This window comes from Dendrobates tinctorius, unplaced genomic scaffold, assembly GCF_039654945.1.
Source record: "Dendrobates tinctorius isolate UK_male_01 unplaced genomic scaffold, ASM3965494v1 ptg000019l, whole genome shotgun sequence".
NCBI lineage: Eukaryota > Metazoa > Chordata > Amphibia > Anura > Dendrobatidae > Dendrobates > Dendrobates tinctorius.
Genome location: NW_027361687.1, coordinates 1,583,557 through 1,727,735, shown reverse-complemented (window position 1 = coordinate 1,727,735; position 144,179 = coordinate 1,583,557).

Here is a 144,179-nt window from a genome sequence, read left to right as displayed (position 1 = left end):
AAATTACCTATATGAATTGCAGTCATTGTTATTTTCCAGTCATCTACTATTCTAGTATAATTGCTATGTTTTTTAACAAACTGCCTATGAAAACAGTATATTTTTAAAAATAAGAAACACTCAAAATGCATGTTCCAAATTATTATGAACAGCAGAGTTTTCAACCTTTTTATTTTTATTTTGAACAAAAAAATGGTCAATTGTGACATTATAAGCATTATCAGCTTATTACAAAATGAAATCAAACAGTTTTCAAGTCAAAACTTTATTCTCGGTGATGTTACATTTGCAAATAGGACCCCTTGTTCGAAAGAAGCTTCTGAACTCTCTCGTCCATTGAATTTGTCAGTTTTTGAATGGTTTGTGCTTCAATTGTTTTGCATGTGGACAGAATACCCTCCCAGAGCTGTTGCTTAGATGTGAACTGCCTCCCGCCATCATAGACACTCCTTTTGATGATGCTCCAGAGGTTCTCAATGGGGTTAAGGTCAGGGGAAGATGGTGGCCACACCATAAGTTTGTCCTCTTTTATGCCCATAGCAGCCAGAGATGCAGATGTGTTATTTGCAGCATGAGACGGTGCATTATCATGCATGAAAATGATCTTGCTGTGGAAAGCACGGTTCTTCCTCTTGAACCATGGCAGGAAGTGCTGTTTTAGAAACTCCACATAGATTATGGAGTTCATCTTTACCCCTTCAGGGATCCTAAAGGGGCCGACAATCTCTCTCCCCATGATTCCAGCCCAAAACATTACTCCACCTCCTCCTTGTTGGCGCCTTAGCCGTGTTTTCATGGGGTGTCCATCAACCAGCCATCCTCCACTCCATCCATCTGGACCACCGAGCGTTGCACGGCACTCATCGGTGAACAAAACAGTTTGGAAGTCAGTCTTCATGTATCGTTTGGCCCACTGGAGCCGTTTCTGCTTGTGTGCAGTGGATAGAGGTGGTCGACAGGATGGCTTACGCACAGCTGCAAACCTCTGAAGGACCCTGCATCTTGTTGTTCGGGGGACATTGGAGGCACCAGCAGCTTCAAAAACTTGTCTGCTGCTATGACAAGGTATATTAGCAGCTGGTCTTTTAACCTGACGCAATTGTCTGTTGGAAAGAGTCCTCAATTTTTCCTTATCAGCACGCACACATGTGTGCTGGGAATCAGCTACATACTTCTTGATTGTGCTATGATCACGATGAAGTGTCTTGGCAATGTTGATTGTAGTCATGCCTTGACCTAAATACTCCACAATTTGTTGCTTCTCAGCAGCCGACACATCCTTTTTCTTTCCCATTTTGGCAAAAAATGTAGGCTGCTTAATAATGTGGAACAGCCTCCTTAAGTAGTCTTGCCTTTATTTGGACACACCTGCCAAACAAATTGCACAGGTATCTGCAATTGCTTTCAGTGATATAAAGAGCCCTGACACACATCACCATCAATGAGTTTAAATGACAAACAAAAAAATTCTAACCTTATCACTCCTAAACTCTTTTTGCATAATAGTTTGGAACACAGTGTATACCTCAATGCAAGATATATATTTATGGGTGTCACTGACATATATATATATATATATATACCTATTCTATGTGTATATATCTATTCTAACCAATTCTATTCTATACTGTACCCGACAGATCAGTTGCCGTCTTTTACTCTATCTATCTAAAATATATACACTCACTGGCCACTTTATTAGGTACACCATGCTAGTAAGGGGTTGGACCCCCTTTTGCCTTCAGAACTGCCTCAATTCTTCGTGGCAGAGATTCAACAAGGTGCTGGAAGCATTCCTCAGAGATTTTGGACCATATTGACATGATGGCATCACACAGTTGGCGCAGATTTGTCGGCTGCACATCCCTGATGCGAATCTCCCGTTCCACCACATCCCAAAGATGCTCTATTGGATTGAGATCTGGTGACTGAGGAGGCCATTTGAGTACAGTAAACTCATTGTCATGTTCAAGAAACCAATCTGAGATGATTCGAGCTTTATGACATGGCGCATTATCCTGCTGAAAGTAGCCATCAGATGTTGGGTACATTGTGGTCATAAAGGGATGGACATGGTCAGCAACAATACTCAGGTAGGCTGTGGCGTTGCAACGATGCTCAATTGGTACCAAGGGGCCCAAAGAGTGCCCAGAAAAAATTCCCCACACCATGACACCACCACCACCAGCCTGAACCGTTGATACAAGGCAGGATGGATCCATGCTTTCATGTTGTTTACGCCAAATTCTGACCCTACCATCCGAATGTCGCAGCAGAAATCGAGACTCATCAGACCAGGCAACGTTTTTCCAATCTTCTACTGTCCAATTTCGATGAGCTTGTGCAAATTGTAGCCTCAGTTTCCTGTTCTTAGCTGAGAGGAGTGGTACCCAGTGTGGTCTTCTGCTGCTGTAGCCCATCTGCCTCAAAGTTCGACGCACTGTGCGTTCAGAGATGCTCTTCTGCCTACCTTGGTTGTAACGGGTGGCAATTTGAGTCACTGTTGCCTTTCTATCAGCTCGAACCAGTCTGCCCATTCTCCTCTGACCTCTGGCATCAACATGGCATTTCCGGCCACAGAACTGCCGCTCACTGGATTTTTTTTCTTTTTCGGACCATTCTCTGTAAACCCTAGAGATGGTTGTGCGTGAAAATCCCAGTAGATCAGCAGTTTCTGAAATTCTCAGACCAGCCCTTCTGGCACCAACAATCATGCCACGTTCAAAGGCACTCAAATCACCTTTCTTCCCCATACTGATGCTCGGTTTGAACTGCAGGAGATTGTCTTGACCATGTCTACATGCCTAAATGCACTGAGTTGCCGCCATGTGATTGGCTGATTAGAAATTAAGTCTTAACACACAGTTGGACAGGTGTACCTAATAAAGTGGCCAGTGAGTGTATATATACAGTGCCTACAAGTAGTATTCAACCCCCTGCAGATTTAGCAGGTTTGATAAGATGCAAATAAGTTAGAGCCTTCAAACTTCACACAAGAGCAGGATTTATTAACAGATGCATAAATCTTACAAACCAAAAAGTTATGTTGCTCAGTTAAATTTTAATAAATTGGAAACATACAAGTGTGGGTCAATTATTATTCAACCCCTAGGTTTAATATTTTGTGGAATAACCCTTGTTTGCAATTACAGCTAGTAATCGTCTTTTATAAGACCTGATCAGGCCGGCACAGGTCTCTGGAGTTATCTTGGCACACTCCTCCATGCAGATCTTCTCCAAGTTATCTAGGTTCTTTGGGTGTCTCATGTGGACTTTAATCTTGAGCTCCTTCCACAAGTTTTCAATTGGGTTAAGGTCAGGAGACTGACTAGGCCACTCCAACACCTTGATTTTTTGCCTCTTGAACCAGGCCTTGGTTTTCTTGGCTGTGTGCTTTGGGTCGTTGTCTTGTTGGAAGATGAAATGATGACCCTTCTTAAGATCCTTGATGGAGGAGCGGAGGTTCTGGCCAAAATCTCCAGGTAGGCGAAGCTATCCATCTTCCCATGGATGCGGACCAGATGGCTAGGCCCCTTGGCTGAGAAACCGCCCCACAGCATGATGCTGCCACCACCATGCTTGACTGTAGGGATGGTATTCTTGGGGTCGTATGCAGTGCCATCCAGTCTCCAAACGTCACGTGTGTGGTTGGCACCAAAGATCTCGATCTTGGTCTCATCAGACCAGAGAACCTTGAACCAGTCTGTCTCAGAGTCCTCCAAGTGATCATGAGCAAACTGTAGACGAGCCTTGACATGACGCTTTGAAAGTAAAGGTACCTTACGGGCTCGTCTGGAACGGAGACCATTGTGGTGGAGTTACTTATGGTATTGACTGAAACCAATGTCCCCACTGCCATGAGATCTTCCCGGAGCTCCTTCCTTGTTGTCCTTGGGTTAGCCTTGACTCTTCGGACAAGCCTGGCTTCGGCACGGGAGGAAACTTTCAAAGGCTGTCCAGGCCGTGGAAGGCTAACAGTAGTTCCATAAGCCTTTCACTTCCGGATGATGCTCCCAACAGTGGAGACAGGTAGGCCCAACTCCTTGGAAAGGGTTTTGTACCCCTAGCCAGCCTTGTGACCCTCCACGATCTTGTCTCGGATGGCCTTGGAATGCTCCTTTGTCTTTCCCATGTTGACCATGTATGAGTGCTGTTCACAAGTTTGGGGAGGGTCTTAAATAGTCAGAAAAGGCTGGAAAAAGAGATAATTAATCCAAACATGTGAAGCTCATTGTTCTTTGTGCCTGAAATACTTCTTAATACTTTAGGGGAACCAAACAGAATTCTGGTGGTTTGAGGGGTTGAATAATAAATGACCCTCTGAATAAACTTTTCACAATTTAAAAAAAAAATTAAACAAAGAAATAACATTCTTTTTTGCTGCAGTGCATTTCACACTTCCAGGCTGATCTACAGTCCAAATGTCACAATGTCAAGTTAATTCCGAATGTGTAAACCTGCTAAATCTGCAGGAGGTTGAATACTACTTGTAGGCACTGTATGTATGTATATATATATATATATATATATATATATATATATACACTCACTGGCCACTTTATTAGGTACACCTGTCCAACTGTGTGTTAAGACTTAATTTCTAATCAGCCAATCACATGGCGGCAACTCAGTGCATTTAGGCATGTAGACATGGTCAAGACAATCTCCTGCAGTTCAAACCGAGCATCAGTATGGGGAAGAAAGGTGATTTGAGTGCCTTTGAACGTGGCATGATTGTTGGTGCCAGAAGGGCTGGTCTGAGAATTTCAGAAACTGCTGATCTACTGGGATTTTCCCGCACAACCATCTCTAGGGTTTACAGAGAATGGTCCGAAAAAGAAAAAAAATCCAGTGAGCGGCAGTTCTGTGGCCGGAAATGCCATGTTGATGCCAGAGGTCAGAGGAGAATGGGCAGACTGGTTCGAGCTGATAGAAAGGCAACAGTGACTCAAATTGCCACCCGTTACAACCAAGGTAGGCAGAAGAGCATCTCTGAACGCACAGTGCGTCGAACTTTGAGGCAGATGGGCTACAGCAGCAGAAGACCACACTGGGTACCACTCCTCTCAGCTAAGAACAGGAAACTGAGGCTACAATTTGCACAAGCTCATCGAAATTGGACAGTAGAAGATTGGAAAAACGTTGCCTGGTCTGATGAGTCTCGATTTCTGCTGCGACATTCGGATGGTAGGGTCAGAATTTGGCGTAAACAACATGAAAGCATGGATCCATCCTGCCTTGTATCAACGGTTCAGGCTGGTGGTGGTGGTGTCATGGTGTGGGGAATTTTTTCTGGGCACTCTTTGGGCCCCTTGGTACCAATTGAGCATCGTTGCAATGCCACAGCCTACCTGAGTATTGTTGCTGACCATGTCCATCCCTTTATGACCACAATGTACCCAACATCTGATGGCTACTTTCAGCAGGATAATGCGCCATGTCATAAAGCTCGAATCATCTCAGATTGGTTTCTTGAACATGACAATGAGTTTACTGTACTCAAATGGCCTCCTCAGTCACCAGATCTCAATCCAATAGAGCATCTTTGGGATGTGGTGGAACGGGAGATTCGCATCAGGGATGTGCAGCCGACAAATCTGCGCCAACTGTGTGATGCCATCATGTCAATATGGTCCAAAATCTCTGAGGAATGCTTCCAGCACCTTGTTGAATCTCTGCCACGAAGAATTGAGGCAGTTCTGAAGGCAAAAGGGGGTCCAACCCCTTACTAGCATGGTGTACCTAATAAAGTGGCCAGTGAGTGTATATACTTTGAAGAATATTTCATTCTAAAACGATGTATAAATGACTTAGAATATTTCTCTATGTAAAAGCTCATGTTAAAATCGCATTTTAGTCTGACAGCAATTGCACTACATTCTGACGTTAATCGGATGCTAAGTGAGAAAAAATCGGATAGTACTCGCACAAAAAACGCATGACACTCGCATGACAATTGCATTACATTCGTCTGACTATCCTGCATCAAAATCGGACCAATTTTTTAAAGCGCTAGTGTGTCTCCAGCCTTATTCACATATTCCTGCTGAGGACTGCCATCTGACGTTTGAAGATTATACTAATGGATTGTAGCAGTAGCAGTGCAAGTGAGCCTTTTCCTCTCTTTTTCTGAGTCTGTCATCTAAAGCTCCATGCTGCACAGACCTATTTTTGTCTGTTACATATACTGTATATTTTTCCAGCACTTTGGAGTTTTTGTGTACCACTATTTCTAAATGGATTTCCAAGTCAACTTTTTTTTGTGAATCATCCAGCACACTTTATTTACATCTCAATGAAGTGGTGATAAATGGTATTTTGACCTTGTTTGCTTTGCTTATTAAGCCATGGAACAATGCCTAGCTAAGTTAGTACAGGTGTCCAACGATTCAGGTAATGCTACAGCTGGCTCCTCTAACCTATGCGCAGGCATATACACGTGCCACTTGCCAAAAGTCGAGCTGCGCCTGCAAGGAAAACTAATTAAATGTTTGTGGGGAACTAATGAGGGTAAATTGAAACTGGAGGTGGGGTACATCAAATGAGAATGAATTGAGACTAGGGGATGGGATCAAGTAAGTCAGGATGAATTGAGACTAGGCCATGGGGAACAGCAAATAATGATGAATTTAGCCTGGATGGTGGAAACGGCAAATTATTATGAATTAAGACTGGGAGATGGGGGACAGTAAATGTTTATGAATTGAGACTGGGGGGTGGGGAACAGAAAATGATGTTGACTTCAGGGTGGGGTGTGGGGGAGAGCAAATGATGATGAAATAAGGGTGGGGGAGAGCAAATGATGAATTGAAGGGGGTCCTGTCACTATGCTGGGTGGCACTATGTTGCATTTTTTTCATCTAACAGTGTAGAAGTTGGGGAAAAAGTGGGGAATGTACTCTGGAAGCAGTGCTCTAGATAACTATTTGTTTTTTTCTGCAGAGACGAGTCCGTGCTGGAGGAAGTGATGGACTTCAACTAGACGCGTCACTGGGGACTCAGTGTGTCAGTGTGTTACTTGTACACTTACACTATATACAGGGTTCCTGTGTATAAAAAACACTGGTGATCCCTGCATTACCAGTACATTAACACTATACAGTGCCTTGCGAAAGTATTCGGCCCCCTGGAACTTTTCAACCTTTTCCCACATATCATGCTTCAAACATAAAGATACCAAATGTATTTTTTTGGTGAAGAATCAACAACAAGTGGGACACAATTGTGAAGTTGAACGAAATTTATTGGTTATTTTAAATTTTTGTGGAAAATCAAAATCTGAAAAGTGGAGCGTGCAATATTCCGCCCCTTTAACTTAATATTTTGTTGCACCACCTTTTGCTGCGACTACAGCTGCAAGTCGCTTGGGGTATGTCTCTATGAGTTTTTTGCATCGAGAACTGAAATTCTTTCCTATTCTTCATTGGCAAACAGCTCGAGTTCAGTGAGCTTTGTTGGAGACCGTTTGTGAACAGCAGTTTTCAGCTCTTTCCACAGACTCTCGATTGGATTCATGTCTGGACTTTGACTTGGCAATTCTAACACCTGGATACGTTTATTTGTGAACCATTCCATTGTAGATTTTGCTTTATGTTTGGGATCATTGTCTTTTTGGATTACTAATCTCTGTCCCAGTCTCAGGTCTTTTGCAGACTCCAACAGGTTTTCTTCAAGAATGGTCCTGTATTTGGCTCCATCCATCTTCCCATCAATTTTAACCATCTTCCCTGTCCCTGCTGATGAAAAGCAGGCCCAAACCATGATGCTGCCACCACCATGTTTGACAGTGGGGATGGTGTGTTCAGGGTGATGAGCTGTGTTGCCTTTACGCCAAACATATCGTTGGGCATTGTTGCCAAAAAGTTTGATTATTGTTTCATCTGACCAGAGCACCTTCTTCCACATGTTTGGAGTGTCTCCCAGATGGCTTGTTGCAAACTTTAAAAGAAACTTTTTATGGATATCTTTGAGAAATGGCTTTTTTCTTGCCACTCTTCCATAAAGGCCAGATTTGTGCAGTGTACGACTGATTGTTGTCCTATGGACAGACTGTCCCACCTCAGCTGTAGATCTCTGCAGCTCATCCAGAATGATCATGGGCCTCTTGGCTACATCTCTGATCAGTCTTCTCCTTGTTTGAGATGAAAGTTTAGAGTGACGGCCGGGTCTTGGTAGATTTGCAGTAGTGTGATACTCCTTCCATTTCAATATGATCGCTTGCACAGTGCTCCTTGGGATGTTTACTGAAAGTAAAGGGGCCAAATAGTATTGCACGCCCCACTTTTCAGTTTTTGACTTTCCACAAAAATTTAAAATAGCCAATAAGTTTCGTTCAAGTTCACAATTGTGTTCCACTTGTTGTGGATTATTCACCAAAAATTTACATTTGGTATCTTTATGTTTGAAGCATGATATGTGGGAAAAGGTTGAAAAGTTCCAGGGGGCTGAATACTTTTGCAAGTCACTGTATACAGAGCTCCTGTGTATTGTTAGGTGTCGGGTTCCTGTCGCTGCACAGCGGGAATCCCGAGCCTTGCTTCTGGCGGTCTCCCATTCCTCTCCAGCCACAGAGGAAGTTGCTCAGCAAACTCGTCGGTCCCGGCGCTCTGCCCAGACCACCTCCGTGGGTTTGCTTGCTGCTGCCACCTCTGGCACAGCTATGGCAATGCAGGCTGCTCAGCAGCGAGATTCTCCAGTGATTAAGTCCTCATGTCGGGCCACTGAGCATGCCCGTGGAATGATCTCCCATTGGAGATCGAAGGTCACGTGCTCAGGTCCTGCTCCTGTTCGGATCGGTTGTGCGGCTCTGTGAGTCAACAGAGTTCGCTCCTGTTCACACTGGGTGACATAACCAACGTGTGACTGTTTTCACACCGCTCTATTCTGCCGCCATTACCTAGCAGCAGTGTAACACCTCTGCACGGTGGACCCCGGGCTGCGAACGCACCTACTATTATTTATAATTTGGTGCGTTTCGCCAGCCCTAACATGTATAATGTCGCCAGTGATCACTGTTTTACCTGTACACTGACACTATATACAGAGCTCCTGTGTATAATGGCACTGGTGATCACTGTATTATCTGTACACTGACAATATATACAGAACTCCTGTGTATAATGTCACTGGTGAGTCAGTGTGATACCTGTACACTGACACTATACACTGATACTATGTACAGAGCTCCGGTGTGTAATGGCACTTCAGGTAATTAGTATCATGGCTTTTTTATTAATGATCAGTACTGTAGTATTGGACTCTCAACCTGCATTCTACAAGAGGGACAGGAGTACAAGCTGTTTAGTGATGCACAAATCTTGGAGTACGCACAGCCACAAGAATATGAAGGAAGGGAATAGCAAATTTGAGATAAGGCAATGGGATGACCAGAGGTACAAGGTGGGAAACTGTTCCGCAGAGCATCAACACTAGTGCATTTTTCCGTCAGAGTTAGTCGTTCCCCAGTTTAGCGACTTTTGTAAAGCGAGTTCTGAGACTAACACAATAGCCATTTGCAACCTGTTCCATGCCATGATCAGCAGGAGCCTGACCTCTAAGAACCTAGCCACCACCAACATGATAAGGAACATGCCATCTAAGCACCCAACTCTATGGGCATAACATCTGAGACCACAATTGGTGCCCTCGGGTGACACCACAGGCTCTTTCCTTGTGCTAGGTGCTTCTCAATCCTCTGTCCAAAACACTGTTGCAGATGCATCCTGCCTTGCACCTATCCTTGCACATTCTGACTTACCATCATCAGGCACTTCCAAATCCATGTCCAAGCCCAGTGCTCATCTGTCCCTACCCCAGGCCTTGAAACAAAAAAGAAAGATCTCAACCACCCATCCAAATGCTAAACAGGCACATTTCAATGCTGTTTGCCATGAAAATGCTGCAATTTAGGCTGGTAGACAAAGAGGTTTTCCGCCGACTCATGGCAGTAGCCATCCTTGGGTACTTGATCCCCAGCCGCCACTTTTTTCAGGATTGGCATCCTCACCTTGTAACAGCATGTGTCCATCACCTGTGCACTTACCAACAGACCAGATCTGTGGTTTTTGCTGCTGAACCTCCAACCAGGAATAGCCATGTGTGATAATGGGCGTAACCTGGTACTGGCTGTGAAGCTTGCCAAGCTCACACATGAACCATGCTTAGCAGATGTGCTCAACTTGCTGGTTTGGTGGTTTCTGAAAACATACCCAAATTTGCCAGAACATCTGGACAAGGTACGCTGCATCAATGCCCATTTCTGCCAGTTGACTACTGCTGCAGCAGCGCGTGCAAATGCCAGCTCACTGACTGGTGTGTGACATCCACACTGCATATACTAGCAAGGCATTGTGAGCAGAAGAGGCCAGAGGTTAAGTACCAGCACCAACACTCCCGTCGGTATTCTGGTCAGACTCCGCACATAACAACTGAAGAGTAGACATGGAAGTCTGACATTTGTGCATATTTCCAAGACATTGAGGGGCCACAAAGATGGGGATCGGCGATGACGCCATAGTCAGCACAGCTATCCCACTTCTCTGCCTACTTAAACAGTCGCTGTTCACAATTAAACATGAGGCTTTGCATGCAGACCAGGTGGGGCAGGAGGAAGACATAAAACAGAGGGATTGTAGCTAGCCCAGCCTCATCTCATCTGCTCCATGCGAATTGGGTATCAATGAAGAGGTGGACTCTGAGAAGAAGGAGAAAGAGGAGGAACAGGAGCTGGTGGCCAACACAACAGAGAATAGTAGCCACACAATCTTTGTCCAGTCTCTCTTATGTGAATGGGCTGAGGATAAATAGAGTGAAGAGAAGGAGGAGGAGATGGAGAGTCATCCCCATGGTGGAGTCAGGGATGTGTTGGCTGTATGGAGCTTGGCATGTATGGCTGACTTTATGTACTGCTGCCTTTCCTGTGACCCTCACGTTACATTCATCTTGGTCAAAAATGAGTACCCAAGCTACAAGGAGAACTTTGCAGCTCAACTTCCTGAGATGGAGAGATTTTCTAAAATGGTGCTATACCAGAAGGCCATTGTGGAACATTTGCAAGTGTTAGAAGAGCTAAAGCCAGTAATGAAGTGAGGCTTGCAATGGAGAACAAAAACAGTAAAAAAAAGGATTTTGGGAGTATGTCAAAACCAAAAGAAAAGTCAAAGATACTATAGGATTATTACAGAATGAAAAGGGTGAAGTAGTCAAAAATGATGGTGAAAAGGCCAAACTTTTCAATGACTATTTTGCATCTGTGTTCTCTATGAAAACAATTGTAACATCAACTGATCTTCACGGCGCCATCGACTGAATAAAATAGTCCACACTATCTATAAACAGAGAGATGGTGAGGGAACACTTACCTATCCTAAATGAATTTAAATCTCCTGGTCCAGATAAATTACATCCTAGGGAACTGAAAGAGAGTAAATTGCAGAACCACGAGCCAGAATCTTTGAAAAATCCTGGAGAACCAGGAGTGTGCCATAAGATTAGAGAAGGGCAAATTTTGTGCTTATTTTCAAAAAATGAAAGAAGATGGAGACCGGAAATTACAGGCCAGTAAGCCTTACTTTTATACCAGGAAAGATCTTTGAAAAATGTATTAAACAACATGTATGTAAGTATTTGATAAGAATACAGTAAATAACCAGAGCCAGCATGGGTTTGTAGCAAACAAGTCATGCCAAACTAATCTGATTTCCTTCTATGATCACTGACTGGGTGGATCAGGGACATGCGGTAGATATACTATATCTCGACTTCAGCAAAGCATTTGATACAGTGTCTTATACTATCCTTACTGAAAAAAATTACCAAGTATGGGATTGACAAGGCTACGTTTAGGTGAATTCATAATTGGCTCAGTAATTGTACGAAAAGAGTGTTAATAAACAGTTACACAACCAATTGGAAAAATGTTTCAAGTGGGGTACCACAAGGCTCTGTACTGGCCCAGTGTTGTCCAACATATTTATAAATGGCATAGATAAGGGAGCTGAAGGTAAACTGATGAAATTTGCAAATGATGCAAAGCTAGGAGGGATAGCTAGAGAAGACAAAGAAAGGATTTGGAAGGATCTAGATAAGCTTGAACAATGGGCAGCCACTAATAGAATGGTATTTAACAGCAAGAAATGCAAGATTCTACATCTGGGAAAGAAAAATGAAAATTACATTTACAGAATGGGAGGAACAGAGCTAAACAGAAGCACGTGTGACAAATACTTGGGTATACTAATAGATCACAAGCTGCAAATGAGTCAACAGTGTGACACAGCAGCAAAAAAGGCAAACATAGTTCTAGGATGCATTAAGAGAAGCATAGAGTACAGATCACTTGAAGTAATTATCCCCCTCTACTCCTTCTTGGTCAGGCCATATCTGGAATACTGTGTCCAGGTCTGGGCACCACATTTTATAAAAGACATTGAAAAGCTGGAGCAAGTTAGAAGAGCTACCAGGATGTTCCTATGAGGAACTATTAAAGGATCTGTGATTGTTTAACTTGCAAAAAAGTTAGCTGTATACAAATATCTGAAGGTATGTCACAGTGTAGAGGATCATCCTTATTCTAATTTGCACATGTAAACACGAGACGCAATGGAATGAAACTGAAACTGAAAAGGAGAAGATACAGATTAGATATTAGAAAAAACTTTTTGAAAGTGAGGGTGATCAATGAGTGGAATAGGTTGCCATGGGAGGTGGTCAGTTCTCCTTCAATGGAAGTCTTCAAATTGAGAATGGACAGACATCGGTCTGAGATGGTTTAGTGAATCCTGCATTGAGCAGGGAATTGTATACAATGATTCTTGAAGTCCCTTTCAACTCTAACATTCTGTGATTCTATATATTGAAAAAATTACCATCAGACAAAACTTTCTTGTCCAACCAAGGAGGAGAGGCCAGGGAGACACACAGGCAGGGATACACTGTCAAAGGTGTGGGCCAATTTCATGACACCAGCCCAGCGCACAGGGCTCTCATGACCAGGTATTTTTGACAAGGAGGGAAAAGTTTTTAAAGATGGTCAAGCAATACCTGGCCAACCAAACAAGTGTACTCCCTAATTCCTCTGCAAATTTCAACTATTTGGTCTCAAAGCTGAACACATGGCATGAGATATCTCATTATGCCTTGGAGGTGTTGTGCTACACTACTGCAAGCATATTGTCTGAGTGGGTGTTTAGTTCTGCGGGGAGGTTATAAAAGACAGGTGCATTGGCCTGCAAAAGAGAATACAGACAGGCTCACTCTCAAAAATGAACAAAGCTTGGATTAGCCCACACTTTTTCACACCCCCAGATTACAGCAGAACATAAAGTGTTTGTAATATTCAATATTTTAGTGAGGCCCACAAGTTGTTGCCTTTCAGGGTCTATGGATGACCCGTCTTATAATTTCTGTCTGGTTTTGCACTTTCTGCAAACCCTTTATGACTTTATAAGTACATCAACTATACTTTCAAAAAATTTTAGTTCAAAATTTTTTATGGATTCAGTGACTCATCCATACAGTTTAACACAGTTAGTGATCAATTACAGTTGTATGTAAATCTTGCAAAAAGAATAGAAAAATATTTCAGGATAAGATTACTAATCTATGCATTATTCCGTGCATTTTATCACATTTTGGTGGTATACAACAGTACAAAAAAAAGCATTTGAAAATTTTACTTGTTTGTTCACATTTCTTACCCATACACTATTCTGTGGTCAGGGGTATATTTTTCTGATATATAACACTTCAAAAAAAGTTTTAAAATGCTGGGTTACATTTCTCAGCCAAACAGTATTACATGTTCTTGGGTACATTTCCTTGGTATATAACCCTCAAAAAACTTGTTTAAAAATGTATTGGTATTATATTGCTCACCAAGGGGGAATTACATCTTTTTGGGTAAATGTATTTGCTATATACTTTAACCCCTTCCTGACATGAGACGTACTATCCCATCCACGGTACCCGGGCCTGTATGACCGGGGACGGGATAGTACGTCTACCGCGATCAGCGGCGCCCACGTGGTGAGCGCCGCTGATCGCGGCCGGGTGTCAGCTGATTATCACAGCTGACACCCGACACGTTAACCCCTTGCACACCGCGATCAAACATGATCGCGGTGTACCGGGGGTTAAAGGGAAGCATCGGCAGGGAGGGGGCTCCCTCCGTGCTTCCCTGAGCCCCCCACGGCAGCGCAATGTGCAGCGCTGCTGCGGGGGGCTCCTTTCCTCCAGGCCCCCGAATCCAAGATGGCGACGGGGGCCTTCGGGGGCCTGGGGAAGCTGGCTTCCTCAGTGCCTGCAAAGCGCAGGCATGAGGAAGCCTTGTGCACTGCCTGTGACAGATTGCTGATCTGTCACAGTGATCTGTGATGTGACAGATCAGCGATCTGTCACAGGACAGTGATGTCCCACATGGGACTATGTAATAAAGTAAAAAAAAAATTTAAAAAAAGTGTAAAAATAAATTTAAAAAAATCGCCAAATAAATTAGTAAAAAAAAAATAAAATATTCCCCAATAAATTCATTTTTTGAAAATAATAATAAAAAAAAAACAATAAAAGTACACATATTAGGTATCGCCGTGTCCGTAACGACCTGCCCTATAAAACTGTCCCAATAGTTAACCCCTTTAGCGAACCCCTTAAAAAACAAAAATAAAAAACGAAGCAAAAAATAATGATTTATTATCATACTGCCAAACAAAAAGTGCAATAACGCGCGATCAAAAAGACGCATATAAATATCCATGGTACCGCTGAAAACGTCATCTTGTCCCGCAAAAAACAAGCTGCCATACAGCATCATCAGTGAAAAAATAAAAAAGTTATAACTCGCAGAATAAAGCGATGCAAAAATAATTATTTTTTATATAAAATAGTTTTCATTGCATAAAACCGACAAAAACATAAAAAAACGACCTAAATGAGGTATCGCTGTAACCGTACTGACCCGAAGAATAAAACCGCTTTATCAATTTTACCGCACGCGGAACGGTGTAAACGCACCCCCCCCAAAAGAAATTCATGAAACGCTGGTTTTTGTTCATTCTGCGTCACAAAAATCGGAATAAAAAGCGATCAAAAAATTTCACGTGCCCGAAAATGGTACCAATAAAAACGTCAACTCGTCCTGCAAAAAATAAGACCTCACATGACTCGGTGGGTCAAAATACGGAAAAATTATAGCTCTCAATATGTGGTGATGCAAAAACTATTTTTACAATAAAAAGCGTCTTTTAGCGTGCGACAGCCGCCAAACATAAAAACCGCCATAAATAGTAAATCAAACCCCCCGTTATCACCCCCTTAGTTAGGGAAAAATAATAAAATAAAAAAAATGTATTTATTTCCATTTTTCCATTAGGGTTAGGGCTAGGGTTAGGGCTAGGGGTGTGTTGGGGTAGGGTTAGGGTAGGGTTAGGGTTAGGGCTAGGGCTAGGGTTAGGGCTAGGGTTAGGGCTAGGGCTAGGGTTAGGGCTAGGGTTAGGGCTAGGGTTAGGGGCGTGTTGGGGTTCGGGTTGGAGTTAGAATTGGGGGTTTCCACTGTTTGGGCACATCAGGGGCTCTCCAAATGCAACATGGCGTCTGATCTCAATTCCAGCCAATTCTGAGTTGAAAAAGTCAAATGGTGCTCCTTCCCTTCCAAGCTCTGCTATGCGCCCAAACAGTGTTTTACCCCCACATGTAGGGTATCAGCCTACTCAGGACAAATTGCAAAACAATTTTTGGGGTCCAATTTCTCCTGTTACCCTTAGGAAAATAAAAAATTGGGGGCAAAAATATCATTTTTGTGGAAAAAAATGATTTTTTTATTTTCACGTCCGAGCGTTATAAACTTCTGTGAAGCACTTGGGGGTTCAAAGTGCTCACCACACATCTAGAAAAGTTCCGTGGGGGGTCTAGTGTCCAAAATGGGGTCACTTGTGGGGAGTTTCAATAGTTTAGGTACATCAGGGGCTCTCCAAATGCACATGACACCCGCAGACCATTCCATCAAAGTCTGCATTCCAAAACATCACTACTTCCCTTCCGAGCCCCGACGTGTGCCCATACAGTAGTTTTCTCCCACATATGGGGTATCAGCATACTCAGGACAAATTGGACAACAACTTTTGGGGTCCAATTTCTCCTGGTACCCTTGGGAAAATAAAAAAATGGTGACTAAAAGATCATGTTTGTGGAAAAAATACGAATTTTTTATTTTCACGCCCGGGCGTTGTAAACTTCTGTGAAGCACTGGGGGGGTCAAAGTGCTCACCACACATCTAGATAAGTTCCTTGGGGGGTCTAGTTTACAAAATGGTGTCATTTGTGGGGGGTTTCCACTGTTTAGGTACATTAGGGGCTCTCCAAAGGCAACATGACACCCGCAGACCATTCCATCAAAGTCTGCATTCCAAAACGTCACTACTTCCCTTCCGAGCCCCGACGTGTGCCCATACAGTAGTTTTCTCCCACATATGGGGTATTGATACTCAGGACAAATTGGACAACAACTTTTGGGGTCCAATTTCTCCTGGTACCCTTGGGAAAATAAAAAAATGGTGACTAAAAGATCATGTTTGTGGAAAAAATACGAATTTTTTATTTTCACGCCCGGGCGTTGTAAACTTCTGTGAAGCACTGGGGGGGTCAAAGTGCTCACCACACATCTAGATAAGTTCCTTGGGGGGTCTAGTTTACAAAATGGTGTCATTTGTGGGGGGTTTCCACTGTTTAGGTACATTAGGGGCTCTCCAAAGGCAACATGACACCCGCAGACCATTCCATCAAAGTCTGCATTCCAAAACGTCACTACTTCCCTTCCGAGCCCCGACGTGTGCCCATACAGTAGTTTTCTCCCACATATGGGGTATCAGCATACTCAGGACAAATTGGACAACAACTTTTGGGGTCCAATTTCTCCTGGTACCCTTGGGAAAATAAAAAAATGGTGACTAAAAGATCATGTTTGTGGAAAAAATACGAATTTTTTATTTTCACGCCCGGGCGTTGTAAACTTCTGTGAAGCACTGGGGGGGTCAAAGTGCTCACCACACATCTAGATAAGTTCCTTAGGGGGTCTAGTTTCCAAAATGGTGTCATTTGTGGGGGGTTTCCACTGTTTTGGTACATCAGGGGTTTTCCAAACGCGACATGGTGTCCGATCTCAATTCCAGCCAAAAACGTCAAGTGGCGCTGCTTCCCTTCCGAGCTCTGCCATGCGCCCAAATAGTGGTTTACCCCCACATGTGGGGTATCAGCGTACTCAGGACAAATTGCACAATAACTTTTAGGGTCCTGTTACCCTTGGGAAAATAAGAATTGAGGGTGAAAAGATCATTTTTGTGGAAAAAAATATGATTTTTTAATTGTATGGCTTTATGTTATAAACTTCTGTGAAGCCCATGGGGGTTCAAAGTTCTCACCACACATCTAGATAAGTTCCTTAGGGGGTCTATTTTCCAAAATGGTGTCATTTGTGGGGGGTTTCCACTGTTTTGGTACATCAGGGGTTTTCCAAACGCGACATGGTGTCCAATCTCAATTCCAGCCAAAAACGTCAAATGGCGCTGCTTCCCTTCCGAGCTCTGCCATGCGCCCAAATAGTGGTTTACCCCCACATGTGGGGTATCAGCGTACTCAGGACAAATTGCACAATAACTTTTAGGGTCCTGTTACCCTTGGGAAAATAAAAATTGGGGTGAAAAGATCATTTTTGTGGAAAAAATATGATTTTTTAATTGTACCGCTGTATGTTATAAACTTCTGTAAAGCCCTTGTGGGTTCAAAGTTCTCACCACATATCTAGATAAGTTCTTTGGGGGGTCTAGTTTCCAAAATGGGGTCACTTGTAGGGGGTTTCCACTGTTTAGGTACATCAGGGACTCTCCAAACGTGACATGGCGTCCAATCTGAATTCCAGCCAATTTTGCATTGAAAAAGTCAAACTGCGCTCCTTCCATTCTGAGCTCTGCCATGCACCGAAACAGTCGTTCCCCCCCACATATCAGGTATCTGCGTACTCAGGACAAATTGCACAATAACTTTTGCAGTTCAATTTCTCCTGTTACCCTTGGTAAAATAAAAAAAATTGAACCTGAAGTATTTTTTTTATGAAAAAAAGTTAGATGTTCATTTTTTTTTAAATATTCAAAAAATTTCATGTGACGCACCTAAAGGGTTAATAAACTTCTTGAATGTGGTTTTGAGCACCTTAAGGGGTGCAGTTTTTAGAATGGTGTCACTTTTGGGTATTTTCTATCATATAGACCCCTCAAAGTGGCTTCAAATGTGATGTGGTCCTAAAAATAAAATGGTGTTGTAAAAATGAGAAATCGCTGGTCAACTTTTAACCCTTATAACTTCCTAACAAAAAAAAATTTTGGTTCCAAAATTGTGCTGATGTAAAGTAATCATGTGGGAAATGTTAGTTATCAAGTTTTTTGTGTGCCGTATCTCTGTGATTTAAGGGCATAAAAATTCAAAGTTGGAAAATTGCGAAATTTTCAAAATTTTCGCCAAATTTCCGTTTTTCTCACAAATAAACGCAAGTTATTTGAATGAAATTTTACCACTAACATGAAGTACAATATGTCACGAGAAAACAATGTCAGAATCACCGGGATCCATGGAAGCGTTCCAGAGTTATGACCTCATAAAGGTACAGTGGTCAGAATTGTAAAAATTGGCCCGGTCATGAACGTGCAAACCACCCTTGGGGGTGAAGGGGTTAAGCTTCCAAAAGCTTGTTCAAAATTTTATCGCTATTATAATGCTCACCTATAGACTATTCCATGTTCTGGAGTACATTTCGCTGGTATAAAACCGTCAAAAAACTTGTGAAAAAATTTAGGCTGTGTGCACAAGTTGCAGATTTGGTGCATTTTTGTCACAAAACCAGAAGCAAAACCTGATGCCAGCAAAGTGAATGATAAACCTGAAGTATCATGCATATGTTGAGTTTATTTTACTTGCAGATTTGGGGCAGAAATTAATCTGCAGCATGTCAATTGTCTGTGCGCTTTTTCCCTGCGTTTTTCTCCATTGACTTCACTCAAATCAATCAAAAATGCACCAAAAACACGGGAAAAACACACCAAAAACGTGCCTTTTTGCAGCTAGATTTTTCCTGCTAAGAGATGCAGAAATGGTGCAGAAATGTTACTCAACGTATGCACATACCCTTATCGGTATTATATTGCTCATCCATAGACTCTACTGTGGTCTGGAGTACATTTCCTTGGTATATAACCATCAAAAGTGCATAGCCTTAAGGTTGGAGTCACACACAACGTAGAAAAATACAGACCGTATTGTACGGCCATAATACGCACAATTGGCCCCTAAATAGTGATCCGTATGTCATCCGTTGTCAGGGTGTGGCCGCGTATTTTTCTCATGTAAGCATCCGTATGTAATCCGTACAGCGTTTTTTCTCACAACCTTGCAAAATGGACATTTAACGGTTTTGAGTCCTGCACATAATTTAAATCATCAGCACCAACCCTATTTATTGCCTCAACATCAGGTGGCAGCCTCCAATCTGCCCATTTTGGTGCTGTGCTTGTGTTGGTGGTTGTTAGCAAACATGTCAGACACACTTCAGTTCACCCCAACTGACCGTGTTCTCTTCAACTGTGTTTTGTCCCGCCGCTTTGGCCAGCCATACCCAGTGATTGTGGATCCGAGGAGGAGGAGACGAATGTGGGTGCATCTGCATTTGAGACAACGCCTCAATAAAGGCCATTTTCACAGGCTTTATGCAGCTCTGAGGACACATCCTGACAAGTTTTTCCTCTATTGTTGGATGACCGTTTCTACCTTTGATGTTTTGTTGGAGACAGTGCGCCCAGGGATCACCTTCCCGGACACCTGGGTGCGCAAATGTATCTCTGCGGAGGAGCGGATTCTCCTTACATTACGGTATGTATTCCTCAGTTACAGAATGTATGTAGATGATAAGTTTTTCAAATAATTCTGTTGCTCAGTAACCCCTTTCTTGCCAAAAAGCATTATGAATTGGTAAGATATATATGATCTAAAACTTAGAACACTTTGATGTGTTATTCCACATTACCTAGCCATGGTACGTGTATATGTATTGTTCGCCTAGCTTCTTACTTACACACTGTTCTGGTGATCTATATGTAATGTGTGCATCCTTGAACATGTATTTTAATGTATATATTTTCTACATTTGTTTAATTGTAGGTTCCTCTCAACTGGCCTTTCTTATGCAGCACTCCATCTGGAGTTTTTGATTCGACAATATCCGGCATCATTCGTGCTACATATTCTGAAATCTGGTCCAGAGTTCATCATCTGGTCATGCCAGAGCCCAAGATGGGAGGCTGGTTGAGGATTGCCAGGGGATTTGAGTTGCACTGCCAATTCCCCAATTGTATTGGAGCCCTGGATGGGAAGCACATCCGTGTGCGTAAGCCGCCGAACTCAGGGTCCCAATTCTATAATTATAAACAATATTTTTCTGTAGTTTTGTTGGCTCTGGTTGACAGTAACTACAGGTTTATAATTGTAGACATTGGGGCTTATGGAAGAACAGGAGACTCTAGGGTCTTCAATTCTTCCATTATGGGTCGGCGGCAGCGCAATAACCTATTGGACCTACCACCACCACGTCAGCTACCAGGCTCAAATCAAGAAACGGTGCCTTATGTCCTAGTGAGGGATGAAGCCTTCCAATTGACCAGGCATGTCATGAGGCCATACCCGCGCAGAAACCTTGACCACCGGATTTTTAATTTGCGCCTTTCACGTACCCGAAGACTGGTGGAGTGCGCCTTCGACATTCTTTGCGCCAAATGGCGTGTCCTCCAGTTTGCCATTCAGCTGAGTGAAACCAATGTCAATGAGGTCAACAAAGCTTGTGTGGTCCTCCATAACTTCACTAGACGCCATTTTTGGTACATGTGTATTGGTACATTGGCACCTATCTCCTCCCTTTCATGTCCTGATTCTGCATTGAAGCATTACAATGAAACACTTCAAAGTGCCCTGGATGAATATGCTCCTCCTATAATTAGAACACCACAACACAGATGGCGACAACCCTGGCACACCCTGCGAACACGTTTCCTGCAGCGGTGCTCCAGGTGCGCCGAACGTCTGTGGAGAAAATCCAACCTACCCGAAGATTTCATCCATTATAAGTTTATGCTTCGAACATACAACACTGCCCTTCACCTCTCAAAACAAACCAATTTCAACACCCTCATCACCTCACTGTCCAATAACCCGAAACGTCTCTTTGACACTTTTCATTCTCTACTCAACCCAAGAGTGCAGGCCCCTACCATGGAGCTTCAAGCTGACGATCTGGCTAATTACTTCAAAGAAAAAAATTGACCAGATCCGACAGGAAATTATCTCCCAATCACCTCATACCATGCACTGTCCTCCCTCCCCCACTGCATCTAGCTCACTCTCTGACTTTGAACCAGTCAAAGAAGAAAAAGTAAGCAGGCTCCTTGCATTTTCTCGCCCAACCACTTGCACCAGTGACCCATTTCCGTCACATCTACTCCAGACCCTTTCCCCTGCTGTCACCCCTCACCTAACTAAAATATTTAACCTCTCTCTCTCTTCTGGTATCTTTCCCTCCTCATTTAAGCATGCCATCATACATCCACTACTTAAAAAACCATCCCTCAACCAAAACTGTGCCGCTAACTATATACCTGTTTCTAATCTTCCCTTCATCTCTAAACTCCTGGAACGCCTGGTCCACTCCCGTCTTATCCGCTATCTCTCAGAAAACTCTCTTCTCGACCCTCTCCAATCCGGTTTCCGCTCTTTACATTCTACTGAAACTGCCCACACTAAAGTCTCTAATGATCTACTAACAGCTAAATCAAATGGTCATTACTCCATGCTAATTCTCTTGGATCTCTCTGCAGCATTCAACACTGTGGATCATCAGCTCCTCCTCACTATGCTCCGTTCCATTGGCCTCATGGACAACGTTCTCTCCTGGTTCTCCTCCTATGTCTCTGACCGCTCCTTTACTGTATCTTTTGCTGGCTCCTCCTCCTCTCACCTTCCCCCTACTGTTGGGGTTCCTCAAGGATCGGTTCTAGGCCCCCTGCTCTTCTCTTTGTATACTGCCCCTATTGGTCAAACAATCAGTAGATTTGGTTTCCAGTACCATCTCTATGCTAATGACACCCAATTATACGCTTCTTCTCCTGACATCATGCCAGCCTTTCTAGAAAACACCGGCAATTGTCTAAATGCTGTGTCTAACATCATGTCCTCACTATATCTGAAACTGAACCTGTCAAAGACTGAACTTCTTGTGTTTCCTCCCGCTACTAATGTACCTATACCCGACATTGCCATTTCCGTGTGTGATTCTACTATTACTCCCCAGCAACATGCCCGCTGTCTTGGGGTCATACTTGACTCTGAGCTTTCCTTTGTCCCCCACATCCGATAACTGGCTCGCTCTTGTTATCTGCACCTCAAAAACATTTCTAGAATTCGACCTTTTCTTACTTTTGACTCTGCAAAAACTCTTACTGTTTCTCTTATTCATTCTCGTCTCGACTATTGTAACTCTCTTCTAATCGGTCTCCCTCTTACCAAACTCTCCCCCCTCCAATCTGTCTTGAATGCAGCTGCCAGGATCATATTCCTCGCCAATCGTTACACCGATGCCTCTACCTTGTGCCAGTCATTACACTGGCTACCCATCCACTCCAGAATCCAGTACAAACTTATTACCCTCACCCACAAAGCCCTCCATGGCTCAGCACCACCCTACATCTCCTCCCTTGTTTCAGTATACCATCCTACCCGCGCCCTCCATTCTGCTGATGACCTGAGGTTAGCATCCTCAATAATCAGAACCTCCCACTCCCGTCTTCAAGACTATACACGTGCTGCGCCAATTCTTTGGAATGCACTTCCCAGGTCAATACGATTAGTCCCCAACCCCCACAATTTTAAGCGTGCCCTGAAAACGCATTTATTTAGACTTGCCTATCGCCTCAACATATTAACCTAATCTATCCCTGTGTGGCACAGCCAAAAGTGTTACCATAACCAGGTTCCCCGCATCATGTTCCCACATGGTTTATGCATCCATTAGCCCTCTGCATCCGTACTGTTACACACTTAACATTATGGCTCGTCCATACAATCAGGGCAACTGTTACCACCCACCTTTCGTGTCTCCCCTTTTTTCCTCATAGATTGTAAGCTTGCGAGCAGGGCCCTCATTCCTCTTGGTATCTGTTATGATCTATATGATTATTGTTATGCTGTAATGTATATTGTCTGTACAAGTCCCCTCTGAAATGTAAAGTGCTGCGGAATATGTCAGCGCTATAGAAATAACATTTATTATTATTATTATTATTATTTTTAGGCCACATGTGCTCCCTTTACGGCGTCCTCTCTCAGGACGTGATGTGTTCACCCAGTATTTTGTTTCACCTCAGGGTGCTACTACCTGGCAAGATCAGGCTGTATCTATGTTGTGATGTTCTTATGTGTGTGAATATAATGTTATTTTTTGTTGTTCTTTGATGTGTGTGGTCGGTTTATATGTGATAAAGTTGACTTACTTATTCAAATATATCAACCCTTAAATTGCCAAATCACAATAAATATGAGCTCATACATGCAAAATGTAAATCAACCAAATGGTGGCTCATACAAAGCACCCATGAAAACATGAGCATTAACCAATGATTCGAAAAGTATCAAAAAAATCTTTATTGATTATCAATTGTTAAAAATATTTGCATAATTCAATAATACAGTACAGGAACAAACAAGCATGACACAAATATTGTTTGCTGCTTAGCATAAGACAAGGTGTCATTACTAGAGTTGAGCGAAACGGGTCGAAAAATTTCAAAAGTCGCCGACTTTTAGCAAAGTCGGGTTTCATGAAACGAAACCCGACCCTAGGATGAGGTCGGCCACGAGGTCGGCGACTTACGCGCCAAAGTCGCGTTTCAAAAGTTTGTTTTGCGCTCTTTTTCAGCCAATCAGGATCCACGGACACTGTGGGCAACGTGATGACATAGGCAGGGGTCACCACCATCTTTCAGAAGGGCATGCAAGTGATTGGCTTGCTTTGGTGGGCGTCACAGGGGGGTATAAAAGGGCGTGCACGCCGACCGCCATCTTACTTCTGCCGATCTCAGTATAGGGAGAGGTTGCTGCTGATTCTGTAGGGAGAGCGTTAGGCAGGGAAGAAGACAAAAAAACTGCTTCTGCTGCTAGCGATTTGGCCTGCACAACACACCAGTCACTGTGTGTGCAGTGTAAGGGGAGGCTATATAGTGGTGTATCAGTGGTGTTGGTTGTTGGGCTGCCTTCTAAGGCTTCCTGACATTCCTGCATTGCTGTTTACCCACTGCTCCGCAAACTGCTTTTTTAAAAGCAATCCTAATTTTTTTTTTTGACCTGCTGAGAAGAAAAAAAAACTGCTTCTGCTGCTAGCGATTTGGCCTGTACAACACACCAGTCACTGTGTGTGCAGTGCAAGGGGAGGCTATATAGTGGTGTATCAGTGGTGTTGGTTGTTGGGCTGCCTTCTAAGGCTTCCTGACATTCCTGCATTGCTGTTTACCCACTGCTCCGCAAACTGCTTTTTTAAAAGCAATACCAATTTTTTTTTTTTGTCCTGCTGAGAAGAAAAAAAAACTGCTTCTGCTGCAAGCGATTTGGCCTGCACAACACACCAGTCACTGTGTGTGCAGTGCAAGGGGAGGCTATATTGTGGTGTATCAGTGGTGTTGGTTGTTGGGCTGCCTTTTAAGGCTTCCTGACAGGCTGGCATTGCTGTTTACCCACTGCTCTGCAAACTGCTTTTTTAAAAGCAATCCAATCTCCCTTATCCTCTAGTCACTTTTGTCACAGCTGTGCCATCGAGCCTGTGACATAGCGCTCAGATATCAGTGGGCTTCACACAATCCAAAAGTGTCCAGTGTCCACAAGTGTCTGCAGAAATTCAAAATCTCCCTTATCCTCTCGTCACTTTTGTCACAGCTGTGCCATCGAGCCTGTGACATAGCACTCAGATATCAGTGGCCCTCACACAATCCAAAAGTGTCCAGTGTCCACAAGTGTCTGCAGAAATTCAAAATCTCCCTTATCCTCTAGTCACTTTGGTGACAGCTGTGCCATCGAGCCTGTCACATAGCGCTCAGATATTCATTGGGCCTCACACAATCCAAAAGTGTCCAGTGTCCACAAGTGTGTGCAGAAACTCAAAATCTCCCTTATCCTCTAGTCACTTTGGTCACAGCTGTGCCATCGAGCCTGTCACATAGCGCTCAGATATTCATTGGGCCTCACACAATCCAAAAGTGTCCAGTGTCCACAAGTGTGTGCAGAAATTCAAAATCTCCCTTATCCTCTAGTCACTTTGGTCACAGCTGTGCCATCGAGCCTGTGACATAGCACTCAGATATCAGTGGGCCTCACACAATCCAAAAGTGTCCAGTGTCCACAAGTGTCTGCAGAAATTCAAAATCTCCCTTATCCTCTTGTCACTTTTGTCACAGCTGTGCCATCGAGCCTGTCACATAGTGCTCAGATATTCATTGGGCCTCACACAATCCAAAAGTGTCCAGTGTCCACAAGTGTGTGCAGAAATTCAAAATCTCCTTTATCCTCTAGTCACTTTGGTCACAGCTGTGCCATCGAGCCTGTCACATAGCGCTCAGATATTCATTGGGCCTCACACAATCCAAAAGTGTCCAGTGTCCACAAGTGTGTGCAGAAATTCAAAATCTCCCTTATCCTCTAGTCACTTTGGTCACAGCTGTGCCATCGAGCCTGTCACATAGCGCTCAGATATTCATTGGGCCTCACACAATCCAAAGTGTCCAGTGTCCACAAGTGTGTGCAGAAATTCAAAATCTCCCTTATCCTCTCGTCACTTTTGTCTCAGCTGTGCCATCGAGCCTGTGACATAGCGCTCAGATATCAGTGGGCCTCACCCAATCCAAAAGTGTCCAGTGTCCACAAGTGTCTGCAGAAATTCAAAATCTCCCTTATCCTCTCGTCACTTTTGACACAGCTGTGCCATCGAGCCTGTGACATAGCGCTCAGATATCAGTGGGCCTCACACAATCCAAAAGTGTCCAGTGTCCACAAGTGTCTGCAGAAATTCAAAATCTCCCTTATCCTCTCGTCACTTTTGTCACAGCTGTGCCATCGAGCCTGTGACATAGCGCTCAGATATCAGTGGCCCTCACACAATCCAAAAGTGTCCAGTGTCCACAAGTGTCTGCAGAAATTCAAAATCTCCCTTATCCTCTCGTCACTTTTGTCACAGCTGTGCCATCGAGCCTGTGACATAGCGCTCAGATATCAGTGGCCCTCACACAATCCAAAAGTGTCCAGTGTCCACAAGTGTCTGCAGAAATTCAAAATCTCCCTTATCCTCTCGTCACTTTTGTCACAGCTGTGCCATCGAGCCTGTGACATAGCGCTCAGATATCAGTGGGCCTCACACAATCCAAAAGTGTCCAGTGTCCACAAGTGTCTGCAGAAATTCAAAATCTCCCCTGTCTTATAGACACCTTGTACCTTGTTTTACATTATTATATAGTTTGTTGGATTTTGTCTACATTTCTACCAAAAATGAGGAAGGCTGGTGGAAGAGGCCGTGGAATTGGGCGGGGGTTGGCAGCTGGTAATGATGGTGTTGGTGGTGGATCTGATGGTAGTGGCAAGAGCAAAATAGGACCGAATGCAGGAGGTGTTGAGCCTGCGTCATCGTCTGGCTACATAAGGCCTCAAACGCTTAGTTTTCTAGGAGTTGGCAAACCGCTTTTAAAGCCAGAGCATCAGGAAAAAGTTTTGTCTTACATTGCTGACTCAGCCTCCAGCTCTATCGCCTCCTCTTCTTCAGTTGTAAAAAGTAAAAGCACTGAGTCGTCATTGGAGGCTCATGTTCATGAACCACACCTTTCCTTGTGTCCTTCACCCCAACCAAGATTGAAGGATGACGCAGGCCATACTACTGATTACTCCATGGAGCTGTTTTCACATACCATGCCTGGATTATCAAGTCAAATGGTGAATTACCCAGGCCAAGATGAATCTGACATGGAGTGCACTGATGCACAGCCGCTGATGGATGATTCTGCTGGTACATTCACTCAGAGCACTACATTGTCCTCGCAGTGTACAGAGCCAGATTCTGACCCTGATGAGACTCAGGTGCCCCGTCCCGCACACTATACCACCATACACGGTGACACAGAGGAAGGTGCACATGACATAGAAGAGGAGGTGATGGATGACCCAGTTGTTGACCCAGATTGGCATCCATTGGGGGAAGAGGGTGCTGCTTCCAATAGCTCAGATGAGGAGCATCCACAGCAGACATCGACATCGCAACAGCTGTTATCTGGCAGGCCCGGAGCACTCCAAAGACAGGTTCCAAACATCAAAAGAGTTGCTGGACAGCTTGTCCAGAGGGTCAAAAGATCACAGCGTGCTAGGCCGCAAAATGTCTGCCAAAGTAGGAAGAGTGCAGTGTGGCACTTTTTTGAACAAAATCCTCATGATCAGGCCAAGGTTATCTGTAAGAAGTGCGCAAAGACCTTTAGCCGAGGGAAAAATCTGAAAAATTTGAATACCAGTTGCATGCTTAGACATTTAACCAGCATGCACTTGCAAGCGTGGACACAACACCAAACCTCAAGTGCCACATGTGCAACTGATCACAACGAAGGTAGTCAGCAACGCTACATTGTTTCCCCCACTGTAAGCCCACCGGTTAGCACAGCAGCAAATGTTGAGGTGTCGTTGCAAGGCCACAGCAGTCAGGGAATCCCACTGTTATATCAACGAAAGACTGATTCTAGGCCATCAGAAAGAACACCAACTCCATCACCATCATCAACCCTCTCTCAGTCCGCCCTGTCCACCGCTACTTCCACCATATGCAGCTCTCAAGTCCAGCTCACCCTCCCAGACACTATGAGTAGGTCAAGAAAGTACTCAGTCTCTCATGCCTTGCTTGGCTCACACCTTGAACCTGGTGGTGCAGTGCTTCCTCAAAAATTATCCGGAGTTAACAGCCCTGCTCCAGAAGGTGCGAAGACTGTGCGCACACATCCGCCGGTCGCCTGTACACTCCGTTCGTATGCAGAAGCTGCAGCAATTGCTCCACCTTCCCAACCACCGCCTCATTATCGACATTGCAACAAGGTGGAACTCCACCCTGCACATGGTGGAGCGGCTGTGCGAGCAGAGGCAGGTCATAATGCATTTGTGGGAGGATACACGGCCAGGCACTTTGAGAGCAGACATGGAGTTGACAGGTGTGCAGTGGTCGAAGCTGAAAGACCTCTGTAAAGTCCTTCAGTGTTTTGAGGAATGCACACGGCTGGTAAGCGCAGACGACGCCATCCTAAGCATGAGCATCCCACTTATGCGTCTGCTCATGCAAACTTTGACGCACCTTAAGGAGCAGGCGTCTGCAGCCAATGTTGATGAGGAGGAAGAGGAGGAGGGAATCCTTGATGACATTCAGCCATTGTCTGCTCTGGGACCTCTCCTGGACGAGGTGGAGGAAGAAGAGGAGGAGGAGGATGATGGGGATGATTACTTAGGGGAGGAGGATGCATCTCATGGGGCAAGTGAAAATGTTGGCGTGGCAAGGTCTGGTACAGGGTTTGTGCGTGACTGGAGGGATGTGGATTTGCCAGAAAGTGCTCCTACAACCAGCACTCGCAGTGCATCATTGACACCGGGAACATTGGCCCACATGTCAGATTATGCCTTGCAGATCCTAAAAAAGGACCCCCGCATTGCCAAAATGATGAACGATGAGGACTACTGGTTGGCTAGCATCCTGGATCCACGCTATAAAGGCAAATTACAAAACATCATGCCACAGGAGAACCTTGACCTAATATTGGCTAATAAACAAGCAACTCTGGTAAATCGGTTGCTTAAGGCATTCCCAGCACACAGCAGCGGTGATGGTTCTCACATGAGCCGTACGGGCCGGGGGCAGCTTCGAAGGGGTGTTCGTGGTGCACACAGCAGAAGTGGCGTTGGAGACAGGGGTTTCATGACAATGTTGTGGACTGATTTTTCAAATACCGCTCACACAACTGGTAATACTGCATCGATGGAAAGTGACAGGAGACAGCAGTTGTCAACTATGGTTACAAACTACTTTTCCTCCCATATCGATGTTCTCCCACACAGGTCATTCCCCTTTGACTATTGGGCCGCTAAACTGGACACCTGGCCTGAATTGGCCCAATATGCCTTATAGGAGCTCGCTTGCCCAGCTGCAAGTGTGCTATCGGAAAGAGTCTTCAGTGCAGCTGGATCAATCCTGACAGAAAAAAGGACCCGTCTGTCAACCCAAAATGTGGATGATCTAACCTTCATTAAAATGAACCATGCATGGGTTTCCAAGGATTTTGTCCCACCTTCCCCTGATGACACATAGGGTGACAGAAAAATGGCTTGCTTTGGTCCAACTCTTCCTGGGACCTCACCTATTTCGCCTTTTGCATCAGCTGAATGTCCAACATCAACATATGCCACTTTCTAAAACTCCCTAACTGTGCTACCTCCCCCCCCCCATGGCCGGGGTCACCACCTACCGCACGACACCGTGCGAGTGCCGTTGCCCTGGACAGGTGGGTAGGTCGACTCTTGGGTGCGGGCACTGGCACAGGGTCCCTCATAGTGCAATCAAGTGTCTCTGACGGTGGTGGTGCACACCCGCCGTCAGACACACCGCCGTACTATGAGGGGCCCAGTGCCAGTACCGACGCCCACGAGTGGGCCCCCCTTGCTTGGGCAGGGCCCCAGCATTTGCAATCTTTACCTCTCCCTGCTCCTCCGCTGTGTAATCTGGGCCGTCAAATCCATACTGTGCCTGACACCGTCTGAGCCTGCCTCCTGATGTACAGACATATATTTTGAATGTGTACGCTATCCATACATGTTATCTGGGGATACGGTACCCTTTCTAACCTTTGTGCAATCACGTGCAATCCATACTGTGCCTGACACCGTCTGAGCCTGCCTCCTGATGTACAGACATATATTTTGAATGTGTAAGCTATCCATACATGTTATCCGGGGATACGGTACCCTTTCTAACCTTTGTGCAATCACGTGCAATCCATACTGGGCCTAACACCGTCTGAGCCTGCCTCCTGATGTATAGACATATATTTTGAATGTGTACGCTATCCATACATGTTATCCGGGGATACGGTACCCTTTCTAACCTTTGTGCAATCACGTGCAATCCATACTGGGCCTAACACCGTCTGAGCCTGCCTCCTGATGTACAGACATATATTTTGAATCTGTACGCTATCCATACATGTTATCCGGGGATACGGTACCCTTTCTAACCTTTGTGCAATCACGTGCAATCCATACTGGGCCTAACACCGTCTGAGCCTGCCTCCTGATGTATAGATATATATTTTGAATGTGTATGCTATCCATACATGTTATCCGGGGATACGGTACCCTTTCTAACCTTTGTGCAATCACGTGCAATCCATACTGGGCGTGAGAACGGCTGGCGAGCTGTTAAGCAAGCTACAGCACCTGTGGTTTGCACACGTAAGTTTTTCATTTTTTCAGGAATGATGGTTAGGCCTAATTCCGGAACTGCGGTTGACCTGCACTTACTGGGAAATCATTGTTCGTGGGTTATAATTGTCATCAGTGATCCCCATCACTAACGTTGTTCAGCGGGTTATCTGCACCTGTAAGCGACAAACGCTGGCCTTTTCTGTGTAGTGCACATGCAGCCACGGACATGTAATGGCATGACACACCAGTTATTGGCCAATCTCATGTGCCAGAGCCTCACGTGTCCCTCTAGTAAGCCGGACTCGGACCGCGGGGCATGACGGAGTCTCGTTCGTTAACGGAATTAAGCTTGCAATGTGTGCATCTGTTCTGTAGCTGGCATGGTTGAGGTTTCCCAGGTGGAGTCGAATTTAACCGTAGGCTCCACTCCTGGTGGTGCCCTTCTGGACATTCCTTTAAGGTTCAGCTTTGCAACCATACTGCCCACGTAAAACAAACACTTTGCCTTCATGAACGCTGTTTGGATGGTCATGACTCGTGGGAATAACGCCGCCCAATCAGTTAACCTGCTAGAGAGATCGTTCGTTGCTCCCAAGCATGACATCACACTCCCTAGGAAGAAGGTAATGCCACTGTGGCGACCGTACTCCTGGGGGCGACACAAGTGCACTGATGCCCAGCCACTGCTCGATGAATCTGCTGGTACATTGACCCAGACCACTACATTCCCCTCGCACGCCACACGGCCTGAATCTGACCCTGATGAAACTCAGGTTACCCTTCCCATATACAGTTGCATCTTACACGGTGACAAAGAGGAAGCTGCAGATGAAAGTGCAGGTTCGGCCCACCCGCCATCAGACACACCACCGTACTATCAGGGGCCCTGTGCCAGTGCCGTCGCCAACGAGTGGGCCCCCCCTGCTTGCTCAGGATCACAGCACTTGCAAAGTTGAAATACTGTGCAGTGAGATGGAAGATGGGGACGACGAGGAGTCCAGGCAAGTACAGGGATTCCCTAGCGAGGAGACTTATTTGATTGTTTTCAATGTTGGGACAGCAATTTTTGGGGAGCACTATACTCTGGAGAATGATAGATGGTGCCCACCATACACTGGAACATTCCAAAGGTGGACATCAGACACTGGAGCAGCATTTACAGGGCCCATTATACACTAGAGCATTAGAAATGGGGCCCATTATGTTTGGAGAATTATTTGGGCCCATAAGACAGTGGAGCTTCATCCATGGGGACCAACATATACTGTAGCATTATGTGGAGCTCATCATATACTGTTTCAAACATTATATGGGACCAATGATTCTGTATGGAGAAATAGATGGGCCTCGTCATGAGATGTAAAAAGTGAGGTATTTTTCATTGTACTATACCGCTATTTCTCTGCCATATCGGAGCATGATGAGTTGTGGTATGTGTTAAAGGGGCGCTCTTTCGCCCAGGGCACATGAAAACCTGGAGCCAGCCCTACCCCCCACAACTTTAGCCAAATAACCCCCATTTTTCAGTGCGTAACTTGTATTATGAAGTTAATTAAGGTTGACAAGCTTAAGTAAGAAGAATTGATGCTTTTGGCATTCAAATGGGCACTGTAGGTGTGTTTCCTGTCCTCCTCTCACTGCCGACTTTTATTCCCCATTGACTTACATTGGGTTTCGTGTTTCGGGACGACCCCGACTTTTCCCTATAATCGGACGATCTTGCTCGACCCGACTTTTGGAAAAGTCGGGTTTCACGAAACAAAACGCGACCCTAAAAAACCAAAAGTCGCTCAACTCTAGTCATTACAATCTCTCCTTTTTCAATTTTACCACAAGTATGGAGATTTTGGACCTGCCTATGACAACAACCATCCCCCCTGTTCATTTCTGTGTAAAAAACACCAGACCAATAAAACCACTAGGGGATATCACAATACAAATCCAGGCTTTCTAAAACCACTACACACCTCCTCTAAACATAAGATATCAATCGGGGTAATAGCCCATGGTGAAGTAAACTAGGAGGAGAATGTGCCCATCATTGATGGAGTGTAAGTATTATGCATTGTAACAGTCCGCCTTGCACACATTACGTGGATCCCTGCAGCATAAAGACCAGTAAAAAGGAGCTTGTGTCACTAAACCCCGACGCGCACGTTTCGCCTTGCTTCCTCGGGGGGTGCCCATTGACTCCCATTATATTTGTTATTTGAAACAAGCATGCAAGTATTAAGAATCGTTTTGAGAAATGAGCACCAGAACATTTTAGAGCTCGCTCATTTCTAGTGGAAATCCATTAATACAAGTGATCTTCCTCTGTGTTATTATGCAAGAATATCCAATGGTGGTAAGATGGCAAATGGGAACCCCTTGATGCAAGTGTGCTTTCTCTGTGTTATTTCTGTGGGGAAGCTTTAGCTATCATTATGCCAATAATGGGGGCTCTTGGTGTCACTACTCTGGAGGAGGCAAGAGCTCAATGAAGCTCATGGCCTTCTCTCTAACCTGAATGTGGCTTTCAAGGTAAGAAAGTTTGGGGACCACTGCTCTAGACTATTCAGAAATCGGCTTTACTATTATCTCAAACAATCCATTAATAGCTAAATCAATTGACAAGTACTTGGTAGATCTCTCTTTAGCGTTTGACACCATAGATCACCAACCCTTCCTCACTATACTTCAAATTTATTTGCCTTAACAAATCTGCTCTCTCTTGGCTCTCCTCCTATTTCTGTGGCCATTTTTTAATTTCTCGCTTCCTGGCTCAACGTCTTTACTAGAGTTGAGCGACTTTTGGTTTCTTAGGGTCGCGTTTCGTTTCGTGAAACCCGACTTTTCCAAAAGTCGGGTCGATCAAGATCGTCCGATTATAGGGAAAAGTCGGGGTCGTCACGAAGCCCAATGTAAGTCAATGGGGAATAAAAGTCGGCAGTGAGAGGAGGACAGGAAACACACCTACAGTGCCCATTTGAATGCCAAAAGCATCAATTCTTCTTACTTAAGCTTGTCAACCTTAATTAACTTCATAATACAAGTTACACACTGAAAAATGGGGGTTATTTGGCTAAAGTTGTGGGGGGGGAGGGCTGGCTGCAGGTTTTCATGTGCCCTGGGTGAAAGAGCGCCCCTTTAACACATACCACAACTCATCATGCTCCGATACGGCAGAGAAATAGCGGTATAGTACAATGAAAAATACCTCACTTTTTACATCTCATGACGAGGCCCATCTATTTCTCCATACAGAATCATTGGTCCCATATAATGTTTGAAACAGTATATGATGAGCTCCACATAATGCTACAGTATATGTTGGTCCCCATGGATGAAGCTCCACTGTCTTATGGGCCCAAATAATGCTCCAAACATAATGGGCCCCATTTCTAATGCTCTAGTGTATAATGGGCCCTGTAAATGCTGCTCCAGTGTCTGATGTCCACCTTTGGAATGTTCCAGTGTATGGTGGGCCCCATCTATCATTCTCCAGAGTATAGTGCTCCCCAAAAATTGCTGTCCCAACATTGAAAACAATCAAATAAGTCTCCTCGCTAGGGAATCCCTGTACTTGTCTGGACAGGTGCAGTAGCTTGCTTAACAGCTCGCCAGCCGTTCTCACGCCCAGTATGGATTGCACGTGATTGCACAAAGGTTAGAAAGGGTACCGTATTCCTGGATAACATGTATGGATAGCGTACACATTCAAAATATATGTCTCAGGAGGCAGGCTCAGACGGTGTCAGGCCCAGTATGGATTGCACGTGATTGCACAAAGGTTAGAAAGGGTACCGTATCCCTGGATAACATGTATGGATAGCGTACACATTCAAAATATATGTCTCAGGAGGCAGGCTCAGACGGTGTCAGGCACAGTATGGATTGCACGTGATTGCACAAAGGTTAGAAAGGGTACCGTATCCCTGGATAACATGTATGGATAGCGTACACATTCAAAATATATGTCTCAGGAGGCAGGCTCAGACGGTGTTAGGCCCAGGATGGATTGCACGTGATTGCACAAAGGTTAGAAAGGGTACCGTATCCCCGGATAACATGTATGGATAGCGTACACATTCAAAATATATGTCTCAGGAGGCAGGCTCAGATGGTGTTAGGCCCAGTATGGATTGCACGTGATTGCACAAAGGTTAGAAAGGGTACCGTATCCCTGGATAACATGTATGGATAGCGTACACATTCAAAATATATGTCTCAGGAGGCAGGCTCAGACGGTGTCAGGCACAGTATGGATTGCACGTGATTGCACAAAGGTTAGAAAGGGTACCGTATCCCCAGATAACATGTATGGATAGAGTACACATTCAAAATATATGTCTCAGGAGGCAGGCTCAGACGGTGTCAGGCCCAGTATGGATTGCACGTGATTGCACAAAGGTTAGAAAGGGTACCGTATCCCCGGATAACATGTATGGATAGCGTACACATGCAAAATATATGTATCAGGAGGCAGGCTCAGACAGTGTTAGGCCCAGTATGGATTGCACGTGATTGCACAAAGGTTAGAAAGGGTACCGTATCCCTGGATAACATGTATGGATAGCGTACACATTCAAAATATATGTCTCAGGAGGCAGGCTCAGACGGTGTTAGGCCCAGTATGGATTGCACGTGATTGCACAAAGGTTAGAAAGGGTACCGTATCCCTGGATAACATGTATGGATAGCGTACACATTCAAAATATATGTCTCAGGAGGCAGGCTCAGACGGTGTCAGGCCCAGTATGGATTGCACGTGATTGCACAAAGGTTAGAAAGGGTACCGTGTCCCTGGATAACATGTATGGATAGCGTACACATTCAAAATATATGTCTCAGGAGGCAGGCTCAGACGGTGTCAGGCCCAGTATGGATTGCACGTGATTGCACAAAGGTTAGAAAGGGTACCGTATCCCTGGATAACATGTATGGATAGCGTACACATTCAAAATATATGTCTCAGGAGGCAGGATCAGACGGTGTCAGGCACAGTATGGATTGCACGTGATTGCACAAAGGTTAGAAAGGGTACCGTATCCCCGGATAACATGTATGGATAGCATACACATTCAAAATATATGTCTCAGGAGGCAGACTCAGACGGTGTTAGGCCCAGTATGGATTGCACGTGATTGCACAAAGGTTAGAAAGGGTACCGTATCCCCGGATAACATGTATGGATAGCGTACACATTCAAAATATATGTCTCAGGAGGCAGGCTCAGACGGTGTTAGGCCCAGTATGGATTGCACGTGATTGCACAAAGGTTAGAAAGGGTACCGTATCCCTGGATAACATGTATGGATAGCGTACACATTCAAAATATATGTCTCAGGAGGCAGGCTCAGACGGTGTCAGGCACAGTATGGATTGCACAAAGGTTAGAAAGGGTACCGTATCCCCGGATAACATGTATGGATAGCGTACACATTCAAAATATATGTCTCAGGAGGCAGGCTCAGACGGTGTTAGGCCCAGTATGGATTGCACGTGATTGCACAAAGGTTAGAAAGGGTACCGTATCCCTGGATAACATGTATGGATAGCGTACACATTCAAAATATATGTCTCAGGAGGCAGGCTCAGACGGTGTCAGGCACAGTATGGATTGCACGTGATTGCACAAAGGTTAGAAAGGGTACCGTATCCCCGGATAACATGTATGGATAGCGTACACATTCAAAATATATGTCTCAGGAGGCATGCTCAGACGGTGTCAGGCCCAGTATGGATTGCACGTGATTGCACAAAGGTTAGAAAGGGTACCGTTTCCCCGGATAACATGTATGGATAGCGTACACATTCAAAATATATGTATTAGGAGGCAGGCTCAGACGGTGTTAGGCCCAGTATGGATTGCACGTGATTGCACAAAGGTTAGAAAGGGTACCGTATCCCCGGATAACATGTATGGATAGCGTACACATTCAAAATATATGTCTCAGGAGGCAGGCTCAGACGGTGTTAGGCCCAGTATGGATTGCACGTGATTGCACAAAGGTTAGAAAGGGTACCGTATCCCTGGATAACATGTATGGATAGCGTACACATTCAAAATATATGTCTCAGGAGGCAGGCTCAGACGGTGTCAGGCACAGTATGGATTGCACGTGATTGCACAAAGGTTAGAAAGGGTACCGTATCCCCGGATAACATGTATGGATAGCGTACACATTCAAAATATATGTCTCAGGAGGCAGGCTCAGACGGTGTTAGGCCCAGTATGGATTGCACGTGATTGCACAAAGGTTAGAAAGGGTACCGTATCCCTGGATAACATGTATGGATAGCGTACACATTCAAAATATATGTCTCAGGAGGCAGGCTCAGACGGTGTCAGGCACAGTATGGATTGCACGTGATTGCACAAAGGTTAGAAAGGGTACCGTATCCCCGGATAACATGTATGGATAGCGTACACATTCAAAATATATGTCTCAGGAGGCAGGCTCAGACGGTGTCAGGCACAGTATGGATTTGACGGCCCAGATTACACAGCGGAGGAGCAGGGAGAGGTAAAGATTGCAAATGCTGGGGCCCTGCCCAAGCAAGGGGGGCCCACTCGTGGGCGTCGGTACTGGCACTGGGCCCCTCATAGTACAGCGGTGTGTCTGACGGCGGGTGTGCACCACCACCGTCAGAGACACTTGATTGCACTATGAGGGACCCTGTGCCAGTGCCCGCGCCCAAGAGTCGGCCTACCCACCTGTCCAGGGCAACGGCACTCACACGGTGTCGTGCGGTAGGTGGTGACCCCAGCCATGGGGGGGGGAGGCAGCACAGTTAGGGAGTTTTAGAAAGTGGCATATGTTGATGTTGGACATTCAGCTGATGCAAAAGGCGAAATAGGTGAAGTCCCAGGAAGAGGTGGACCAAAGCAAGCCATTTTTCTGTCACCCTATGTGTCATCAGGGGAAGGTGGGACAAAATCCTTGGAAACCCATGCGTGGTTCATTTTAATGAAGGTTAGATCATCCACATTTTGGGTTGACAGACGGGTCCTTTTTTCTGTCAGGATTGATCCAGCTGCACTGAAGACTCTTTCCGATAGCACACTTGCAGCTGGGCAAGCGAGCTCCTGTAAGGCATATTGGGCCAATTCAGGCCAGGTGTCCAGTTTAGCGGCCCAATAGTCAAAGGGGAATGACCTGTGTGGGAGAACATCGATATGGGAGGAAAAGTAGTTTGTAACCATAGTTGACAACTGCTGTCTCCTGTCACTTTCCATCGATGCAGTATTACCAGTTGTGTGAGCGGTATTTGAAAAATCAGTCCACAACATTGTCATGAAACCCCTGTCTCCAACGCCACTTCTGCTGTGTGCACCACGAACACCTCTGCCAAGCTGCCTCCGGCCCGTACGGCTCGTGTGAGAACCATCACCGCTGCTGTGTGCTGGGAATGCCTCAAGCAACCGATTTACCAGAGTTGCTTGTTTATTAGCCAATATTAGGTCAAGGTTCTCCTGTGGCATGATGTTTTGTAATTTGCCTTTATAGCGTGGATCCAGGATGCTGGCCAACCAGTAGTCGTCATCGTTCATCATTTTGGCAATGTGGGGTTCCCTTTTTAGGATCTGCAAGGCATAATCTGACATGTGGGCCAATGTTCCCGGTGTCAATGATGCACTGCGAGTGCTGGGTGGAGGAGCACTTTCTGGCAAATCCACATCCCTCCAGTCACGCACAAACCCTGTACCAGACCTTGCCGCGCCAACATTTTCACTTGCCCCACGAGATGCATCCTCCTCCCCTAAGTAATCATCCCCATCATCCTCCTCCTCCTCCTCTTCTTCCTCCACCTCGTCCAGGAGAGGTCCCTGAGCAGACAATGGCTGAATGTCATCAAGGATTCCCTCCTCCTCTTCCTCCTCATCAACATTGGCTGCAGACGCCTGCTCCTTAAGGTGCGTCAAAGTTTGCATGAGCAGACGCATAAGTGGGATGCTCATGCTTAGGATGGCGTCGTCTGCGCTTACCAGCCGTGTGCATACCTCAAAACACTGAAGGACTTTACAGAGGTCTTTCAGCTTCGACCACTGCACACCTGTCAACTCCATGTCTGCTCTCAAAGTGCCTGGCCGTGTATCCTCCCACAAATGCATTATGGCCTGCCTCTGCTCGCACAGCCGCCCCACCATGTGCAGGGTGGAGTTCCACCTTGTTGCAATGTCGATAATGAGGCGGTGGTTGGGAAGGTGGAGCAATCGCTGCAGCTTCTGCATACGAACGGAGTGTACAGGCGACCGGCGGATGTGCGCGCACAGTCTTCGCACCTTCTGGAGCAGGGCTGTTAACTCCGGATAATTTTTGAGGAAGCACTGCACCACCAGGTTCAAGGTGTGAGCCAAGCAAGGTATGTGGCTGAGTTTTGAAAGGGCTATGGCTGCCACAAAATTACGGCCGTTATCACTAACTACCTTGCCTGCCTCAAGATGTACACTGCCCAGCCATGACTCAGTTTGTCGCTTCAAGTACTCGGCCAGCACCTCGGCGGTGTGTCTGTTGCCCAAAAACATCATCTGCAACACAGCCTGCTGACGCTTTCCACTAGCTGCTCGATAGGGAGACACATCGTGTGCAACAGTGGCAGCTGCAGATGGAGTGCTCGTACGACTGCGCTCTGTGGACGAGCTTTCGCTTCTGGAGGAGGAGGAGGAGGAGGGTCGAACGCCTACAGCCAACTGTTTCCTATACCGTGGGCTAGGCAGCACTGTCCCACCACCGCTGTCCCCTGTGGACCCTGCATCCACCACATTAACCCAGTGCGCAGTGATGGACACGTAACGGCCCTGGCCATGCCGACTGGACCATGCATCAGTTGTGAGGTGCACCTTTCCGCTCACTGACTGCTTGAGTGCATGGACAATGCGGTCTTTCACATGATGGTGGAGGGCTGGGATGGCTTTGCGAGAGAAGAAGTGGCGACTGGGTAGGTCATAGCGTGGTACTGCATAGGCCATGAGTTCGCGGAAAGCTGTGCTTTCCACCAACCGAAAGGGCATCATCTCAAACGAGATTAGTTTGGCAATGTGGGCGTTCAAACCCAGTGTACGCGGATGAGAGACTGAGTACTTTCTTGACCTACTCATAGTGTCTGGGAGGGTGAGCTGGACTTGAGAGCTGCATATGGTGGAAGTAGCGGTGGACAGGGCGGACTGAGAGAGGGTTGATGATGGTGATGGAGTTGGTGTTCTTTCTGATGGCCTAGAATCAGTCTTTCGTTGATATAACAGTGGGATTCCCTGACTGCTGTGGCCTTGCAACGATACCTCAACATTTGCTGCTGTGCTAACCGGTGGGCTTACAGTGGGGGAAACAATGTAGCGTTGCTGACTACCTTCGTTGTGATCAGTTGCACATGTGGCACTTGAGGTTTGGTGTTGTGTCCACGCTTGCAAGTGCATGCTGGTTAAATGTCTAAGCATGCAACTGGTATTCAAATTTTTCAGATTTTTCCCTCGGCTAAAGGTCTTTGCGCACTTCTTACAGATAACCTTGGCCTGATCATGAGGATTTTGTTCAAAAAAGTGCCACACTGCACTCTTCCTACTTTGGCAGACATTTTGCGGCCTAGCACGCTGTGATCTTTTGACCCTCTGGACAAGCTGTCCAGCAACTCTTTTGATGTTTGGAACCTGTCTTTGGAGTGCTCCGGGCCTGCCAGATAACAGCTGTTGCGATGTCGATGTCTGCTGTGGATGCTCCTCATCTGAGCTATTGGAAGCAGCACCCTCTTCCCCCAATGGATGCCAATCTGGGTCAACAACTGGGTCATCCATCACCTCCTCTTCTATGTCATGTGCACCTTCCTCTGTGTCACCGTGTATGGTGGTATAGTGTGCGGGACGGGGCACCTGAGTCTCATCAGGGTCAGAATCTGGCTCTGTACACTGCGAGGACAATGTAGTGCTCTGAGTGAATGTACCAGCAGAATCATCCATCAGCGGCTGTGCATCAGTGCACTCCATGTCAGATTCATCTTGGCCTGGGTAATTCACCATTTGACTTGATAATCCAGGCATGGTATGTGAAAACAGCTCCATGGAGTAATCAGTAGTATGGCCTGCGTCATCCTTCAATCTTGTTTGGGGTGAAGGACACAAGGAAAGGTTCATGAACATGAGCCTCCAATGACGACTCAGTGCTTTTACTTTTTACAACTGAAGAAAAGGAGGCGATAGAGCTGGAGGCTGAGTCAGCAATGTAAGACAAAACTTTTTCCTGATGCTCTGGCTTTAAAAGCGGTTTGCCAACTCCTAGAAAACTAAGCGTTCGAGGCCTTATGTAGCCACACGATGACGCAGGCTCAACACCTCCTGCATTCGGTCCTATTTTGCTCTTGCCACTACCATCAGATCCACCACCAACACCATCATTACCAGCTGCCAACCCCCGCCCAATTCCACGGCCTCTTCCACCAGCCTTCCTCATTTTTGGTAGAAATGTAGACAAAATCCAACAAACTATATAGTAATGTAAAACAAGGTACAAGGTGTCTATAGGACAGGGGAGATTTTGAATTTCTGCAGACTCTTGTGGACACTGGACACTTTTGGATTGTGTGTGGCCCACTGATATTTGAGCGCTATGTCACAGGCTCGATGGCACAGCTGTGACCAAAGTGACTAGAGGATAAGGGAGATTTTGAATCTCTGCACACACTTTTGGACACTGGACACTTTTGGATTGTGTGAGGCCCACTGATATCTGAGCGCTATGTGACAGGCTCGATGGCACAGCTGTGACCAAAGTGACTAGAGGATAAGGGAGATTTTGAATCTCTGCACACACTTTTGGACACTGGACACTTTTGGATTGTGTGAGGCCCAATGAATATCTGAGCGCTATGTGACAGGCTCGATGGCACAGCTGTGACCAAAGTGACTAGAGGATAAGGGAGATTTTCAATCTCTGCACACACTTTTGGACACTGGACACTTTTGGATTGTGTGAGGCCCAATGAATATCTGAACGCTATGTGACAGGCTCGATGGCACAGCTGTGACCAAAGTGACTAGAGGATAAGGGAGATTTTCAATCTCTGCACACACTTTTGGACACTGGACACTTTTGAATTGTGTGAGGCCCACTGATATCTGAGTGCTATGTCACAGGCTCGATGGCACAGCTGTGACCAAAGTGACTAGAGGATAAGGGAGATTTTCAATCTCTGCACACACTTTTGGACACTGGACACTTTTGGATTGTGTGAGGCCCACTGATATCTGAGCGCTATGTCACAGGCTCGATGGCACAGCTGTGACCAAAGTGACTAGAGGATAAGGGAGATTTTGAATCTCTGCACACACTTTTAGACACTGGACACTTTTGGATTGTGTGAGGCCCAATGAATATCTGAGCGCTATGTGACAGGCTCGATGGCACAGCTGTGACCAAAGTGACTAGAGGATAAGGGAGATTTTCAATCTCTGCACACACTTTTGGACACTGGACACTTTTGGATTGTGTGAGGCCCACTGATATCTGAGCGCTATGTCACAGGCTCGATGGCACAGCTGTGACCAAAGTGACTAGAGGATAAGGGAGATTTTCAATCTCTGCACACACTTTTGGACACTGGACACTTTTGGATTGTGTGAGGCCCACTGATATCTGAGCGCTATGTCACAGGCTCGATGGCACAGCTGTGACCAAAGTGACTAGAGGATAAGGGAGATTTTGAATCTCTGCACACACTTTTAGACACTGGACACTTTTGGATTGTGTGAGGCCCAATGAATATCTGAGCGCTATGTGACAGGCTCGATGGCACAGCTGTGACCAAAGTGACTAGAGGATAAGGGAGATTTTCAATCTCTGCACACACTTTTAGACACTGGACACTTTTGGATTGTGTGAGGCCCACTGATATCTGAGCGCTATGTCACAGGCTCGATGGCACAGCTGTGACCAAAGTGACTAGAGGATAAGGGAGATTTTGAATCTCTGCACACACTTTTGGACACTGGACATTTTTGGATTGTGTGAGGGCCAATGAATATCTGAGCGCTATGTGACAGGCTCGATGGCACAGCTGTGACCAAAGTGACTAGAGGATAAGGGAGATTTTGAATCTCTGCACACACTTTTAGACACTGGACACTTTTGGATTGTGTGAGGCCCAATGAATATCTGAGCGCTATGTGACAGGCTCGATGGCACATCTGTGACCAAAGTGACTAGAGGATAAGGGAGATTTTGAATCTCTGCACACACTTTTGGACACTGGACTCTTTTGGATTGTGTGAGGCCCACTGATATCTGAGCGCTATGTGACAGGCTCGATGGCACAGCTGTGACCAAAGTGACTAGAGGATAAGGGAGATTTTGAATCTCTGCACACACTTTTGGACACTGGACACTTTTGGATTGTGTGAGGCCCAATGAATATCTGAGCGCTATATGACAGGCTCGATGGCACAGCTGTGACCAAAGTGACTAGAGGATAAGGGAGATTTTCAATCTCTGCACACACTTTTGGACACTGGACACTTTTGGATTGTGTGAGGCCCACTGATATCTGAGCGCTATGTCACAGGCTCGATGGCACAGCTGTGACCAAAGTGACTAGAGGATAAGGGAGATTTTCAATCTCTGCACACACTTTTGGACACTGGACACTTTTGGATTGTGTGAGGCCCACTGATATCTGAGCGCTATGTCACAGGCTCGATGGCACAGCTGTGACCAAAGTGACTAGAGGATAAGGGAGATTTTGAATCTCTGCACACACTTTTGGACACTGGACACTTTTGGATTGTGTGAGGCCCAATGAATATCTGAGCGCTATGTGACAGGCTCGATGGCACAGCTGTGACCAAAGTGACTAGAGGATAAGGGAGATTTTGAATCTCTGCACACACTTTTGGACACTGGACACTTTTGGATTGTGTGAGGCCCACTGATATCTGAGCGCTATGTCACAGGCTCGATGGCACAGCTGTGACAAAAGTGACTAGAGGATAAGGGAGATTGGATTGCTTTTAAAAAAGCAGTTTGCGGAGCAGTGGGTAAACAGCAATGCAGGAATGTCAGGAAGCCTTAGAAGGCAGCCCAACAACCAACACCACTGATACACCACTATATAGCCTCCCCTTGCACTGCACACACAGAGACTGGTGTGTTGTGCAGGCCAAATTGCTAGCAGCAGAAGCAGTTTTTTTTTCTTCTCAGCAGGACAAAAAAAAAAAATTGGGATTGCTTTTAAAAAAGCAGTTTGCGGAGCAGTGGGTAAACAGCAATGCAGGAATGTCAGGAAGCCTTAGAAGGCAGCCCAACAACCAACACCACTGATACACCACTATATAGCCTCCCCTTGCACTGCACACACAGTGACTGGTGTGTTGTGCAGGCCAAATCGCTAGCAGCAGAAGCAGTTTTTTTGTCTTCTTCCCTGCCTAACGCTCTTCCTACAGAATCAGCAACCTCTCCCTATACTGAGATCGGCAGAAGTAAGATGGCGGTCGGCGTGCACGCCCTTTTATACCCCCTGTGACGCCCACCAAAGCAAGCCAATCACTTGCATGCCCTTCTGAAAGATGGTGGTGACCCCTGACTATGTCATCACGTTGCCCACAGTGTTCGTGGATCCTGATTGGCTGAAAAAGAGCGCAAAACAAACTTTTGAAACGCGACTTTGGCGCGTAAGTCGCCGACCTCGTGGCCGACCTCATCCTAGGGTCGGGTTTCGTTTCATGAAACCCGACTTTGCCAAAAGTCGGTGACTTTTGAATTTTTTTGACCCGTTTCGCTCAACTCCTCTGCTGACACTTAATTACATACCCTTTCTCGTGATATCACCCCATCACTAATACAGAACATCAGGAATTGTTTGCTGTCTCTAAAATTAGGTTCTCCAGCTATCTGAAATTGAATCTTTACTAAACAGAACCTATGTTTTATCCAACTACTAATTTACCTAAACCTGATATTTCCATTTCCATGTATTGTACTACACTTCCAGACAGCATGTGGATCGGCCGCTAGGGCTGTGGGGTACTCGGTACCGGGCTGGTTCTTAAAGAGATGTGTCACGGTGGCGGTGACCCGGTCCATGGCCCTGGGTTCCCAATTAAAGGGTTATTTACAAGGAGATAAAGTTTATAAAGTTTATAATAAAGTGTTCGTGATGCCACTTGTTGTGAGTTCATTTTCTGGTCTACCAGTTGTGAGTTCTCCTTCCAGGCTCCCTCTGGTGGTAACAGGAGGTAGTGAGGCTGATTTAATCAGTAGAGATCTGCCACCTGATAAGGAGGATGACGATTGGACCTCAGGAATCTCAGACTGGATTTAAGACAGCTGACGCCCTATTCTGGTGCTGGTGATTCCTTCTGGCTTGTCAGGTCTTGGTTCTCAGCTCTGTTCCAGTCAGCTCAAGCTAAGTTTTTCTGCTAATGTTCACACTTGATTTTGTTGGTCTATTCAGGTTTTTGTGTGGTCAGCCAGCCCCGGCTGGGGCTGTGCTGAATTTCCACTCTTATTTATCTGTATTTGCCGATTTGCTTTGTTGTCCCTTTTTAGATTGGCCTCTTTTTGCTCTGTCTCAGAAAATTTCAGAGTGCTGATATAGAGGGAGAAGTCCAGTGACTTCAGGGTTAATTTTGTTATCAGAAGTGTTGGACATTATTTTTATAGGGTTTTTGGCAAATTGCAGACAGTGTCTTTCCTTTCCTATCCTTTCTAGTTAGTTTGGGCCCCATCGTTTGCTCAGCCTATTTTCCTGCCTGTGTTTGTGTTTTCATCTTGTTTCACCGTCAATACATGTGTGGGGGCTGTCTTTCCTTTGGGGTCTGCTCTGGGGCAGTTAGTTTTCCCCTTTTCTTGCTTTAGGCTTATTTAGTCCTCCAGCTGTGATGAAGCATCTAGGTTCATCGTAGGAATGCTCCACGACTGCTGCTAGTTGTGTGGTTAGGATCAGGAATCTGCAATCTGCATAGTTACAAACCTCTCTGGTTTTCTGTGACTTAGCTTGTTTTGTTTTTTCCTCCTCGGTGACCCATTCATAACAGAATCATCAGCCATACCGCAGATTCTAGGGTACTCAAAAGCAGGAAAAAGTTGTTAAAAAAAAAAAGTGTCAGAATTTTTTTTTTTAATGTGTTTTCCTCTTTTTTTTCTGGGGCCGTAGGAGGATTTTTTTTTCCTAATGGAGATTAAGCAATTGTCTGATTGTGAGGAGCAACTTGCTGCTGAAGTGCAGGGAATTTCCACCTACCTCATTCAGTCACATGGTGCTGAACCTAAGATCCCTACTCCTGATGTGTTTTCTGGGGATCGGTCTAAATTTCTGAATTTTAAGAATAATTGTAAATTATTTCTTGCCTTGAAGCCTAACTCATCGGGGATCTCTGTGCAGCAGGTTAAAATTGTCATCTCCTTGCTGCGCGGCGATCCCCAGGATTGGGCTTTTTCTCTGACACCTGAAAATCCTATTCTGACTAATGTGGATGCATTTTTTTCAAGCCTTGGGGTTGTTGTATGATGAACCTAATGCTGTTGATCAAGCTGAGAGAACCCTGTTGGCATTAAACAAGGGTCAGGATTCTGCAGAGTTATACTGTCAAAAATTCCAAAAGTGGGAGGCCCTTACTACATGGAATGATAGTGCATTGGCAGTTCTCTTTCGGAAGGGTTTATCAGAGACCGGAAAAGATGTTAAGGTGGGATTTTCTGTTCCCTCTGGTCGGGATGATTCTATGTCATTAGCCATTCAAGTTGATCGGCGTTTACGTGAAAGTAAAACTACACGAGAGGCGCTGGCACCTTTTGAACAAACGTCTGAACCTATGCAATGCGATGGGGTTTTGCCGAGGGCGCAACGTCAGGAGTTTAGAAGGCGTAATAAGCTGTGCTTTTTCTGTGGAGAGGCCTCTCATACTATTTCTGTCTGCCCTAAACGAGAGAAATGTTTTGCACACACATTTGCTGTGGGCAGTGTACAATCTAAGTTCCTTTTGGCAATTAAACTGATCTGGTCCTTATCTACGTTTTCCACTAAGGCTTTTGTGGATTCAGGAGCAGCGTTGAATCTGATGGATTTGGACTTTGCTAAACATTGTGGTTTTTCTATGACGCCTCTGCGGACTCCTATCCCTTTGAGGGGTATTGATGCTACTCCTTTGGCGGAGAATAAACCTCAGTTTTGGACCCAGGTGATAATGCGAGTTGCCACAGACCACCAAGAGAATTGTAATTTTTTGGTGCTGCATAATTTGCATGATACTATTGTTCTGGGTTTTCCCTGGTTGCAAACTCATAATCCAGTTTTGGATTGGAAATCTGGGACTGTGGTGAGTTGGGGTTGTCAGTGTGTTCTTAGGAACGCTCCTGTTTTCTCCACCTCTCCTCAGTCTCATGATATTCCTGATCATCTGGCCGATTTTTCTGATGTATTTAGTGAGAGTAAGTATGCGGCTTTGCCTCCTCATAGGAGTTATGACTGTGCAATTGAGTTGATGCCTGGGTGTAAATTTCCCAAGGGTCGGCTTTTCAACTTATCAGTACCCGAACATGATGCTATGCGATCCTATATTAAGGAGTCGTTGGAGAAGGGTCATATTAGACCATCCTCATCACCTTTAGGTTCTGGGTTTTTTTGTGGCCAAAAAAGATGGTTCATTAAGACCGTGTATTGATTATCGTTCCCTTAACAAGATGACGGTTAAATATCAGTACCCGTTACCTCTGATGTCTGATTTATTCTCCAGAGTTAAGAGTGCCTGCTGGTTTACTAAGCTTGACCTCAGGAGGGCATATAATCTTATTCGCATCAAGCACAGGGATGAATGGAAGACGACGTTTAATACTCCGGAGGGACATTTTGAGTACCTGGTGATGCCTTTTGGGCTCACTAATTCCCCTTCTGTCTTCCAGTCCTTTATGAGTGATATTTTCCGTGACTTTGTGGATAAGTTTTCGATCATCTATCTGGATGATATTTTGATCTTTTCTAGTGATTGGGATTCTCTTGTGGAACACGTCCAGACTGTGTTCCAGATTTTGAGGGAGAATTCCCTGTTTGTTAAGGGATCGAAATGCCTCTTTGGTATACAGAGGATTTCATTTTTGGGATTTATTTTGTCTCCGTCGAATATTGAAATGGACCTGGCCAAGGTGCAGGTCATTAATGATTGAGTTCAGCCTACTTCTTTGAAGGCCCTCCAGACGTTTTTGGGTTTTGCTAATTTCTATCGTAAATTTATAGGTAATTTTTCTGGTATTGTCAAACCACTGACTGATCTGATTTAGAAGGGTGCTGATGTGCTGAATTGGTCTCCTGAGGCTGTCTCAGCATTTCAGGAGCTGACAAGATATAGAATAAACGGGCACCATCCACAATGTCAATTTAGGTGGGATCACCTAGTGCATATAAATAGATTGACATGAAAACACATAAAGAAAAAAAGTATATGCACACAAATAGGGATCACCACAAGGATATGATAATCAAAAAGTATCAATTTTATTAATGGACACAACAGACACTTTGTTTAAAAACAATTAAAAAGTCTGAACAACCAGACACTGATAACAAAACAAAGACAATGGGTCATTTTGATAAATAGTTAAATACTATGGGTCCCAAGGCCAACCATTCAGTATAATGCCAGGTATATTTCAGGAGCTTAAGCGGAGATTTACTTCAGCTCCAGTTTTACGGCAACCTGATGTCTCACTTCCATTTCAGGTGGAGGTAGATGCTTCTGAGATTGGTGCAAGAGCTGTTTTGTCCCAAAAAGACCCTGTGACTTCTAAGATGAATCCCTGTGCCTTCTTTTCTCGAAAGTTTTCCCCATCTGAACGCAACTATGATGTGGGGAATCGGGAATTGTTGGCCATGAAATGGGCATTTGAGGAGTGGAGACATTGGTTGGAGGGAGCTAGACATCAAGTTGTTGTCCTCACTGATCACAAGAATTTAATTTATCTGGAGTCGGCCAAACGCTTGAATCCTAGACAGGCTAAATGGGCCTTGGTTTTTCACGCGTTTTAATTTTGTAGTCTCTTTTCTTCCGAGGACTAAGAATGTTAAGGCAGACGCCCTTTCTAGGAGTTTCTTTGCCGATTCTCTTAATGTGACCGAGCCTACTACCATCCTAGGTGAGGAGGTAGTTCTTTCTGCCATTTCGCCCGATTTGAGACGCGCCCTGGAGGAATTTCAGGAGGATAAACCTGAGCGTTGCCCTATGGGAAAATTGTATGTTCCTGACCAGTGGAGAAAGAGAGTGATGTCTGAAATTCATTGCTCAGCATTGGCTGGTCATCCAGGTATTTTTGGTACCAGAGATTTGGTGAGTCGGTCTTTTTGGTGGCCTGCCTTATCTCGTGATGTCAGGAATTTTGTACAGTCCTGTGGGACTTGTTCTCGGTCTAAACCCTGTTCTCGTTCTAGTGGGTTGCTGATGCCTCTGCCGGTGCCCAAGAGGCCATGGACCCATATCTCAATGGATTTTATTTCTGATCTTCCTGTCTCTCAGAGAATGACTGTTATCTGGGTGATTTGTGATAGATTTTCGAAGATGGTCCATCTTGTACCACTCCCAAAGTTGCTATCTTCCGCTGAGCTGGTACCCTTGTTTTTACAACAGGTGGTTCGGTTACATGGGATTCCTGAGAACATTGTGTCTGACAGAGGAGTCCAGTTTGTTTCCAGATTCTGGAAAGCCTTTTGTTCCAATCTGGGAATTCAGTTATCCTTCTCCTCTGCGTTTCATCCCCAGACCAATGGACAGACTGAGAGAACAAACCAGACCTTGGAGTCTTATTTAACCTTCATCCGGCTGAGTAGGTACAATTGTACCTATTCCGTTTTAAAATTGCAATAACTTTTTTTCGAAAAGCCGTAGAGGGCTGAAATTTCGTGACATCTCTGCAGTTTTGGTCCAGAATATATTGGCCAAATTTCAATAAAATATCTCCTCCCCCTTCCGAGATAAGGGGTCGAGATATTTTTGCCTTCATAACAAGCTGCATAGGTACAAATGTACCCTCATATATTTTGAATGAAGATAATGCAAGGAAAAAAGAATATTTTTTTTTTAATGATAATGCTATTTTATTATTATAAACAAGTAAAAAAACTGTTCATTTACATTATAAAAGAAAATGTAAGAAACTTTTTTTATTGATTTTTTTCGCAAGTAATGCATGTTGTCTTTGCTACCGAGTGTTCATCGCAAATGGGTTTCACACAAACCACACAAGACTTTCTAGTCTTACGTTGTTTTCGCCTCAGGTCTCGGCAGACATAGCAACTACCAACAACAGGGGAGGGTCCACGACTACCATGAGGTATTTGAGGGCCAGCTGCTGCTTGCGATGCTACCAGAATGCATCGTCCAAGCACCATTTCTACTGCACCTCGAAGAAAATGGTTTCTCATCATCATTCGGTTTGTACTACGATCTTCAATTGCAGGCATACACAGCTGATTTGTGAGATCTTTCAGGAACTTTCTTCGTTGATCCTTTGTCCTGAAGCTTGGATTGTGTTCTCTGTAGATGATGTAGGATGCAAACGCAGTGATGTTAATCATATTGTAGAAAAATGCCAGAGGCCAACGTAATGTTCGTCGTTTCACAGTGTACTCTCCCAACATTTTATCCATAACATCAACTCCGCCTTTTGTTTTGTTGTAGTATTTTATTATCTCTGGCTTGGCTGCTAGTGTCTCTTCAACTTCTCCCGTAATGTGCATAGATGATAGAAGCACGACTGATTTGTTCTTCTTTGGTACATATGAACAGACTGTTGCATCATGATTGTAGGCAAAATTTGTCGAGTTTACAGGCCTTTCTTTGGCAGGCTGCATGTTGCTAGGTAGGAATCTTTTGTTTTTTCTCACTGTACCAACTAGTGTCATGTTCCAGGAGTTCAATAACTTAGCTAGTTCCATGGTTGTAAAGAAGTTATCGGTGGTGACATTTCTTCCAGAGCCTTTATACGAGCTCACTAGGTCCAATACTGTTCGTTCACCAATGTTTACTTGTCGAGGACCATCAATTGGTTTCCCAGTGTAGAGCTGACCTTGTAAAGGGTAGGCGTTTGACGAGTCACAAGCCCAGAAAATCTTTATGCCATATTTAGCTGGTTTTGAAGGTATATACTGGGTAAATTTAGTATGGCCTCTAAATGGAAATAATTGCTCGTCGACGGTGATACAATTATATGGCTTGTAGGCTCTCTTCAGATTTCTGTTCAGCATTGTCCAGATGTCCCGTATTGGTGCAGCTTTATCTGTTTGCACACGTTCTGCACGTGTATTTTCGTTGTCAAATCTGATAAATCTGAGTATCATCTTGAAGCGGTCACGAGACATGGCTGCATGTATAAGAGGCACAGCATCAACATTCCACATTTCCTCCAGATTCTCTTTGTTGTCTCTGTGCACACCAGCAGCAATCAGTATGCCCAAAAATGCTTGGAGTTCAGTTTCAGTAAATTGCTTGAATGTTTTTTGTGGTGGCCGTTCAGAAGAATCAGGAAAACGTTGTACCAGTTCGTTGTTGTAAGCATCACAAACTCTCTTGGCCTTTCGATTCGTTTCTCGTAATATGATGTCACACATCTCGGGAGTCATGATTGACTTGAATATCTCTTTTGCTGTATACAGGTTGCTGATTGCTGCAGGGCCACCTCTTTGTCGTAGGACATTAGGAGATTTTGTTTGTGCATTTGGCAGTGGATCACTACACCATTGAGTTTTATCCTTAGCAGTCCAAATGTCGCCTGCACTTTGAGGCACAGACTCATCCTCAACACTTTCGTCTGAGTCGTATTCTTTTTCCTGCTCTATGACCATTTCTTGTTCAATGTCTGAATCTTCTTCAGTAACATCCACTTGTGGTACATAGTTTTCATCATCAGATGCAACATATGGTTCTTCCTCATGCTCAGAATCAGATTGTTCTAGAATTCGCATTATTTCGTCAGACGTAAATATGAAAAAATGAAAAATAAATAATTTTCCGAAATACTACACAATACTACATTATTGGCTTTTCACAAAATGATACTAACCTGCAAACACGTTTTCTTGGATTATGGCGGAAACTAGATCCAGCATCACTATCACTCATGATGACTTGGTAGATGAATTTTGGCTTCGTAATTTAGTTCAGTAACACGTGGCAAGTAGAATGAAACTCGTTTCTAAAGTGTCGATAAAAATGTAAATTATTTCTAGTGATAATTATTTATAAATGTCATTTATATATTATGTAAACCGTATACGGTTTCAGAATTTTCATTCCATCTTCGACTGTTTTTTCGACCAATAGGAAAATTGTAACAGAGCCAACATCTTTATTTTGTGCTGAATATAAGTAAAACATTGTAAAACAATATGTAGATGCTAATTATTATCCATTTTTCGTATAAAAATAAGTTTCATACAAAATATATGTAAGCCAAGTCCAGGCTCAAAGACAATTTCTGACTGTTCTGTCCCCACATAAGGCGAATGAAGGTATAACTGGCTGTTAGATGCTGTGAGACTTTCCTTCCTTCGTATCCAAGAAATTGAAGACTTCACAAGCCTAGAAATGTGTGTGCTCACAGCAATGAGATGAACAGCAAAATGGCTACTGAGAGGAGGGAGGCAGAAGTAGAAGCCACTCCCAGTTTGAATCAACTTAATTGACAGCAACATAAGTGAGCAGTAACAACACTGGCCAATAGATATCAGCATAACATTTGTAGCTGAATGAACTTTAGTTTCTGAAACCAAGTAAAGGAGAAAGTCTTCCCACAGTGAAGGTATATATGAAGGTACAATTGTACCTCTGCAGCCTGTTAACGTTGTAAAATTAGCGTCCTGATGAAGGTTAAGATGTTTTATATCTGCTGATCAGGATGATTGGGTCTCATTTTTGCCCTTGGCCAAATTCGCGCTGAACAAGAGAGCTAGTTCTGCCACTCTCATGTCACCCTTTTTCTGTAATTTTGGGTTTCATCCTCGATTCTCTTCAGGGCAAGTGGAATCTTTGTCCTGCCCAGGTGTGGACACTGTGGTTGTGAGAATGCAGCAGATATGGGACCAAGTGGTGGATAAGTTGTCACTCTCTCAGGAAAAGGCCCAGCAATTTTCCAACCTGCATAGGCCCATTGGTCCCCGGTTTAAAGTGGGTGATATAGTTTGGTTGTCGTCTAAGTATATTCCTATGAAGGTTGCATCTCCAAAATTTAAGCCAAGATTTATTGGACCTTATAAGATTTTGGAGATTCTTAATCCTGTTTCTTTTCGATTGGCTCTTCCAGTTACATTCAAGATCCATAACGTATTTCACAAATCTCTGTTGAAGAGGTTTGTTGAGCTAGTGGTTCCTATGGCAGCACTTCCTGACCCTGTGTTGGTTGAAGGCAATGTGGAATATGAGGTAGAGAAAATATTGGATTCTCGTTTGGTTAGACGGAGACTCCAGTATTTGGTCAAATGGAAGGGTTATGGCCAGGAGGATAATTCTTGGGTCTCTGCCTCTGATATTCATGCCAATAGATTGATTCGTGCTTTTCACCGGGCCCATGCTGATCGGCCTGGTGGTGTGGATGAGGGTTCGGTGACCCCTCCTCAAGGAGGGGGTACTGTTGTGAGTTCATTTTCTGGTCTACCAGTTGTGAGGCTCCCTCTGGTGGTAACAGGAGGTAGTGAGGCTGATTTAATCAGTAGAGATCTGCCACCTGATAAGGAGGATGACGATTGGACCTCAGGAATCTCAGACTGGATTTAAGACAGCCGACGCCCTATTCTGGTGCTGGTGATTCCTTTTGGCTTGTCAGGTCTTGGTTCTCATCTCTGTTCCAGTCAGCTCAAGCTAAGTTTTTCTGCTAATGTTCACACTTGATTTTGTTGGTCTATTCAGGTTTTGGTGTGGTCAGCTTGCCCCGGCTGGGGCTGTGCTGAATTTCCACTCTTATTTATCTGTATTTGCCGATTTGCTTTGTTGTCCCTTTTTAGATTGGCCTCTTTTTGCGCTGTCTCAGAAAATTTCAGAGTGCTGATATAGAGGGAGAAGTCCAGTGACTTCAGGGTTAATTTTGTTATCAGAAGTGTTGGACATTATTTTTATAGGGTTTTTGGCAGATTGCAGACAGTGTCTTTCCTTTCCTATCCTTTCTAGTTAGTTTGGGCCCCATCGTTTGCTCAGCCTATTTTCCTGCCTGTGTTTGTGTTTTCATCTTGTTTCACCGTCAATACATGTGTGGGGGCTGTCTTTCCTTTGGGGTCTGCTCTGGGGCAGTTAGTTTTCCCCTTTTCTTGCTTTAGGCTTATTTAGTCCTCCGGCTGTGACGAAGCGTCTAGGTTCATCGTAGGAACGCTCCACGACTGCTGCTAGTTGTGTGGTTAGGATCAGAGATCTGCAATCTGCATAGTTACCAACCTCTCTGGTTTTCTGTGACTTAGCTTGTTTTGTTTTTTCCTCCTCGGTGACCCATTCATAACAGAATCACCAGCCATACCGCAGATTCTAGGGTACTCAAAAGCAGGAAAAAGGTGTTAAAAAAAAAAAAAAGTGTCAGAATTTTTTTTTTTATGTATTTATGTATTATTTCCTCTTTTTTTTCTGGGGCCGTAGGAGGATTTTTTTCCTAATGGAGATTAAGCAATTGTCTGATCATGTGGAGCAACTTGCTGCTGAAGTGCAGGGAATTTCCACCTACCTCATTCAGTCAGTCACATGGTGCTTAACCTAAGATCCCTACTCCTGATGTGTTTTCTGGGGATTGGTCTAAATTTCTGAATTTTAAGAATAATTGTAAATTATTTCTTGCCTTGAAGCCTAACTCATCGGGGATCTCTGTGCAGCAGGTTAAAATTGTCATCTCCTTGCTGCGCGGTGATCCCCAGGATTGGGCTTTTTCTCTGACACCTGAAAATCCTATTCTGACTAATGTGGATGCATTTTTTCAAGCCTTGGGGTTGTTGTATGACGAACCTAATGCTGTTGATCAAGCTGAGAGAACCCTGTTGGCATTAAACCAGGGTCAGGATTCTGCAGAGTTATACTGTCAAAAATTCTAAAAGTGGGCGGTCCTTACTACATGGAATGATAGTGCATTGGCAGTTCTCTTTCGGAAGGGTTTATCAGAGACCAGAAAAGATGTTATGGTGGGATTTTCTGTTCCCTCTGGTAGGGATGATTCTATGTCATTAGCCATTCAAGTTGATCGGCGTTTATGTGAAAGTAAAACTACATGGGAGGCGCTGCCACCTTTTGAACAAACGTCTGAACCTATGCAATGTGATGGGGTTTTGCCGAGGGCGCAACGTCAGGAGTTTAGAAGGCGTAATAAGCTGTGCTTTTTCTGTGGAGACGCCTCTCATACTATTTATGTCTGCCCTAAACGAGAGAAACGTTTTGCACACACATTTGCTGTGGGCAGTGTACAAACTAAGTTCCTTTTGGCAATTAATCTGATCTGCTCCTTATCCACGTTTTCCACGAAGGCTTTTGTGGATTCAGGAGCAGCGTTGAATCTGATGGATTTGGACTTTGCTAAACATTGTGGTTTTTCTATGATGCCTCTGCGGACTCCTATCCCTTTGAGAGGTATTGATGCTACTCCTTTGGCAGATAATAAACCTCAGTTTTGGACCCAGGTGATAATGCGAGTTGTCCCAGACCACCAAGAAAATTGTAATTTTTTGGTGCTGCATAATTTGCATGATACTATTGTTCTGGGTTTTCCCTGGTTGCAAACTCATAATCCAGTTTTGGATTGGAAATCTGGGACTGTGGTGAGTTGGGGTTGTCAGTGTGTTCTTAGGAAAGCTCCTGTTTTCTCCACCTCTCCTCAGTCTCATGATATTCCTGATTATCTGGCCGATTTTTCTGATGTATTTAGTGAGAGTAAGTCTGCGGTTTTGCCTCCTCATAGGAGTTATGACTGTGCAATTGAGTTGATGCCTGGGTGTAAATTTCCCAAGGGTTGGCTTTTTCAACTTATCAGTACCCGAACATGATGCTATGCGATACTATATTAAGGAGTCGTTGGAGAAGGGTCATATTAGACCATCCTCATCACCTTTAGGTTCTGGGTTTTTTTTGTGGCCAAAAAAGATGGTTCATTAAGACCATGTATTGATTATCGTTCCCTTAACAAGATGACGGTTAAATATCAGTACCCGTTACCTCTGATGTCTGATTTATTCTCCAGAGTTAAGAGTGCCTGCTGGTTTACAAAGCTTGACCTCAGGAGGGCGTATAATGTTATTCGCATCAAGCACAGGGATGAATGGAAGACGACGTTTAATACTCCGGAGGGATATTTTGAGTACCTGGTGATGCCTTTTGGGCTCATTAATGCCCCGTCCGTCTTCCAGTCCTTTATGAATGATATTTTCCGTGACTTTGTGGATAAGGTTTTGATCATCTATCTGGATGATATTTTGATCTTTTCTAGTGATTGGGATTCTCATGTGGAACATGTCCAGACTGTGTTCCAGATTTTGAGGGAGAATTCCCTGTTTGTTAAGGGATCGAAATGCCTCTTTGGTGTACAGAGGATTTCATATTTGGGATTTCCTTGTCTCCGTCGACTATTGAAATGGACCTGGCCAAGGTACAGGTCATTAATGATTGGGTTCAGCCTACTTCTTTGAAGGCCCTCCAGAAGTTTTTGGTTTTGCTAATTTCTATCGTAAATTTATAGGTAATTTTTCTGGTATTGTCAAACCACTGACTGATCTGATTTAGATGGGTGCTGATGTGCTGAATTGGACTCCTGAGGCTGTCTCAGCATTTCAGGAGCTTAAGCGGAGATTTACTTCAGCTCCAGTTTTACGGCAACCTGATGTCTCACTTCCATTTCAGGTGGAGGTAGATGCTTCTGAGATTGATGCAAGAGCTGTTGTGTCCCAAAAAGACCCTGTGACTTCTAAGATGAATCCCTGTGCCTTCTTTTCTCGAAAGTTTTCCCCATCTGAACGCAACTATGATGTGGGGAATCGGGAATTGTTGGCCATGAAATGGGCATTTGAGGAGTGGAGACATTGATTGGAGGGAGCTAGACATCAAGTTGTTGTCCTCACTGATCACAAGAATTTGATTTATCTGGAGTCGGCCAAGCGCTTGAATCCTAGACAGGCTAAATGGGCCTTGGTTTTCACGCCTTGTAATTTTGTGGTCTCTTTTCTTCCGAGCACTAAGAATGTTAAGGCAGATGCCCTTTCTAGGAGTTTATTTGCCGATTCTCTTAATGTGACCGAGCCTACTACCATCCTAGGTGAGGAGGTAGTTCTTTCTGCCATTTCGCCCGATTTGAGACGCGCCCTGGAGGAATTTCAGGAGGATAAACCTGAGTGTTGCCCTATGGGAAAATTGTATGTTCCTGACCAGTGGAGAAAGAGAGTGATGTCTGAAATTCATTGCTCCGCATTGGCTGGTCATCCAGGTATTTTTGGTACCAGAGATTTGGTGAGATGGTCTTTTTGGTGGCCTGCCTTATCTCGTGATGTCAGGAATTTTGTACAGTCCTGTGGGACTTGTTCTCGGTCTAAACCCTGTTCTCGTTCTAGTGGGTTGCTGATGCCTCTGCCGGTGCCCAAGAGGCCATGGACCCATATCTCAATGGATTTTATTTCTGATCTTCCTGTCTCTCAGAGAATGACTGTTATCTGGGTGATTTGTGATAGATTTTCGAAGATGGTCCATCTTGTACCACTCCCAAAGTTGCTATCTTCCGCTGAGCTGGTACCCTTGTTTTTACAACAGGTGGTTCGGTTACATGGGATTCCTGAGAACATTGTGTCTGACAGAGGAGTCAAGTTTGTTTCCAGATTCTGGAAAGCCTTTTGTTCCAATCTGGGAATTCAGTTATCCTTCTCCTCCATGTTTCATCCCCAGACCAATGGACAGACTGAGAGAACAAACCAGACCTTGGAGTCTTATTTAAGATGTTTTATATCTGCTGATCAGGATGATTGGGTCTCATTTTTGCCCTTGGCTGAATTCGCGCTGAACAATAGAGCTAGTTCTGCCACTCTAATGTCACCTTTTTCTGTAATTTTGGGTTTCATCCTCGATTCTCTTCAGGGCAAATGGAATCTTCGTCCTGCCCAGGTGTGGACACTGTGGTTGTGAGAATGCAGCAGATATGGGACCAAGTGGTGGTTAAGTTGTCACTCTCTCAGGAAAAGGCCCAGCGATTTTCCAACCGGCATAGGACCATTGGTCACCAGTTTAAAGTGCGTGATATGGTTTGGTTGTCGTCTAAGAATATTCCTATGAAGGTTGCATCTCCAAAATTTAAGCCAAGATTTATTGGACCTTATAAGAGTTTGGAGATTCTTAATCCTGTTTCTTTTCGATTGGCTCTTCCAGTTACGTTCAAGATCCATAACGTATTTCACAAATCTCTGTTGAAGAGGTTTGTTGAGCTAGTGGTTCCTATGACAGCACTTCCTGACCCTGTGTTGGTTGAAGGCAATGTGGAAAATGAGGTAGAGAAAATATTGGATTCTCGTTTGGTTAGACGGAGACTCCAGTATTTGGTCAAATGGAAGGGTTTATGGCCAGGAGGATAATTCTTGGGTCTCTGCCTCTGATATTCATGCCAATAGATTGATAGATTGGTACTGTTGTGAGTTCATTTTCTGGTCTACCAGTTGTGAGTTCTCCTTCCAGGCTCCCTCTGGTGGTAACAGGAGGTAGTGAGGCTGAATTAATCAGTAGAGATCTGCCACCTGATAAGGAGGATGACGATTGGACCTCAGGAATCTCTAGACTGGATTTAACACAGCCGACGCCCTATTCTGGTGCTGGTGATTCCTTCTGGCTTGTCAGGTCTTGGTTCTCAGCTCTGTTCCAGTCAGCTCAAGCTAAGTTTTTCTGCTAATGTTCACACTTGATTTTGTTGGTCTTTTAATAATTAAAATTAAAAAGCAATCCAAATAGTAATTACCTTAGACCAAATTATGGTGATGTTAGCAATCCTGTGCAAAGATCTTTGGTCTAAGGTAATTACTATTTGGATTGCTTTTCTACCATGTTATTTAAGGTGTCATAGGTTTACTTAAGGTTATGTCGCATTGGTGCTTTATGATAGCGGGGCTGGATTGCTTTTTCCTCATTATGTTGATATGATGGCTTTATATGGTACCGGTATTGTGTCTCATCTCTGAAATTATGTAAGGTTTCTTTACCTGGAATTTTTATACATAGAGTGAGATATGCGATTGTATACTACATGCCTCAGTGGCGCCTAACAACGGCAAGGTCAGATTGCTTCCCCTTTTAGGGTTGCTATAATAGCTAGATATGATATCGGTATTTTGTCTTATTCCATAAACTATGCAGGGATATTAGGTACCTTTTTCATGCATTTTGGTGTGTTTTTTCACACTACATACAGTGGGGAAAAAAAGTATTTAGTCAGTCAGCAATAGTGCAAGTTCCACCACTTAAAAAGATGAGAGGCGTCTGTAATTTACATCATAGGTAGACCTCAACTATGGGAGAAAAACTGAGAAAAAAAAATCCAGAAAATCACATTGTCTGTTTTTTTTTCATTTTATTTGCATATTATGGTGGAAAATAAGTATTTGGTCAGAAACAAGCAAACAAGATTTCTCGCTCTCACAGACCTGTAACTTCTTCTTTAAGAGTCTCCTCTTTCCTCCACTCATTACCTGTAGTAATGGCACCTGTTTAAACTTGTTATCAGTATAAAAAGACACCTGTGCACACCCTCAAACAGTCTGACTCCAAACTCCACTATGGTGAAGACCAAAGAGCTGTCAAAGGACACCAGAAACAAAATTGTAGCCCTGCACCAGGCTGGGAAGACTGAATCTGCAATAGCCAACCAGCTTGGAGTGAAGAAATCAACTGTGGGAGCAATAATTAGAAAATGGAAGACATACAAGACCACTGATAATCTCCCTCGATCTGGTGCTCCACGCAAAATCCCACCCCGTGGGGTCAGAATGATCACAAGAACGGTGAGCAAAAATCCCAAAACCACGCGGGGGGGACCTAGTGAATGAACTGCAGAGAGCTGGGACCAATGTAACAAGGACTACCATATGTAACACACTACACCACCATGGACTCAGATCCTGCAGTGCCAGACGTGTCCCACTGCTTAAGCCTGTACATGTCCGGGCCCGTCTGAAGTTTGCTAGAGAGCATTTGGATGATCCAGAGGAGTTTTGGGAGAATGACCTATGGTCTGATGAAACCAAACTGGAACTGTTTGGTAGAAACACAACTTGTCGTGTTTGGAGGAAAAAGAATACTGAGTTGCATCCATCAAACACCATACCTACTGTAAAGCATGGTGGTGGAAACATCATGCTTTGGGGCTGTTTCTCTGCAAAGGGGCCAGGACGACTGATCCGGGTACATGAAAGAATGAATGGGGCCATGTATCGTGAGATTTTGAGTGCAAACCTCCTTCCATCAGCAAGGGCATTGAAGATGAAACGTGGCTGGGTCTTTCAACATGACAATGATCCAAAGCACACCGCCAGGGCAACGAAGGAGTGGCTTCGTAAGAAGCATTTCAAGGTCCTGGAGTGGCCTAGCCAGTCTACAGATCTCAACCCTATAGAAAACCTTTGGAGGGAGTTGAAAGTCCGTGTTGCCAAGCGAAAAGCCAAAAACATCACTGCTCTAGAGGAGATCTGCATGGAGGAATGGGCCAACATACCAACAACAGTGTGTGGCAACCTTGTGAAGACTTACAGAAAACGTTTGACCTCTGTCATTGCCAACAAAGGATATATCACAAAGTATTGAGATGAAATTTTGTTTCTGACCAAATACTTATTTTCCACCATAATATGCAAATAAAATGAAAAAAAAACAGACAATGTGATTTTCTGGATTTTTTTTTCTCAGTTTGTCTCCCATAGTTGAGGTCTACCTATGATGTAAATTACAGATGCCTCTCATCTTTTTAAGTGGTGGAACTTGCACTATTGCTGACTGACTAAATACTTTTTTGCCCCACTGTATATACATTATTTTTAGAAGGATTATTTTTCTGTGCTTATGGTCTGTGCTTTTTTCCCCGTTGGGGTATGTTATGAGTAAATTATTATGTATTCTGTAATTTTTATAAAAATTGGAATATTTTGATATTCAATAAAATTGTATTTTTTACATGTTTAGTTGGTTCGCTTCCTTTGGGGATAATTAGTGAATTCTTTTTACCCCAGTGTGTATTATTGTGTTTGAAGTGCCAAAATTAGTTTAAAGGACATTCCAGTGTCTTGATGGGAGTAATAGTCCCATCACCCGCCACCTGCTGTCTCTTTTATTACTTAAATATAACTCTCATTATTCTCCCCTCCTAGTGCCGATTGCCGGCAGAGCAGGGGAGAATGATAAGAGCCGTGTTCAGCACCCGGCGTCGGGGAACAGCACTTACTTTAACGCTTCTTCCCTAGCGCCCGTTCTTGTGTTACTGATGCATCACACGCATGCCACACATGTGCCGCAAGTATTACACACACGGACACTGACATTTCCGGTACCTTATAGTGGGTTTTTATGTTTGGCTGCGGTCACAAGCTAAAAGATGCCTTTCATTGCAAAAAATAGTATTTGCATCACCATATTTTGAGAGCTATAATTTTTCCATATTTTGGCCCACAGAGTCATGTGAGGTCTTCTTTTTTGCAGGACAAGCTGACATTTTTATTTGTACCATTTTCAGGCACATGACATTTTTTGATCGCTTTCTATTCCGATTTTTGGCATACAAAATGAGCAAAAACCAGCAATTCATGAATTTCTTTTTTGGGGGCGGCGTTTATACCATTCTGTGTTGTTGTAAAATTTGATACGGCAGTTTTATTCTTTGAGTCAGTATGATTACAGAGATACCTCATTTATTTTTTCTATGTTTTGGCGCTTTTATATAATAAAAACTATTTTATAGAAAAAATAATTATTTTTGCATTGCTTTATTCTGAGAGCTATAACTTTTTTAGTTTTTTGCTGATGATGCTGTATGGTGCCTCGTTTTTTGCAGGACAAGATGATGTTTCTAGCTGTACCATATTTATTTATATCCATCTTTTTGATTGCATGTTATTCCACTTTTTGTTCAGCGGTATGATGATAAAGCATTGTTTTTTGTTTTCTTAATGGTGTTCACTAAAGGGGTTAACTAGTTGGACAGTTTTATAGGTCGGGTCATTGCAGACGATCGGGAGCCCGTGTCGCGCCGTCAGGAGCCGTCTGTGACCGCTCCTTGCACCTAGTGCCGGGTTTCAGCTGTGAAAATCAGCTGATACTCGGCCGCGATCGGCCACACACCCCCCGTAAGCCAATTGCGATGATGTACTATTCTGTCCATGGTTAAATTGTGCCAGGTCACATGGACAGAATAGTACGTCGTATGTCTGGAAAGGGTTAAGGTGACGTCAATATGACTGAAACTCCACCCACCAGTGGTCAAAATCACACCCATGCAGACAGCCAATTAAATTGATGAATAAAGCAGCTGAGTGAATCAACTCCTCACAATATATGTACAATATACATACATACACTACCGTTCAAAAGTTTGGAGTCACCCAGACAATTTTGTGTTTTCCATGGAAAACGCATACTTTAATTAATCAAATGAGTTGCCAAAAGAATTTAAAATCTAGTCCAGACATTGACAAGGTTCGAAAACAAAGATTTTTATTTGAAATAATAATTTTCTCCTTCAAACTTTGCTTTCATCAAAGAATGCTCCCTTTGCAGCTATTATAGCATTACAGACCTTTGGCATTCTAGCAGTTAATTTGCTGAGGTAATCTTGAGAAATTCCCCCCATGCTTCCAGAAGCCCCTCCCACAAGGTGGTTTGGTTTGATGGGCACTTTTTGCATACCATACGGTGAAGCTGCTCCCACAACAGCTCAATGGGGTTGAGATCTGGTGACTGCACCCGCCAATCCATTACAAACAGAATACCAGCTGCCTGCTTCTTCACTAAATAGTTCTTGCATAATTTGGAGGTGTGCTTTGGGTCATTGTCCTGTTGTAGGATGAAAGTGGCTCCAATCAAGCGCTGTCCACAGGGTATGGCATGACGTTGCAAAATGGAGTGATAGCATTCCTTATTCAAAATCCCTTTTACCTTGTACAAATCTCTCACTTTTCCAGCACCAAAGCCACCCCAGACCATCACATTACCTCCACCATGCTTGACAGATGCATCAGGCACTCTTCCAGCATCTTTTCAGTTGTTCTGCGTCTCACAAATGTTCTTTTGCGTGATGCAAACACCTCAAACTTGAATTTGTCTGTCCATAACACCTTTTACCAATCTTCCTCTGTCCAATGTCTGTGTACTTTTGCCAATATTAATCTTTTCCTTTTATTAGTCAGTCTCAGATATGGCTTTTTCTTTGCCACTCTGCCCTGAAGGCCAGCATCCTGGAGTCGCCTCTTCACTGTAGACGTTGACACTGGCGTTTTGCGTGTACTATTTAATGGAGCTGCGAGTTGAGGACCTGTGAGGCGTCGATTTCTCAAACTACAGACTCTAATGTACTTGTCTTGTTGCTCAGTTGTGCAGCGGGGCCTCCCACTTCTCTTTCTACTCTGGTTAGAGCCTGTTTGTGCTCTTCTCTGAAGGTAGTAGTACACACCGTTGTAGGAAATCTTCAGTTTCTTGGCAATTTCTCGCATGGAATAGCCTTCATTTCTAAAAAGAAGAATAGACTGTCGAGATTCACATGAAAGTTCTTTTTTTCTGGCCATTTTGAGAGTTTAATGGAACCAACAAATGTAATACTCCAGATTCTCAACTAGCTCAAAGGAAGGTCAGGTTTATAGCTTCTCTAATCAGCCAAACTATTTTCAGCTGTGCTAACATACTTGCACAAGGGTTTTCAAGGGTATTCTAACCATCCATTAGCCTTCTTAGACTGTTAGCAAACACAAAGTACCATAAGAACACTGGAGTGATGGTTGTTGGAAATGGGCCTCTATACACCTATGAAGATATTGCATGACAAACCAGACATTTGCAGCTAGAATAGTCATTTACCACATTAACAATGTATAGAGTGTATTTCTGAATCATTTAATGTTAGCTTCATTGGAAAAAAAATGTGCTTTTCTTTCAAAAATAAGGAAATTTCTAAGTGACCCTAAACTTTTGAACGGTAGTGTACATACACCCACACCAGGATGGGCACAGGATGGACGACATTAGTACAGGATGGAGGAAATTACTATATTTAGGGGGGTGGTTAACAAATATGTCTTTATAGGATTTAAAATGCAACAATGGCTCATGCATCTGACCAACATGTGTGGGGGTGGAAGGCAGATAAAAATTTTGCCATCGGACTTTAGTTATGCTACTACCTATTGGGCTGTAAGTTTAACCTCTAGTTTCAGTGTGTACCAGGGTAACTCCATGGATGTTGTCGATCTGGACTTCCAATGGCGTTTGATACACAAAAAACTTTGGTACATAAAGTTAGAGCCATTGGGAAATACGTGTAATTGGATGATAGGAAGCAAAAGACATTAGTGGAACACTTTCTGATTGGGTAACAATTAATAGTCAAAGTTGTTTGTCTGAATACTATGCAATTTGGAATATTGCAGCAAAAATTATGATTTTTTTTTAATTTTTGCCAGGAACTGTATGATGCAATCCTGTACTGTGGAAACATGTAAAAGCCAGCCTTATATCAACTTCCTTCAGCCTAATGATGTCTATTGTAAATAATGGATAATCAACATTCAGACATGAACCAGTCTAACTTCATAGCAGTAGGAGGATATAATTAATGCCAATTTTTTTCAACAACAAATTATTCATTCCACTTTAGGGACTAATATTTATTTAAAACAATAATTTTTATTGATCTGCATTACATTACTTCATCAAAGTGCGCTGTGTTTATTGAAAACATAATTACTGCCACTGAAAATTGCTCTGTTCGCAGTGTGGGCGTACAATGGCATCCCTCATTATGTTCATTTCGGGGACTTTCTTAGAGCACCTTTATCAGCATGAGGAACGATAGATTCAGTTCCTAATACCTTTCACTTAGCCCAGTTAAGTCCAGTCTACAAGCATACCATATGCATTTCTGCAGCCTAAATTCTCATCAGGGGTTAGTTTTGCAACTAATTAATTTGTAACTTTTTTATCTGCTCTTGTAATTGCCATTTGATGTCACCCATGTGTGCTCCGCTGCATGATGACTAGTTATGGAATTTGCTCGAATCCCCACCGTACAGAAAACACCTGCCCCCCACTGCATAAAATGGCAGATGTACTTGCTCATATCACTATTGGGTCTCCGAGGCACCCTCCATCCCAAAAAGAAAGCATTGAAAAAGGGTTTTTTTTCTATTGTAATGTGTAATTACCATCTAGAAGGCAGACATTTTGAAAAAACTGCAAAAATCCATTGAGTCATCAACTCAAATAGAGGGAGTACAATAATACCCTCCTTTTCAATAAGATGAAGCATTAATTTGCTGCATCCACAACAATGACCATCAGTTATTCTGCGCAGCTAGTTTTTTGTTTACGACCGAGACAACTGGAAGCAAAGTTGTAAAAAAATTGTAAATATACTCAGGAATAGATAAAGCTTGAATTTTAAATGCTGACTCGTCACTTGCGCAAAATGAGTTAATTACTTTATTTAAAAAATCCACAAGTTCCCCAGATTCTGTCGCTCTTTTTTTATTTTCTGCTGCCCTGCTCCATCACAGAGATATTCACATTTATTACTTTGGAGGGCAGTATGTGAAGTTTCTGATTGTAGTGCGACTCTGCGTTCCTCCATGGTCTTCTCTGGCATGAAGTGCTTTCACCTCTTTCTCCCAGGCACTACCATTAACAGCTTTGACAGCGTCTGAGACTGCTAGATCAGAATCTGAGCTGTGATCGGCAGCGTTTGGGATGGTGATGTGAAAATCTAACCCCCCCCCCTCCACGGAAGACTCTGATGAAACATCCAGTTTAAGTGCAGGCAAATTTTTCACATATTGAGCTCCAGAAGAAATGAATGAGAATATCTCTACAAAGGAACAATAGTGCAAAACAGAAAGGAGCAGAAAAATCAGGGGAGCTCAGGGACTTTTACAAGTCATTTATCACTTTTTTTTGTTAAATGACAGTACTTCTTTAAAGGATATCTGTCAGCGGGTTTTTGCTATGTAATCTGAAGACTGCATGCTGTAAGGGTTAAAACACAGATTTCAGGGATGCCTCGCTTATGTAGCTCTGAGGTTTTGTTTACTTACAATGATTGTTTTAGCACATGGATGTTATCATTGTTGGGACACAGCAGGGTGTCCCTCCTGGTCTAGCAACGCTCTCTCCTGTGCTAGGCACCTCATTGTCTATAGACATTTTATATACAGAGTCTGATGTGGGCGGGATTAGCTTCCTCAGCTCTGCTTCATGCTAAATTTAAACATTTTGGTTGTGTCAGAACGGCTGCACCCAGTAAACTAAGTGATATATGGTTGAATTCAGCTTCTCTTTGCCTACATCCTGATGCTCTCAGATGAGGTGGCAAAAACCTGGTGACAGATTCCCTTTAAATAGTAAAATGAGCTGCTAGTGAGTGATCTCTAATTGAACATGCCTAAAACTAATAGTTATACACACAATATGTATTGTCAGCAGCAAGGAAGCTTCGTCCAAAGTAATTCACAGGAGTGGGGGGCTGGATACCCATTGTTGTGGATACATTGTCAGACTTACGCACATAATAGATTACATATCCCTTGTAATCTGGTTTATATATGTCAAGGTATACAGGAGTGTTGGTTGTTGAATTCAAACGGAAGATGGGACACTTCATCAGCCCCCAAAATGCCCCAAGTCAAAATGAAAACTGGTTGTCTTTATAACATTCTGAACAGCAACAGATCATGTTTTCAGGATTTCCTTAGAATTGTCCAGGTGATGGAGCCACTGTGAAAGAAGTGTGATTTTTTTGGGTCACCTCTTCATTTATCATGACAAAATTTATGATTATCAAGATACTGTATATTTATTTGTATACACTTCAACAGTGAATTGCTACATCTTAAAGGAAAAATCATGGAATTCACAGGATAGACATGATAATGCTATACACATAGTGACAAAATAAACTACATTTTCAAAAAAATCTTGATTTCTTCAGTTTCAAGTATGAGCGCCAAGTGCAGAAATCCCTGCAGTTATGCATCTTGGAAGCTATCAATTAATGATTATCTGAAGAATGTTCTGCCATGCTGAATGCACTTGGGCAGCAATTTCTCAAGATGTACTGTTACTATAATTCTGTGAGAAGGATCCCTGTGGTATCCCATCTTGAAGACCTGTACATGATGTTACCCACGTGGTCTTCAGATAGAGAATGGATGCTGGAATGGAGGATTATCCTCCTCATGGGGTGACATAATGTATGGTAGCTAGACCGCTGTAGTCTTTAATCCGGGTTGCACTAACAGCTCAATTCTTATTTGGTTGTGGAATCAGTGGTGTGACAATTTCTCCAGTGTCTCATAAAACGTTTTTCAACAGGACAACAACACCTGTTGAAATATAACACATGGGACACTGGAGAAATGGCTGCATCACTGTTACTCGGGCTAGTGTGAGCAGCCTCTGTGGCCTAAATGTGCTATCAAGGCCTGAAGCATACTCAGACTTGTGACTCATCGAGCACATCCGGGACGTCATTGGTTGGCAAATGTAAAGGGAGCTGCCAGCAGCGGATCTTGATGATTTTCCCAAGTACATTCAGCATGGAGAACATTCCACAGACGACCATTAATAGTCTCACCTGAAAGCAGCGAAGGCTGTAACTACTGGGATTTCTGCACGTGGCTCAAACTCTTTGCTGAATAAATCTACATTTTTGGAAATTTTGTTTTACTTTTTTACATAATTTACATATCAGTAACATGTCTATGTAATGCAAAGAGCTATGACTTTTTTTTATTTTTCAGAAATGTTCCTTGTTTTTCACAGAATGAGTTATTGAACTGGATTGAAAGTTTTTTCTGTACCTTTAACCACTGCAAGGGAGAATGGAAAAAAAACACAGCACGGTATTAATTGCATGTTAGCATTTTACCGACCTAATATGTCATTTTTAAGTTTCACTTTTTCTGTGTCTCACCTGATTTTGAGATGATGGATTGGTATAAGGGTTTTTTCCTAGATTGAGTTGTACTTATTATTATTGTACTAAATGGAGGCCCGATGCTATTGCATTGGGAGGGCGGTAATGTAACGATGGGGGCAGGCTTTGCAGCATTGAGAATCTCTCCCCCATGTGCTCACCCACCTATCCACTCTCTCTTTCCCCATGTGCTGACTTCTCCCGTCTGTGCTCTGTCCCGTTTGAACTGTCTCCCTCCTGTGCTCTGTCTCTCTCACCCCTGTGCGCTTTCTCTCTCTCCCATCTGCTGTCTTCTCCTCTCATGTCATCTCTTCTTTGACATGTGTACCCCATGTGCTGGCAGGGAGGAAGCAAAAGACAATACTGGCATTACAGCAGGAGATCGCAGAGGATACATTTTGTGAGGTAAAATATTGTTTAAAAACAGTCAGTGAAATATTTTACCTCACAAAATAAATCCTCTGTGATCTCCTGCTGTAATGTCAGTATTGTCTTTTGCTTCCTCCCTGCCCAGGAGCTGTGGTATGCTTTGTACATGGTCAGACACAGACAATTTTTAAAATGAGCTTTCAATCATGGGAAAACCCCTTTAATGTGACCGGCTTTCTCTGCCTGTAGACAAGTCGTGCCTCTGCCACCGGGATCAGCCGAATGATTCACTGTGCCTACGCGGAATTCACACAGGCGCAGTAAATCAAACCCCGGCCATCTTGGTGCAGACAGCTAGCGGCGGTCACATTAAAACTGCGCATGTGCTCCTCCTGTACAAAGATGGCGGGGTCAGTGAATTATTCGGCTGATCCCGGTGGTGGCGTGTTCACAACAGTATTCCACTGGTGGTACTGCACAAGAGGCTGCGTATGGCGTATACAGTGTGTGTGTGTGTGAGTGTTGTGCGTATGGCATATACAGAGTGTGTGTGGTGTGTACGGCATATACAGTGTGTTTGTTGCGTACAGCGTACACAGTGTGTATGTGTGTGTGTGTATGGCGTATACAGTGTGTGTGTGTGTGTGTGTGTGGTGTTTCCATATTGAGACACCTATCACTTGGGTGTCCCAATATGGCAGTTGGTGAACTTCCGCCACTTTGAATTCTGGGATCCGGACACATCTGGATGGAACATGATTTATTTATTAGATTATTGGATTTTTGGGCATGTGACTTTTTGTTTTCCAGATGAAAATTATAATGTCAAAAATGATGTTTTGTTCTTTTTTCAGCATTCATCTTGCTGTATAGATGATGTTTAGTTCATTCTAAGGGATAGCAAGTGTAGGGAAGGTGACCTGACGTACGGACGGACGTGTCAGAATGGAGAAAGATAGGTATGCACAGTATAGGTAGGTGTCAGTTATTATAGAGGGGAAACAGCTAGGAAAGTGTAGTGGACGTGCAGTACCTTGGGTGGACATTAGATGGCAGGGAGGAGTGTGAGCAAAGGACTTTACAGCAGCTTAGGGCTTTAGAAACCGTTGGTCATGGGGGGCGTGGTGACAGTTAGAGTGACAGTTTCAAGGAACCGGGAGAGTTATAAATACTGAGGGAGGGTTCCAGAAGGTTCCAGTCCCCAGGGGGAGCTCAAGTGACAGGAGGACTACGACAGTCTGTGCACTCTGAGGAGACTCCAGACCAGGGGGACTGAGGAGAGAGGACGTCAGGGGGGTGGTCCTGACAGGAAAGGACCGCAGTTGAGACGAGGTACTGGGTGTAAGACACCGTATGTGACACGACGACTGAGCAGTAGAAGCGCTGTTGGTTAATGGGCCTAAGGCGGCCACAGTGACGGAACTGTCAGGAGCGTCGACAGTAAAGGAGGGGACGGTGTGTGCAGACACGTCTCCAGTGTACGGTGTGAGAAGCGGCTCTGGAAACGGAGGGCCGCGAGGTGTGTCGTCAGTCGGACGGCAAGTGAAGAAATAAACTTGGACCTGTTGCACCCAGAATCTGCCTCCAATTGTCTCTGTACGTCTCTGCGCGGTATAACGAGGGATCACCCCCCTAGTCCGGCCCTCACACCCCTACACAAGAACAAAGGTGCCGAAGTTATACAGTTTTATATTTCATACAATGTTTGTATTTTTTTGCAGGACAAGCACATAACATTTTGATCAACTTTTTTTGGAAGCAGAAAAACCTTAAAGAGGGTGATACAGCTAAAGTATGATGTAAATATGTAAAGCAGACATGATATCTCGGGCAGTCACTTTGCAATGGGTGGGACTTAGTGCCGTGAATGGGCGGGTCTAACAAAGTAGGGGCGTGAGTTAGTTGAGTAGCGCTAAAGGCTCAGAGAGGTTGCATGTTTCTGCGAATGTGAGGGATGTGCGCTAGATGCTTAGGGTGTTTCTAATGAGTGATGAGTATCATGAGTGGTGGGTGCCATTTTTCTAAGTTTAACAATCTATTCTATACCAGTGTGTGACTGGTGTGTATGTGGCATATATCAGCTGTGACCAAGAAGTACATTCAGCATGAACAACAGTCCTCCGACAACCTCACTAATAGTAGCCAAGGCTGTAGGTGTGGGGATTTCTGTATGTGGCACTTATACTCCATACTTAATAAATCCAGATGTTCTGAAAATTTTCTTCACTAGTAACACGTCTATTAATCCTCTGATCTTCACAACTTTTCGGATCTTACCTGATGTTGCAATTTACATACTGAAAATGTGTTGAATCTCTCCTTGCTAAACCTTCTCAAATTAAAAAATAATGGTGAAAATATCATAAAATGTGGAAAAAAAATCATAAATTTTCAGCCAGACAAATGTGTGCCAAAATGTGATTTTTTTTTTTTCCCCACTAGAAACGTATTGTACAGTTGTACAGGACTGCATTTATTTCCTCCTTCCCCTATGTGTTTTTAAAAACAGGATAAAAAAAACACTATTTGAGCAACTAGTTGAGCAAAACACCACTTAATGCTAAAAAGCCATACCCAACACTGATACCGTGCTTAAGGCCAGTCACACTAGAGTATCACATTTGGTGCGAGGGCATCAGATGCGATATGCTAATGACCCTTGACACCAGCTCTGCTGTGAGCATGAGCCAAGTGTCAGCGCTCTGTGCTCCGTCCTCGCGCATCAGAGAATTGTAGCACAGCTGCGAAGGAGACGGAGATAGTGATTTCTCCATCTCCTCTGCTGCAAGTGTCAGCGGGATATGCGAGTGAAGTGGGATGTTTTACATGCACTCATACACTTATATGGGTGGGTGCAATCGGAATTTGGCACGCATCTGCAGCATGCGTCATTTTTTTATGGTCCAATCACAATCTGATCGGAGTAGGGGCAAAAAACGCCATTGAGAACTGGAGCATGGGTTTAAATTCGTACGAATGCAATCCGATTTTTCATCAGATTGCATTCGTCTGATTTAATCACAAGTGGGAGCGAGTCCTAATATTGAAAAACAAAAAGTCCACTGAATGTAAAAACAGCAACACATCACAATCCAAAGAGGCATTGTATGTACTAGATTTTATATTTTAACACAGACTTGCAAAAAATCTATCAGCAAGTTTTTGGTATATAATCTGAGAGCAACGTGATGTAGGGGCAGAGACCCTGAATCCAGTGATGTATCATTTGCTAGGATATCTTTTACTGTTTCGATAAAATCAGTGTTTTATCTGCATAAGATTATCACTACAGGAAAAGGTGTCTTATGTGCCCTAGTCTAACCCTGCCGCCAACACGGATTAGCAGCTGTCAATATATATTGCACACAGAAAGCTGACAATCAGTGGTATGGGCGGGATTATACACGAGAACCTGCCAATCAGGATGTAGGCAGGCTTATACATAAGAATCTGCTAATCAGGGGTGTGGGCAGGGTTATACACAAGAATCTGCTAATCGGGAGTGTGGGTGGGGATATACACAAGAATCTGCTAATCATGGGTGTGGGCAGGGTTATACACAAGAATCTGCTAATCGGGAGTGTGGGTGGGGATATACACAAGAACCTGCCAATCAGGGTTGTGGGCTGGGTTATACATGGCACAGCATTCAGAGAACTGCAAGATCTACTGTTGAGAAACTGTGATTCTATCACAACTGCTGAACAGAATAAACTAAGTGATACATTGCTGGAATCAGGGTCTTTGTCTCCACATCATGCTGGTGTTAGATTGCATTGCAAAAACCTGTTGGCAGCTTTTCTTTAAAGTACCATCTGACCACAAATTTATTGTAAAAGCAAAAATAAAATATATCACTCAAAAGTGATGTTTTCACAAACACTCTCTGGGTAAATCTAGTTTAAAAATGATTAAAAAAAATCACTTGGTAATATTTTGGTATCTGTAAAAGAGGTAACAGTGTAAAGGAAATGGATATGGGCACTGATATTCTGGAAAATCTATGAGTGATATTCTCCCCTGGTAGTTATGGTGGAAAAAGGAGTGGAGGAAAGCAGACATCAATGGCTGCGGGGGGCCATGGGGACACATTGCTAGTGTAAACAAGGAAGCCACCTGATGCGTCTAAGGTCAGATAAGACCCTCGTCACATAATAAACAGGTGCTTCCTGTGAAGTATAATGAGCATCCTCACATCCAGCCTCGCTCAATGCAGCAAGTATTTATTGTAAAAGGCCATCAGTGTTTAAATGGGCATAAAAGGTAATTATCTACCAGTAATAGCCCCTCATGTTATAATGTAGCCCACAACACACTTCATCACTTCTAATGCTCAGTAAACGATTCGACTAATCACTTAATGCAATGACCGGACCTCTATGAAATGACATAATTATCTTTTATTATTTCTGAATGTACGCTTGCATTAGATGTGCGTTTGGGGTTTGTCTTTTGTACTCTCCAGGAGGGTGCACAGCCCAAAAGAATTAGAGCCACTGGGGACCCGGATTAACTAATGCGAGTGACGTTTCTATAGAAACAATATTATGTTCCAGAGCCAAGACAAGAAAAAAAATGTTTGGAGTGCAGGGCAACAGTGGACACTTCATTAGGGAGATTAGGAGACAGATTCTCAGCACCGACAATTAGCGCAAGTCTCCGCCTGAACTCCAAGGGGAGGTTAGGGCTGTTATGTGTGAGGTGGCTGGAGCTAGAGATCTGAGCCTGCTTTGCCAGCACGAATTAGCAGCACATTAAAATGTGTATTTATTTGTGTCTACCCTTTCCCAAATTTCCATTGCAAGTTAATAGAGATGAGCGAACATGCTCGGTGATACTCGTTATCACTCGAGTATCATGGTGCTCGGATGTGCTCGTTAGTCTGTGAGTAATGGGCGGCACTCGATGTAAAACTCGAATCCCCAACCCCCCTATTTTTGGCACCTGTTATGCCACCAATAAGCATGTGGGGATTTCCTGTGAGTCACTGTAATGCCGCAGCCATCTTAGTTGTGTCATTACTGTGATTGGCTGGCCGTGTGTCATCATCCGAGGTTATAAAAGGACACTGATGCCATTGCAAAGTTCTGTGGTCTGGGAACATTTCTGTGATCTGTAAAACTTCTAAAAAGCTTTTAAAAATGTTGTAGCCTTCCATTTCTCAGACATTCAGTGTTATGTGGTCTGTGTACATTTCTGTAATTGCTAAAACTGAAAAAGTATTGAAACATTTTTCTATATTGAATTTAATTGTCATTCATATACTTTTACATTCTTTCTGTTACATTACAGTGAAATAATCTAACAAAAACCGTTTTGATTGCTGGAGGTGACAAAGTGGTCGGTTGCATAGCAGATCATGCTTCCAGCAGACTAGTCAGCACCACCCAGTCTTCCACAAGTTCCAGTCTCACCAGACTAAACTCGGAAACACTTAATCCTCACCATGATCCTCCTTTTTCCCACCATGTTGAGTCCCAGGAGACTAGTGATCCCACAGTAGGACACTCTGAGTAGCTCTTTACCACAACATTTCTCGATTGTGGCCTCTCAACTTGCTTGCTCAAAAAGGGACAGGAGGACATGCAGCTTAGTGATGCACAAAACTTACAGCAGCCATGGTCACAAGAACATGATGATGGGGAAGGGCTGATATGGGATAAGAAGGAAGATGATGATGAGACACAGTTGCAGCTAAGTCTTGTTGTTGTTAAGTGAAGATGAAAAAGAATATGTGGCACTCAACAATTCAATAGATCGTGAAAGTCCTTTATTCCGTGGTCCAGGACCAGTTGGAGCACCTGAACCCGTTGTAGTGCTTTTACGCGAAACAGCAATCATCCTGTCTGCCTCTCTACCTTTGTTGGCTTGTCTGAAGAGGTATTTCTTCAGGTTCCTTTTGAAGGTTCCCATGGTAGGTGAGAGTATGATATGTTGGGGTACACAGTTCCAGAGTAGAGGGGATCTGCAGGTGAAATCTAGTATGTGATTGTGGGAAGAGGGAGTAGGAAGTGACAGATGTGAGGAGGAGTCAGGTGGTGGATGACTTTGCATGCCATGCAAAGTTAGGGTTTTGAACTGGAGTCTCTGTGTCATGGAGAGCCAGTGAATGAATTGAAAGAGAGGAGAAGCTGGGGAATAGCGGGGGATAGGGGGATTACTCGGGTAGCAGAGTTTTTGATACATTGGAGGGAAGCGAGACTGTTAGTAGGGAGTGCACAAAGCAGGAGCTTGCAGTAGTTGAGGTGGGGAGATGACGAGTGTATGGACAAGGGTTTTTGCAGATTCTTGATTTAGGAATGTACAGATCCAGGAAATATTTTTGAGTTGTAGTTGGCAGTAAGTGGAAAGAGCGTGCATATATGTTTTGAAGGAGAGATCAGAGTCCAGAGTTACACCCAGGCAGTGTGCTTGCGGGACGCCCTCATCTATGCCTTGTAGATGAGGGCCAGAAAAAAACATGTGCTCCAGTGGATAGAAATCGCTGTATCAAGAGGCCTCTCCTCCTCTTCCTTCACCTTAACATCACACACAAAACCATCCTCAGAGGTGGTACCTCAATTACCCTCGTTTCTCCCACATCACTATTCTCCAACTACTCAGCTGACTATGGGGAACCACAAAAGGGCTAGTCTACAGAGCTGTTTACACATTCTACTCCATGGGCATCATGTGTCCCATCCAAAGATTCACAGACTCAGGAGGAAAGCATCTGCACTGATGCCCCAAATTTTTTTCAGTTGGATCTGGGGCCGGGCGAAGTAGTGTCCGAGCAGAATTCAGACCCTTGTCACCAGATGTTAATCCCCGGGAGTGGAGGTGATCCTGATGAGAGTTAGGACCCCGTCACACATAGCAATCTCGCTAGCAAGATCGCTGCTGAGTCACAACTTTTGTGACACAACAGCGATCTCACCAGCGAGATCGCTGTGTGTGACAGCGATCAGCGACCGGCCCCCCTGCCGGTATCGCTGATCGCTGCAAGAAACCTCTGGACATTTTTTCGTCGCTGATCTCCCGCTGGCCAGCACGCATCGCTGCGTGTGACAGGCGGGAGACCAGCGATCAGGTGTAAAATAATAAAAAAATAAAAAATATTGTTATTCTCACCTTCCGGCGTCCCGCGCAGTCATCTCGCCTCTCTCCACGCTCCCGGTCCCAGTAATCCTTTGCAAGAATGACCGTGAGACTTCGCGATCCCGCGAGAACGGACATCATCGCGGTAATTCTCACAAAGGTTTACTGGGACCGGAGTGTGGAGAGAGGCGGGAATACTGTGCGGGACGTCGGAAGGTGAGAATAACAATATTTTTTATTTTAATTCTATTTTTGACATGAATATTTTGAATATTTCATCAGCTCTAACGAACACAGCGATGCCGCGCATGCGACGTCGCTGTGCTAATCGATGGAGAAGCTGTCTGTGTGACAGCTCACCAGCGATCCCATAGCGACTTACCAGCGATCCTGACACGTTGATATCGTTGTCGGGATCGCTGGTAAGTCGCTATGTGTGACTCCAGCTTTAGGGCCCCGTCACACATAGCGATCTCGCTAGCGAGATCGCTGCTGAGTCACAAGTTTTGTGACGCAACAGCGATCTCACCAGCGAGATCGCTGTGTGTGACAGCGATCAGCGACCGCCCCCCCTGCCGGTATCGCTGATCGCTGTAGGAAAGCCCTGGACATTTTTTTGGTCGCTGGTCTCCCGCTGGCCAGCACGCATCGCTGCGTGTAACAGGCGGGAGACCAGCGATCAGCTGGTAACTAACGTACACATCGGGTATCTAAGGGACGTGCATCCCTTAGATACCCGATGTGTACGTTAGTTACCAGCTCCCTGCATCAGCGCGCTGGTAACTAATGTACACAGCGATGCCACGCGCTCGGCGTCGCTGTGCTGATCGCTGGTGAAGCTGTCTGTTTGACAGCTCACCAGCGATCATATAGCGACTTACCAGCGATCCTGACACGTTGATATCGTTGTCGGGATTGCTGGTGAGTCGCTATGTGTGACTCCAGCTTTAGATACCTGAGGTGCATGCCGACTGCACTGTGCTATCAGGGCAGGAAGAGGAGGAAGGTGACTCACAGGGCGAGGAGGGGAGAACAGAGAGGATGACAATGAGGTTGTAGATCCCACTTGTTGTGAACCCAGAGGGACGCAGCTGAGTAGCACAGTAGAGGAGGTTGAAGACGTCACAATTCTTGCTGCGGCCAGCAGCGGTCATGGGTCTGCAGTTCACATGGGCGGCTAGAGTTGCCTAGCCTGGGTCTTTTTTGAGACTGAAAAGGATGACTCAACTCACGTTATTTGCCAACTTTGTGAAAAAAGACTCCGTAGAGGCAAAAATTGCAATAATTTCACTGCTACATGCATGAACAGGCATCTGCGGAATCAACAAGTGTTAGTCTGGAAATCTCACAGTTCTAAAATGCGGCCTAGCGGTCCTCGCCAACCACCAGACTGCCTATCAACTGCATCTGTTGCTTCTTCCTCCTCCATCACAGTAACACGTGTTCTCACACAGGTCTCCGGCCACAGAACCTCTGCTTGTTTTCCCACTACAGTCAGGGTCAGCGAGAGCTCGTCAGCTGTTACAAAAGTGAACATGCCTGCTGTTTTTGACAAATCTCAGATACCGAGCACATCACATCTAGTTTCCTTAGGGAGAGCGAGGAACATAAAGGACAGATTTGTATGATCTGACATTCGTAGTAGGAGAGTGAATGCACAAACTTATATGACGGGTAAACAGGTGACAGGCTGTTTTCCTTTTTTGAGCTGCATTAACTGTACGAGTATGCTGAAGGGCTTTTCTTTTCAACATTCTATATCCTGGGAGACCTATACCATAAATCACTACTTGTACTTGACATGCACATCTGAGTTTGTTGTGTATTTACTACAAAGTCCTTGCAATTTGTGGTACATAGGTGAAACTACATGTGACTTCAAAACTCACATCAACCAGCATAGATACACAATTAGAAAAAATAGACTTGACTTACCCGTCGCAAAGCATTTTGTTGAAAGCGGACATACAGAGGGGAAAAAAAGTATTTAGTCAGCCACCAACTGTGCAAGTTCTCCCACTTAAAAAGATGAGAGAGGCCTGCAATTGACATCATAGGTAAACCACAACTATGAGAGACAAAATGAGAAAACAAATCCAGAAAATCACCTTGTCTGATTTGGCAAGATTTATTTTGCAAATTATGGTGGGAAATAAGTATTTGGTCATTAACAAAAGTTCATCTCAATATTTTCTTATATATCCTTTGTTGGCAATGACAGAGGTCAAACGTTTTCTGTAAGTCTTCACAAGGCTGGCACACACTGTTGGTGGTATGTTGGCCCATTCCTCCATGCAGATCCCCTCTAGAGTAGGGATGTTTTGGGCCTGTTACTGGGAAACACAGACTTTCAACTCCCTCCAAAGGTATTTTATGGGGTTGAGATCTGGAGACTGGCTAGGTCACTCCAGTACCTTCATATGCTTCCTACAAAGCCATTCCTTCATTGCCCTGGTGGTTCCACCATGCCACTCTGTCCTCCGTGTCCTCTGGCTGTGACGTTCAGGTCAGAGGGCGCTATGACATGGTGAGTGTGCGCACTCTGCCTGAACAGTCACTGACAGAGGACCCAGAAGACAGAGCGGTGTGCAGTGGTGGAACAGGGACAGGTGAATATCGCAGGTGCCGGAGCCCTGAACCAGCGGTGACACCCCCATAGCGAGGAGAGGTGAGTATGTAATTTTTTTTATTCGCAGCAGCAGCATATGGGAATATTCTATGGAGCATCTTATGGGACCATAACCTTTACGGAGCATCTTATGGGGCCATAACCTTTATGGAGCATCTTATGGGGCCATAACCTTCATGCAGCAGCATATGGGGCATATTCTATGGAGCATCTTTGGGGGCCATTATTAACCTTTGTGCAGCATTATATGAGGTGTATTTTGTATGGAGCATCTTATGGGGCCCATCATGAACTTTATGGAGTATTATATGGGGCATATTTTGTATGGAGCATCTTATGGGGCCTTCATGAACTGCATGGAGCATTATATGGTGCTCCTGATTCAATATGGATATATTCAAAAACATTTAACCTACTGATGTCTCAATTAATTTTACTTTTATTGGTATCTATTTTTATTTTTGAAATTTACCAGTAGTTGCTGCATTTTCCACCCTAGGCTTATAAGCAAGTCAATAAGTTTTCCCAGTTTTTGTGGCAAAATTAGGGGCCTTGGCTTATACTCAAGTCGGCTTATACGCGAGTATATACAAGATAGATAGATAGATAGATAGATAGATAGATAGATAAATATATAGAGAAAATTTGCTGTTTATTAGTATTTTCACTTATATCATGTGTATTTTCTCTGCAGGTCAGGGGCGAACCAGTGGACATTCTGTCCACCCACAGAAAGTAAAGAGACCAGAATAGCACAAGCCTGAGTAAAAAAGCAAAAGAGGTTAAAATCACACTAAAAAACACTGAAAGAAAATTTGTGTTATTCATTGCCCTCCCTTAGACATTACCCCAGACATGAATATATCATGCCTTTATAATTTGATTACTTATGTCAGTTAAATATGTCAAAAAAATTTCAGAATTCTGCATTACATTATACCTTTAAAATCAGAAGACTAATTATCCCTGATTGTGATTGTAGGTGTCCCTTCAGTTATGGGGGCTTTACACATAGCGATATCGCTAGCAATATCACTAAAGCGTCATCGATTTTGTGATGCAGCAGCGATATTGCTAGCGATATCGCTATGTGTGATACTTACCTCCGACTGGCTCCCCCGCTGTCTGTCGCTGATCGCTCGAGATCGTGCAGCTCCATTTCTCATCGGGGACTTCCTGCTGGCGCCGACAAGCGACGCGTGGACGCAGGCGGAGGACGTCAGGATCGCCACGTCTGAAAGGTAAGTAACGACTGCAGAGCATCGCTACATTGCTAGTGAGATCTGCCTGTTTGGCAGCTCACTATCGACCATTTAGCGATGCAACAGCGATCCTAACCGGGTCGTATCGTGGTCTGTATCGCTGGTGCATTGCTAAATGTAAAGGGGCCTTTAGAAGGAGATAAATGTCCATTGTGGGACCACCCTGCTAAACTAGAAGTCATAGCAATCAAAGTTCATTAACCCTTTAACAACCTCTGACAAAATGCTGATAAATGTCTATCTTGGGACAACTCTATTGAACCCCAAATCTTAACAAGTAATGTGCTAATGCCCCTAAAAAATCCCTGCCAAAATGCTGATCTCGCTGGTGCTGTTAGTGCACCTGCAAGATCAAGTTTAAATCCTTAAGTGGCATTGTCTTGCTAACAGTGTCACTTGGCGCTCACCGGCAACCTATCCGTTGCTACTAGAGATGAGCGAATATTTCAATGTTTGGTTCGAATTAAGTTCGCCAAATTTACAATAGTTGTCAATTAATTTGTGGAATATTTGCTGAACATAACCAAATGCCATTCACGTCAATGGGAGGCAAAAACAAACGCATGCACAACACCTTATAACGGCCCCAAATGCTGCCAAAACACATCAAATGAGGGACAGACACCAGGAAGGTGGCCTCAATACACCCACAGTACAGATTTTATTATGATACTTAACTCAAGGCAAAGTGCACACAAAATAATACTTTGGATTATACAGTATCATAATGAGAGAAATAACATCATCAGATGGGGTGGGGGACCAATACCAAAGCAATGGCACAACACAAGGGACAGCATTGGTTGCAGAGGACTGAGGCAGTAGAATAATAATTATTGCAGGTATATTATAAAACCATAATGGTCAAACAATCCCAAATATAAATACCACCAAAAAGACATGGAAATAGAAATGCACCCAAAAAAGTATGAAAATGTGCAACTGTAAGGTATCATGCAAGAGATAAAGTGCAAGTGCGATTGTAAAGGGAATATAAAGGTCTAATGCTAAACAGCAACTTAGAGATCACATATATGGCCAAAGTGACATGTATAGACATTGCTGAAGAAATAGCCATCCAAAGATTTATTACCTTATGCACTTGTGAGGAGGGTTCACAGGATGCGCCCAGCCCCAAAGGGCGTTTCGGCGTCTGCCAGATGAAGGCAGACGGCAAAACTTGCATTGGGGCTGTACGCATCCTGAGAACCCTGATCACATGTGCATAAGGTAATAAATCTTTGGATGGCTATTTCTTCAGCAACGTCTATACATGTCACTTTGGCCAGATATATGTCAAAGACAGATGCCAGGTCCAGGAGAAGGAGGAGGACACATGTCGCTTTCATTTGGTGGTTAGTAGGTCATTGGTGACTTTAGTCAGGGCAGTTTCAGTGGAATGGTGTGGTCTGAAGCCAGATTGTAAGAGGTCAAAAAGGGAGCAAGAGGAGATGTGGGAGGACAGTTCACAATGGATATGTTGTTCCAGTAGTTTGGTGGCATAGGGGAAAAATAATATGGGGCAATAGGTAACCACAGAGGATGGGTCAAGGGTTGCCTTTTTGAGGATGGGTGTGATCGAGGTATGTTTCAATCAGGATGGAAGACACCAGTTGTTAGTGACAGGTTGAAGAGATGGGTCATGCTTGTGATGAAGACTGTGTTAAAGTTTGAAATGAGGTGGGACATTATTGTGCAAAGTTTACAGGTAGTGAGGTAAAGTATGCAGCTGAGATGAGAGGGAACTGGTGGATGCAGGAAAGAATTGAAAGTACTGAATAGCTGTTTAAAGTTGTGAGACAGGTATGATATGAGAGATGAGAAGTCTGTTTGTTTTGCTGCACTCAGAATTTGTGCAGCATTTTTACAACTTCTGTTACTGGATGGGCAACTCCGCTCCCTTTCTTTGGCAGCCGTACAAAATGGTACGCTTTGTAGATGAGGGCCAGAAAGAACATGTGCTCCACTAGATGGCAAGCTCTGCATCAAGTGGCATATGCTCCTCTTCCTCCACCTTAACATCACACACAGTACAGTCCTCATTGGTGGCATCCCAATTAACCATTTTTCCCCCACATCACAAATCTCAAAGCACCCAAGTGACTGTTGAGAACCACAGATGAGTGAGTCTGCAGATCTCTTCACACATAGTATGCCATGGGCATAGGAAGTATACTCTAAAGATTCACAAGAGGAGGAAATCGTCTGCACCGATGGCCAATTTATTTATGACTTAGATCAATGGAAGGACGAAGTTTTGTCCGAGCATAAACCAAACTCTTGTCAATAGACATTAACCCAGTTGGATGAAGGTGATCCATTTGTGATGAGACTAAAATATTTGAGACTCCCGCGGACTGTAGTGTGCTGTCAAGGCAGGAAGAGGAGGAGGATGACTCTCAGGGCGAGGAGTGGGAGAACACAGAGGATGACGATGAGGTAGTAGATCACACTTGGTGTAAACCCAGAGGCATGCAGCTGAGTAGCTCAGCAGAGGAGGAGGAAGACGAGGAGGTTAAGTAGACACAGAGTTATGCAACCACGACAACCAATGCATCCTGAGGCCCAACTCTGGCAGTGGACAACAGAATTCGCAGTTCAGCAGTTACCTAGCTTAGGTCTTTTTTTCAGACCAGCAAATATCTAAAAAATCATGTTATCTGTCAATTTTTTAAAAAACAACCTAAGGCTGGTTTCACATTTGCGTTTTTTTTCGCGGTAATTTAGCGCTAAATAGCGCATGCGTTTTTTTTTCCTATACTTTGCATGGGATGCGCTTATGTGCGCATACACATGCGTTTGTACGCGTTTTACCGCGCATGCGTTTTTTTGCGGTATGCGCTCGGGCGCACAAAATGCAACTTGTTGCATTTTTTGTGCGTCCGATTTGCCTCAAAAAAACGCATGCGCGCAATGCGTTTTTTTACAGCAAGACACCCATTATAAGTCTATGGTGAGCATATGTGCGCATTGGCATGCTTATGTATGCGTTTTTTTGCACATGCGGTTTTTTTTTACCATTAGTTTAGACAATGGAATTTAGGGGTTTGGGTAAAGTTAGGGTTAGTTAAGGGGGTTTAGGGTTAGGGTTAGGGTCAGGGTTAGGGTTAGGGTTAGGGTTAGGGTCAGGGTTAGGGTTAAGTATGGTTTGGTTAAGGGTTAGGGTCAGGGTTAGGGTTAGGGTTAGGGTTAGGGTCAGGGTTAGGGTCAGGGTTAGGGTTAAGTATGGTTTGGTTAAGGGTTAGGGTCAGGGTTAGGGTTAGGGTTAGGGTTAGGGTCAGGGTTAGGGTTAGGGTTAAGGTTAAGTATGGTTTGGTTAAGGGTTAGGGTCAGGGTTAGGGTTAGGGTTAGGGTTAGGGTCAGGGTTAGGGTTAGGGTTAAGGTTAAGTATGGTTTGGTTAAGGGTTAGGGTTAGGGTCAGGGTTAGGGTTAGGGTTAGGGTCAGGGTTAGGGTTAAGTATGGTTTGGTTAAGGGTTAGGGTTAGGGTCAGGGTTAGGGTTAGGGTTAGGGTCAGGGTTAGGGTCAGGGTTAGGGTTAGGGTTAGGGTCAGGGTTAGGGTTAGGGTTAGGGTCAGGGTTAGGGTTAAGTATGGTTTGGTTAAGGGTTAGGGTTAGGGTTAGGGTCAGGGTTAGGGTTAGGGTTAGGGTTAGGGTCAGGGTTAGGGTTAGTAAAGTCATGGTTTGGGTTAGTGTGAGTGGCCACCTAATGTTGGAAAAAAACGCAAATGAGGTAAAAACGCACTAAAAACGCATACAAACGCTTTAAAACGCTGCGTTTTTTTCATGCATGCTCATAAAAATGCTTGAAAAAAACGCAGTAGTTGTATGCTTTTGTATGCGTTTTTCAATGCGTTTTTTTGCGGGAAAAACGCGCTGCAAAAAAAAGCAAGTGTGAAACAGGCCTAATAGAGTAAAAAAAACATGAAATAATGTCAGTACTACATGCAAGATCTGGCAAATATGATCAACATGTGTTCATCTGGGAATGTCATTGGGCTAAAATGCAGACTAGCGGGTCTCACCAACCACCTTCCACTCCATCAACCGCATCTTCTGATTCTTCCTCCTCCCTCACCGTGACAAGTGTTATCACACAGGTCTCCGGCCAAAGAACCTCCACTTGTTTACCCCCTACAGTTGGGGTGATTGAGAGCCTGTCAGCTGATACGGAATTGGGCATTCCTGCTGTTTTTGATTGATCTTACATACCAAGTACACCCTATTTTTTCAAACCACCGTAACATCCCCACCTGCACCTCTCTCACACAGTCCTGCAGCTTGTCATGTTCACCCTACTCCACCTTGTGGTGGCACAGCAGCAAACCCTCGTTTGTGCAGTTGTTCTCACATAAAAGATTCTTCACTCCTACACATGGCACAGTTAACAGTTTGAATTTAACCATCTTCAATCTACTAATAATACATAAATTTTATTTATATATCACATTTTGCATAATTTTACGAGTTAGCAGTTCATATAAAACAGTCAAAAGTTACCAAGTTTAAGATAATCAAACAATTCAAGCAAAAATAAAGGCAACCCTGCTCTTCAGAGCTTACAATCTACAATGAGGTGGGGGTGACACCAATTACAGGTGCTTATTTACAATGATGGTACAACCATTTTGAGGAAATGATGGGTTGTAGATAAAGACTGCATGAGCCTTTTAGGTACGGTTGAGTTTGATGGTGAATTATGTTCAGAGAAGTAGAGAATAAGCTACATATATAAAAAAGACTTTGATTAGGGAACGTGATAGGCCACCCTAAACACATGTGCTTTTAAGGAGCATGTAAAAATGTCTAAAGGCCCTGTCTCACATAGCGAGATCGCTGAAGCATCACCAATTTTGTGACGCAACAGCGACCTCACCAGCGATCTCGCTACGTGTGACACATAGCGGCAACCAGGCCCCCGCTGCGATGTCGCTGATCATGCTTGAATGTCCTGGGCCATTTTTTGATCGCTGGTGTCCCGCTGGTCAGCGTGCAACGCAAGCGACCTCGTTAGCGACTCAGAAATCACGGACGCAGGCGGGAGTCATCCGAATCGCTGCTGTGTGGCAAGGTCCCAATGACCACTGAAGTCGTTATACGGATCACTGGATTGTTGCTGCGTCATTGGGTAAGTCTGCCTGTTTGACGGCCATGTAGCGATCATGTAGCGACGCACCAGCGTTCGGTATCACGTCATATCATTGTCGGGATCGCTGGAGCGTTGCTTAGTGTAACGGTACCTTTGGTTGTGGTTATACTCCTAGTTTCATGGGGGACAAAAGGTAAGAGATGTGTCATCTAGGTAGGAGATTGAACTGAACCGAACAACGTCCAGATCAGGGGTGTTACTGTCTTTGTGTGTGTCAGAGGTAGAAAGCTGTGAGAGGCCGAGAGAAGTGGTTAGTGATAGAAGCTGGGATACAGATGTGGAAGTTGTGAGAGGCCACAAGAATTGGCTAGAGATAGAACCTGGGATGCAGTTGGGGAGGTGGAGCTGTTGATGTCTCCCAGGATAAGGGTTGTCAATTCTGAGGACATGAAGTGTAGCTGCAACACACAAAAGTGGTCAAGGAAGTGGGTGGATGAGACCGGGGGCCGGTATATGACTGCTCCTCTGAGGGAGAGGGGATAGAACACCCTGATGGTGTGAGCCTCAAAAGAAGCATGGCATCCAATCGGCCTGCATTTATTTATTGGGTTAAATACAGGATTGTTGTTGGCAGCGAGGAGTGTAAGGTTATCGTGGAGTTAGCAGTGATCGTACAGCAGGATATACGCATATTCCATGTGTTGTAATCTGGATAAGCCGTACACTCACTATTACTTTACTGAGAACTAATTATTGTGAAGAGCCTGCGGCCTCCTCAGATGATTCGTCTCCCAATCTAGTCATTGACTGGATGATAGGGGCTAGCTGGGAGCTATTCGCAACTAAGATCACAGCACTTTTTTCTGTATGACTCATGGCCTGTGATCTCTGTGATTATTGCAAGGCCATGCCAATCTGTTGGCCACGGAAGTGCAGCCTTTACGCCTTATGGATAAAGATGGTTTCTGAAAGCTGATGGCTGTTGCAGTCCCCCCAATAACAGTTGCCCATTCACCATTACTTCTGTAAGAAAGATGTGCCTGCGCTATTGCAACAAGTCGCAGACATCATCACCTGTTCCCTGAAAAATTCTGTCTGCCAGGGTGCATTTCAACAATGACACCTGGATGAGCAAGCATGGACAAAGGAATTACAGCTAGATGACTGGGCACTGGGTGACTCTGGTGGCTGTAGGGGCAGTCGGGGAAGAGGCTGCTCCACAAGTCTTGCAATGCCCAAGGCTTGCAGGGCGCTTGGGGATGGAAAAATAAACCACTACACACCATAAGATGGATAACTAAACTACTAGGTAACTGGGTTTGGAGAACTAAACTACTAAACAGCTAGGGTTGTAGACCTAAACCACTACACACCATACGATGGATAACTAAACTAAGACAACAGAGGCGAGAGAACTAAACAGCTATGATTGCAGAACAAATTAACACCAGAACATTGAGAACTAAACTAATAGGCAACAGGGATTGGAGAAGTAAACTACTGAACATCTAGGGTTGAAGAACTAAACCACTAAACACTATACGATGGATCACTAAACTAATAGACAACAGGAGTTGGAGAACTAAACAGCTATGATTGCAGAACTAAATAAATTAACACCAGAACATGGAGAACTAAAATAATAGACAACAGGGATTGGAAAACTAAACCACTAAATAGCTTGGATTGCAGAACTAAACTATTACACACAAGCAGTAGACACCAAGGTGTCACTAGACACCAAGTCTTGGAATCCCCAGGGCTTGCAGAACAAGCATCTGCATTTAAAAGTTCCTACAGTGCTTCTGCCTCCTCCACCTCTTCTAGTGCCTCCACCTGTGCCCTCAACCTCAGCCTTAATTAAACACACGTTCCAATACTGCAGAGACAATCCCAAGTCCATTTCCATACTGCGCAACCAGGGCTCACCGTAATCAGGCAGTGTTTGCAATAATATGCGTTGGAGATCGCAGTCATACAAATCAACAGTTGTGGACAGCTATCCATGCCGAGTTTGATCAATCGCATTCATAAAGATCAACAGTTGAAGACAGCTATCCATGCCGAGTTTGAGCAAGGCTGTGTGCAATAACGGTGCAAACCTGGTGGCGGCCCTACGCCGGGCCAACCTTACACATGTGCCTTGCATGGTTCGCATTCTCAACCTGATGAGCAATTCCTCCGCCACTATCCCAACCTGGATACGCTGCTGCAGAAACCACTGTCATGCTAACTCCCACCATTCCACTTCAGTTGGTATACAGATCTTTCAGACTACTGGTTAAACGGTTCATATGCAATATGACCACACTGTGGAAGTAAACTCTGCACATGTTGTAGTGACTGTGGCAGCAATGCCAAGACTTGGTGCAGGATGACATTTTTCAGAGCCTTGCAAAACACAGTAGGGACATGGTGCAATTCACACTTGCGTACTGGATACAGACCTCTGCACCTCTCTGTACATTTTCTTAATTTCTACTAAGATGGTTAGCGGTGATATCGCCATCAGCATCCATATTATTGTCATGTGGGAAGAGGAGGAAGCAGAGGAGGATACCTTTAGATTTAACAATATTCATAATTTCAGGTCTGACTTCTCACAGACATTTGCCATGGGAGGAACAAATGGAGAAGGACCATGAAAAGAGCGAGAAGGAAGAGGTGATGGACACCCAACAGTTAGGAGATGAAGACGATAATGCTTACCTCTTTGTTGTCCATGGTTGTCAGAGGGGATGGAGGAAGAAAGCTTGAGTGTTATACCACTACCGACACCCTGCGGAGTTGGACCTCATGAAAGAAACTGACTCATGAGCACCTTCTTGCAGCACTATCTGCAACATGATTGTTACCAGTATAGTAACAATGATATACTATACCCATATAGTTATGATTCCAAATAATGCTGACTAATGGGTTGCCAGTGTGTTCTAGCCACAATACAAAAGTAAAATTTGCCTGTTGCTTCCCCCCTAGAAAGGTACGCGCCCATGCTGCAGTATCAAAACATGCTGGAAGGCAATTTGACAGTGGTTCTCCCCAACACAGCAGTGAGACACTCAGTTTAAATTGCAGTGATAGCCTTCCTACTACAGAAACGTTCAGTTGTCAATGCAAAAGCATTAGCAGGCTTGCAGCGCCTGTCCTTTAGCAGTCCTGTGTTACAACCCCACAAAAGACTGCATCTGCAAAGAGTTTGTATGTTCTACCAGTGTTTATGAGGGTTTACTCCCAGTAATTATTTTTCTACCCACACTACAAAGACATACAGATAGTAAATTTAGATTGTGAGTCCCAATGATTTCAATGCCAGTAATGTCTGTAAAGCGAATGTTGAATTATTCGCGCTATATAAGTGATAAAACCCCCCAAATTTTGAAAGTGATGCTCAGCCACACTCAGGTGGCACACATATCAGTTTCGTATATTACTATTTATTACTATTGTCAGAAAAATGTGAGGATAGTAACACGGGTAGTTGACTCAAAGACAGTGGAGGACTGCCGGTATTGAAGGCCTATTGCTACAGGCAACGCACATGCAGGAGACCCAACATGGAATCTATACATTTGCAAAAATTAGTGTCAGACACTAACAAAGTGGCATCAATTTTACCACTGTAGAAATAGTATAATAGGGTCCGACAAATCTTCCACTACACCAACCCAGCAGATGGATACGCAAGCAGGACTGTTCACATTTCCACAAATTATTGTTAGCATCTCCAGTAGTAACAGGAGGCACATAAGCCCCACTATAGATATCAGAGACTGCAATTACGCAAGAACAATGCAGCACAATAAAAACTACAACATCCAGTAACAAAAGTAGTCAGATGTCTTTGGATAGGACATCACGTTAGTGGATCACTAGTGCTTTCAGAAACATTAACACCTACACCACATACTCCTCGAACACCAAGCCTTATCCCCCTTCCTCCACAACCTCACTTTTTCCCAGTCATGTTGCTCAGATAGTGTGGTAGGAGCACACTATTAGCAACTAAAGATACATTTTTTACTCTGCACAACCACTGCACACAGCTGAATTTCAGTGGCACAAAATTAGAAGGTGAAATATGGCGTGATTAAACAAGTTACTCACAGCAGAAAGAATAGTTTCAGTGCCGATGAGGTCTGTATAACAAAGAAGATCTGCTCCAAAAATTTTCAAAGTGAGATGTCCCCTACTGCAGGACATTAGTAACAGATTTTTTTTGGTTTTTTTGTTGTGGATGAGGCCTGTATAACATTAACTAGATGCTCCAAACAATTTCAAAGTGAGATGTCCCCTACTGTATAACGTTAGTAACAGAAGAATTTTTTTGGGCCTGCCGATAAAGCCTGTATAAGTTTGAGTAGATGCTCCAAACAATTTCAAAGTAACATGTCCCCTACTGTATGACATTAGTAACAGAAGAATTTTTGAGGGCAGAAATGGGAACATACAACAGGATCAATAACAGGGCGGCTATGGGAAGTACAAGATCCAGGAATCAGCCTACAACTATTACTCATCTACCCAACACCAATTACAAGAGAGCGTTTGATGCTCGTCAGAAGATAGGTGTAACAGATGCGCGTCTCAAGCTAGGTATAAAAGATACCCATGAGAAAGTAGATGCCAAAAATGCACATAATCTAGAAGGTATGCTCAAAACAATTTCAAATTCAGATCTCGACTGCTGTATCACGTTTGTAAAAAAAAATAAAATAAATTAATTTTAATGTGCAACAGCTCTGTACACAGAGCAATTTCAACACCAGTAAATGAAAGGGTTGGATATAGCGAGATGTATCATGTTTATCAACAGAAAAAAATACATATTTTAATGTGCTTGAGATCTGCAGACAGGTTTATAGCTAGAGATGAGCGAATTTGTTCGGATTCGGTTCCGAATACGATCGGCATCGAATATTGTTTTTGCAATATTCGCCGAACACAGCCAAACATCATTAGAGTCAATGAGAGAAGATATTACCGAATATGTTCGAAACTGATCATTAAATATGCATTCGGCACGAATAGTTTTGGAATACGGCACAAATGTCAAAATCAGATTCGGGGACGAAAAACGAACAAATTCGCTCATCTCCATTCATAAAACCACCACAACATGACAATGTGGGTTACGGCGGGCTGTATCTCATTCAGCATAAGAAAATATTTTAGTTTTTTTTAATGTGCCTTAGGTCTGCATACAGTTTCATATCACCACAGCACTAAATGACAAGTGAGATACAGCAGGCTGTTTAATAATTTTTCAATAGCTACATGTGAATTAGAATACTATACTCTTGTATGCAGCACAATAGAAGCAGTGCACATCACGTGCCCTGCTGGCTTTCTTTGTGGACCTCAGTATGGCCAAAAAAGAAAAAAAGTGCTGGAAGGTAAATTTAACAGCCACACTGGACTCTAGCTACCTACAGTATCTGACTGATATTTAACCGCCTATCCAAGTAGCTAAAATGTGGGATACAGCAGGCTATTCACATTTAGCAAGTGAAAAAATATTATTTAGAATGCTATACTCGTGCATGGAGCACAATAGAAGCAGTGCACAACACACTTGTAGGACACGTGCCCTGCTTGCTTTGCCTGTGGACCTCAGTAATGCCCCCCCCTCAAAAAAAAAAAATCCGGAAGGTAAATTTCACAGCCACACTGGACACTAGCTACACTATCTGACTGATATACACTACCGTTTAAAAGTTTGGGGTCACCCAGACAGTTTTGTGTTTTCCATGAAAACTCATACTATTATTAATCAAATGAGTTGCCAAATGAATTTAAAATTTAGTCCAGGCATTGACAAGGTTCAAAAAAAAGATTTTTATTTGAAATAATTTTCTGCTTCAAACTTGGCTTTCGTCAAACAATGCTCACTTTGCAGCAATTACAGCATTGCAGACCTTTGGCATTCTAGCAGTTAATTTGCTGTGGTAATCTGGAGAAATTTCACCACATGCTTCCAGAAGCCCCTCCCACAAGTTGGTTTAGCTTGATGGGCACTTTTTGTGTGCCATACAGTCAAGCTGCTCCCACAACAGCTCAATGGGGTTGAGATCTGGTGACTGCGCTGGCCACTCCATTACAGATAGAAAACCAGCTGCCTGCTTCTTCTTTGAATAGTTCTTGCATAATTTGGAGGTGTGCTTTGGGTCATTGTCCTGTTGTAGGATGAAATTGGCTCCAATCAAGCACTATCCACAGGATGTGGCATGGCGTTGCAAAATGGAGTGATAGCCTTCCTTATTCAAAATCCCTTTTACCTTGTACAAATCTCCCACTTTACCAGCACCTAAGCAACCCCAGACCATCACATTGCTTGACAGATGGCGTCAGGCACTCTTCCAGCATCTTTTCAGTTGTTCTATGTCTCACAAATGTTCTTCTGTGTGATCCGAACTTGGATTCGTCTGTCCATAACACTTTTTTCCATTCTTCCTCTGTCCAATGTCTGTGTTCTTTTGCCCATATTAATTTTTCCTTTCATTAGCCAGTCTCAGATATGGCTTTTTCTTTGCCACTCTGCCCTGAAGGTCAGCATCCCGGAGTCGCCTCTTCACTGTAGATGTTGACCCTGGCGTTTTGCGTGTACCATTTAATGAAGCTGCAAGTTGAGGACCTGTGAGGCGTCTGTTTCTCAAACTACAGACTCTAATGTACTTGTCTTGTTGCTCAGTTGTGCAGCTGGCCTCCCACTTCTCTTTCTACTCTGGTTAGAGCCTGTTTGTGCTCTCCTCTGAAGGGAGTAGTACACACCATTGTAGGAAATCTTCAGTTTCTTGGCAATTTCTCGCATGGAATAGCTTTCATTTCTAATAACAAGAATAGACTGTTGAGTTTCACATGAAAGTTCTTTTTTTGTGCCCATTTTGAGAGTTTAATGGAACCAACAAATGTAATGCTCCAGATTTTCAACTAGCTCAAAGGAAGGTCAGGTTTATAGCTTCTCTAATCAGCCAAACTATTTTCAGCTGTGCTAACATACTTGCACAAGGGTTTTCTTTTCTTTTCAATGTTCTTTTTTTTGAATTTCAAAGCATAACATCAAACATACTGGTATATTGTTACATATATGGGTATCAGTGCTCTAATAAGTACATAGCAAGTCCAGCTAAGATCAGTATGATTCAATTTATGATACTTACAACTCGCATTATAATACAATAGTAGGAATATTATCTTGGAGCCTGAGATAATTAAATTGCAATTCAAATTAGCAATCTTAATAATCACATTTTTACTTCCAGTAATCATATTTTCTCAATGTAACTGGCTAAGACAACAATAAGAAAGGAAAGAGTGAATAGTAATAGAAGGAGGGGGAGCAGTATGGATAAAGAGAGGGGTATGGGGTAGAGGCATGAGATGCATCACTGGACAGCACCTTGTAACACATCTGAGTGATCGTTTGATCTTAAAAGAATCCATGGTTTCCAGGCATCTTTGAAGATTGCTTGTGCTAGATTTACTTGAGCCACCAACTCAGCCGTGTAATACAATTGGTCTATTTTGTAAAGCAATTGTTGGCGCGTAGGGCTGTTTATAGTTTTCCAGTATATGGGTATCAGAAGCTTGGCTGCAGCTATTATGTTGGGAACCAATGTAGAGAATCTCTTATTACCAGGCCACACCGGAAAGTTCAGCAACACAGTTTCGGGCGTTAGGTTTGCTTTTTTCCCAGTTACATCTTGAATAATTTTTTCAGTGAGCACCCAAAAGCGTTTTATAATCGGACAGGCCCACCATAGATGGTGATAGTCATCCTCTCCATTACCACATCTCCAACACTTTGCATGAAGATTCACCCGCCAGGCGTGAAACTGTGTTTGTGAAATAAACCATCTGGACACTACTTTATAGGAGTTTTCTTGGGTTTTAATGTGGCGCCCCTGAGGCTTCAGTTGCCACAGAGGTACTGCACCTTCTCCTTAGGTGTAGTGTCCCACCATCCAGGTTGGCTGGGAACTCCCTTCCGCATTCCAACACCTGCACCCCACACACAGGATAGTTCAGCAGAGACCCATCCATGCTTTATGCTGGAAAGGTCATAGGGTGCCTTTTGTGGTCCCTGGCTTTGTAACATGAGAGGTGCTGGGGAGGCGGGTGGAGTTAGATATAAAAGAGAGGGAAGGTGTAGGATTTCAGGTCAGTCTGACAGGAGGTCAGTCTGGGGTGAGTCCCAGAGAAGAAGGTTAGTCAGACGAGGGTCTGAGAGAGAGAGAGCAGGCTGACAGCAAGTCAGCCTGAGAGGAGCTCAAGGCGGAGGAAGGCAGTCAGTCAGGAGAGGCTGAGGACTGGTCTTAGTAGAACGAGCTCCCTAGGGAAGGGAGAGAAGGAGAAAGAGACGTAGACTGGAGACTACAGATTCCATATGAGAGATAGAACAGATCGGAACGAAGGAGAATAGAAGAACGGTGGGAAGCAGGTTGAAGAAAGATATAGAACCCTTCCAGTCCAGAGAGCGCAAAGGCCAGGGCCCGGTCCCCGAGGTTGATTGGATCTTTATGTCCGGCAACAGACACCGGAGGAGTAGTGAGCCGCTAACGCCTTGCTCCCATCATAGACTTGGGACACAACAGCAATTGAATAGAGAGCCGGGACGCAGTGAGGAGTCCCCGAAGCAGGCTACAGTTGTCTGTCATACAAGTAAAGACTAGGAACACCTAGAGAGAGGCATTCCAGGGTAGCTAAGTACTGGAGTGCTTCGCACCTAAAGGCGCATTGGAGGAGTCGTTCAGTAAGGTACATGTTAGCGGAGTGTGGAAGGGAGAATCCTATCCTGCCTGGAGGTTGGCTGGAGCCCTGATCTGGAGAACACAGTACGGAGGCAGTCAGTTGTGTGAACTGCAAACAGTGAGTAAAGCTTTGGAACCGCATACTCGGGTGTCCTCCAGTTACTCCAGCACCACTACACCTGGGTACCAGCCTCCATACCTTTCTGCGCCTCTCCTCATCCATTGCACCTACACTGCCCTGGGACTGCAGCTCCACCTGTGGGGAGCTACACCATCTTTGCTGCACCACACCATCAGTCCCAGTGGATCTGCATGCAGCGTTGGCTCAACATCTTACTTGCCAAACACCACGGGTGGCGTCACGAACTATTCATATAAACTTTAACACCATTAACATCACCGCCATTGATATTGGAGCGTCTAGGGCCACGGACCGGGTCACCGCTGCTGTGACACATTCCCACCTTGACACCGACCCGGTACCGAGTACCCCGCTGCCCTGGGTGTGCGAGGGCGATCCATTAACACATTTAGTCGGGCCATGGGAATGTTTGCATATATGAAGTACTTGTTCTTGTGAGAACGTGTAACCTAGATCTTTTTCCCACTTTGCTATAAAGGCTCGCTTAAAGCATTGGCCTTCTGAGAGGAGCACTTGGTATATTGTAGATAGTACTTTTAAGGGTTTGTTTAATTTGGAACATAGAGTCTCGAAAGGAGTGAGTTTGCGTGAAATATCTGTATTATAGTGTTTTCTTTTCAAGGTCTCTTTTATTGTGGAGTATTGTATGAATAATAATAATACATTTTAATTCTATAGCGCCGACATATTCCGCAGAACTTTACATTTCAGAGGGAATTGATGTTTGCGAGTCCAGGTGATTTGCAAATTTCTGGGAGTGGTAGAAACACTCCATCCATTAACAACTGGTCTATTGTGGTTTTCAACCCATGTGGTACATCTTTTGGTGAGGTTTCTAGGGAGTGAGCTAATATGTCTGACAGCGTTAGTATTGGTGATGAGTAGGGTACCAGAATGCTGTGTGTTTTCACCCACACCTTAAATAATGAGCGTGTGAGCTGGTTTGAATGGGGAGGGAAGGAGCCCAGTATAGAATAGGTCAACAGAAGCGGTCTAATGGGTAGAGGTGAAAGCTCTTTCTCTATTGTTATCCATTGCTTGTCCTGTGAGCCCCGAATCAGGTGCACTGAACGTGACAACACCGCGGCATAGTAGTACTTCTTTATGTCAGGAGCACCCATTCCACCTCTTGCTTTAGGTAATGTCAGTGTGTGGAAAGATATTCGAGGCTTCACCTTGTTCCACATATATTTGGAGAACAGGGAATTTACTCTAGCCAAAAAAGAATCTGGTATATGGATGGGCAGCATTTGGAACATGTAGGTAAATTTTGGTAATATCAGGCTTTTTAAAAGATTTTTCCTACCTGTCCATGATAACAATGGGTCTCTCCAGGATCTAATTGTAGTAGCAGCATGTTCTAATAATGGGTTATAGTTGTATGTAATCAGTTCTCTTTCTGTCCTATTTATTTTGACTCCCAGGTACATAATATAGGTTTTGGGCCAGGTGAACGGGTATAGACTCTTCAGTTTGTTGAGAATGTGTTGTGGGACATTTAGGTCCAATGCCTCAGACTTAGACACATTCACCTTAAAATTTGAGATGTTCCAATATTCATCTAATATCTTCATGAGGGCTTGAAAGCTTCTGAGTGGTTTTGTCATTGTGACAAGTAAGTTGTCGGTGAAGGCCGCTTTCTTATAATGTTGCTTTCCAATTCTTACTCCTTCTATTTCTATACATTGCTGTATTGCACTTATTAGGGGCTCCATTGTCAACACGAAAAGCAGTGGTGACAACAGGCATCCTTGGCGTGTGCCATTTTTTATAGTGAACGTGTCTGTAAGTGAGCCATTGATCCCAATGCAGGCCTTCGGGTTTTTGGATAACATCATTATGGTTAATACTATCTGACTCGGGAATCCAAACCCTATCAACGTTTCCTCTAAGTAGGTCCAGTCTACCCTGTCAAAGGCCTTTTCTGCATCCGTACCTAGTAAAACCAATGGGAGTTTGCTCTTTTTCGCATATTGCATAAGGTGTAATATTTTATATGCATTGTCCTTACTCTCTCTCCCCCCCACAAAGCCCGTTTGGTTTACAGAAATTACTGTCAGCAGGATCTTCGCTATCCTACGCTCCAGCATATTTACAAATAGCTTTCGATCGACATTTAGTAACGATATTGGCCTGTAACTACTGCATTGTTCCTGGTCTTTACCTTCTTTATAAATTAATGAGATTTTAGCTTCCAGAGCTTGGGTGGAAAACTGATCCTTACACAGTATGGAATTGCACATTCTCAACAGGTGTGAGTTAAGGATCGAAGAGAAGGACTTGAAGTAAGTTATTGGTAGACCAACAGGTGCTTTCCCCTTTGGACTCTTTGACAGGGCAGACTGGAGCTCGTCCAGGCAAAATGGTCTAATCAGCTGGGTCTGTTGTATTTCGGTCAATTGGGATAATTTCAGTCGGGATAGGAAGTTCCTAATTGCACTTTTCCTTTTTTGTTGTTCTAAGCTTGATTCTGTCGAGCGTAAGTTATATAGTTGTTTGTATTATTCCAGGAACTCTGACTCTATTTGCACGTAGTTTTGGGTGCTTAGTCCTCCTGGTTTTTTGATTGAATGTATATATGTGCAGGCTTGGTGCTTTCTTATCCTTGAGAGCTTAAATTTAGTGGCTTTGTCTCCATGTACGAACATTCTAGTTCGCCACGAGGCGTACCATTTTGCCGATTTTTTGTTTAAAATGTCCTTCATTTGTTGTCTTTTCTTAGTTAGCGCAGTCATCAATTTTGTATCTGATTGTTTTTTATGTTGGGTCTCTAATTCAAATATCTCTTGTATAAAGTGTTTATTTCTCGCTGCTGTTGCTTATTTTGATACAAGGTGATTGAGATTAGTTCCCCCCTTATTACTGATTTATGTGCTTCCCACAAGATAGGAGCTGAAACCTCCCCTGTGCCATTTTGGTCGAAGTATTGTTTGAGAGCCTGGGTTATGCGGGTGTGTACTCCTAGGTCAGACAATATCGACTTGTTCAGTTGCCATGCTGTATTGATGGAGAAAGGTTTGGGCAGCGTCATTTGGAGGGTTACTATAGAGTGGTCTGAATGAATATTAGGGAGTATCTTTGAGGTCAGAGCATTGTGGGTAGCCTTCTAGTGATAACTATGTAGTCCATTCTATGATAAGTCTTATGGGGATGGGAGTAATAGGTGAAGTCCTTGTCATTCGGCTGTAAGGACCTCCAAATGTCTAGCATCTGTATTGATCCTATTTTTGTTTGGTCAGATCTCGTAGAGATATTGAGCTTTTCTTTTTTGTGGTGTCTACTTGAGGATCTAGTGCTACATTCAGGTCACCCCCTATGATAAGAGTCCCTTCTCTAAATTCTTCTATTTTCCTAAGGGATGCCAGAAGCCATTTCAAAAGTTTCTTATTGGGGTCATAAAGACTACAAATAGCATACATATTCCCTGCTAAGAGTCCCTTGATTAATACATATCGTTTCATGCAGTTGAAATGGTATTCCTTTCGCTATCACCACCGAAGTGCCCCTAGAGCCCGCCTGTGTTGTTGTGGCATGGTACCATGAGTCGTAATATGACCGTTCAAAGTTAGGGAGTTTATCTGTTTTGAAGTGTGTTTCCTGGACCATTATGATGTCTATTTTTTGCCTTTTAAGAATGTGTAGTGTTTGTCGCCTAGTAATCGGTGAGTTTAGGCCATTTGCGTTTAAGGAAGCGAAAGTAAATACCTTATTGTGAATAGCCATGATTATGGAAGGTTTGACGGGTGAATCTTCTCCTGGATCAGTGACCATTTTTGTCCCAGGTGCCTCTTGATGCCGATTTTTGGATGGAGGATGGGGAGGAGAAAAAAACAGGAGAGATAGATTGAGTAGGAAAAAAGAAGAGGAGAAAACAGTGAAATTCGTGAATATCACATTAATCAAAAAACTACAACTAGCAAGTCTACAGAACTTAAACATCGTTCTTGTGGGCTTTTTTGAGGGAAAATTTTCTCTGAGTCCTAGAGCCCAAGGGTATGTGCCTAACTCAATATAATAGTGCTGTTATAACGAGAACCACTGCAAATCAATTAATGGGTTTGAGCATAGTCTCAAAAGGAATCAACCATGAAATATTATAATCAGTGGGAGAATCCACGGTGAAACAGCAAGTTAACAAGGGATCCCAGTGTTCATGTAGCCCCTTCATCTCCTCTTGAATTCGGGGACTTTGTGGATTTCATCTTTTGTTTCTGGGATTTTGGAGTCCCCACCAGATGCCACGGAGTTGGATTTGGCAAAAGCTGATAGTGAGAGGCTGAGTGAAACATCTCTAGATCCGGGAAAGGCTCCAGGGGGATGTCTAGGGTCTTGCATATTTCTTTAATGTCCGAGGATGATCTGGTTTGAAGCTTTTTGTCTCCTGCTGTTATAAAAATTCCAAATGGGAACAGACAACGAAAGCGGTTCCCTTTTTGTATTAGAGCTTCTGTGAATGGTTTTAGAATTTTACGCTTTTTAAATGTTGTGGCCGATAGGTCCTGGAAAAGTCTTACTTGTGAGCCTTCGTACAAAATTTCTTGTGTTTCACGTGCTCTACGAAGAATTAGATCTTTCATACGGCAATCAAGGAAGCGACACAGCAGGTCTCTTGGGGGCTCTCCCTGTTTGGGTTTGGGGTGTAGAGACCTGTGCACCCTTATGTGTTCAATGTCCTTAGGGTCATCGTCCAATAGGAGATTAGAGAAGATCTCTGTTGAGGCTTTGGTTAGTGCCTCGATAGCCACGGATTCCGAGAGCCCCTTTATGCGAATATTGTTTTTTCGTTCACGGTTTTTGCGGTCTTCTAACGTAGTTTGAATTGTATGTATCTGACTTTCATGTTCGCTGAGATAGTCATAGAGAGTATTGGTGTGTTGAGTCAGGGTTGTCTGGTAATTTTCAACCACTTCAAGTCTATGACCTTGTTGCGATATGTCCTGCTTTATCTCTGCCAGTTCTCTTCCTATAGGTTCCAAAGCTTTTGAGAGGATCCTTTTAGTAAATGAGCGGGTCACCAGGGTGTCCTTTATGACTCCCCCTCTATCTGAGTCATTCTCCAGATCTGTTTCTGAGTCATCCTCCAGTTGAGAGTCAGTTTGCCTTGGAGATTTAATAGAGTCCGGGAAAGAGGCTTCTTTTTTCAGAAATTTGTCCATGTCTGCCTGCGTGATAAATTTTTTTTGGCTCTAGTGATGTTTTTCAAGGTTTTTACTGTGGTTTTTCCCATGGTTTTTGCTACTGGGCTCTGAGAGCTGGTGTCTGTCAAGATAATGTTATTTTCCCTCTGCCAACAAGCTGTTGCTGATATCATGTAAGAAGATTGTGCTCTCCTGTGTCATTCTATAGAATTATTTAATAGCTCCTTTATTAGTTCAGTTTGGTTTATGATTGTTCTGTGGTTTGCTGCTGCTCTGTGTTGCCTAATGTTGGACCTGGAGAGAGGGTCTGGAGAATTATTTCAGATATTTCAGTGTTGTTCTAATTCGTTTGATGGTTGGAATATATTTTCCCACTGTCCCAACATTCTCCTCTGACTCCCCTGAGTGGTTTCAGCAGGGCAACAGTTAGTCTGGCGTTTTGCCCAGGTTCCACTTTCTGACCACAGAGCTGGTGTAAAGGCCCCGTCACACACTGCGAGATCGCTAGCGAGATTGCTGATTTTGTGACACCACAGAGATCTCGCCAGCAATCTCGCTGTGTGTGACACATCAGCGACCGGGCCCCCTGCCAGGTATCGCTGATCTTGCAGGATCGTCCTGGGCCATTTTTTGATCGTTGCTCTCCTGCTGGCCAGCGCACATTGCAGCATGTGGCAGCAGGAGCCAACGATCGGCGAGGCTCCCAGTGCTCTAAGCGATGTGTACCTTAGAAACCTTCTGGCGCGAGCACGCAGGTTTCTAAGGTAAACATCGGGTAACTAAGTGACGCGCGCTGCTTAGTAACCCGATAGTTTGGCAGCTGGTTTGGCAGCTCACCAGCGATCATGTAGCGATGCACCAGCGAACCTGACAAGGTTGTATCGTTGTTGGGATCGCTGGTGCATCTTTAAGTGTAATGGTACCCTTATAGATGCTGGTGTTGTAATTAGGGGGGGTGAAGTGTGAGCAGATGAATCCCCACAGCTCTGGGGGGGTCACAGTCGCAGCTGTGTCCGCAGGGCCCGACAGTATCTCTCTTCAGCTCCGATCCCCTCTGTCCCCACCCCCAACACCACAGCACCCCAGGCAATATGGCGCTCGCCCAGGCCTAAATGGACGCGAATTTTCCCGCCACCTCTCCGAGCCCGGATCCCCTGTCCTCGGTCCAACTGAACAGACCTCGAAGAAGGGTCCACGATCACGCAGCGGCGGGTGCTCACCGTCCGGTTCCAGCAGACCGGAGCTCCACCTCAGCATGGGCGAGCCGGGAGGAAGAGAGAGACGCCGGCGGCACAGCAGGCAAGACCCGTCTTGCCCCGTGCGCTCCCATCAGGCGCCAAGGCAGGAGGGGGCAGTGGGTAGCAAGACGTCCATTCTGCGTGAGCCCTGGTGGGGGGGAGATAACCCGGGGACCTGAGACCTCTGCGGGGCAGGCTGCTCCCACTCCAGATCTCAGAGCCTATAGATAGAATAGCTTCCCGGTCCTCCCGTCTGGGCCCCCACAGGTCGCATCACCTCACCGCTCAGTATATTAGGACAGTCCTTTAATTTTCCTTCCTTTCTTCTTGTGACTGTTTCAGAGGGTGCTGAAGGTAACCCACTCACTTCTGTGGCTTTGCTATTAGCTTGGAGCTTGTTTTTCTTTAGTTTTATTTCAATTTTAGCAGGAGCTCTTGCCAGGCACGTCTTGTCTCCAGAGCTGTTAGGTCACGCCCCCCTTCACAAGGGTTTTCAAGGGTATTCTAATGGATCACCCTCCCAGGGCTGTGGGGTACTCGGTACCGGGCCGGTATCAGCGGGATGTGTCACAGCAGCGGTGACCCAGACCGTGGCCCTGGGCACCCAATTAAGAGGGGAAGTTGTAAAGGGTGGAATGTAGTTAGATGAATAGTTTGTGACGCCACCTGTGGTGTTCTGCAAGGGAGGTGTTAAGCTGACGCTGCAGACAGATCCTCCGGGACAGATGGTGTGGTGCTGCAATGATATTATAGCCCTCCACAGGCAGGGCTGTTGTCCCAGTGCAGTCTAGATGTGGAGACACTTAGATGGTGTAGTGTTTGGCGCAGGGGATGTAGCAGTGCCAGGCGGACGGATGCAGGAAGGAATGGAGGACACCAGGGCATGTAGTTCCAAAGCTTTACTCATAGTCTGTAGTGCCCGCTTCTGTGCCGTGTACTCCGGGTCAGGGACTCAGTCAACCTCCAGGCAAGATGGAATGCTCCCTTCCACACTCCGCCAACTTATGTGCCTATTCTGAATGTCTCCTCTATAGCGCCTTTAAGTGTGAAGATCTCCTAGTACTGAGTTACACTGGAGTTCCTCCTGACAGATGTTCCCAAGAACTCCACTTGTACGGCAGACAGCTGTAGCCTGCTTCGGGGACTCTCTACTCCTGCGTCCCGGCTATCTATTCGTGTTGCTGTTGTGCCCTCAAGTCTTAGATGGGAGTAGTGCATTTACAGCCCACTACTCCACCGGTGTCTGCTGCAGAACCATTAGTGTCCATACAACCTCGGGGACCGGGCCCCGGCCTTGCGCTTAGAACTTCTAGGCAGGGTTCTTCCTCTAACCCACGTCCTCTGTGTTCCCTTTCACTCTTACGTTCCGTACTTGTCTTTCTCTCCTATGGAAGCTCAGGCTTCAGCTCAATGTCTTTCTCCTTCTTTCCTTTCCCGTGCCAGCTGGCTCAGATCACTGAGGCAGCTGCAGCACTCCTTCCTCCATCCCTCTTCCAGGGATCCTCTTTCCTCACTCCTCTCTGAGTGACTTCCTCCCTCAGACTGACCTCTCATCCTAAACCATCCCGCTCTTTTATGTCTTCTAAACTCCACCCACCTCCCAGCACGTTTAGTGTTCCAAGCAGGGAACCACCAAAGGTGCTCTGCTTCACTCTAAGCAAGGAGCCGCAATGTGGTTTTGCTGAACTACTCTATTGTTTGAGGTGCGAGTGTTGGAGCGTGGTCAGGAGCCTCCAACTTACCTGGATGGTGGGGCACCACACCTTAGGAGAAGGAGCAGTACCTCTGTGGCGACTGAGCCTCAGGGGCGCCACACTAACCATCTATTAGCCTTCTAAGACATTTAGCAAACACAAAGTACCATAAGAACACTGGAGTGATGGTTGTTGGAAATGGGCCTCTATACACCTATGAACATATTGCATTACAAACCAGACATTTGCAGCTAGAATAGTCATTTACCACATTAACAATGTATAGAGTTTATTTCTGAATCATTTAATGTTAGCTTCATTGGAAAAAAAAAACTGTGCTTTTCTTTAAAAAATAAGGAAATTTCTAAGTGACCTTAAACTTTTGTACGGTAGTGTACAACCGCCTAACTAACAAGCTAAAATCTTGCATTTAACAGTGCCAGCATCAGGAGCAGCCTCTCTGCACTGTTGCAGTGTCAAAATGGTGCTAAAACAAGATGTCCACTATTTATATGGAGAGGGACATGTGATTTCAGCAGCCATTGACACAAGCCATTGTGCCAGGACATTGTGGGTGTTTCCTGCGCCCTGATTGGCTAGCTGCAATGTGCATGCATAACGTTAGGAGAAAAAATGAACATTGCACTTCTGAGCTCGGCAAACCCCCTCTCCTTATCAAACACGTGCCAAACGCTCATGATACACCACCACTATTGTTGCTAAAGTACTGAAAATATTTTTGTGGCAACACAAATATTTTCCCGCACTTTTACCGAACGCTCCAGATTTTTACCGATTTTATATAATTTTGCTTGTGTTTCTGATCATGAATCCAAATGTGCAATATTTGTGCCGAATTTCTGTTTGGCTATCATTTTCCGAACAAATTCGCTCATCACTAGTTACAACGCAAGCCGGGTCCCTAACTGTGGGCCTAGTAGTTTTACACTGAAAGGCTTATTACATTTGAATATGACCTTGGTCAGATGTGACATCATTTGAAGTGACATATTTAAAGTGATACATGAGAAATATACCAGATTGATAAACCATGGTATATTCTCCTTCATTCTGCCATGTCCTGATCCATCTGCTTTCATCCACAGGTATGTCTGCTGAACCAGCTTCTTAACCCAGAATACTCACTGAACCCCTGAACCCTAATGCATTATTCACCCTCTGTTTTTAATTGGTATGTCTGCTGAACCAGCTTCTTAACCTAGAATACTCACTGAACCCCTGAACCCTCATGCATTGTTAACCCTTTGTTTTTAATTGGTATGTCTGCTGAACCAGCTTCTTAACCCAGAATACTCACTGAAGCCCTGAACCCTCATGCATTGTTCACCCTCTGTTTTTAACTGGTATATCTGCTGAACCAGCTTCTTAACCCAGAATACTCATTGAACCCTCATGTATTGTTCACTTTCTATTTTTTTTTTGTTTTTTTTAATTGGTACGTGTGTACTCTGTTTTTCCCCTGACTTTAATTCCATGTATCATACTTCAAATTGACTGTATGCATATTGATATACCCATGCTCCTCACACCTTCCATCTTTCCATCTTATCCCACCTCTTTCTTCAACTTTGATGCTAGTCAGATGTCCCATTAACTGCAATCTGTTGCCCCCTGCTGTGAACCGTCCTCCAACCTCCTCCTCCTCCCTCACTCACCTGGCTTCATTTCATGGACATGTGAATGGTATAAGCTGAACAGAGAAGGTCAGATACAGTTGTGGCCAAAAGTATTGACACCCCTGCAATTCTGTCAGATAATACTCAGTTTCTTCCTGAAAATGATTGCAAACACAAATTCTTTGGTATTATTATCTTCATTTAATTTGTCTTAAATGAAAAAACACAAAAAGAATTGTCCTAAAGCCAAATTGGATATAATTCCACACCAAACATAAAAAAGAGGGTGGACAAAAGTATTGGCACTGTTCGAAAAATCATGTGATGCTTCTCTAATTTGCGTAATTAACATCACCTGTAACTTACCTGTGGCACCTAACAGGTGTTGGCAATAACTAAATCACACTTGCAGCCAGTTGACATGGATTAAAGTTGACTCAACCTCTGTCCTGTGTCCTTGTTTGTACCACATTGAGCATGGAGAAAAGAAAGAAGACCAAAGAACTGTCTGAGGACTAGAGAAACCAAATTGTGAGGAAGCATGAGCAATCTCAAGGCTACAAGTCCATCTCCAAAGACCTGAATGTTCCTGTGTCTACCATGCGCAGTGTCATCAAGAAGTTTAAAGCCCATGGCACTGTGGCTAACCTCCCTAGATGTGGATGGAAAAGAAAAATTGACAAGAGATTTCAACGCAAGATTGTGCGGATGTTGGATAAAGAACCTCGACTAACATCCAAACAAGTTCAAGCTGCCCTGCAGTCCGAGGGTACAACAGTGTCAACCCGTACTATCCGTCGGCGTCTGAATGAAAAGGGACTGTATGGTAGGAGACCCAGGAAGACCCCACTTCTTACCTCGAGACATAAAAAAGCCAGGCTGGAGTTTGCCAAAACTTACCTGAAAAAGCCTAAAACATTTTGGAAGAATGTTCTCTGGTCAGATGAGACAAAAGTAGAGGTTTTTGGGCAAAGGCATCAACATAGAGTTTACAGGAGAAAAAAAGAGGCATTCAAAGAAAAGAACACGGTCCCTACAGTCAAACATGGCGGAGGTTCCCTGATGTTTTGGGGTTGCTTTGCTGCCTCTGGCACTGGACTGCTTGACCGTGTACATGGCATTATGAACTCTGAAGACTACCAACAAATTTTGCAGCATAATGTAGGGCCCAGTGTGAGAAAGCTGGGTCTCCCTCAGAGGTCATGGGTCTTCCGGCAGGACAATGACCCAAAACACACTTCAAAAAGCACTAGAAAATGGTTTGAGAGAAAGCACTGGAGACTTCTAAGGTGGCCAGCAATGAGTCCAGACCTGAAACCCATAGAACACCTGTGGAGAGATCTAAAAATGGCAGTTTGGAGAAGGCACCCTTCAAATATCAGGGACTTGGAGCAGTTTGCCAAAGAAGAATGGTCTAAAATTCCAGCAGAGCATTGTAAGAAGCTCATTGATGGTTACCGGAAGCGGTTGGTCGCAGTTAATTTGGCTAAAGGTTGTGCAACCAAGTATTAGGCTGAGGGTGCCAATACTTTTGTCTGGCCCATTTTTGGAGTTTTGTGTGAAATGATCAATGTTTTGCTTTTTGCTTCATTCTCTTTTGTGTTTTTTCATTTAAGACAAATTAAATGAAGATAATAATACCAAAGAATTTGTGATTGCAATCATTTTCAGGAAGAAACTGAGTATTATCTGACAGAATTGCAGGGGTGTCAATGCTTTTGGCCACAACTGTATGACCTTGGTCAGATGTGACATCATTTGAAGTGACATATTTAAAGTGATACATGAGAAATATACCAGATATAGTCAAGAAATCAGTCAGACGGTAAGACTAACCACTGCTTTCTTACTCTACTTGCCTTTTCTTTTCTTTTTTTTATTCTGCTATTTAACCATGCTCACATTTTCCATCACATTTTTGCTCCACTAATCTTCACTCTCCTTTGCTATCCCCAAACCCCTGCACCCTCGAACCAAATAACTATCTCCCCCTCTCTCTTACCCCCCACGTCGCTTTATCTGCAGACATACTCCTTAACCTCAGACCTCTCCTACTAACATACAATACAAGACGATCACTCTCCTTCAGTCACCTGCTTTCGCTTTCTCTGCTTCTTCTCACTGCTAGTGACATATCCCCCAATCCTGGCCCCCCTGCCTCATACATTGCACTAATCCTCACCCCTATCTTTCTCACACTAAGACAAACTATCGCAATCCCTCACACTTAAAACCTGTGCCACTGATCCCCTCCCTCCCGCATTGTTGTGAATTCGCTTTCTGGCCTACCTCTGGTTACTACTGAAGGTAGTGGAGCTGGTCAAATTGACAGAGGGGTTGCGAGTTCTCTTTCAGGGCTCCCTCTGGTGGTTACTGGAGGTAATGAAGCTGATCTGATTAACAGAGGCTTGCCGCCTGTTATGAATGGGTCACCGAGGAGAATAAAGCAGAACAAGCTAAGTCACAGAAAATGAGAGAGGTTGGTAACTATGCAGATTGCAGATCCCTGATCTTACCACAACAACTAGCAGTAGCCGTGGAGCATGCCTACGATGTTCCTAGACTCTTCGTCACGGCCGGAGGACTAAATAAGCCTAAAGCAAGAAAAGGGAAAACTAACTACTCCAGAGCAGACCCCAAAGGAATAGATAGCCCCCACACATGTATTGACGGTGAAACAAGATGAAGGCACAAACACAGGCAGGAAAATAGGCTGAGCAAATGATGGGGCCTAAACTAACTAGACAGGAAAGGAAAGACACTGTCTACAACCTGCAAAAAACCCTACAAAAATCATGTCCAACACTTCTGATAGCAAAATTAACCCTGAAGTCACTAGACTTCTCCCACTATATCAGCACTCTGAAATATTCTGAGACAGAGCAAAAAGAGACCGAACTAGTAAGGGACAAAAAGCCAATTGGCAAAATACTGATAAATAAGAGTGGAAATTCAGCACAGCCCCCAGCAGGGGCTGGCTGACCACACCAAAAAACTGAATAGACCAACAAAAGCAAGTGTGAACATTAGCAGAAAAGCGCAGCTTTAGATGACTGGAACAGAGCTGAAAACCAAGAGCTGACAAGCCAGAAGGAATCACCAGCAACTGAATAGGGCGTTGGCTGTCTTAAATCCATTCTGAGACACCTGAGATCCAATCATCATCCTCATTCTCAGGTGGCAGATCTCCACCGATCAAATCAGCCTCTCTACCTCCTATTACCACCAGATGGAGTCTGGAAGGAGAACTCACAACTGGTGAACCAGAGAATGAACTCACAACAGTACCCCCCTTGAGGAGGGGTCACCGAACCCTCATCCACGCCACCAGGCCGATCAGGAAGGGCCCGGTGAAAAGCACGAACCAATCTATTGGCATGAATATCGGAGACAGAGACCCAAGAATTATCCTCCTGACCATAACCCTTCCATTTGACTAAATACTGGAGTCTCTGTCTAACCAAACGAGAATCCAATATTTTTTCTACCTCATATTCCACATTGCCTTCAACCAACATAGGGTCAGGAGGTGCTGCCATAGGAACCACTGGCTCAACAAACCTCTTCAACAGAGATTTGTGAAATACGTTATGGATCTTGAACGTAACTGGAAGAGCCAATCGAAACGAAACAGGATTAAGAATTTCCAAAATCTTATAAGGACCAATAAATCTTGGCATAAATTTAGGAGATGCAACCTTCATAGGAATATTCTTAGACGACAACCAAACCATATCACCCACTTTAAATCGGGGACCAATGGTCCTATGCCGGTTGGAAAATTGCTGGGCCTTTATGGACAACTTATCCACCACTTGGTCCCATATCTGCTGGATTCTTGGAGACCAGTCTGATTCCTGCATCTCAAAGCTAAGTTTTTCTGCTCTGCTTTGTACTCTTCAGTTTTGTTTTTGTTTTGCCTTGTTTTTTGGGAGTTCTGCCATCCCCGGCCGGGGGTGAGCTGAATTCCATTTTTGTCTCTGATCTGTTGATCTTTTGCTCTGTCTTCAGAATATACCTGAGTGCTGATATAGTCTTTTGAAGCCTAGCGACTTCAGGGCCTGTTTTTCCTATCAGTCGGTTGGCTCATTTTGATAGGGTTTTTGCAGATGGCAGACAGCAGCTTTCCTATCCTGTCCTATGTAGTTAGCTTGGGCCCCATCATTTGCTCAACCTATCTTTCTATCTGTGTTAGTGTTTTCAGCTTGCTTCACCGTCATTATATGTTGGGGGCTGCCTATTGCTTTGGGGTCTGCTCTGGGGCAGTTTAGTTTTTCCCCTTTCTGTCTTTAGGCTATGTAGTTCTCCAGCTGTGATCGAGGGGTCTAGGGCACCGTAGGAACCCCCATGGCTACTGCTAGTTGTTGTGGATAGGTTCAGGGGTCTGCAATCCGATAGCTGCCAACTTCTCTGGTTTTTCTGGACTTAGCTGGTATTTTGTTTTTTCCTCCTTCGGTGACTCATCATAACAGATCTCCAGGTGTCAGAGAAAAAGCCCCATCCTGGGGATCGCCACGCAGCAGGGAGATGACAATTTTAACCTGCAGCACAGAGCTCCCTGATGAGTTAGGCTTCAAGGAAAGAAATGGTTTACAATTATTCTTAAAATTAAAAAATTTAGACCGATCCCTAGAAAACACATCAAGAGTAGGAATTTTTGGTTCAACAGCAGATGATTGAGCGAGAAAGGCAGAAATTCCCTGCACTTCAGCAGCGAGCTAAATAAAAAACGAATCTGAACTGAGAAAGTAAGTTAATGTGTATGCACAATGTAAGTGCATATTAACACATGACCATTAACCAGAGAAAACAAAAAGCAAAAAACACAAATATCCTGAACTAAAAAGTAAAACATAAACTGCAAATAATGCATAAAGGTAATAATAATAAGGGTATTTAGCAAACATAATTTTGATCAAAATAATGTACAAGCCATCCTGCCACGTCACGGCAACCCTTGTGGGACAGTCCCTACTCTAGTATTTAAAACCTTTTCACTTTCCAAGTGACGTGAATGTGAACAAGGATCGAGCAGCTGAACCACTAGTAAAAGCTTAGGCCAGACAGGATGGTTTTCCCAGCTCAGAAAGAGGGCAGTCACAACCATATATGCGCTGAAAGCTGCTCAACCCGATCGGACAATTGCTTAATCTCCATTAAAGAAAAAATCCTCCTACGGCCCCAAAGAAAAAGAGGAAAAAAATATATTAAAAAAATTCTGACACTTTTTATTTTTTACCATTTTTTTTACATTTCTTTCCTTCTTTTGAGTACCCTAGAGTCTACGGTTAGGCTGGTGATTCTGTTATGATTGGGTCACCAAGGAGGAGAGCAAGCCCAAGCTAAGCCACAGAAAACCAGAGAAGTTGGTAACTAAACGAATTGCAGACCCCTGATCCTATCCACACAACTAGCAGTAGCCGTGGAGCGTGCCTACGATGATCCTAGACGCCTCGGCACAGCCGGAGAGCTAACTAAGCCTAAAGCATGAAAGGGGAAATCTAAACTGCCACAGAGCAGACCCAAAAGGAATAGATAGCCCCCAAACATATATTGTCGGTGAGACAAGATGAAAACACAAACGCAGGTAGGAAAATAGACTGAGCAAATGATGGGGCCCACACTGACTAGACAGGACAGGAAAGGAAAGACACTGTCTGCAGTCACGCAAAAAACCCTGCAAAAGAGTCCAACACGTCTGATGCAAAAAATACTGAAGTCGCACGACTTCACCCACTATATCAGTATTCTGGTATATTCTGAATGCAGAGCAAAAAGAGGCCAATCTAATAAGGGACAAAAACAAACTGGCAAAAGCAGTAACATATGGATGGTGATTCAGCACAGCCCCAGCCGGAGCTGGCTGACCCACACAAAACTGAAATAGACAAAACCAGATCAAATGTAAACAGAATAGCAATTGAACACTTAGCTGAACAAGCAGGGACTGAGCTGGAAACTAAGACCTCAGGAGGCAGGAAGAAAATCACCAGCAGGGATAGAGGGAGTCGGCTGTCTTAAATCCCAGTCTGAAACCCCAGATCTCCAATCGTCGTCCTCATTATCAGGTGGCAAGTGTTGTGAGTTCATTCTCTGGTTCACCAGATGTGAGTTCTCCTTCCAGACTCCCTCTGGTGGTAATAGGAGGTAGAGAGGCTGATTTGATCGGTGGAGATCTGCCACCTGAGAATGAGGATGACGATTGGATCTCAGGAGTCTCAGATTGGATTTAAGACAGCCGACGCCCTATTCAGTAGCTGGTGATTCCTTCTGGCTTGTCAGCTCTTGGTTTTCAGCTCTGTTCCAGTCATCTAAAGCTACGCTTTTCTGCTAATGTTCACACTTGCTTTTGCTGGTCTATTCAGTTTTTTGGTGTGGTCAGCCAGCCCCTGCTTGGGCTTGCACTCCTCCTCGGTGACCCAATCATAACACCGCACCCTCTTTCTGGAGCACTTTGGAATGCTCGCTCCATCTGCAACAAGCTCCTTGCGATCCACGACCTCTTTACCTCCCACAACCTTTCCTGGCCCTCACTGAGACCTGGCTGACACCCCCTGACACAGCCTCCCCGGCCGCACTGAGTTATGGCGGCCTCCACTTTACCCACACTCCTCGCCCTGGCAACAGACATGGTGGAGGAGTGGGTTTCCTCCTTTCTAAAAACTGCTCCTTCAGCCCTATCCAACCCCCACCTTCCCTTATCCTCCCTTCTTTCGAGGTTCACTCTGTCCATATTTACTCTCCCTCTAATCTCCAAATGGCTGTCATATACCGACCACCGGGCTCAGCCACTACCTTCATCGACCAATTCTCCACCTGGCTCCTCCACTTTCTCTCTTCTGACATCCCCACCATCATCATGGGGGACTTCAACATCCCCATTGACACCTACCAGCCAGCAGCCTCCAAACTCCTGTCACTTACCTCATCCTTTGGACTTACCCAGTGGTCCTCCACAGCCACCCACACAGATGGACATACACTAGACCTCATCTTCACCTGCCTCTGTTCCCTATCTAATCTCACAACCTCTCCCTTCCCCCTATCTGACCACCATCTACTCACCTTCTCATCCTTGTCCTTCTAACCTGCCCCCCATGTCCAGCCACTAGCACATCCTCGCAGAAACCTCGCACACATAGACATCCACAGACTCTCAGACTCTCTTCTACCTCTGTCCTCCATATCTTCACTCCACAACACGGACAGTGCCACCGCTTTCTACAACGCCACCCTCACATCAGCCAGTCGCTCCTCTCATGCATGGTAAAGTGCGACAAACCAATAGGCAACCCTGGCACAACAACCTCACCAAGAAACTTCGATAAGCATCCAGAGTCGCGGAGCGGCGTTGGAAGAAAACACGCCAGACGACTTCACTGCTTTCAAACAAGCTACACTTGCCTTTAAATCAGCCCTCACCTCTGCTAAACAGACGTTTTTCACAAACCTTGTATCTTCATTATCTCACAACCCCAAAAAACTGTTAAGCACATTCAACTCTCTCCTCCGTCCACCACTCCCACCTCCAACTCCCCTCTTCTCTGCTGACGACTTTGCCACCTACTTCAAAAACAAGATTGACCAAACAAGGCAAACCTTTACAGTTCCACCACCCCAACCGCTCCACATACCAGACCTCTGCCCTTCCCTAATAATCTCCCTCTCCAACATCACTGAAGGAGAGCTTACTAATCTCCTTTCCAAATCACGCCTCACTACCTGTGCACTTGATGCCATCCCTTCCCACCTGCTGCCAAACCTCACTAACATGATCATTCCAGCCCTAACCCATCTCTTCAACCTATCCCTAACTTCTGGTACCTTCCCTTCTGCCTTCAAACATGCCACCATAACACCCATCCTCAAAAAATCAAACCTTGACCCAACTGCTATGCCCTGCTACCGCCCCATATCACTGCTCCCGTTTGCTTCCAAACTCCTTGAACAGCATGTCCATGCTCAACTTTCCTCCCACCTCTCATCTAACTCCCTCCTGCAATCTGGCTTCCGCCCCCACCACTCCACTGAAACTGCCCTGACCAAAATTACTAATGACTTTCTCACAGCCAAAGCTAACAGACAGTTCTCTATCTTCCTCCTTCTTGACCTGTCCTCTGCCTTTGACACAGTTGACCACTGCCTACTGCTACAGATTCTTTCTTCCCTCGGCATCAAAGACCTTGCCCTGTCCTGAATTTCCTCATACCTTTCTGACCGCACATTCAGCGTTTCCCACTCCCACACTACCTCCTCATCTCATTCCCTCTCTGTTGGAGTCCCCCAAGGCTCTTTCCTGGGGCCCCCACTTTTTTCCATCTATACTCTTGGCCTAGGACAACTCATAAAGTCCCATGGCTTCCAGTGCCACCTGTATGCTGATGACACTCAGATCTACCTCTCTGGCCCAGATGTCACCTCTCTGCTGTCCAGAATCCCTGAGTGTCTATCAGCCATATCCTCCTTTTTCACCTCTCGCTTCCTAAAACTCAACGTAGACAAAACTGAACTCATTATCTTTCCTCCATCTCACTTGTCTTCCCTACCTGATCTATCTATTATGGTAAACGGCATCACGCTCTCTCCAGCACGCAAAATCCGTTGCCTCAGAGTAACTCTCGACTCTGCCCTGTCCTTCAAACCACACAACCAATCTCTTGCCACCTCCTGTCGCCTCCAACTCAAAAATATTTATAAAATGGAAAGAGGGAGGCATATCTAAAGAAGAATATAATGCTGTCTGCAGAACCTGCAGGGCACAAATCAGATTATCTAAAGCTGAAAATGAATTGAGGCTTGCAAGAGATGTCAAAAGCAATAATAAAGGATTTTGGGGATATGTCAAAAGTAAAAGAAAAGTCAAAGATGCTATAGGATTTTTACAGGATGAAAATGATGAAATGGTAAGACAGGATGTTGAGAAGGCTGAACTTTTAAATTCCTATTTTGCATCTGTTTTCTCTCAGGAAGGAAATGTAACATCAACTGTTCTTCACTGTCCTATTAAGGGAATAGAAGAATCCAGGATATCTATAAACAGAAAGATAGTGAGGAAACACTTAGCTAACCTAAATGAATTCAAGTCTCCAGGTCCAGATGAATTACACCCCAGAGTACTGAAGGAGATAGCAGAAGAAATTTTTGAACCCCTCTCCATAATCTTTGAAAATTCTTGGAGAACAGGAGAAGTACCAGAAGACTGGAGAAGAGCAAATGTTGTTCCTATCTTCAAAAAGGGGAAGAAGGTGGACCCAGGCAACTATAGGCCGGTGAGTCTGACTTCTATACCAGGAAAGATCTTTGAACAAATTATTAAACAACATGTATGTCAATACCTGGATAAGAATGAAGTGATTAAACAGAGTCAGCATGGGTTTTTAACTAATAAGTCATGTCAGACTAACTTGATTTCCTTCTATGATGGTATCACTGATTGGGTGGATCAAGGAAATGCTGTAGATATAGTATATCTTGACTTCAGCAAAGCATTTGACAAAGTCTCTCATACAATCCTTATTGAAAAAATGACTAAGTATGGAATGGACAAGGCAACTGTTAGGTGGATTCATAACTGGCTTAGTGATCGGACCCAAAGAGTGGTCGTAAATGGCTGCACATCCAGTTGGAAGAATGTTTCAAGTGGGGTACCACAGGGCTCTGTCCTGGGCCCTGTATTGTTCAACATCTTTATCAACGATTTAGATGAAGGAATTGAGGATAAACTAATTAAATTTGCTGATGACACAAAGCTAGGAGGGATAGCTAATACTAGAGAAGAGAGAGAGAGAGGATTCAAAAAGATTTAAATAAACTGGAGAAGTGGGCAGCAACTAACAGAATGGTTTTTAACAGGGAGAAATGCAAAGTACTACATCTGGGCAATAAAAATGAAAAAAGCATATACAGAATGGAAGGAATAGGGCTAAGCGACAGCACATGTGAAAAAGACTTGGGTATACTAATAGATCACAGACTGAATATGAGTCAACAGTGTGATGCAGCAGCAAAAAAGGCAAATGCAATTCTAGGATGTATTAACAGAAGCATACAATCTAGATCACGTGAAGTCATTATTTCCCTCTACTCCTCTTTGGTCAGACCTCATCTGGAATATTGTGTCCAGTTTTGGGCACCACATTTTAAAAAAGACATCAACAAACTGGAGCAAGTTCAGAAAAGAGCGACCAGAATGGTGACCGGTCTGCAAACCCTGTCTTATGAGGAAAGGTTGCAGGATTTGGGAATGTTTAGTTTGCAAAAGAGAAGACTGAGAGGAGACTTAATAGCTATCTACAAATATCTAAAGGGCTGTCACATTGTAGAAGGATCAACTTTATTCTCATTTGCACAAGGAAAGACTAGAAGCAATGGGATGAAACTGAATGGGAGGAGACACAGATTAGATATTAGAAAAAACTTTTTGACAGTTAGAGTGATCAATGAGTGGAACAGGCTGCCACGAGAAGTGGTGAGTTCTCCTTCAATGGAAGTGTTCAAACAGAGGCTGGACAGACATCTGACTGGGATGATTTAGGGAATCCTGCTTTGAGCAGGGGGTTGGACCAGATGGCCCAGGAGGTCCCTTCCAACTCTACAATTCTATGATTCTATGATTCTATATTTCCAGAATCCGTCCCTTCTTCAGTCCTCAATCTACTAAAACTCTTGTACATGCCCTCATCATCTCCCGCCTTGACTACTGCAACACTCCCCTCTGTGGCCTCCCTGCTAACTCTCTTGCACCACTCCAGTCTGTCCTCAATTCTGCTGCCCGACTAATCCACCTCTCTCCTCGCTACTCCCCTGTCTCCCCCCCTCTGCAAATCCCTTCATTGGCTCCCAATTCCCCAACGAATCCAGTTCAAACTACTAACACTGACCTACAAAGCCATCCACATCCTTTCCCCTCCCTATATCTCTGAACTAATCTCCCAATATCTTCCCTCATGTAATCTTCTATCCTTCCAAGACTTACTCTCCTCCACACTTATTCGTTCCTCACACAACCACCTACAAGATTTCTCCCGAATATCCCCTATCCTCTGAAATGCCATGCCTCAACACGTCCGATTATCCACCACCCTCGGATCCTTAAAACGGAACCTGAAAACCCATTTTTTCAGGAAAGCTTACAGCCTGCAATGACCATTCTGCCGCCTCACCACCGCCTGAGCTGCCGCCTCACCACCAGAGCTGCTGCATCCCCGATCTTCTGTCTCTTCCACACTATCCCATAGAGGGTCCTCTCTCCTCTGTACCAGTCTGTCATTGTAAATTTGTTTACTGTTACGATATCTCTAACTTTGTATGTAACCCCCCTTCTCATGTACAGCACCATGGAATCAATGGCGCTAGATAAATAAATAATAATAATAATAATTACACTGATAGAAAAGTGTATTAACTAGTTTATAGCAAAACTAGTAAATTTATCATGTCATCTATATAATGTGGTAAGTTTAATAACATTAAAATGTAAAAAAAAAAAAAAAAAAAAAATTTGGTGCTATGATTTGCATTGTCCCAAAAAAGTTTTGTATCAAATCTAAATAAATATGTACCTCAAAATGGCACCATTAATAAATACAAAAACATAAAACATGAGCCCTAGTATGACAATATTGACTGAAAAATAAAACTTTTGTAATATGAAGATTAAAACGTGCAAATACTAGTCAGGTCCTCAAGGTGGTAAATATGTAAATATGAAATAAAACACTATGTTTGCCTTTTATATGACCTGTATACTCATGTTTCACCAGTTATCCTCTCTGCATGCTCTATCTCTAATTTTCAGTTTTGTCTGAGCTAGTGGGAGACGACTAGATGCTATGATGGCTCCCATACACTGTACAACACACAGAGGTATTCCTTCATTTTCATTCAGTTAGGCCACATATGTGGCATGGAAAAAATTAAAGTAACGTGCAGTGTAGATGTGACTCCCTCTCTTTAGTGAGGTAAAGGACTTGTTAGAAAGCTCAGTACAATCTTTCAGTGTCTTCCTCTGCCTGTTTTTCACTCTGCTCCTCTCTCCCCCTCTCCATAGAGTAGAATTTTGAGGTGTAACCTGACAGCACAGTGAAGAGGCAATCCAGCTTGTCTTGAGTAAGATGGAGTGGATCTGTTTTTTCTTTCAGAATAGAAGACAAGTTCAAGGGATGGGGATGGAGAAGTGTCTCATAACTGGAGAAAGAAGTTGAAAGATCTGCTAAGATATATAATAAAGTTTCTTTTATTCGCTCATACTAATAGTTTTTTAAAAGTACAGTTCCCATTTAAGAAGTTATAACATCTAAGAAAATAACTTAAATATATTAAATTATTAAGAATGAACCCCCAAGATTAATTCTATATTTTTGTATGGATAGCTGAAATTATTCTTGTAGGCAATAAATAGGTATAAATGGTCCTTACTGCATATATAATGGAACTTCTGCTTATCAGGTGGTTGTTCATGAAAAAGGTCATTTTGGAAATTAAAGTGGGTCAACTGGCAGTGTCTTGTAAGCCAGTGCAAAACTGGAAGAGGAAATGCTTCTGCCTGTTAAAGTTCCTGTCTTCTCTATCCTTCACACACTCTCTATTCTTGGTATTTCCGACAACAACTTGACCATTGACGTCAAAATTACTCAACAGTTGTTTTCAGGAAAAAGATTATTTGCATTTGAATAGAAAGAGTTTTTAAAGGATCCTAAACAAGGTGCGAAGGGGACCGATGCCTGGAAACATTTTGTAATTGCTTCTCCAGCTAAAATCTTGGGTTATTTGGGGTTCCTGCCAAGAAAAAAAAAGTAATTACCACATAAAAGTTGTGTATGTATCTATTTAAAAGAAGATCCCTAGGTTACCAAGAAATGTGAGGATAGAAACGTAGTACACAGCTGCTCAAGTCAGCCTTCACAAAATGAATTCCTTCCTCTCTGATGTACACAACCCCCCTTTCGTTTCCAGTTTCCTGCCCCAAAGGAACCTGGATGCCAAATTCAAAGACTGTGATAGAGATCCTTTTGACCTGATATGTTTTTAGAAATCACATGACTACAGCTTCTCTTCCCACGGCAAAACAATAGGGAAACAATTTATTAAAAAAATGCACACATGACCCATGCTTAGAGTTAACAATTACCTCCTATTAATATTTTGCCGTAAGAGCATTTTCGGTAATTAGCGAGTACTAACTACTCTTCTTGTAAATAACTGCTTTTAACATGACTGAGTAGCATTAAAGCAGTCAACCTTTTCATAGATAACATAGGGCAGCAAGGAATGGGTTAATAGTCTAGTCCCTTTGTTTTGCAATCATATATCCTTCCCATTCCACGGAGGACACATACAAACTCTGTTGGCTCAATGCTACTTAGCCTACAAATGTTTTTTGACCTTTGCTCTTCACAAATCCTGAATCACAGTTTTATTTCCCAAAACCTGGATATCCTTCTGATAATTTTTAGCCTGCATGAACTATTTTTAAGGTGTCTGTTTTATTGTGTGTTACACAGGATTCCCTTCCTCTCATTTGAATGGTATGCGATAAACATGCTGGGCAGTGCATCTATCATCCTATTTCTCCAGAATAATTGTCTACATTTTAAAATAAAACCATTATCCATAAAACAATGGAGCCTCCTGAAAGAGTTTCCAAACCATGGAGATAGTAGGTGAGCGTAGAAATTGATGAAAGGTGGAAGGATTTTTGCACTTACAAATTGTATTCTTTACTGGAAAAGTGGGTTTTCAGGTTGTGTTTGAAGGTCAAAAAGGCGGGAGAGAGTCCAATCTCTAAATTTGTATGAGATTTAAAGTTATACCAAAGTGTGCTGGCTGCATAAAACTTTGATGACACACATTCATTTTATTGCCGATTTTCCCTGTAACTTGGGCTGGTATATTAGACCAAGTTACAGCAAAAATGTTGCCTCCACAGTAGAACTCACCAAGTCTCCTAGGACCCAGCAGCCCTTTTTCCCTCCCTACACCCACATGTGAAGAAAACAATGTGAGGAAAACATTGGCCATGTTTCCTATACTATATATTCCATGCTTGTGTATACAGTGATCAGGAAGGCAGACGTGGTAATAAACTATCTCTCACAAAACAGAAGAAAATCCAGCTCAATGAGCTTGTGAACAAACTTCTTTCTTTATACAGCAAAAATGCTCAGCAGAGGGTAAAACAGCATCAGCGTTGAAAGTAACATGATAGGCGACATCAACGCATTTCAGGCGGCTACGCACCCTTAATCATGATGATAAGCCACCTGAACCACGTCGATGTTGCATATCATGGAATTTCTTCTGTTTTGTGATTGCTCTACGCCTTGACACAGCATTTCCTGTGCTTTGAACACCTAAGGATGTCTATTACGGTGAGCTGGACTTATTTCTAATAAACTATCTCTGCCTTTCTACTGAAAGTTGGCTATATCTGACAGCCAGATTTCAGCTGCATGATCTTGTGCAAGCAGGTTGGTTTGCATTGACATTTTAGAACGTCAGTGCAGAGTAAAGTGTGGACCGCCCGGACATTTAAAGTGGTTCTAAACTTGTTAACAAATGCATGACAAGTCTTACAAATTAGTTGTCAAGTAAATGAGGTCAGCTCATAATGGGGTGAATTTCTAACAGCAAGTACTTGCACACCAAGAGAATTATTAGCCAATAATTCGTCAGGTCAATACTTAGTAAATTAAAAAGTTGGTTAATACTAGAGTTGAGCGAATATGTTCGGAAAACGATCAATGAATTCAAATTTGCCATATTCGTGCCAATTTTATGTTTGTCGATCATTCCTGAATATATTTGCTCCTCTGTACTCCTATGGACTCCAATGGCGTTTGGCTTTGTTCAACGAATATTGAAAATATGGCAATCGCAATCCGAATCGAATATTGAAATATTCTCTCATCTCTAGGTAAATTGATTCACAGGTGCAATTTTTGAGGGATCTATTTTTTTTCCTAATTAAACGCAAATCTGTTTAGATTGGATCCAAAAATAGCAGAACTGGTTATATACGCAGTTGCATTTTGTGGTATAGTTTATAATTCTAAAATTATTTTGTGTTAATCAAGCAAGTTACAAGTTATTGGCATAAGATTTCTGGAGAAGGATTTTTGATCCAGGAATTTATTCTAGTTGCAGCAATAGAAGTTGGAAAGTAATTAGTATTTAGGGGCAAATGTTAGCCACCTTTTAGGGGTTTTGTCTTCTTCATGGTCAGCACCGTAAACTGGAATTGATGAATTTCTATCTTTCTCAACCTTCTTATAGGCCAAAAGTGTTTTATTTTGCCGTATATTTGCCGTTTAAACCTCTGACTATATTTTTACAGTATTCAGTCGGAAAGCCCATCATGTTCTTCAATTCTGTAAAAAACTCACAACAAGGACAGGTAAAGCTAAACAAACAAGTTGTTTGTCTAAAGGTAAAAAAAAAAAAATTAAAGTGGAAAATAATTCAACAGTTACCCCATTTTTTTTGCAAAATACCTTTTAAAAAAGTTTATTTTAATAAATACTTATATTCTTAAAAAACAAATAACCTATTTATGAAGAAATTGACCCGATGGAGAAACTCCTTTTACAAGTTCATGAACAGTTGTCAATTTTTAACAAATATTCATAACAGAGTAACAGCACAATGCAGAGTAAGGGGAAAATGGATGGGAATTGCTAGATCATTTGAAAGTACAAGTATTTGCTATGCCAGACACGTGGGAAGGGTGGCAGCCGGTCCTCTTTCAAAATATTCCTTACCTGGCTTTATGAATATAGCTCTAATAATGGGAAATATATCATCATTTTTTGAGTTAAAAAAATAATTTTTTGACATTACTAGTAAAAGTGTAAATTGGCTGCCAACAACCAAAGCAGAACTCTATCTATTACTGAAGTCACACAGTATAGAACATGCAGTAAACCTCCATTAATAAATCCTTAACGATGGCGCCAATAAAGCGATACATGAAAATAAACCCAACCATAGAAGCGGCAATCACACTGGATATTTTCTTCATATTTTATTCTCACCAAACAAGGCGTGGGAGAGTACACTAGTACATAAAGCAGACGATGGCCGTTTCGCGATAACTTGCGCTTCATCTGGCGTAAATGATGTTGGATCGTTGGATAAGACATAAGATTTAGGCACATGAAAATAATATGCAAACTAAAGTAAACTTTCCTTTTTGTCAATGGTAATGGAGGGATTAATCTCACTAGCTGGGGTAGTTTCTGATAGTGATTTTTTTCGTTGTAGTTTAGGGTAGAAGAGGGGTCATGTTATATTTCCTGGTTATTTTGAGTAGAAAAAATTATTATTTTATTCCCCTGGTGGTATAAAGTTCCTTAGGGGTATCAAAGGAATCTGTCAGCAGGTTTTTGCCATTTAATGGGAGAACAGCATAATGTGTGGGCAGAGACCCTGATTCCAATGATGTGTAACTTGTTCAGTAGCTTGTGGTAGTCCCAATACAAGCAGTGTTTTATCAGCACTGATAAAACATGCAACTTGCATGCTTAAGGTACCACTGCAGCAGTGTGTTTTGTCATCGCTGAAGTGGTGTTTTAAATTTGAATCCCCTTTCCCTCAGTCACATTCTCATCCTTCGGTATCTTCATGGTCCGATCCTGTGGAGCCATCTTTTGACATTAGCATCTGACTGGCTGAAAGTCAGAAGTTACGTCACAAGCTCCCAAAACCAGTCTATGAGAGCCAGAATGAGGTCGGAACAAGGCTCTTATAGACTTTTACTGAAAAGTGACCTTTGCGCCGCTCCATGAAACACTGGTGCTCCCGATAGGTCACTAGCCGCTCGAGACAGAGGTGAGCGGTGGTTAAAATAGATAAAAGCGCTGAAAGGTGAATATCAGACAGGGGTCAGGGGACTTACATTTAAAACGGCACTCCAGCAGTGCAATAAAAAAATGCTGGAGTGGTGCTATAAGGAGCAAAGAATCCTTGACTATGCATGATAACATGTTCACAATTTTTATCAGTATCTAGATACTGTATATTAGGAGTCTAATTATCCAAAAGTCCCGTACAGATAGAAATACAATACACTGGATCAGTTAAAGCGAAAGCTCTGGGAAAATTGTAGTTTGCTAAATGTCAGCAAAGTATAAAATAAGTTGTTATAGTATTGAATATTTCCAAAATTCACAGCGCTTTAAAACATTTGTGTTTTTATATGGATGTGGAATTCCAGGGAAAGCTCATCAAATTTTGATGACAGATCGTGTGTAAAGAGAGGATGTGAAAGAAGAGTTAATGACAGAATTGTATGGAATGTCTGCATAAGACTTCATGCAAGTTACTCTATTTTTTATTTCATGTATATGTATATAACTATGTACATGTATATATATATATATATATACACACATATATATAAACTTCCTTTTCACCCCTCAATGGGGGTGGTCTTTGTTGTCCTTTCTCATTCTCGGGTCCTCTACCAAAGGCCTAGGAGTTTGATGGTTCTGCGCAGGATCCTAGTTGTTCCCAGTATTGTGCTTTTGTGGACAGAGAGCTCAGATGTTGCTCCTGGGATCTGTTGCAGCCATGCTTCCAACTTAGGGGGACTAATCCAAGTGCTCCTATCACCACTGGAATCACTGTGGCCTTCACCTTCCACATCTTCTCCAGTTCTCCTTTGAGGCCCTGGTATTTCTCCAGCTTCTCATATTCCTTCTTTCTCATGTTGCTGTCACTTAGCACTGCCACATCTATTATCATTGCTGTCTTTTGATCCTTGTCTACTATCACAATGTCTGGTTGGTTATCCAACACCTGCTTATCTGCCTGGATCTTAAAGTCCCACTGGATTTTAGCCCTTTCATTCTCCACCACTTTTTCTGGGGTGTCACACCTGGACTTAGGGGGACTTAGCACATATGCTGTGCAGATGTTCCTGTATACAATTCTCGCTACTTGGTTGTGGAGTTCGGTATACACTGTTCCTGCTTGCATTTCGCATCCTGCCACTATGTGTTGGACTGTTTCTGAGGTTTCTTTGCATAGTCTGCACCTTGGGTCTTGATTTGTGTGGTAGATTCCTGCTTCCATGGATCTTTCACTTAGTGCTTGCTCTTGTGCCGCTATGATTAGTGCCTCTGTGCTGTCTTGGAGTCCAGCTTTCTCCAGCCATTAGTAGGATTTCTCCAGCCACCTCCATTATCTGTTGATGGTACATCCCATGCAACGGCTTATCTTGCTATGGCGCTTCATGTTCCTTTTCTTCCATCCAGTTCTGATATTGTTGCTGCTTTAGGCTTTCTCTCAGACTCTCATCTTCTGGCGCCATTCTTCTGATGTATTCCTGGATACTCCTTGTTTCATCCATGATGGTGGCTTGGATGCTTATCAAGCCTCAACCACCTTCCTTTCTGTTGGCATACAATCTTTGGGTGCTAGACTTAGGGTGGAGACCTCCATGCATTGTGAGGAGCTTTCGTGTCTTCACATCTGCAGCTTCCATCTCTCTTCTTTTGGCCAGCACACTGTGCCAGAAGGGTATCTGATAACTGGCAGGGCATAGGTATTGGTGGCGTGGATTTTATTCTTCCCATTGAGCTGGCTCTTCAGGACCTGTCTTACCCTTTGATGCTATTTGGATGTTGCTGCTTTTCTTGACTCCTCATCATGGTTATTATATCCCTGTGGGATGCTGAGGTACTTGTACATGTCTGTACATCTGCTATATGCCCTGCTGGTAATTCCACTCCATCGGTCTTGAATACCTTGCCTCTCTTTATTACCAACCAGCTGCACTTCTCCAGTCCGAAGGACATCCCGATGTCTTCACTGTAGATCCTTGTCAGGTGGATCTGTGAATCGATGTCTCGTTCGTTTTTCGCATACAGCTTGATATCATCCATGTAGATGAGGTGGCTGATGGTGCTTCCACCCTTGAACTTGTATCCATAGCCAGAATCTGTAATTATCTGACTGAGGGGGTTCAAGCCTATACAGAACAGCAATGGGGACAGTGCATCACCTTGGTATATGCCGCATTTTATGGTCACTTGTGCTAGTTGTCTTGAGTTGACTTCCAATTTTGTTCTCCATAGTCCCACTGAGTTTCTGAGGAAGGTTATTAATTTCCTGTTGACATTGTAGAGAGCTAATCATTCACAGATCCATGTGTGTGACATTGAGTCATAGGCTCTCCTGTAGTCAATACAGGCTGTGCTGAGATTGGTCTGTCTGGATCTTGGGTCTTGAGCGACTGCTCTATCTACTAGGAGCTGGTGCGCTTAGAGCCTCTGGTGTCAGTCCTAATGCCTTTCTGAGCTGGATTCATGTATATATATATATATATATATATATATATTGTGATGCAGTGACCCCCTTTGACAGCTAGGGGGCACTGTATGGGACATGCATGCAGGTGTTCCTTCATTGAAATAGGGAAAATGGTGACCAGCAGGGTTGTGAATGGCCGATATGTATCACAAGTGTGGGTGTCTTGTGATGGAAGCTGGAACATGTGTTGATCAGCAGAGGTACTGCTGAGGGTTTGCTGCAGTGTATGAGGGAAAGCTTCCAGGTGACTTTGTGAGATGGGTGGGACCAGTCACCTACAAACCCACCCAGGATGAACGCCCAGGATAAAGCCTGTGTGTGTGGCTGTGTGAAATAGGACCATTAGTGAGGTCATAACCATGTGATCCATACCTCACCTCTGAGTGTGGTTATGGACCATATAAGGTGCCTGAGGTCTGGTCACATGGGGAGAGAGTGTGTACCTGAATGGTTCAGGGTGGAAGGTCCTGGAAGGTCTAGGTGTTGGAAGGTGTGCTGCCTTCCTGAATAGCACCTGCTGTGACCTTGAACCTGGTGAGGCCGGTGTTTTGGGAGTCCCTGGGAGTAGGGACGGATCCCTGAATAGCACCTGGTGAGGCGTGAGTGTTGGACTGTCTCAGGAGGGGATGGATGTCCTGAATAACACCCGCTGAGGCCCTGGACCTGGTGAGGCCAGGAGTAGGGTCGGATCCCTGAACAGCACCCGGACCAGCCATGTGTGTGAGCAGAGTCTGTGACGGCCTGCGTTTGGGGAAGCCACTGCTTGGCTGTGGTTCTGGAACCGTGTGGCGGCCTAGTGAATAAGACACTGTCCAGATCGGTGAGCACAGTGCTGCCGCTTCCCCGGGAGAAAAGACTAACCAAGAGTCGGCGTCTGGAGCAGGAGATCCTCAGAGGTAACCCCGGACAGGGGGAAATAACTGTGCTGAGGCAATAGAGCCTGTTACTGGACATGGCACATCCTGTGTGGCCACAGGACTGAGAGCGCGAAGCTCTACTACAGACATTAAGGATTAATCTATCTGATGCAAGACTATTTTCTTTGTGTTGCCCAACATGGTTTATGCTGTTTAATAAACCACATAGACTGTTTAATGGAAAGAGTTCCTGTGTGATGTGAATGCGCTGCCAAGTGAGTGTTCCCCAATACACTCGGTGAGCGCTGCCTTACAACACAAATATATATATATATATATATATATATATATATATAGCAAACACTTCACAAAAGCTTTGGGCTAAGTTCACATTTGTACAGTAGTGCTTGAATTTTGTGGACCCTTCAGATTTTTACATATTTCTGCACAATTTTAGATGATGATGATGTCTGAAAAGCGCTGCAGAATTATTGGCGCTAAATAATAGGTTGAAATAATAATAAATTTGATCTAAACTACATCAGATTTTTACAAAAGTCTTGAAAGCAGTTCAAGAGAACCAAATCAAACAAATCAATAAAAGGGAAACACATGCGCTTATTCAGACTCAAGGAGTAAGGCCGAGGTCATACTTGCAAGTGCAATGCGAGAAACTCGCAGGAGATTCTCGCCTCAATACCTGGCACCATCACCGGCACTCGGGACTGGAGTGTGCGGCTGCATGTCTTTCTATGCAGCTGAACGCTCCGGTCCGAACCGCCGGCGGCAGTGCCAAATATTGAGGCACGAGTTTCTCACATTGAACTTGCAAGTGTGACCTTGGCCTAATACTCAAAAGCAGCAAAGTGGCAAAAAATACACCCCTGGTTGTGTAAAAAGGTAAAACACAAACTAAGAATGGAAAATATATACCACTGTGCTAAATGGAAATATGCAACATTGGACAAAAAGGAAGAAAAAAGAAAAATGATATGATTGTATGGAATAGAGCACCTAGGACACAAACAACTGACGATCAAAATATTAATAAAAAGTGAAGGTAATGAAAAGGCAGTTTTTTATCAGATCTGTGGTGCACCTGCAGCATTGGTAACAATGATAAAGTACAGGCTTTTATGGTTTTTATTATTCTTTTCTTAAAAGTTGACAGATTTAGTTACCTATTTTCCTTGTGCGTCCAGTTCAACAAGAAAACTTTGAAAGGCAATCTTCAAGGCTTTGGAATGTCCAAGTCAAATTCCTGACCTTAATCCTATAAAAATGCTGTGAAGGTACCTGAAGTGAGCAAAACCCACCAACATAACGGAGCTTAAGCTGTTTTATGTAGTTTTAGGTCAAACTTATCCAGAAATATAAGAATTTCTGAAGGATTCATAAATTTTCAAGCACTAATGTATACCTGCAGACTTGTCCCATACGTCAAAACTATGTCTTCATTTCAAGGCATACGTTGAACATCTGTAATGCGTCCACCTGCATTTTTCAGGTGCCTTCTGGGAAAAGCGAAGAGTCTCCCTAAGCAAGAGGATCGTTGGATACAGCCGGGACCAGCTGCTTGGAAAGCATCACCGAACCAGGGATTGAAGCTTGAGGAAAATAATTTGCATATTCCAGGTGCCTTCTGGAAAAAGCGAAGAGTCTTCCTAAGCAAGAGGATCGTTGGATACAGCCGGGACCAGCTGCTTGGAAAGCATCGCCGAACCAGGGATTGAAGCTTGAGGAAGATAATTTGCTTATTCCAGGTGCCTTCTGGGAAAAGCAAAGAGTCTCCCTAAGCAAGAGGATCATTGGATACAGCCGGGACCAGCTGCTTGGAAAGCATCGCCGGGACCAGCTGCTGGGAAAGCATCGCCAAACCAGGGATTGAAGCTTGAGGAAGATAATTTGCATATTTTCCTTCTGGGAAAAGTGAAGAGTCTCCCAAAGCAAGAGGATGGTTGGATACAGCCTTCACCAGCTGCTTGCCTCTAGGACATTATTGCAAGAAAGCTTGTCTGATTGAGTAGATTACACAAGAAGGAAGACACGCAGCAAGTCAGCAGGATCTAGGAGCAACATGGCAGATGTGACAACCTACATAGTGAGCTGCAACATGTGCTACATGTTCATAGATCGACCAGAAGAAGAATCCAACTTCACCTGCCTGAAGTGTAGATTAGTGGCCCTTTTAGAAGAAAAGGTGCGTGGTCTGGAAAAAAGAATTGCAACTTTGAAACTCATCAAAGAAAATGAAGACTTCCTAGACAGAACAGATGCATCTCTACTGGTCACAGAAGGTGAAGAAAGTGTCAGAGAACCTCCAAATGCAGACGAGTGGAAGCATGTGACCAAAGGAAGCAAGAAGACCATAGAGACATCACCAACCACACAACTGACAAACCGATACCAAGGACTTGCGGAGGATGACGATGGTACGCCTAAGGATGAGGCACAACCAGCAAGCAAAGAAGAAAAGGGCACACAGCAACACCCAGAAGTGACAACAAACAGTACAGCCAAAAAGCGAAGAAAAGTGGTAGTGGTGGGAGACTCACTACTGAGAGGCACAGAAGCAGCCATCTGCAGACCGGATATAACCGCAAGAGAAGTATGCTGCCTCCCAGGTGCGAAGATAGGATACCAAAGCTCATCAGTTCCAAGGACGTCCACCCATTTTTTCTGATACATGTTGGCACCAATGACACGGCAAGGAAGGACCTACCGACAATCTGCAAGGACTTTGAAGAGTTGGGGAAGAAAGTAAAGGAACTGGATGCACAGGTAGTTTTTTCTTCTATCATTCCAGTAGATGGGCATGGCACCAGGAGATGGAACAGGATCCTTGATGCGAACAACTGGCTAAGACGATGGTGCAGACAACAAGGATTCAGATTCCTGGACCACGGTGTGAATTACCTGTACGATGGACTCCTTGCCAGAGACAGACTACACCTCAACAAACCTGGGAAACACACATTCGCCAGAAGACTCGCTACATTCATCAGGAGAGCATTAAACTAGAAGAAGAGGGGATGGGAAGAAAAACGTTAGACACGAACATGAAACCAGATATTATACTGATGAATGATATGAGGTGTGGCAAAGAAGATCCAAGACAACATACTCAGAAGGGAGGTAAGAAAATTTCTAAAACAATCAACAGGGACGAGATTGGAGCAAAGCAAAATTCTCTAAAATGCACACAGCAGGGGAGCAGCTGGCATTACTGAACCCCACTAACACAGGAGCTAGTGTTTTTCTCTGTGCAGATGGCACTTCTGAGCAGCAACTGGCAGTGCTGGAGCCCAGGGACAATCATGGAGTAGGCTGAGGCCTACTTGGAGCAAGTTTTATATCTGATGTAGTTTGAATGTGGAGGGAGCAGGAGACTTTGCTAGACACACAGCAGGGAGCAGTTAGCGTTACTGAACCCCAGTAACACAGGAGCTAGTGTTTTTCTCTGTGCAGATGGCACTTCTGAGCAGCAACTGGCAGTGTTGGAGCCCAGGTTCAATCAAGGTTTAGGCTGAGGCCTACTTGGAGCAAGTGTAAAATCTGATGTAGTTTGAATGTGGAGGGAGCAGGAGATATTGCCGGACACACAGCAGGGGAGCAGCTGGCGTTACTGAACCCCACTAACACAGGAGCTAGTGTTTTTCTCTGTGCAGGCGGCACTTCTGAGCAACAACTGGCGGTGTTGGAACCCAGGGTCAATCATGGAGTAGGCTGAGGCCTACTTGGAGCAAGTGTAAAATGTGATGTAGTTTGAATGTGGAGGGAGCAGGAGATATTGCCGGACACACAGCAGGGGAGCAGTTGGCGTTACTGAACCCCACTAACACAGGAGCTAGTGTTTTTCTCTGTGCAGACGGCACTTCTGAGCAGCAACTGGCAGTGTTGGAGCCCAGGGTCAATCAGGGTTTAGGCTGAGGCCTACTTGGAGCAAGTGTAAAATCTGATGTAGTTTGAATGTGGAGGGAGCAGGAGATATTGCCGGACACACAGCAGGGGAGAAGCTGGCATTACTGAACCCCACTAACACAGGAGCTAGTGTTTTTCTCTTTGCAGACGGCACTTCTGAGCAGCAACTGGCGATGTTGGAGCCCAGGGTCAATCAGGGTTTAAGCTGAGGTCTACTTGGAGCAAGTGTAAAATCTGATGTAGTTTGAATGTGGAGGGAGCAGGAGATATTGCCGGACACACAGCAGGGGAGCAGCTGGCGTTACTAAACCCCACTAACACAGGAGCTAGTGTTTTTCTCTGTGCAGACGGCACTTCTGAGCAACAACTGGCGGTGTTGGAGCCCAGGGATTACAGTTCAGGTGGTAGAAACATGAACACAACAGGAGACCTGGATACTGTTGCCAACCAATTATTTATTCTGGAAGAGGACTGGCAAATTCCGGCGAGATCCAGGCCTTGCTCATTTTCAGAAAAGTAAGCCAGTCAACATTATCGAAGGATAGTCGCATGCAACGGTCTGTTAGTACACCACCTGTGGCACTAAAGACGCGTTCCGATAATACACTAGCAGCAGGGCAAGCCAGCACCTCCAATGCATACTGGCTAAGCTCTGGCCATGTATCCAGCTTAGAGACCCAAAACTTGAAGGAGGAAGAGCCATCTGGGAGTACACTGACAGGGCAAGACATATAGTCTGTCACCATCTGACGGAAACATTGCCTCCTGCTGACTGGAGCCATCTGTGATGGTGTAGACATTTGTGGCAGGCACACAAAACCTTGACATATTTGGGCCATACTGGTCTTGCCTTGAGCTGAGGCGCTGCCTCTGCTCCCTCTTTGTGCAGAGCTTCCTCCACTGCCTCGACGCACAGAGCTGCTTTGTAAAGCACTAGCAGCACTGCTCTCGGGTGGAATGGAGAACATGATGGAATGCACCAGTGTGTCCTGGTACTCCCGCATTTTACGCTCCCGGTTCAACGGTGTTATGAAGCTTTGTAAGTTGTCCCGGTAGCAGGATTCTAGGAGGGTGTACACCCAATAATCAGCCGTGTTGAGAAAGTGGGCGATGCGGCGGTCGTTTCTCAGGCACTGCAGCATGAAATCAACCATGTGCTGCAGACTCCCAACTGCCCAAGAAACGCTGTACCCTGCTTGATGCATCATCTCTGCCTGCTTCTCATCAACCCACCCTCGCTGTACATACTGACTACTAGAGCATTGTGTACCTCTCTCCTCTGGAGAGATGTCTTCCTCCTCCATTGACTCCTCCTCATCCTCACAAAGTGTCCCCTGCCTAGGCTTTTGTGAGGAACCGCATTGCGCAGACTGTCCAGAAGCAGATGGCATTTGTGACTCCTCATCGTCCACCTCTTCCAAAACCTCCCTTAGTGCTTGCAGTGTTTTTTGAAGCTGGCAGATAACGGGGACAGTCATGCTGACTAGTGCATCATCTGCACTCGCCATCCGAGTGGAATCATCAAAGGACACACTACAGCATGAGCTGCACTCACACAGACCTTGCAGACAGCTGTGAACAGCGCTGCAAGGCAAAAGAAAGCTACAGTGATTGATAATGTAGCCTGGGAAAAATGTGTGCAAAACTGTGTAAAGCGCTGCGGAATATGTTAGCGCTATATAAAAATAAAGATTATTATTAAAAATAAAGATTATTATTATTATTACTGGGTAAAGCACAATATTATTTAGCAAATCGCTATCTCTAACTGTCCCTCAGAGTCTTAAACAGCAGCCTGTCCCTAACTGAATTCACAGCAGAGTGAACCCTAAATGGCGGTGGCGGCTTTTATAGTGCATCATGACATCATTTCAGCAGTCAATCACAGCCATGCCATTAGTTAACGTGCCTACATGCCTAAAAGGATGTGCCCACACTTCTGAGGATTCCTCATTGGCAGAATCAAATCAAACTGGCTCATAGCATTATGGGAACTTCCGATTCCGGTATTCGATATGCAAAAAGTATCAGAACTCAGTATCGGAATTCCGATACCGCGAATATCGGCCGATACCCGATATTTGCTGTATCGGAATGCTCAACAGTACTGACGAGGGTTAAGTCTCTGGGCAGACTGGAGATAGGCCAGATTCTTGTGATCTGAGAAGATGACAAAGGGATGGACAGCTCTTTCCAGGAGGTGACGCCATTCCTCCAAGGCCAACTTGATGGCCAGGAGTTCCCGGTCGCCGATCGAGTAGTTACACTCGGATGGAGAAAAGGCCTTCGAGAAAAAGCCACAAGGGTGCAGACAACCGGAGGTGGATCTCTGGGACAATACTGCCCCAGCACCTGTCGAGGAAGCGTCCACCTCGAGTACAAAAGGTTGGTTGCTCTTGGGGCGATGCAGAACCGGAGCTATGGAGAAGGCCCATTTTAGTGTCAGAAAGGCCTCTTCAGCCTCCGGAGGCCAATCCTTGGGGGTAGCCCCTTTACGGGTGAGAGCAGAAATAGGTCTTGTGATGGCGGAAAAGTGAGAGATGAATTGCCGGTAATAATTGGCGAATCCGAGAAATCGTTGAATCGCCCTTACTCCAACGGGACGAGGCCATTAGAGAATGGCAGACAGCTTCTCGGGATCCATCCTTAGTCCAGCGTCGGAGATAATGTATCCCAGAAACGGCAGGGAGGTCTGTTCAAAGAGACATTTCTCAATCTTCGCATACAGGCGGTTCTCCCGAAGACGCTGTAACACCAAGCAGACACTCTTTCTGTGGGACGAGATATCCAGCGAGAAGACGAGGATGTCGTCCGAGTATGCGACCTCACAGTAGTACAAGAGGTCCCGGAAGATCTCGTTGACGAACTCTTGAAACACCGCAGGAGCATTGCAGAGGCCAAAGGGCATGACCAGGTACTCGTAATGGCCGTCTCGAGTGATGAAGGCCGTCTTCTACTCGTCTCCAGTCTGGGTGCGGACCAGATTATAGGCTCCTCTGGGGTCCAGCTTGGAGAAGAACCGGGCTCCTCTAAGACAAACAGCTCCGGAATAAGTGGAAGAGGGTACCTGTTCTTAATGGTAATTTCATTCAAACCCCTATAGTCAATGCACGGCTGTAGAGTTCCGTCCTTCTTTTTGATGAAGAAAAACCTGGCTCCCGCGGGTGACGAGGATTTCCGTATAAAACCTTTGGCAAGGTTCTCTCGGACGTATTCGGACATAGCTGTGGTGTCAGCAGGAGACAGGGGATAGATTCTGCCCCTTGGGGGAGTTGAACCAGGAACAAGTTCAATTGGGCAGTCAAAAGGCCGGTGTGGAAGAAGGACCTCCGCTTCCTTCTTATCAAAGACATCGGCGTAGGAACTGTAGGCTGGAGGAAGACCCGGAAGGTCTGGGAGTGGCCGAGGAGCGGCCACTAGGTGGACAGGAATCAGACAGTGAGCGTGGCACGGGTGCCCCCAGCGGAGTATCTCCCCAGAAGACCAAGACAGGCTGATGAGTCCTTAACCATGGGAGACCAAGTAGAATGACGTGGGAGAGCTTAGGCAAAACGTAAAAGGCTATCTTCTCTCGATGTAAGGCACCAATTTGCAACTCCACTTCCTCAATGACCAAGGTGGCGGTCACCTGTAGCGGTTTGCCATCCACCGCGGCAATCTGGAGAGGGTTAGATAGGGCAACCACGGGAATTTGGTATTTGTCCACCTCTTCTGGCCGAATGAAGTTACCTGCTGAACCCCAATCCACGTAGGCCACCTCGGACCCACGTCTCTCCCCTGAAACCAGAAGCACAGAAATAGTAAGAGGTTGAGAGGAATCATCATCGCCTAGGGAGGCCTCTCTTACCTGACCTAGGCGGAGGAGTTTCACTGTCTCTTAGGACAGGTGCGGATATAGTGCGGTGAAACGCCACAATAGAGCCACAGACCTTGTGCCCGCCTCTCTTGCTGACGTAACTCAGTCAAGTTGAGACGGTCAATCTGCATGAGCTCGACCAACCGAGGACTGGCAGAACGGATGAAAAATGGAGCTGGCCTGGTGGATCTCCTCTCACTGACTCCCGAGCGTGTTCCTGGAAGCGTAGGTCAATGCAGGTAGCCAGCGAGATAAGGTCCTCTAAGGAGTTCGGGGTATCTCGACCTGTGAGTTCATCTTTTATTCGGCCTGAAAGACCGCGCCAAAACGTCCCTACCAAAGCGGTGTTATTCCAACCGACCTCGGAGGAGATAGTGCGAAAGCGAATAGCATACTGACCAACCGTGAGAGAACCCTGATGTAGATTAAAGAGTGATTCAGTGAGGACAGCTAACCGACCCGGCTCATCAAAGACCCTGCGAAAAAAGTATCCAAGAAAACCGGAAGATTTGAGACAACGGGATCATCACATTCCCAGAGGGGATTCAACCAGGACAGGGCTTCTCCCTCCAGATGGGACATAATGAAGGCTACTTTGGCCCGGTCAGGGGGATATTGCTGTGGCAACCATTCAAAGTGGAGGCTACACTAATTTAAGAACCCCCTGCAGAGCTTAGGATCCCCAGTGAAGCGAGGTGGTTTGGCGAGCGGTACTTGAGAAATCATTCCACAACATGGTCATTAAACCCCTGTCTCCAACGCCACTTCGGCTGTGTGCACCACGAACACCTCTTCCATTGTGCCCACTATGGCTCTTGGGAGAACCAGCACCGCTGCTGTGTGCTGGGAAAGCCTCAAACAAACGGATTACCAGAGTTGCTTGTTTGTTAGCCAATAGTATCTCTAGGTTCTCCTGTGGCATGATGTTGTGTAATTTGCCTTTGTAGCATGGATCGAGGATGCTGGCCAGCCAGTAGTCGTCATCATCCTTCATCATTTTGGCAATGCGGGGGTCCCTTTTTAGGATCCGCAAGGCATAATCGCACATGAGGGCCAATATTCCAGGTGTTAATAATGCACTGCCACTTCTGGGTGGAGGAGCACTTTCTGCCAAATCCACATCCCTCCAGTCACGCACAAACACTGTACCTGACCTTGGAACGCCAACATTTTCTCTTGCCCCCTGAGAAGCATCCTCCTGCCCAAAATAATCATCCCCCTCATCCTCCTCCTCCTCCTCTTCCTCTTCTTCCTCCACCTCATCCAGGACAGTTCCCTGACCAGACAATGGCTGACTGTCAGCAAGGCTTCCCTCCTCCTCCTCCTGTTCCTCCTCCGCTGCAGACGCCAGATCCTTAATGTGCATCAAACTTTGCATGAGCAGATGCATAAGTGGAATGCTCATGCTTATGATGGCGTCGTCTGCGCTTACCAGCCGTGTGCATTCCTGTTATGAGTTCATTTTCCCCTTCACCATTGAGGTCTGATGAACTCCCTCTTCTGGTGAAGGAAGGTAGTGAGGCTGATTACCAAGCACCTGAGCTGGGAGAAGATGACTGGGCGACGGGGATCTCTGACTGGATATAAGGCAGCCGACGCCCTTCTGCCTCGCTGGTGATTTCTCTGTGGAATTCTAGGAGACCAGTCTGATTCCTGCTCCTCAAAAGCTAAGTTTTCTGCTTTGCCTTTTTGCATTTGTGTTTTGGTTTTAGTTTGCCTTGCTTTTCTGGATTCTGCCATTCCCTGCTGGGGTGAGCTGAATTCCTTTTTTGTCGGTTTGCTCTGTCTTCAGAAAATACCTGAGTACTGACATAGTCTTTTTGAAGCCTAGCGTCTTCAGGGCCTTTTTCCCTGTCAGTCTGTTGGCTCTTATTTTGATAGGGTTTTTCTCGGATTGCAGACAGCAGCTTTCCTATCCTGTCCTATCTAGTTAGCTTGGGCCCCATCATTTGCTCAGTCTATCTTTCTATCTGTGTTAGTGTTTTTTCTTCTTGCTTCACTGTCATTATATGTTGGGGGCTGCCTATTGCTTTGGGGTCTGCTCAGGGGCAGTTTAGATTTCCCTTTCTGTCTTTAGGCTAGGCAGTTCTCCAGCTGTGATCGAGGGGTCTAGGGCATCGTAGGAACCCCCCACAGCTACTGCTAGTTGTTGTGGATAGGTTCAGGGGTCTGCAATCCGATAGCTGCCAACTTCTCTGGTTTTCTGGACTTAGCTAGCATTTCTGTTTTTGCCTCCTACGGTGACTCATTCATAACACATTCCTCAAAACACTGAAGGACTTTACAGAGGTCTTTCAGCTTTGACCACTGCACACCCGACAATTCCATGTCTTCCCTCAAACTGCCTGCCCATGTATCCTCCCAGAAATGCATTACAGCCTGCCTCTGTTCCCACAGCCTCTCAACCATGTGCAGGGTGGAGTTCCACCTTGTTGCGACATCTATGATTAGGCGGTGCTTGGGGAGGTGGAGCAATCTCTGCAGCTTCTGCATACGAATGGAGTGGACGTTTGAGCGACGGATGTGCAAGCACAGTCTTCGCACCTTATGGAGCAGGGATGTTAACTCTGGATAATTATTAAGGAAGCACTGCACCACCAGGTTCAAAGTGTGAGCCAGGAAAGGTATGTGTGTGAGTTTTGCACGGGCTATGGCTTGCCACAAAATTACGGCCATTATCACTGACTACCTTGCCTAGCTCAAGATGTAGAGTGCCCAGCCATGACTCAGTTTGTCACTGCAAGTAGTCGGCCAGTACCTCCGCGGTGTCTGTTGTCGCCCAAAGACATCATCTTTAACACAGCCTGCTTATGCTTACCACTAGCTGCCAACACTGCCAGCTGCGTATGGAGTGCTCGTGCGACCTGCGCTCTGTGGACGAGCTTTTGATTATGGAAGAGGAGGAGGGTCAAAAGCCTACAGCCAACTATTTCCTATACCGTGGGTTAGGCAGCACTGTTCCACTGCCGCTGTCGCCTGTGGAGCCTGCATCCACCACAATAACCCAGTGCGCAGTGATGGACACGTAACGGCCCTGTCCATGCCTGACCATGCATCTGTTGTGAGGTGCACCTTTCCATTCACTGATTGTTTGAGTGCATGGACAATGCAGTCTTTCACATTCAGGTGGAGGGCTGGGATGGCTTTTCGAGAAAAGAAGTGCTGACTGGGTAGGTCATAGCGTGGGACTGTGTAGGCCATGAGCTCGCAGAAAGCTTCGCTTTCAACCAAACAGTATGGCATCATCTTTAATGATATTAGTTTGGCAATGTAGGCATTCAAACACAGTGTACGCGGATGAGAAGATGAGTACTTTCTTGTCCTACTCAGAGTGTCTGGTAGGGTGAGCTGGACTGGAGAGCTGCATATGGGTGAAATAGCGGTGGACCGGACGGAGTGAGAGGGGGTTGGTGATGGTATTGGTGGTGATGGCCTAGATTCAGTGTTGTGTTGCAAAACCATTCTGATTCCCTGACTGCTTTGGCCTTGCGACGACACCTCAACATTTAGTGCTGGTGGTGTGCTTAACGATGGCGGTGGTCTTACAGTGGGGGAAGTGATGGAGCGTTGCTGGCTACCTTCAGTCGGAGCAGGTGCACATGTGCTACCTGAGGTTTTGTAGTCCGACCACGCTTGCAAGTGCATGTTGATTAAATGTCTAAGCATGCAACTGGTATTCAAATTGCTGAGTTGTTTACCTCGGCTAAATGTCCTTCCGCACTTCTTACAGGTAACCTTTGCCTCATCAGTAGGATTTTGGATAAAGAAGTGCCTCCCTGCACGCTTCCTACTATGGTATACATTTTCTGTCATTGCACGCTGTGCTAAGTTGACCGTCTGGCCAAGCTGTCCTGCAACTCTTTTAGCTTTTGGTCCATGTTTTTGCACAGCTACAGGCCTGCCAGATAACCGCTGCTGCGATGTCAATGCCTGCTGCGGATCCTTCTCCTTATCTGAACTATTGCTAGTGCCACCCTCCTCCCCCAATGGATGCCAATCCGGATCAAGAACTGGGTCATCCATCACCTCCTCTTCAAAGTCATCTGCACCTTCCTCTTTACCTTCCTCTGCGTCACCGTGTAAGGTGGTATAGTATGCGGGAAGGGGCACCTGAGTTTCATCAAGGTCAGATTGTGGCTCAATAGACTGCGAGGGCAATGTAGTGCTCTGGGTCAATGTACCAGCAGAATCATCAGCAGTGGCTGTGCATCAGTGCACTCCATGTCAGATTCATCTTGGACTGGGGAATTCAGGAGTTGACTGGATAACCCAGGCATGGTATGTGAAAAGAGTTCCATAGAGTAATCTGAAGTGTGGGCTACCACATCCTTAACTTTTGGTGGGGGTGAAGGACACAAGGAAAGGTGTTTTTCCTGACCAGAACCCTGCACTGACGACTCCGTGCTTGCAACTTTCGAACGTTCAGAAGAGGAGGCAATAGAGTTGGTGGCTGTTTCGGCAATGTACACCAAAACATGTTCCTGATGCTCCTGCTTTAAAAGCGGTTTTCCTACTCCAAGAAAAGGGAACCTTACTGGCCTTCTTGGGCCAGACGATGATGCAGGCTCAACACCTCCTGCCTTAGCTGCTATTGTGCTTTTGCCAGAACCAGCCAATGCACCACCACCATCAGTACCAGCTGCGCCCCCCTGCCCACGTCCGCAGCCTCTTCCACCATACTTCCTCTTGTTTGGGAAAATGTATCAAAAATACCAGCAGAGAGATGGTACTGTATGAGGAGCGTCCAGCTGTGTAAGGTGTATTAAAAAAATTAAATCTACGTATATATTTTGTTAGTCACTGACGCTCTCCTAGTATGTATTTGACCGTAATCCAACAAGCAGATATACGGATCTGTATCAGAAGTGTACAGCTGTATACATTTTTTGTGTAACTAACAATCTCCGTATATGTATTTACGGAGTGTCACACACAGACGCTGACTCTGTATAGATGTCACTGAAATGCGAACGGCAGATATACAATACTGTTTGAGAATCGGACAGCTCTATACGGTGTCTGTATGGAAAATTGTCAATCTCCGTCTATTTTTATACGGAGTGATACACGCTGTCTGTATAGTTTTGAGCATAATCAAACAGCAGATATACGAAACTGTTTGAAACGCGGACAGCTCTATAAGGTGTAGGTCTGTAAAAATGGAAAATCTCCTTGGCTTGTTTTTCCAGCGTTACACACAGATAGCTTGTATTTGTCCGTGATACCAGCCGGTACACGGTAGTGTGTGAGGAGCATACACCGCTATACGGTGTCTGTATGGAAAATTGTTAATTTTCATCTATTTTTATACGGAGTGACACACGCTATCTCTGTATAGTTTTGACTGTGATCAAACAGCAGATATACGAAACTGTTTGTAAAGTGACTGTACAGTGAAAAGCGCTATCAGCAGAAGCAATTTTTTTTTCTTCTTCCCTGCCTAGCGCTCTCCCTTATTCAGAATCAGCAGCAGCACCTCTCCCTATTCTAAGATCGGCAGAAGAAAGATGGCGGACGGCAGTCACGGCCTTTTATAGCCACTGTGACGCCACACAAAGCCAGCCAATCACTTCAATGCCCTTCTCTAAGATGGTGGTGGCCGCTGCACATGTCATTGCATTGCCCACAGTGTGCGTCCTCCATCATTGGCTGAGAAAAGGCGCTGGAAGCATTATTTGAAACGCGACTTTGGCGCTCAGCGACATCATGGCCGACCTCACGCTATGGTCGGGTTTCGATCGGCGACACACAACTTTAGCTAAAGTAGGCAATTTTTGAATTTGACTGACCCGTTTCGCTCAACTCTACTTCAGACAAAACAACTGTAATTTGCAGCATTTGCAAAACCAAGCTAAGAAGAGGCAAGAACACTGCCAACCTGAGCACCACCAGCATGCAAAAGCACATGGCAGCCAAGCACCCTAATAGGTGGTTGGAACGCCTTGGTACAAAATCTGTGTTTGAGGGTAAAACCACTGCCCATGCTCCTGTGTTACAGCCTTTCCTCCAACCTATTGACTCCTAGAAGCGCGAAAGCGCGAAACGGCCGTCGTCACCTGCACACTCCCTTTCCTACTCTCCCAGTGAAGATGTTTTAACGTTACCAATAAATAGTGGAATCTTTAACATTTGTGAGCACTACCGATTTTCTTTTTTAAGTTTGGATCTGCAACGCTGTTGTTGTCTGGGTGAGCACCTGAAGTCTTGAGGTATATGCCTGCGGTATGTTATAACACCATATGCACATATTGCTAGCAGTATCTGCGGTGCTGTCCTCTTTTTCTGTTGGAAGTATATGGAGCACCCGCCAGAGCCGTGGGGTTACTCGGTACCGGGCCGCTTCTTAAAGGAATGTGTCACAGCGGCGGTGACCAGGTCCATGGCCCTGAGCATCCAATAAAAGTAGGTATATTTACAGGGGAATTAGAAATAATGAGTTTTTGTATTAAGAGTTCGTGACGCCACCTATGGTATCTGATCAGAAGGGACCAGCCCTGTAGTGCAGATCCTCTGGGACTGATGGTGTGATGCAGCAGTGTAGGAATAGCTCTCCACAGGCAGAGTTGTTGTCCCAGGGCAGTGGTGGTTGGTTAAGGATGCAATGGTTGTTGATGGTAGATGCAGCATTGCTAAGTGAGTGTTGAAGCAAGAATTCAAATGACACAGTGAGGTGTAGTTCCAAAGATTTTCTCATAGTTCTGGTGCACTCAGATGCCCACTTGGTGCCACGTCCTCAAGGTGAGGGATCCAACCAACTTCCAGGCAGATTGAGAACACCTTTTCCAGAACTCCCTGTCAGTATGTGCCTTCCCTGACCGTCTCCACAGTGCTGATTTCCACTTTCCTTCCCTTCCAGCACCTCACAGTCAGTGTCCCAGGCCAGCTGCCGCGGATCCTGTCGGATAACGTGACCCAAAGCGTTTCCTTGATACTTTCTGGCTGCCTTTCCGGAGAAGATAACTGTGGTAGTTGGCTGTGGCCCCTAAAGTTGCCACAGCTGTCGGCTTGTTAGCTGAGTCCTGTTGTCCACTCCACTAGGCTAAGGGACCGAGACCCTTCTGCGACCTGGATTTTCCCCCACCTGATGTCCGTCAGCATGGAATGAGCTCCACCTGTGCCTCTGGGAAATACTTTTCCCCTTCAGGGAGCTTCCTTCAGTTCTTCAGTCCATAACAGCAGCCCCTCAGACCTGGGTTCTGCTGTACAAATGTATCTCTTCTCGCCTTCACCTACGGGAAGGTTGCCTATGCACGTCTTTCCCCTTCTTCCCCTATGGGAAGACTCCTCTTAACTTTCCCTTCTATTCTCCCTCTCTAATCCTCCAGCTCCACCCACCTTCTAACACCCTTTCCTAGCCAGCAGGGATTAGGAGCACCTGCTGCCCTAGTGTATGGTGGATGCAGTGTTGTGTCAGAGCCAGGTCAGGTGTCTCCATTTTACCTGAAAGGTGGGATACTACACCTCTGGTTGAGGTGCAGTACCTCTGTGGCGACTGGACCCTCAGAAGCGCCACATACCCCCCCTGTTAAACGCAGCGCATCTGCAGACTGAAACAAAGTAAAAGATGTTACAGGGGAACATGCAAACAATTTTTAAAACACTTGTCATCAGGTAAAACATATTCAAACTCAACTTCCCTTTATGGGAGACACTCCTTCACTTTAACGCTACATGATAACATTATCTTACATTATCTATATTTTACTACTACTATCTTAAATCTTGTATAGTTATCCACTCTTATCACATACTATTTGCTATATTCTAAAGGGCTACTGGTAGCAACCGTTACAACCTTTGAAGTTCGCTACCAAGTCAGGGCACACTATCCCTGCTGAAATACTATCATTATTCGTTATGTCTTATAGCTACCTATACAATACTAACATTTGTTCTCTTGCTCTAAACCCTTTGAGTGACGACACCTTGTCCCAGAAGCAATACTTTTATTAGACATTACTATATCTATAACATATTCTTACAAAAGTGCCTTCAGATGGTACCTGCTACTACTACCTACAATTCCTACATTCTACTAATGTTATACTAGATACCCTATCAATACACATTTTCCTATATATAGCATAATATTTACAATCATAATAACATTTTTATTGGTTACAATCAAAAAGCTGTCATTATTTGAGGTAGGTGGCAGATACTGTCCCAGCCGGGATATCTTCTAATGTCCTTGTGCTGTATGGAGGACCCGCTCAAAACCTCCAACGTTGGTCTTGGGTGGGCTGCAAAGCATAACTGGTCTCCTCCTTAGACCTCATCTTCGGCCACACCTAACGGGTTTTTCTTCAGGTCTGTAGTTGTTGTGCAATGATGAAAAGACATGTGTAAAACCAAGAAGGCGCACCTTAATAGGTGCTGAACTATATACAAATAGACTGTCTGGATAACACAACGTTCATGATCTCTTCAGTTTTTATTTCTTATCCTAATTATCCTAAAGAAACAAAAGGAACAATTTGTCGAAATCCTCCTGGGGTTAACTATTTACAAAGTGTTAACTCAGTTCTGTTCATCTCAAAGGGGCCGAAGGATACAGCCTCCTGGTTATATTGAAGCTTTTTAATTCCCTTGCTTCCAGGGAAGAACTTCAGGGTTACTGCGGTTTGGATGTATAATGATTGCTGTAGCAGCCTGGGTATAGACTGCATATGGAGCTTCATCTGGTAAAGTTAGTGACGATGGTGGAATGGCTGCTGGTTGTGTTACAATTGCAGCCTCAGGAATTATTTGCATCACTGCAGCTGGTGTCACTGCTGCTGTGCATGGCACTGGAGGTATTGCCTTTGCTGGGGTTACTGTTGGAGCTGCAGTTGTTATTGTCGCCCCATGGTGTTCCTGTGGGGCTATCAGCTCAGCAGGGATCCTGCGGACATGGAGCGCATACCATCCCTTGTCTCCCACATGGAGGGTAAAGGAGACTTATTCCCCAGGGAACAGGTCGTGCTCTGGGTGTCCCCGGATGAGATTTGATTCCACATCCCGCCTGTTCACAAACAGGTCGAGAGCTTTCCTGGGGTCCTGGATGAACCCGAATCCTCTGTCGAGGTCAAAGCAGAGGACTATGCCCCAACCCATTGGGTTACAGTCCTCCAAACGCTCTCTCAGGGTCTGGATCTTGCCTCTTAAATCACGCTCTGCCAGGGCCAGTTTCTGCTTTTGCTGCTCCCTCTCTTCCTGCTCAAATTTAAGTATCTGCCAGCGGTAGAACTCCTACGTGGAGATGGGGAACCCCATAACATCACCTCCCTTTTCATCCCCATTGGGAATCTCTGGCCTGCTACACGCTGCAGGAGGTGACTGTAGTATGGAGACAGATTCCAGGATCCTTCCCCTGGGCACAACTTTCCATTCCCAGGTGACATCCATGACGACCTGGCCGGACTTTGGGGTCGATTGGGCCTAGCAGGGCATCCCATGTCACAGTGGTGACAACCGTACCTGTTCCTCAAGGGCCGCGGTCATCTTTTACGGCTCCGGTGGCTGGGAGACTGGTGCGGCAGGTACCCATCTGATGGTGGGTACCGGTATTGGTGGTACCTGAGGACTGGCAGTGGGTACCGGTGGCATTGGTACCAATCTGGCGGACTCCTCCTGGGCAGCCGGTCTTTTCTGTGCAAGCAGAGCCTGCCTCTCTCGCAGACTCCTGCTCAACTCCTCAATTTCCTGTTCCAGCTGCTCCAGGTTGGCATCCTCCAAGAGGCCGGAACTTGATTCCACAGAGCCGGGAGAAGATTGCATTTCTCCACTGCACTCCACGGGCCTCCTTCCGCTCTGCATCATGGCCTCCTGGTGTACTGTCTTCTTCTCTGCTCTCTTTCCCGCCTAGGAACTTCTCTCCACCCCCTGGGGGCAGTGTCTTTTTACTTTGCCGCCAAACCAGGCTAGAATCCGGACCGCTCTGGCTGTCGGCTATGATGCAGTTGCATAGAAGGACAGTCAAGGGAGGTTCATGCTGCTTCGTGCTCTTTCTTGGGTACCGCCCCCGACGCCACGCCTCACCATTCACCTCATTGTAGTGCCATGACAGCCATCTTTACAGTCAAAATCATAGTCCAATAAATCTGTTCCTTTGCACATTTTGGTTTATCATCTCTCAGTTCAGTCAAATCTTTGGCACACAGCATCAGGTGATACCGGGCTTCGATATCCTGTTCGTGATGCCAAGTTGGAGTGCCCGACAGGGCCGTGGGGTTACTTGGTACTGGGTTGAGGTGCAGTACCTCTGTGGCGACTGGACCCTCAGGGGTGCCACATATATACTGTATATGTCAGTGACACACACACATTTATATATATATATATCTTTATATTTCATAGAGAGATAGATAGCAGAATAGCCGATAATTCATTTGTCGGCTTCTGTAAAATCATTGCAGAACCCGACAGGATAGGAGACATAATTTACATACAGTAAACCCATGCAGAACAGTTATATTTATATATGTCAGTGTTTAATACTGTTAGTAGTATGTGTGTGTAAAATTTGGGACCTGTATGTATTTAATAACAGAATGTTTTCACGGAAAAAACTGGTGTGCACTCCTGCAATTTTCTGCGCCAGAGAGGGAAAGGCCGTGACTGAGGGCAGATATTATTAGCCTAGAGAAGGACCATGGTTATTGGTCCCCCCCAGCTAAAAACATCTGCCCCCAGCCACCTAGCTTAGTAATAGAGAGGTGTCACCATTACTAATCCTAAAGTTTAGGATCACTGTTCAGGGAACATTTGTGCTATTCTTAGATAGATCCCCTGCAACTGGAGATCACCTTGTCTTTCGCTGCTGGGCATGTATGAATTGGCCAAATTATTTGCTAATTATCTCCATTTTTCCTATTACCTAAAGCAGTAATGTAATTCAGGATTCATATATTTCATATTTAAATTTAAATGCTATAGCGCTACAGAGTGCAACTCTATTTGTCTATTGTACAGGCCAGAAAATAATATATGGCACAGAAGAAGCAAAATCTTAATTCTGGCATTACATAGTTTAAGAAAGATTCAAAAGAGGGAGCAATGTAAGAAATATGTAACAGCAATTTTTGGACACTGAAACATTTTTTTAATAAATTATTCTAATTAGGAAATACAGGTTTTGTCTGATCTGACAGAGAAATGGAAAATGTATTCTTAGGACAATCCCTTTAATTTATATAAGGCAACTAGGCAGCTAAAACCGTCTAATTTTAGACGCATAAAAAACACTAGACAGCCTTAACCCTTTAATGCTCCATGATGTACTATTACTTCATAGAGTGTGTCAGGATGTTTGGGGCAAGTTCAGAAGTGTAGCCAGTTATAACAGGGCAGATAACAGGTTTATTACATAGCTAGCATCTGCCTTTAACAGCTACAGTTAACCTCTTATGTGCCACTATCAATCACTGACAGTGACACTTAAGCATTGTGATCGCGGTGATCTGATGTGTTGCTGTGACAAATGGGGGAGGCTGAAGGTCTCCATGTCTGTCATGTTATTTCTCCTGTGATGTCCAGTCACTGGATGGGTGTTATAGGAGATGCTAATCTTTACTATATACAACTTTAGTTTAGTATATAATTGCAGGTTCAAGTCTCCTATTGGAGCTAAAAAATAAAGTGAAATGCAAAAGAATACAGAAAATGTTAAATATTGCTGTGTTAAATGGATTGATAAATTCTGTAACAACTGAAACACTTGAATTGTGTTTTTTATGATTGCAGCAACACCAGAAAAAAGACATTGTATCTACCCACCATGGATGGCAAGAAGAACAAACAAATCAATTTTGTTGGCTACGACTTGCCTACTTTGGACACATCATACGAAGAGAGCAATCACTGGAGAAGGACATCATGGTCGGAAAAATAGAGGTAACAAGGTGAAGATGAAGACCATCAACTAGATGGCTTCATACTATCAAGGCAATGGTGGAGAAGAACCTGGTGGACTTGAACAAGATCGATCTTCATACAAAGCGTTCATCCATCAAGTTGCCATGGCTTGAGATTGAGCCGAAGGCGGTTAATATTATTATTATCTACCCAAAAAAGGTATAAATAAAAGTATCAAGCTTCCATACACTTGAATTAAAAGGAAAGATAAAAACTGTATGGGGGTGTCAGGAAAAGGTGAGACAACCCCATTTTTTTTTTTTTTGCTAATTTTTTTTTCCTATTTTAGATGCTTAAAAAAACTGCTATAAATGTTTGGTATGACCATAATCAATCAGGCCTAAATGATCATGTCTCAACGTAATTTTTAATGCACAATTAATGCCGTAAGGCTGGGGTCACACTAACTGACGCAAAATACGGTCCGTAGTTTACATGCGTAATACGGATGAATGACCCCTAAATAGTGCTCCGTATGTCATCCGTAAGCAAGGTGTGGTCGCGTATTTTGCGCATGTCTGCATCAGTATGTAATACGTATGTCATCCGTATGCCATCCGTATGGCGAGATTTTCTCGCAGCCTTGCAAAATGGACATTTAACGGTTTTAAGGCCTGCAAACTATTTAAATCATTAGCCTGCACCCTATTTATTGCCTCAGGAACAGGTGGCTGCCTTCATTCTGTCCATTTGTGACCTTGCCTTAACTAGGTGTGTTGCTGTTGTATGTGCAACATGGCAAACAGTCTGAGTTTCAATAAAACTGAGCAGGTTCTCTTCAACTGGCTTTTGTCACGCCGCTTTGGCCAACCATACCCAGTGATAGTGGATCCGCGGAGGAGGAGACGCATGTGGGTCCATCCACTTTTGAGGCAACGACTCACAAGAGGTCATTTTCACAGCCTCTATTCTTCTATGCAGGAGCATCCTGTAAAATTCTAACAATACTGTCGCATCAGCCTTGCAACATTTGATCGACTCTTGGAGACAGTGCGCCCTGGGATAACCTTTCAGGATACAAGGATGCGCAAAGCTATATCTGCAGAGGAGCGACTTCTACTCACAATACGGTATGTACTACACAACCATATTCTCTATGTTCATAATGTGTTGGCCAAAGTATGTATTTTTGGCTTATTGGACTAAGTTTAATGCCCTCATCTTAGTCCACATATGTTTCAACTTACAGACCAGAATGTTATGTGTAATATGCACTGAATATCACTTAGTAATTGTGCAACCAAATATGTGTGTGTTAGTCGCTCTGAATTCCTAAAAAGTTTGGCATGTATGTACCTGCTTTTTTTGGAATCTGTGCATTCTAAAATCTTCCTTTTCTGTTGTTCTTCAGCTTCCTGGCCACTGGCCTGTCTTATGCCGCCCTCCACCATGAGTTTCTCATTGGAAGATCTACCATTTCTGGCATAGTCAGGTCAACATGTATTGAAATCTGGACAAGACTACATCAAGTCATCATGCCCGAGCCCAGGATGGAAGACTGGTTGAGGATATCAAGGGACTTTGAGGAAGAATGCCAGTTTCTAAATTGTATTGGGGCCCTTGATGGCAAACATATCCGGGTGCGTAAGCCGCCGAACTCTGGCTCCCAATTCTTCAATTATAAACAATACTTTTCTGTTGTATTGTTGGCTCTGGTCGACC